This window comes from Musca autumnalis, unplaced genomic scaffold, assembly GCF_047663935.1.
Source record: "Musca autumnalis isolate F117 unplaced genomic scaffold, ASM4766393v1 scaffold_1, whole genome shotgun sequence".
NCBI classification, from domain to species: domain Eukaryota; kingdom Metazoa; phylum Arthropoda; class Insecta; order Diptera; family Muscidae; genus Musca; species Musca autumnalis.
Genome location: NW_027411644.1, coordinates 31,435,415 through 31,579,593, shown reverse-complemented (window position 1 = coordinate 31,579,593; position 144,179 = coordinate 31,435,415). Strand labels below are relative to the sequence as shown.

At 37.1% G+C, this 144,179-nt stretch overlaps 6 protein-coding genes and 2 long non-coding RNA genes across 11 annotated transcripts; 5 read left to right on the top strand and 3 right to left on the bottom strand.

Moving 5' to 3' along the window:
• Window positions 1–19,648: 19,648 nt before the first annotated feature.
• LOC141394227 (uncharacterized) lies at window positions 19,649–21,079 on the bottom strand. The gene is given in 3 exon segments (XM_073968641.1): window positions 19,649–19,759; window positions 19,761–19,796; window positions 19,871–21,079. Coding segments are annotated over 3 exon segments (1,356 nt in total).
• A 12,258-nt stretch (window positions 21,080–33,337) lies between these two features.
• Window positions 33,338–34,704, bottom strand: ATPsynO (ATP synthase subunit O, mitochondrial). The gene is made up of 3 exons (XM_073970962.1): window positions 34,556–34,704; window positions 33,836–34,273; window positions 33,338–33,766 (listed from the first exon to the last, which is right to left on the bottom strand). Exons 1-3 carry the CDS (start codon window positions 34,583–34,585, stop codon window positions 33,611–33,613), a joined length of 624 nt encoding a protein of 207 aa, XP_073827063.1. The 5' UTR covers window positions 34,586–34,704; the 3' UTR covers window positions 33,338–33,610.
• An 11,109-nt stretch (window positions 34,705–45,813) lies between these two features.
• On the top strand, window positions 45,814–46,675 carry LOC141390412 (uncharacterized). Its single transcript, XR_012409339.1, has 3 exons — window positions 45,814–45,928; window positions 45,989–46,061; window positions 46,125–46,675. It is a non-coding gene; the product is annotated as an uncharacterized lncRNA (long non-coding RNA).
• Window positions 46,676–49,450: 2,775 nt separating this feature from the next.
• On the top strand, window positions 49,451–54,802 carry LOC141395298 (uncharacterized). Its single transcript, XR_012410593.1, has 4 exons — window positions 49,451–49,604; window positions 53,069–53,514; window positions 53,575–54,148; window positions 54,214–54,802. It is a non-coding gene; the product is annotated as an uncharacterized lncRNA (long non-coding RNA).
• A 5,704-nt stretch (window positions 54,803–60,506) lies between these two features.
• Set (NAP domain-containing protein SET) lies at window positions 60,507–63,597 on the bottom strand. Its single transcript, XM_073971097.1, has 4 exons — window positions 62,910–63,597; window positions 61,186–61,375; window positions 60,785–61,123; window positions 60,507–60,719 (listed from the first exon to the last, which is right to left on the bottom strand). The coding sequence occupies exons 1-4, from the start codon at window positions 63,144–63,146 to the stop codon at window positions 60,709–60,711; spliced, it is 777 nt and encodes a 258-aa protein (XP_073827198.1). The 5' UTR covers window positions 63,147–63,597; the 3' UTR covers window positions 60,507–60,708.
• Window positions 63,598–66,223: 2,626 nt separating this feature from the next.
• On the top strand, window positions 66,224–72,867 carry Rrp5 (Ribosomal RNA Processing 5). Its single transcript, XM_073971083.1, has 6 exons — window positions 66,224–66,434; window positions 66,514–67,882; window positions 67,945–68,893; window positions 70,725–72,298; window positions 72,372–72,537; window positions 72,608–72,867. Exons 1-6 carry the CDS (start codon window positions 66,351–66,353, stop codon window positions 72,768–72,770), a joined length of 4,305 nt encoding a protein of 1,434 aa, XP_073827184.1. The 5' UTR covers window positions 66,224–66,350; the 3' UTR covers window positions 72,771–72,867.
• Window positions 72,868–73,805: 938 nt separating this feature from the next.
• Window positions 73,806–79,922, top strand: LOC141390411 (uncharacterized). 3 transcript variants are annotated; one of them, XM_073963321.1, is made up of 6 exons: window positions 73,827–73,882; window positions 74,971–75,120; window positions 75,435–75,501; window positions 75,568–75,777; window positions 79,537–79,664; window positions 79,763–79,922. In XM_073963321.1, exons 3-6 carry the CDS (start codon window positions 75,476–75,478, stop codon window positions 79,903–79,905), a joined length of 507 nt encoding a protein of 168 aa, XP_073819422.1. In that variant the 5' UTR covers window positions 73,827–73,882; window positions 74,971–75,120; window positions 75,435–75,475; the 3' UTR covers window positions 79,906–79,922. The 3 variants fall into 3 exon arrangements, with proteins under 3 accessions (XP_073819420.1, XP_073819422.1, XP_073819423.1); XM_073963319.1 differs by lacking the exon at window positions 74,971–75,120 and having other exon boundaries at window positions 73,806–73,882; XM_073963322.1 differs by lacking the exons at window positions 74,971–75,120; window positions 75,435–75,501; window positions 75,568–75,777 and having other exon boundaries at window positions 73,833–73,882.
• A 3,292-nt stretch (window positions 79,923–83,214) lies between these two features.
• LOC141395366 (protein fem-1 homolog CG6966) lies at window positions 83,215–143,956 on the top strand. Of its 2 annotated transcripts, XM_073971070.1 has the most exons (5): window positions 83,259–84,272; window positions 136,674–137,635; window positions 137,697–137,950; window positions 138,017–138,540; window positions 142,372–143,956. In XM_073971070.1, the coding sequence occupies exons 1-5, from the start codon at window positions 84,213–84,215 to the stop codon at window positions 142,558–142,560; spliced, it is 1,989 nt and encodes a 662-aa protein (XP_073827171.1). In that variant the 5' UTR covers window positions 83,259–84,212; the 3' UTR covers window positions 142,561–143,956. The 2 variants fall into 2 exon arrangements, with proteins under 2 accessions (XP_073827164.1, XP_073827171.1); XM_073971063.1 differs by having other exon boundaries at window positions 83,215–84,272; window positions 137,697–138,540.
• Window positions 143,957–144,179: the final 223 nt, after the last annotated feature.

Below are 144,179 nucleotides of genomic sequence, written 5' to 3'. Positions count from 1 at the left end.
AAGGAAAGGGTGCATCTATATACCCTTTCTTAAGGAAAGGGTGCATCTATAGACCCTTTCTTAAGGAAAGGGTGCATCTATAGACCCTTTCTTAAGGAAAGGGTGCATCTATAGACCCTTTCTTAAGGAAAGGGTGCTTCTAAAGACCCTTTCTCAATGAAAGGGTGCTTCTATAGACCCTTTCTCAATGAAAGGGTGCTTCTGTAGACCCTATCTCTATGAAAGGGTGCTTCTAAAGACCCTTTCTCAATGAAAGGGTGCTTCTAAAGACCCTATCTCAATGAAAGGGTGCTTCTGTAGACAATATCTCAATGAAAGGGTGCTTCTAAAGACCCTATCTCAATGAAGGGGTGCTTCTGTAGACCCTATCTCAATGAAAGGGTGCTTCTAAAGACCCTTTCTCAATGAAAGGGTGCTTCTAAAGACCCTATCTCAATGAAATGGTGCTTCTAAAGACCCTATCTCAATGAAAGGGTGCTTCTAAAGACCCTATCTCAATGAAAGGGTGCTTCTAAAGACCCTTTCTGGAAGGAAGGTTCCTTAAATAGACCCTTTCTTAAAGAAAGGCTGCTTCTATTGATCCTTTCTAAAATAAAAGGTTCTTCTTAGAACACCTATAGAAGACCCTCTATTCATAGAATGCCTTTAGAAAGCCTTCAGTCAATAGAAGACCTTTGGAAGGTCTTCTGTCAATAAAAGACTTTTAGAAGGGTCCTCTGTCTGCAGAAGAAGACGTTTAGATGGTATTATGTCTATGGAGGAGCTTAGGCCATGGAAGACTTTTAGAGGACCTTCTGTCCATTGAAGTCCTTAAGAGGGTCTACTGACCATAGAAGACCTTTAGAGGGTCTTCTATCCATAGTCGGCCTTCTCCATAGAAGGACTTTAGAAGATCTTCTGTCCATAGAAGACATTTAGAGGGTACTTTGTCCATAGAAGGCCTTTAGAGGGTCTTCTGTTCGTAGAAGACTTTATTTAAAGGGTCTTCTGTCCATAAAAGACCATTAGAGGGTCTTCTGTCCATAGAAAGACTTTAGAAGGTCTTCTCTCCATAGAAGGTATTATGTTCTTTTAGAGGGTCTTCTGTCTATAGAAGACCTTTAGATGGTATTCTATAGAAGGACCTTAGAATGTCTTCAGTCTATGGAAGACCTTAGAAGGTCTTCGATCCATAGAAGACCTTTATAAGGTCTTCTGTCCATAGAAGACCTTTACAAGGTCTTCTGTCCGTGGAAGACCTTTAGAAAGTATTTTGTCCATGAAGACTTTTAGCAGTTTTATTGGCAAGGAAGGCTTTTAAAAGGTCTTTTTCCATAGAAGACCTTTAGATGGTCTTCTGTCCCCGGAACACCTTCGGATGATCTTTTGTCTTTAAATAACCTTAAGAAGGTCTTCGTCTTTAGAACCCTTTAGGAAGACTTCTGCTCATAGAAGACCTCTAGAAGGTAGTCTTTCCATAGAAGACCTTTAGAATGTCTTTTGATCTTCTCTTCAGATCACACGATTAGTAACGGATTTTGTACCACAAGATACCATAAAAAAGCTATTTAAATTAAATTCAATTTTGTTTCAATTGAGCTGTTAACTATTTGACATCCATTGAAAATCGTGTAACATTGACGAATCTCTTCTACTCACCTCCCAATTCGTTACAAATATCCAAATAAATAAAACCGATCTTTACAAACTTCAATCAAAGCCATAACAAAATCAATTATCCAAATGTCAATTAATTAATAACTCCCCTACCGCAACTGACCATAACCTTGATCACCAAACAAATTCCATTATTGGAGGTTTAACGGTAAGCAAGCCGGCATGGGTTTGAATGCTTCAGTGAATGTGTGCATGTGAATGAATATGTCAAGCAATTGTTCTTTTTAAATTTACACAAACACGCACATAAAGCTCAGGTAAGGTAGTGCAGATCATAACTTAGCTATATTGGAGCTCCATCATTCAATTACACACTGCCGAAATTTAACTGCTCTCCGAGAATTCTCAGTTTCTGTTGTTACCAAAAAATAGTTGATGCCTCTCTCTTAACTTCTGCCCTATATAAATTAGAGTAGAACAAAGGAATGGTAGTTAGTTCAAATAAGAATTTCGACAGAAGCAAAAGGAACTTCGCACAACATGAGCCGTATTGTAAGTTGGTGGATTTTTGGGAGTTGAAAATTGTAGACGAAATTAATGAATTAATTTTTTTTTTGTTACTCCAGATTAAACCCATTTTATTATTATGTTTGGTAGTATGCTGTTCACTGGCAGCACCTGCTCCAGAACCCGCCCCAATTAAGGCGGAAGGCCGCACCTTAGGATTTTTGGGTGGCGGCCTTGGTATTGGTTTCTCAGCCGGTGTTGGCATTAATAAAGGCATCTTTGGAGGTTATGGTGGAGGTTATAGACCCGGAGGATATGGTGGTGGTTATGGCTATCCCGGCTATGGTCATGGTGGTTATGGCGGTGGTTATGGAGGCTATGGTCATGGTGGTTATGGAGGATATGGTCATGGTGGTCATGGTGGATATGCTGGCGGTTATGGCCATGGTGGTTTTCCTGGAGGTTATGGTCATGGCGGTGCTTATCCTGTTGGAGGTTATGGTGGTAGCAATTACTATGGCGGTTACAATAAATACCATGAATCCGGTTATTATGGTGGTAGCAGTGGTGGTGGTTTCTTTGGCTAAAAAGAAACCTGCAGCAGAAAAATGAAGTCTGTGATGTTATTTTAGTTTCCTCATCTCCTTTCTCCCTTCCTTAAAGTCATTTTAAACGAGTCATATGTTAAGTATTTTTTTTGTACAAAATTGTAAGTAACCTACAAAGTTATTAAAACGAATAAACAATGTTTCCTCTCATAAACTGTGATGTTCTTATTTCGCTGAAGCGATCTCAAGGATTTCTTCGTTCCATGCCCTGTTTAAGCATCATGAAGTTTATAACAATATCCGGTTTGGTAGTTGTGCGGAAAGTCCTTGATAAAGACATGAAATGTAATACAATTGCCGGGTCTTATTATTTATGTAGTTAACACACACACGACGTAATCCATCAATCCGACACACACATCCAAAATATTTATATACAGAGTACAGTGGAACAGGGATACAAAGCAAACGGGTTTTGTTTTGAACTTTAAATTGCAGTGCCTTCGGACCATTGAAATTTAATAAAAAAAAGTCAATATGTTTTTTGGTTCCCAATGTGTTCTTTATAACCACATTTAACTGTGAGCGCGGTCTTGTAGTCTGATCTTGCTGCAATGATTCAGCCAGCCATCGGTGATTTATTTCTTGTTAAACAAACCGAACACATTTTGCATATTAAATCTACAAAAAAAATTCTTAACAACTTAAATGACAATGTGTGAAATTGCTACTGGAGATGGCTATCAATTTACGACACACATGTTGGCCGAATTCTCTGATGTAATAAATTTCTATAAATGTCATAGCGACATCTTATACGAAGAGCTACAGATTTGATTAAAAGAAGCCTCACGTGCAACCCTCCCATAGAAGACCTTTAGTAGGAGCATAGCTTAGGGACTTCTGCCTGCAAATTTTTGACTTTTCTGAGTAAAATATAGAAAAAATTTTGTAACAAGTAACAATTCAGAGTGGGCAAGGCTGCCTCCTGGCTACATTATGGTGTCCATAGAAGACCTTTAGAAGCGTTTCGCCCATAAAATCTATACTTATAAAAGAGTTGAATAATGATGACTCACTGACTGACTGACTGATTCATAATCAACGCCCAGGCTAAACGGCTGGAGCTAGAATCTTGAAATTTTGAGGGAGTGTCACTCTTAGTCCCAAGGTGTCAGATAAGGCTGGATTTTTGGAAATTCGAACTAGAACGGTACGAAAAGTACTAAAAGGTACTAAATATGGTACCCTTAGTATTAGGCAAACGCGAAGAGCTAGAATTCTGAAATTTGGAATGAGGTTCACTGATGGAGAGTTAGAAAGGTGTACCAAAGGGTTTTTGGAAATTCGAACTATAAGTGTACGAAAAGTACTAAAAGTTACTAAATTTAGTACCATTTGGTATTACGTGAACGGATAGAGCTAAAATCTTAAAATTCGGAATGAAAATCAAGGTTTAGAAGATGAATTGATATAAGGAGGTGGTTTTGAAAATGTGTACTCATGTGTACGAATAGTACTAAATGGTACTAAATTTGGTACAATTTGAATTTGGGCGAAACGATTCTGAAATTTGGAATTACTATTACTGTTGGAGTGTAGGTTTGAGATATGGAGGTAGTTTTCGAAATTCGTGCATATGGGTACGAAAGGTACTAAATAGTACCAAATAAGGTACAATTTGGATTTGGGGGAACGGATGGAGCTGAAATCCTGAAATTTAGAATTAGAATAACTGTCTGAGTGTAGGATAGAGGTATTTTGGAAATTCGTACTTTTGGGTACGAAAAGTACTAAATGGTACCAAATTTGGTACAATATGAATTTAAGTGATCGGATAGAGCTGGAATAGTGAAATTTGGAATTAAGATTACTATTGGAGCGTGGGATTGGGATACTTTTGAAAATTCGTACTTATGGCAGCGAAAAGTACTAAATTCGTACTTGTGGGTACAAAAAGTACTGAGTGGTACTAAATTTTGTATAATTTGGATTTGGGTGAACGGATAAAGCAGGAATTCTGAAATTTGGAATTAAGATTACTGTTGGAGTGTAGGATAGAGGTAGTTTTGGAAATTTTTGGTTATGGGTACGAAAAGTACTAAATGGTACCAAATCTTGTACAATTTGGATTTGAGTGATCGGATAGAGCAGCAATATTGAAATTTGAAATTATGATTACTATTGGAGTGTGGGATTGGGATACTTTTGAAAATTCGTACTTATGGCTACGAAAAGTACTAAATGGTACCAAATTTGGTACAATCTGTATTTGGGTGATCGGAGACATTTGGAATCCTGAAATTCGAAATTAAGATTACTGTTGGAGTGTTGGATAGAGGTAGGTTTGGAAATTCGGACCTATGGGAACAAAAAGTACTAAATGGTACTAAATTTGGTACAATTTGGATTACGGTGATCTGATGCAGCTGTAATTCTGAAATTTGGAATTAAGATAACTGTTGGCGTGTAGGATTGAGGTAGTTGTTGATATTCGTATTCTTGGGTACGAATAGTACTAAATAGTACCAATTTTGGTACAATTTGGATTTGGGTGAACGGATATAGCAGGAATTCTGAAATTTGGAATTAAGATTACTGTTGGAGTGTTTGATATAGGTAGGTTTGGAAATTGGGACCTGTGGGAACAAAAAGTACTAAATGGTACTAAATTTGGTACAATGTGGATTACCGTGGTAGGATGCCGCTGTAATCCTGAAATTTGGAATTAAGATTACTGTTGGCGTGTAGGGTTGAGGTAGTTGTGGAAATTCGTACTCATGGGTACGAATAGTACTAAATAGTACAAAATTTGGTACAATTTGGATTTGGGTGAACGGATATAGCAGGAATTCTGAAATTTGGAATTAAGATTACTGTTGGAGTGTTTGATATAGGTAGATTTGGAAATTGGGACCTGTGGGAACAAAAAGTACTAAATGGTACTAAATTTGGTACAATGTGGATTACCGTGGTAGGATGCCGCTGTAATCCTGAAATTTGGAATTAAGATTACTGTTGGCGTGTAGGGTTGAGGTAGTTGTGGAAATTCGTACTCATGGGTACGAATAGTACTAAATAGTACAAAATTTGGTACAATTTGGATTTGGGTGAACGGATATAGCAGGAATTCTGAAATTTGGAATTAAGATTACTGTTGGAGTGTTTGATATAGGTAGATTTGGAAATTGGGACCTGTGGGAACAAAAAGTACTAAATGGTACTAAATTTGGTACAATGTGGATTACCGTGGTAGGATGCCGCTGTAATCCTGAAATTTGGAATTAAGATTACTGTTGGCGTGTAGGGTTGAGGTAGTTGTGGAAATTCGTACTCATGGGTACGAATAGTACTAAATAGTACAAAATTTGGTACAATTTGGATTTGGGTGAACGGATATAGCAGGAATTCTGAAATTTGGAATTAAGATTACTGTTGGAGTGTTTGATATAGGTAGATTTGGAAATTGGGACCTGTGGGAACAAAAAGTACTAAATGGTACTAAATTTGGTACAATGTGGATTACCGTGGTAGGATGCCGCTGTAATCCTGAAATTTGGAATTAAGATTACTGTTGGCGTGTAGGGTTGAGGTAGTTGTGGAAATTCGTACTCATGGGTACGAATAGTACTAAATAGTACAAAATTTGGTACAATTTGGATTTGGGTGAACGGATGGAGCTGAAATCCTGAAATTTAGAATTAGAATAACTGTCGGAGTGTAGGATAGAGGTATTTTGGTAATTCGTACTTTTGGGTACGAAAAGTATTAAATGGTACCAAATTTGGTACAATATGAATTTAAGTGATCAGATAGAGCTTTAATAATGAAATTTGGAATTAAGATTACTATTGGAGTGTGGGATTGGGATACTTTTAGAAATTCGTACTTATGGCAACGAAAGGTACTAAATGGTACCAAATTTGGTACAATTTGGATTTGGGTGATCAGATACATTTGAAATCCTGAATTTCGAAATTAAGATTACTTTTGGAGTGTTGGATAGAGGTAGGTTTGGAAATTCGGACCTATGGGAGCAAAAGTACTAAATGGTACTAAATTTGGATTACGGTGGTAGGATGCCGCTGTAATCCTGAAATTTGGAATTAAGATTACTGTTGGCGTGTAGGGTTGAAGTAGTTGTGGAAATTCGTACTCATGGGTACGAATAGTACTAAATAGTACCAAATTTGGTACAATTTGGATTTGGGTGAACGGATATAGCTGGAATCCCGAAATTTGGAATACTGTTGAAGTGTAGGATTGATAAAGTTTTGGAAATTTTTAGTTATGGGTAGGAAAAGTACTAAATGGTACAAAATTTGGTACAATTTGGATTTCAGTGATAAGATACATTTGGAATCGTGAAATTCGGTATTAAGCTTATTGTTTGAACTTAGCACTGAGGTAGTTTTGAAAATTTGTAATTATGGGTACGAAAAGTACTAAATTTGGTACAATTTGGATTTCGGTGATCTGATGCAGCTGCAATCCTCAAATTTGGAATTAAAATACCTGTGGAAGTGTAGGATTGAGGTAATTTTGGAAATTTTGGTTATGGGTGCGAAAAGTACTAAATGGTACCAAATTTGGTACAATTTGGATTAGAGCGAACGGCTAGAGCTGTAATCTTGAAATTTGGAATTGAGATTACTGTTGGAGTTTGTTTTGGAAATTCGTACTTATGTTTACAAAGAGTACTAAATTTGGTAAAATTAGGATTTGGTAATCTTAGGGATGCGAAGATGGTTCAATGCATGGTACAATTTTGTATTGGACTAACGAATAGAGCTGGATTCGTGAGATTTTGAATTAAGATTACTGTTGTTATTTGGTAATAACGTCAGATTTAGGAAATATGTACCATAAATGTACGAATTGTACTATATGGTACAGGATTTGGTACAATTTGTTATTGTGTAAAGAGAATTTTGAAATATTAGGAGGAGGTTCGTATTTATATGTAAAGTACCAAATAGTACTATAAATGGTTTTGGGGGAACAGATAGAGCTGGAAATGAGGATCGCGGTTGGTGGGTTAAGCCGTCTTGGCGCTGAGCACCCCAATTAAAATATCTCAACAATTATGGCTGGATCTTGATGTGTAGGCGTGAGGAAAATATCACTTACGTACTTACATGAAAATAAATATCAATTAAAATAGGTATTAGTAAAAAAAATGTTCTATGTTCACCGTACTATATTAATTTTTTTTATTTGTTTTGTATATCCTTTCCGCATACGAAGTAGCGGGTACTTTGCTAGTTCCTTATAAAAGTCTTCAGAACTTTAGAAAGTCTTCTGTCCATAGAATTGCATTAGAAGATCTTCAATCTATGGAAGACCTTTAGAAGGTCTTCAGTCCACAGAAGGCATTTAGAAGGTCTTCAGTATATAGAACACCTTTATAAGGTATTCTATCCATAGAAAATCTTTAGGGGGTCTTCCGCGCATAGAAGACATTTAGAGGGTCTTCCGTCCATAGAACTCATTTAGAAGATCTTCCGTCCTACGAAGACCTTTGAAAGTTACTCTGTCTATAAAGTACATTTAGTAGGTCTTCTGTTATTAGAAAAGCTTTACAAGCTTTTTAGTCCGTAGTAGACATTTGGAAGGTCTTCTGTCAATATAAGACCTTCAGAACGTCTTCCGACTAAAGAAGATTACACTGTGCAGCAAAATTCATTTGTTTCAATCCTTTCGGAATGGGTCTATAGAAGCACCTTTTCTTTCGGAAAGGGTATATAGAAGCACCTTTTCTTTCGGAAAGGGTATATAGAATCACCTTTTCTTTCGGAAAGGGTATATAGAAGCACCTTTTCTTTCGGAAAGGGTATATAGAAGCACCTTTTCTTTCGGAAAGGGTCTACAGAAGCGCATTTTGTATTGGAAAGGGTATATAGAAGCACCCTTTCTTTCAGAAAGGGTTTATAGAAGCACCCTTTCTTTCAGAAAGGGTTTATAGAAGCACCCTTTCTTTCAGAAAGGGTTTATAGAAGCACCCTTTCTTTCAGAAAGGGTTTATAGAAGCACCCTTTCTTTCACAAAGGGTCTATAGAAGCACCCTTTCGGAAAGGGTCTATAGAAGCACCCTTTCGGAAAGGGTCTATAGAAGCACCCTTTCTTTCGGAAAGGGTCTATAGAAGCACCCTTTCTTTCACAAAGGGTCTATAGAAGCACCCTTTCTTTCACAAAGGGTCTATAGAAGCACCCTTTCTTTCACAAAGGGTCTATAGAAGCACCCTTTCTTTCACAAAGCGTCTATAGAAGCACCCTTTCTTTCACAAAGGGTCTATAGAATCACCCTTTCTTTCACAAAGGGTCTATAGAAGCACGCATTCTTTCAGAAAGGTCTATAGAAGCACCTTTTTCTTTCGGAATGGGTCTATAGAAGCACCTTTTTCTTTCGGAATGGGTCTATAGAAGCACCCTTTCTTTCACAAAGGGTCTATAGAAGCACCCTTTCTTTCACAAAGGGTCTATAGTAGCACCCTTTCTTTCACAAAGGGTCTATAGAAGCACCCTTTCTTTCACAAAGGGTCTATAGAAGCACCCTTTCTTTCACAAAGGGTCTACAGAAGCACCCTTTCTTTCACAAAGGGTCTATAGAAGCACCCTTTCTTTCACAAAGGGTCTACAGAAGCACCCTTTCTTTCACAAAGGGTCTATAGAAGCACCCTTTCTTTCACAAAGGGTCTATAGAAGCACCCTTTCTTTCACAAAGGGTCTATAGAAGCACCCTTTCTTTCACAAAGGGTCTATAGAAGCACCCTTTCTTTCACAAAGGGTCTATAGAAGCACCCTTTCTTTCACAAAGGGTCTATAGAAGCACCCTTTCTTTCAGAAAGGGTCTGTAGAAGCACCTTTTTCTTTCGGAATGGGTCTATCTTCTTCTTTATTTGCCTATTCGATTTTCGAATGTTGGCGACCAAAATGCAAATATAAGTATAATATTACAATAGTTTGAATTATTAAATATTGTTTATAATATCGGCAAAAGTCTCTCTGTTTCTAGCTTCGCTTAGCAGGTTTATGACGTCACGTATGCCGGTCCATTCTTGGATGTTGTTGATCCACAGAAGTTGTTTCCTCCCTCTTGTCGGCCTTCCTTCAAAGTTTACACGGATAATACTTTGCAGCAGTTTGTATTTTTGATTTCTCATAACGTGTCCCAAGTATGATGTTTTTCGTCTCTTTATGTTATTCAACAGCTCTTTTTCTCTGTGTAATCTTCTGAGAACTTCATTATTTGATATGAAGTGTGTCCACGATATTTTTAGGATGCGTCGATATGTCCACATCTCAAAGGCTTCGAGTTTTTTCATATCAACGGATTTTAAGGTCCATGTTTCCACGCCATATAATAGGATAGACCATACATATGTTTTAATATATCTTATTTTAGTTTTTAAGTTTACATTATGGCTTGTAAAGACTTTTTTATATTTAAAGAATGTGTCTCTAGCCATTTCAATCCTGCAGTCCCATTCGTTGTTGATTATAACTCCCAGATATTTAAAGCTTTGGACTCTTTCCACATTTATTTCATTTATTTTTAATGGGGCCGCATTAGTATATGTATGGCGTTTACTGATAACCATGTATTTCGTTTTGTTGATATTAATTTTTAGACCGTATTTTTCGCTGCAAGTGGTCAGCCTGTTGACGAGTTCTTGAAGTCCTGACATATTATCAGCTATAAGAGTGGTGTCATCGGCATACCTTATGTTGTTAATGAACGTTCCATTTACATATATTCCTTTCCGGATATCATTTATTGATTCTTTGAATATTCGTTCAGCGTATATATTGAAAAGTAGAGGGGACAGGACACAACCTTGTCTAACACCTCTAGAAATATTAATATTTTCAGTCAGTTCGCCATTGACGTTGACTTGCGCTGTTTGGTGCCAGTACAAACTTTTTATGCATTCAAGCTCCTTGCCTTCTACTCCAATGGACAATAAAATCTCTATCATTTTGTCATGTTGGACCGTGTCAAATGCTTTTTCATAATCAATAAAGCATATGAACACGTCCTTCTGCGAATTTCGGCATTTTTGAACTAACGCTTGTAAGGCGAATAAAGCTTCGCGGGTTCCCATCCCATCTTTAAAACCAAACTGGGTGGTCCCCATTGCATTTTCACATTTCCGGTAAATTCTGGAGTGAATAATCTTTAGAAATATTTTGAGTGCGTGGCTCATTAGACTAATTAATCGATAGTCATTACAAAATTTTGGACGAGTTTTCTTAGGAATGGTTATAAAAATGGATGTGAGCCAATCTTTGGGATATTTACTAGTTTCGTAAACATAATTAAAAAGTTTCGTCAGAAGGTTAATGTTTTCACCATCAATTAACTTCAACAATTCGGAAGGAATCTCGTCTGGTCCACATGCTTTTTTATCTTTTAGCGCCTTTACTGCTGTTTCAACCTCCGATCTTGTGATAGATGTCCCAGATAATTGTTGATCTACCGGCCTTTCGTAGATGGACCGATTTTCGTCAGTAAAAAGGATTTTTATATACTTGCTCCATATGTTTTTCTTGTCTATAGTATCCAAAACAGGTTCATTATGTTCATTGTATAGTACTTTAGGTATTCCTCTGTTGTATATTCCAGCAGCTTCCTTAATTTTTTTATGAAGATTGAAGTCGTCATGTAATTGTTGCAATCTCTCTATTTCTCTGCATTGATCATTAAGATATTCATTTTTGGCATGGCGTATATTAATCTGTATTTCTCTATTTATTTCGTAGTACAGTTCGTAATTCGTATTCTTATATTTTCGCCGTTCTTCCATTAAGTCCAGTATTTGTTTTGTCATCCAATCTTTTCTTTGTGGCTTTTCTGTATAGGACAGATTATTGTCAGCAATAGTTTTAATGGCGCATTTTATGGATTCCCAAATATTTTCTACATTTTCATTGTTGACTGAGGTTAGTTCGTGGCTTAAAAGTTGTTTCACATTGGCTCGAACTGTTTGATCCTGTAGTTTCTGTATATCAATCTTTTTGTTTTGTTTGGTCCGCTTAGCATATGCAGAAATTTTAATTCGTAATTTAGACATTAATAGGTTATGATCCGATGGCACGTCCGCCCCCGGGTATGTCGACGTCTTTTTTATGCTTGAGCTAAAGCGCTTGTTTATAAGAATATAATCGATCTGATTTCTAATAACATTGTCATTTCTGTCAAGTGGCGATTTCCATGTATAAAGACGTCTTGCAGGCAAGCTAAACAAGGTGTTAGTTATTATCATTTTGTATTCTTGACAGAATTGTACAAGTCTGTCACCTCTTTCGTTTCTTGATCCTAAACCGTATTGACCCGTAATTCCAGGAACCATGTGTTTTCCCACTTTCGCATTAAAATCACCTTGGATAATGGTAATTTCGTGAGATTTTGTTAATCTTAGTAAGTCGTTGATTTCTTCATAAAAGTTTTCTATTTCATCTTTGCTTTTGTCAGCAGTGGGAGCATATACACTAGCGGTCATCTGAATAGGTTTGAATTTTTTTCTTTTTATATGTTAAGGTATCTTCTGATGTGTTCGTATTGCAGACAGCGTTGCCGATAGTTTTTGGTCGGAAATCGTCAAAAAAATCGTCAAATCGTCAACGAAATTTGGAAAATCGTCAAAAAATCGTCATCATGATCCAAAACTAGGTTTGATTACCGTTTAATGCGATTTTTTAGCCGATAGGTTTTTCAATGAGACTGACAACATAAAATGTACAACCCACAGCAATAAATATAACCCAATCTCACATAAAGGGTTGTCCCTAGTTGGGCAGACCAAAAAAACTCATTTTCTTGAATTGTTTTTAAAGAAATTACCAATTTTTTATGTTCTTTCATCAAGAAAAAAAAGCATATCTTATACTACTTTTGGTATTTTTGTTGTTGAAAAATATTGCAAAGTCTTGTGGTAAATGGCTATCTGCGATGCCAACGATGACTCGAAAACGGATGGGTCGATTATTGTACATGTTGAAAGCATTTTAAGGACCTATTAATCTTGTCTTAAGGCGAAACAGAATTTTAAACAAACTTTTTTATAAAAAAAATTAACTGCCAAAGTCAAAATTTCGATTTTAACGAAAAAAATTGACTGTTTTTTTTGTCAGGCAAATTTTTTTTTAAAAAACTGTCTCGCTTAAATACAAGCCTTTTATTTATTAAATAAGCTCACCATGTGAAGATCGGTCAATTCGGTTTCGAGCTATCGTTGGCACCGACTTCAAAAATGCCATTTCGAGAAAAACGCATTTAAAGTATCTATGCTACATACAAATCTCAAGAAATTTTTCCCATCTTGAATTTTTTGCGGCATACCTGTACTTCAAAATAAGCCAATATATATTTTTTTTTTTTGAAAGTGACAAGTAGAGGTAGTCCCTTAGGTACCGTTATAAAACAGCATTCAGAAGATGATAGTTGTGGTTTTCTAGTTTGCATTAATGCAGCAAGGTAAAGCTGGGTACACATTGCCAGTTTTGAATGACAGATTAGCTCAAACATCGCTTGCTTGACCGTGTGACCGCCCATGTTTGTCGGTACACGTACATTTGGTTGATGGGCAGTCGAAAATCGACAAAAAGGACATGGGTCGGAAGTATTATATCTCAAAAAATTTTCACGGAAGATTTTCATTCATTAACAATCCTACATGAAAATTTTCAGCTGATGTAAATCCAAGATGAAAATACCTCTATTCCAGATATGTGCCTAAATAAAGCCAATCCGTCTCGAAATTGTTTAAAAACATTAAAAAAGCTCATTGGAATATTGTTTTCCTTAAAGACTTTCGTGAAATTCTGGTCAAAACATAGTTATCGTGTTTTATTTCATGCAATTCGGGATTACGTGAAAAATCGTCATTTTGGACCATAAAATCGTCAAATCGTCATTTTTCAATTTTAGGCCAAAAAATCGTCAAAATGACGATAAATCGTCAAATTCGGCAACACTGATTGCAGACCCATACTATTTACTTTTTGAGAGTCCTATACTATGCCAACATTCCCAAGAAAAAACTTGACGGTGTTGCCATATTTTCGGAAAATATCCCAATTATGATAAAAAATGTACAAAAAAGTGTCCAATTTTTGCGACCATCAGAATAGGTTTGAATCAAATAAAATTGAAACATTGTACTACCTATGCAAATATTGCGCAGTTTTTTGATATAGTTTAGTAAAATGGAACATTCTGATAAATCTTACAACAAAGTTGACCCGCTTTATTAGGAACGTGGGTTCAATTCTCAACCTGGAAAAGTTACCAAGAACTATCAGATAAAATCAAGAAATATTCCAACAAAAACGTTTTATAAACCTGCTTTAAATGACTTTTTAATTTCATTAGATCTCTTCTGAGCTCCGAAAATTGTCTGAAAGCAAATACGAAGTGTAGCCATATTATTATGATCGATATATTAGAAAGGTCATTGAAAATAGTTGGTATTTTAGTTCAAGTTTCATTTTTTAACTATCCTTGCAGTACAAATTTAAGTATTATCATGCTCACAAATCCACCATAGTTGACCACATGTATCATAAATGTTCGAAAATTGGTCTGGAAGAATGTTTCTTCGGCGACAATAAAGTAGAAAATTGTAATTCAAATTTAAATCAAAGGGCATGATATCGCCGATTTTTATAGTGTTGTAATACCTATATAGTCAGGTCAAAAAGCTTTTTTCTGTTAACAAGTCATAAAACAAACACCAATAAGTACAAAAGAATGGACTACTGAGGTTATACAACACTATAAAAATCGGCGATATCATGCCCTTTGATTTAAATTTGAATTACAATTTTCTACTTTATTGTCGCCGAAGAAACATTCTTCCAGACCAATTTTCGAACATTTATGATACATGTGGTCAACTATGGTGGATTTGTGAGCATGATAATACTTAAATTTGTACTGCAAGGATAGTTAAAAAATGAAACTTGAACTAAAATACCAACTATTTTCAATGACCTTTCTAATATATCGATCATAATAATATGGCTACACTTCGTATTTGCTTTCAGACAATTTTCGGAGCTCAGAAGAGATCTAATGAAATTAAAAAGTCATTTAAAGCAGGGTTATAAAACGTTTTTGTTGGAATATTTCTTGATTTTATCTGATAGTTCTTGGTAACTTTTCCAGGTTGAGAATTGAACCCACGTTCCTACTAAAGCGGGTCAACTTTGTTGTAAGATTTATCAGAATGTTCCATTTTACTAAACTATATCAAAAAACTGCGAAATATTTGCATGGGTAGTATAATTTTTCAATTTTATTTGATTCAAACCTATTCTGATGATCGCAAAAATTGGACACTTTTTTGTACATTTTTTATTATAATTGGGATATTTTCCGAAAATATGGCAACACCGTCAAGTTTTTTCTTGGGAATGTTGGCATAATATAGGACTCTCAAAAAGTAAATAGTATGGATCTGCAATACAAACACATCAGAAGATACCTTAAAATATAAAAAGAAAAAAATTCAAACCTATTCAGATGACCGCTAGTGTACTTGAATTATATTTATTTTTACTGGTTTTGTGTCAAGTTGTATAAACATAGTTCGGTCCGATTTCGGTATGTAATCTGTTACGAATCTTGCTATACTTTCCTTCATGATTATTCCTACTCCATTCCTATGGTTTCTATCCAGATTTCCAGAATAAAAGATTTTCATGTTTTGCGAAGTGAAATCTCCACTATCAGGCCACCAAGTTTCGCACACTCCTAGTATATCTATATTCAGTTTTTTCATTTCAGATATTGTGTTTGCTAATTTGCCAGATTCATATAGACTTCGTATATTCCATGTTCCGATATTTAAAGTATTTATTGTTTTACCTCCGGGGATTCTTAGCACCCTCTCGTTTCCGGAGAATGAGGGCCGTATATTGTTGTTCATATTCATAGATGCATGGTTTACAAGGGATCTTACTTCAGTGGTTTCCCGTTGCCTTCTGAAGGGTTTAAAGTTTTCCGTCTACAAATTCAGCCGCTCCAATGGAGTACAGACGCTGTTTGCTGCCGCCAATTTTTGGTCAGACGCTGCCATTTTCCCTTTGTTTTTTGGTTCGCCCCGGAATGGGTCTATAGAAGCACCTTTTTCTTTCGGAATGGGTCTATAGAAACACCCTTTCTTTCAGTAAGGTTTTATAGAAGCACCCTTTCTTTCAGAAAGGGTCTATAGAAGCACCCTTTCTTTCAGAAAGGGTCTATAGAAGCACCCTTTCTTTCAGAAAGGGTCTGTAGAAGCACCTTTTTCTTTCGGAATGGGTCTATAGAAGCACCTTTTTCTTTCGGAATGGGTCTATAGAAGCACCCTTTCTTTCACAAAGGGTCTATAGAAGCACCCTTTCTTTCACAAAGGGTCTATAGAAGCACCCTTTCTTTTACAAAGGGTCTATAGAAGCACCCTTTCTTTCACAAAGGGTCTATAGAAGCACCCTTTCTTTTACAAAGGGTCTATAGAAGCACCCTTTCTTCCACAAAGGGTCTATAGAAGCACCCTTTCTTCCACAAAGGGTCTATAGAAGCACCCTTTCTTTCACAAAGGGTCTATAGAAGCACCCTTTCTTTCACAAAGGGTCTATAGAAGCACCCTTTCTTTCACAAAGGGTCTATAGAAGCACCCTTTCTTTCACAAAGGGTCTATAGAAGCACCCTTTCTTTCACAACGGGTCTATAGAAGCACCCTTTCTTTCACAAAGGGTCTATAGAAGCACCCTTTCTTTCACAAAGGGTCTATAGAAGCACCCTTTCTTTCACAAAGGGTCTATAGAAGCACCCTTTCTTTCACAAAGGGTCTATAGAAGCACCCTTTCTTTCACAAAGGGTCTATAGAAGCACCCTTTCTTTCACAAAGGGTCTATAGAAGCACCCTTTCTTTCACAAAGGGTCTATAGAAGCACCCTTTCTTTCACAAAGGGTCTATAGAAGCACCCTTTCTTTCACAAAGGGTCTATAGAAGCACCCTTTCTTTCACAAAGGGTCTATAGAAGCACCCTTTCTTTCACAAAGGGTCTATAGAAGCACCCTTTCTTTCACAAAGGGTCTATAGAATCACCCTTTCTTTCACAAAGGGTCTATAGAAGCACCCTTTCTTTCACAAAGGGTCTATAGAAGCACCCTTTCTTTCACAAAGGGTCTATAGAAGCACCCTTTCTTTCACAAAGGGTCTATAGAAGCACCCTTTCTTTCACAAAGGGTCTATAGAAGCACCCTTTCTTTCACAAAGGGTCTATAGAAGCACCCTTTCTTTCACAAAGGGTCTATAGAAGCACCCTTTCTTTCACAAAGGGTCTATAGAAGCACCCTTTCTTTCACAAAGGGTCTATAGAAGCACCCTTTCTTTCACAAAGGGTCTATAGAAGCACCCTTTCTTTCACAAAGGGTCTATAGAAGCACCCTTTCTTTCACAAAGGGTCTATAGAAGCACCCTTTCTTTCACAAAGGGTCTATAGAAGCACCCTTTCTTTCACAAAGGGTCTATAGAAGCACCCTTTCTTTCACAAAGGGTCTATAGAAGCACCCTTTCTTTCACAAAGGGTCTATAGAAGCACCCTTTCTTTCACGAAGGGTCTATAGAAGCACCCTTTCTTTCACAAAGGGTCTATAGAAGCACCCTTTCTTTCACAAAGGGTCTATAGAAGCACCCTTTCTTTCACAAAGGGTCTATAGAAGCACCCTTTCTTTCACAAAGGGTCTATAGAAGCACCCTTTCTTTCACAAAGGGTCTATAGAAGCACCCTTTCTTTCACAAAGGGTCTATAGAAGCACCCTTTCTTTCACAAAGGGTCTATAGAAGCACCCTTTCTTTCAGAAAGGGTCTCTAGAAGCACCCAATATTTCAGAAAGGGTCTATAGAAGCACGCATTCTTTCAGAAAGGGTCTATAGAAGCAACCTTTCTCCCTGAAAGGGTCCACAGAAGCACCTTTTTTCCGAAAGGGTTCACAGAAGCACCTTTTTTCCGAAAGGGTCTAAAGAAGCACCACTTTCTTTCAGAAAGGGTCTATAGAAGCACCTTTTCTTTCGGAAAGGGTCTATAGAAGCACGCGTTCTTTCAGAAAGGGTCTATAGAAGCACGCATTCTTTCAGAAAGGGTCTATAGAAGCACCCTTTCTTTCAGAAAGGGTCTATAGAAGCACCTTTTCTTTCGGAAAGGGTCTATAGAATCACCCTTTCTTTCAGAGAGAGTCTATAGAAGCACCTTTTCTTTTGGAAAGGGTCTGTGGAAGCACCTTTTTCTTTCGGAATGGGTCTATAGAAGCACCTTTTCTTTCACAAAGGGTCTATAGGAGCACCCTTTCATTCAGAAAGGGTCTATAGAAGCACCTCTTCTTTCGGAAGGGGTCTATAGAAGCACCTTTTCTTTCAGAAAGAGTATTTAGAAGCACCTTTTCGTTCCGAAAGGGTCTATAGAAGCACCTTTTTCTTTCGGAATGGGTCTATAGAAGCACCTTTTCTTTCGGCAAGGGTCTATAGAAGTACCTTTTTTATTGGAAAGGGTCTATAGAAGTACCTTTTTATTGGAAAGGGTCTATAGAAGTACCTTTTTATTGGAAAGGGTCTATAGAAGGACACTTTCTTCCAGAAAGTGTTTATAGAAGCACCCTTTCTTTCAGAAATGGTCTATTGAAGCACCCAATCTTTCAGGAAGGATCTATAGAAGCACCCATTCTTTCAGAAAGGGTCCATAGGAGCACCCTTTTTTTAGAAAGGGTCTATAGAAGCACCCTTTCTTTCAGAAAGGGCCTATAGAAGCAACCTTTCTTTCAGAAAGGGTCTGTAGAAGCACAATTACTTTCAGAAAGGGTCTATGGAAGCTTTCTTTCTTTCAGAAAGAGGACCTTTCGAAGGTATTCAGTCCATAAAAGACCGTTACAAGGACTTAGGTCCATAGGAAGAGCTTAAGAAGGCCTTCTGTCCATAAAACCCCTTTTAAAGATTTATGTCCAAAGAAGACCTTCAGTATGTCTTGTGTGGATAGAAGATCTTCTGTGGATATAAGACCTTCAGGAGGTCTTCTGTGGATAGAAGACCTTTAGAGGGTCTTCTGTGGATAGAAAACCTTTAGAGGGTCTTCTGTCATTAAAAAAACGTTTAAAACACATTCTGTCCATAGAAGACTTTAGAGGGTCTTCTGTTCTTCGGTCTTTCCAAAGAAGACATTCAAATCATCTTCAGTCTATGGAAAAACCTTCTGAGAGTCTTCTATCACTAGAATATCCTCATAAGATTTTCGATCTATATCAGACCTTCAGATGGTAATATGTCCATAGAAAACCTTTAAATTGTCTTCTGTCGATAGAAGACCTTCTGAGGGTTTTTAGTCCGTAGATAACCTTTAGAAGACGTTGTGTCCGTCCATAGAAGTCCTTCCGTCCAACGAAGACCTTCCGAAGGTATTTTGTCCATAGAAGACGTTTAGAAGGTCTTCAGTCCAAAGAAGACCTTTAGAAGGTCGTCTATGCGAAGAAGAACTTTAGAAGGCTTCTGTACAAGGAAGACCTTTAGATTACCCACAAATGACCTTTAGAAGGTCTTCTGTTTATAGAATATTGTCTGTACCTAGAAGAAAATGTTCTATCCACAAAATACCTTTGAAAGGTCTTCTGTCGTTTAGTAGATCTCCTGTCCATAGAAGACCTTTAAAAGGGTTTCTATCCATAGAAGGCCTTTAGAAGGTCTTCCGGTTTATTGAAAATGTTGAGAAGGCCATCAGTTCCAAGATGACTTTTAAAAGTCTTCTGTCTACGGATATGTCCTTAGAAGATCATCTGTCGATGGTCTTCTGTCCACAGAAGATTTCAAATAATATAATTTTTAACATAATTTCTTATAATATTTATTTACACCAAATTAAAATCGATATTCGAATAAATTTACAACAATAAAAATACACTTATTAATTAAAAAAAATCATTAAAAAAATCGTTCGAAAAAAAACATCTTAAAATTAATTTATTCCTAACCATATCTATTTGATCTATTAGCAGTGTTCGATCGTGAATAGGCTGATTGATACACCGGTTGGACATTTCCCGTTAGCTGTTGTATAATACCATTTACTGTAGTGGCTTACACCACCAACCAGTTGGGCCGGTGTCAGAGGAGTCTGTAAAAGAAGGCAATCAAAATATAATTAATTTAAAGAACTGCAAATATAGAAAAAAAGAGAAGGTAACTTACCGCTCCTGCTGAATCATAATATATGCGATTGGGTCTTGGTCTACGTATTGGTACGGGCGCAGGACGTTGATAATCTGGATCTACATCTGGATCACTTTGTAAATCTTGATCCTGTGCTGAATTTGTTGGTGGCGGCAAGGGATCAGCCAAGGGGCGAGCAGTAACAGCCAAGGCATTATTTAGTATGCCAGGAGCCCAGGCACCTAAAAATTGATTTAAAGGTGGTGTATAAACAGGATCTAATAGCGGATCAGCTAAAGCCCCAGCACCACCACCAAGACCAAGACCATCACCATAACCCAAATCATCTCCAAATAAACCACCACCAAAGCCGCCACCAAAACCACCACCATAACCTCCTCCAAAACCACCACCACAACCTAATGTAGCTGCCACTGGACCCTGGGGATATACTTTATACACATTGACATCAAATAGAAAACGTCCCTGCTCTCTAGGTGGAGGTGTTATGTTCTTTCCTGCTCCGGCATTACGACCAAAAGCCAAACAACGACTGCGGCCAGCCGCAGCTGCAGCTGCAGCTAAACGTTGCCTTAGTAATTTTTTGCGCCTAATGTGCAATGCTGTCCTTGGTGACGACTCATCATCTTGCTCCTGATTACTTGCTCCTGCAAATTTGGCATTTTCCTCATCGGCTGTGCTTGGTTGTTTTGTTGGAGTTCTGCGTGTATCCTGAGACAAGGAGGATTTATAATTATCATTGTAGGAGTTGGTTAAGTAATCCTTGGTATTTTGTGAAGACTGTGTATTGTCCGTGGGACTTTGGGATGCAGTTATCGGTGTTGAAGATGTAATGTAATTATCCCTCTTATAATCCTCTGAGGAAGCATACCATTTTTGGGGAGTGCTGGAGGCTGAACTTGCTTGTGATGCTCTTTGATAGTTGTTGTTGGGATAACGGCTGTTCTTAGCTGTTGAACTGTAACCTTTTACTGCGTTGTTAGAACTTTGCCTACTAGGATAACGATAGGAGGGCGAACTTGAAGATTGATAATATGGTTTGGAATTCGAGGAATATGCATTACGATTGTTAGAAACCGATACCGCACCACGATTATATGATGTTGGTGTATAACTATAACCAGCTCTTCTTTGGGCAGGATAACGATATCCTTGGCTATATGTTTGTGTATTACAACACGTTACAATGCACGTTATGAAGAGGAAATTTATTTTTATAAAATTCATTTCGTTTTACACATTGGTTTGCTTCACTTGGATTTTTAAGGACACTTGTTTTTTCTAAAAGGACTTTTTACTTTGCTTTTCGTCTAATCAATGCCGCTCCACGATGTTATTGCTTTAATTCGAAATTCTCTACTAAACCTTGTAATGCCGTAGCATCTAAACTTATCATTTCAAAATTTTGAATATTTGCCATAAGCAAATATGGGTTAGTAGTTTTTTGCGCAGATGTCTGTCTTTTGATATGGAAAATAAACTATTTTTTTTGCAAACTTCTGTTGATGTTGTTGTTGCTTTTAACTACCACTTGTAGTTTTTCCAAAAAAGGCCGAATCTAACATAAATTTGAATATTGCGATTGCACAATATGTTGGTCTTTGATAGCAGCACACCACCAGCACATCATCAAAAACATCATCATCATCGTCGCCCTTTTACATTGGGCGTGAAATGATAAAAAATATACACTCTTCGTAATTAAAATAAGTACACTAATCAGAATGAAATAATTGAGTTTGTATACCCTCCAAACTCATGCAGTTTATTAACCTCGAATATTCGTTGGATACACCATAAAGATGTTATTGAATCACATAAGTTATTGTAATAGCAAACCAGAATATTGAATGCCAGAAGGTTCCCACATAACAGAAGGTCTTCTCCATTATTCTCACAGAAGACCAAAAATCTTTTCATACTTCTATTAGGTATTTTCATACAAGTCTATAAGGTCTTCCGGTGGAAAACAGCCGACAGAAGGTTCCAAAGCCTAAACAGAGAGGCCAATAAGCAAGCTAGTGTCAACTCATAAGAGAGATATTTTGCGAAAAAACTTGATGAATTAGATCACGGGTCCCAAAAGTTGTGAAATACAATCAAAAAATTCTCGAACCTAAGGTGTACTGACAACATAACCATATTATTTGCAGGCCGAAGAACCAAAACTGTATCCCGTACAGGAACAACATTATGCAGACTATTTGTAGAGCATACCGAAATATCAGATCGCGAGCAAGTACGGTTCTTGCACATGAATCTCACTAAGGTCAATCAGGAACCCACAAAACTCACAACGAAAAATGTGCTCCGCAACAATTGGCCCCAGTGGTTTGGCAAAAGAAATAGTGCTGAAGCACATTGGAGCTGGTTTTTCAGTTTTTTTATACCCTCCACCATAGTATGGTATATTAAGTTTGTTTTTCCGTTTGTAACGCATTGAAATACTCACTTGCGACCCTATAAAGTATATATATTCTTGATCAGGGTAAAATTCTAAGTCGATCTGAGCACGTCCGTCCGTCTGTGGTAATCACTCTAGCATCCACAAAAATGGAGATAGGACGCTGAAATTTTGGGAAAATGCGTCTTTTGTTTGCAGGCAGGTCAAGTTCGATGATGGGCTATATCGGTCCACGTTTTGGTATAGCCCCCATATAACGGTACCCCCGATTTACGGTATTTTGACGTTTTTAGCTACATTTTCAGACCGATTTGGCTATAATTTGACATTTAGGGTTCTTAAGTGTCAACAAACATATATAACAAAACTTGTGGACATAGGTCCACGTTTTGGTATAGCCCCCATATAACGGTACCCCCCGATTTGCGGTATTTTGACGTTTTAGCTACATTTTTAGACCGATTTAGCTATAATTTGACATTTAGGGTTCTTAAGTATCAATAAACTTATATAACAAAAGTTGTGGACATAGGTCCACGGTTTGGTATAGCCCCCATATAACTGTACCCCCCGATATACGGTATTTTGACGTTTTTAGCTACATTATCAGACCGATGAAGCTATAATTTGACATTTGAAGTTCTTAAATGTCAATAAACTTATGTGACAAAACTTGTGGACATAGGTCCACGTTTTGGTATAGCCCCCATATAACGGTACCCCCCGATTTACGGTATTTTGACGTTTTTAGCTACATTTTCAGACCGATATAGCTATAATTTGACATTTAGGGTTCTTAAGTGTAACTAAACTTATATAACAAAAGTTGTGGACCTAGGTCCACGTTTTGGTATAGCCCCCATATAACGGTACCCCCAATTTACGGCATTTGACGTTTTTATCTACATGTTCAGACCGATTTAGCTATCAATTGACATTTAGGGTTCTTAAATGTCAATAAACTTATATAACTAGTGGACATAGGTCCATGTTTTGGAATAGCCCCCATATAACGTTACCGCCCGATTTCAGGTATTTTGAGAATTTTACCAACAAGTTTTAACCGAATTATCTGTAATTTGAACATTTGACATTTGAAATTCTTATTGGTCACCACACCTCTCCACCAAAAATTGTCAAGAAAGCCCCCATATAACGGTACCTCCCGATTTTCAGTAATTTGATGATTTTAGCTACAATATTAAACCGAACTAGCAGTAATTTGACATTTGAAGTTCTTAGTGGTCACAACACCTCTCCATCAAAAATTGTCAACATAGGTCCATGTTTTTGTATAGCCCCAAAACAAACCTCCCGATTTTCCGTACCTTAGCTTTATTTTTTTGACGAACTTTCTGTAATTTGAAATTTAAAAGTCAACAAAAATTCTGCAACAAAAATTGCATATTTTCGTATAGCCCAGATACCTCCGAACTATGTAGCTGTTAATGACATTTGAAGTTCCCACGTTATGTACCGATTTTCGATATTTTGAGGGATTCTAGCTAAATTTTTTAACCGAATTAGGAGTTATTTGACATTAAAGGCTCCCATCAAAAACTGTCAACATAGGCCCATGTTTTATTATAACCCCTATATAACAGTACCTCCCAATTTCTAGCCCACCAAAAATTGTCAACAGTTAGATATAGGCACCATAAAAAAGGCCTCCCGAATGAAGCATTTTATGTACATTATCTGACATTTTAACGTACTCACTTAAAGTTGGGGACAGGAATGAATATTTTATGGTGGAGGGTATGAAAAGTTCGGCCCGGCCGAACTTAACGCTTTTTTACTTGTTTTTTTTTTTTTTTTTTTGAAATCCCAGGCATTTGGAAGATCGGGAAGATAGTCCCTCCCCCTTGGGAAGTCGGCACACTTGGAAAGTTATTAAGGACCTATAACACTTTTATCACTAGTTTTCAGATACTACCCAGCAAACCAAATGTCGGATGTCCGACACGTCTGAACAATTTCGGAAGCAACGTCGTTCAGATTTAGTTCCGATTTCTAAACGATTTTTCGGAGCAGAAATAGTTCAGATTTTGTACCGATTTCGTTCGAACGAATGTCGGAAAGAAATTTCCTTTCCGAATTTCCAAAGGATTTTCTTCAGATTTCGTTACGAAATCGGATCAAAATCGATACGATGTCGCTCCGACATTTCGTTCCGAAATTATCTCAACCACTTCATACAACTTTCGTTAAAATATCGTTACGATTTCGGATCAGACATCGGACGTATCGTCCGAATTTTGTTCCGATTTCGTTAAGATGTCGGTACGATTGGTTTGCTGGGTAGAGACGATATTACAGAGACTCACACAATCCTACGTCAGCGGATACTTTGTACCTGATTGACCCGAAACCAAAAGCGTTTCGGCCAGCGGGTGCCAAACCATAATCAAACCTATGCTGCTACAGCGGTTCACATAACACTTTGAACTTTCTCACCGCCAAAATAACTTTCGCGCTGAAAGGAGTTCAGGTCACAGTACACAATATGGTAACCTCTAGAAATACCACACACCAACGAACAGTTTTCGGGGTATTGGACTTGTCGAAAGAGTTCGATACAGTTAGTCACACCATTCTTCTAAAGAATGTTATGGAGACAACACCTTAAAAGATAGTCAACCATCAACATATGTATATGGATGATGTCCTTTACTCTTTTCCCCCTCCCCACATACAAAAATGCAACTCGCAACCTACTCCTGACTGACTGGTACAGAGGTTAAAGATCTTGAAAATAACCTCAACCAATAACTTTTTCACAAAAAACCTTCATCCTCAACAGCTACCTCGCAGAGCTCAAGGACTTTTTCACAAAAAGATGGAAGATACCAAGGAACGGTCTTGACCGGCTTTATCTTGGTCCCTCTTTCATCTCAAGTGGACACTGACCTCCCCGTGGTGTCACCTGGGGAACTGCCTTTAACACCCGTTAAAGGTAGTGAGCTAACATGTGCCGCGCGTTCACCCATAAGAACGATAAAAACTTGGGTTTGGGCGTCGGGTTAGTAACCCTCCCCTAGAAAAAACAGCCTACTATGAAAAAACGAAAGAATAGAAAAACAAATCCCTCAAATGTTGACGACCCCCGCAAACGTTTTAAGGACCATGATCTGCGAATCTGCACCTGGAATGTTCGCACTTTTTATAGAGAAGATGCAGTTTACGCATTGGCAGATGTACTTGAAAAGTACAAGGCCGACATTACTGCCATACAGGAAATACGATGGATTGGGAAAGGCGTCACAACAACACCCCACTGTATTATAGCTGCCATGACACAAAGCATGAGTTTGGTTGCGGATTGGTAGTTGGTCGGAGGTTAAAACATCTGGTCTCCAGCTTCACCCCAGTGAATGAAAGCCTCGCCACAATTCGATTAAAAGCAAAATTCTTCAACATCAGCTTTATTTGCCCTCATGCTCCCACTGAAGACAAGGACGAACAGACCAAAGATATTGTTACGAATGTAACTGATAGGTTTAAGTTAATTTAGTTTAATTTCCGTTAATTTAAAAATTTGAATTGTAACGTAACGTTTTATTACGCAGTTATTTTATTTAGGCAACAACAACTACCATGTAGAACTCTCTTCATCATTCTAGTCGTTACATTACCTTTTGTTAATGTTCTTTTGTTTGTTTTGTCATAATCATGTAATTATCGTTTAGTTTGTTACTTCTTTTCTTGCATTTATTTGTTGTTGTAATTACGTCATTGATCATTCCCCATGTATGTGAGTCTGGTTGTTCGCTTAGTGCGAATGTGCGTCTGTGTGTTCGTTGTACATATTCGAGGAGTTGCCAGACATTTTCTAGAGGACTCTCGAACAGGGAGACTTTGGGATATAAATACAGGGGAACTGGCAATGACGAGTTGAGTTGTGTTTTGAGCGTTGAACTGAACAGATCGGTGAAAGAATAGCTGCGTGCTAACTAGGTAATTAAAGTCGGTTACGAATAAGTGTAATAAAGTAAATAAAGCATTGTAGAAACGTAATCTAAAACGAACCCTGTTTTATTTGGTACAAATCGTACTGGGAAATAAAACAACGTCTACACGGAGATTAGTTAAATCTAATTCCGTAACAATATATTTTACGAGCGCTTAGAAGAAACTTACCATCGTTGCCCTGCCCACAATATTAAAATTATTCTAGGCGATATTAATGCCAAAATTGGAAAGGAGAATATCTTTGGCCCAACAGTCGGAAAATTCAGTCTCCACAGAGAAACATCTGACAATGGTATGAGGCTGATAGACTTTGCAGCTCCAAGAAACATGGTAGTTAGCAGTACCAGATTTTAGCATCTCGAAATTCATACGGGCATCTGGCTGCTGCCAGATCAAAGAACAAGAAATCAAATTGATCACGTTGTGATAGATGAAAGACATGCATCAAGCATGTTGGATGTACGATCGTTCCGAGGTGCAAACATAGATTCGGACCTTTACCTCGTTGCAGCAAAGTTACGTACCTGATTAAACGTAGCAAACAAAGTGCGAACAGACACAACACGGAAGTTGGACATCGGTAAGCTGCAATCACAACAGATAGCCACAGCATATTCCACTCAACTGGCCCAACTGCTTAATCAAAGCACTCCTCGTCCCGATAACATATCAGGACAATGGCAAACCATTGCCCACTCCATGGAAACAGCCGCATAATCCATACATGGATACGAGAGACCTCCACCAAGGAATCCATGGTATGACCAGGAGTGTCGTGCTGCTACCGAAGAGAAAAATGCGGTATATAGGGCTACTTTACAATCAGTAGCAGCGCGTAGCGCACGAGAGATGTATCGGGAGAAAAGGAGAGAGGAGAAACGTCTTTTCCGCAGGAAAAAGAGAGAGATGGAAAAGCGGGAGTGTGAACAAATCGAAATGTACAAGAGACAGAATGAAGTGCGAAAATTCTACCAAAGAGTGAAACATCAAACTGATGGCTTTGGAACTGGCACATTCTCCTGTAGAGACCAGCAAGGTAATCTGGTAACTGATACAGATAGTGTGCTAAAGATATGGAAAGATCATTTTTCCAAACTGTTGGTATTCTATAGTAGCGAATTCGACGAAGATACCACAGATCCAATCCCAGAAGATGGTATTGAATGTATACCACCCGGCCAAGATGAGGGAAAGACAGCAATAAACCGCCTGAAGAATAATAAGGCAGCTGGAGCTGATGGCCTACCAGCCGAGCTGTTTAAAACCGGAGGCGACACGCTGATAAGGTGTATGCATCAGCTAGTTAGCTCTATCTGGCAGGAAGAACGCGTACCCGACGATTGGAACCTGAGTATCCTGTGCCCCGTCCACAAGAAGGGAGATAAGACTATATGCACTAACTATAGGGGCATAAGTCTACTCCCTATTGCCTACAAGATCGTGTCAGGGATATTGTGCGAACGACTAAAGCCCATGGTCAACGAAATAATTGGAACATACCAATGTGGCTTTAGACCTGGCAAGTCCACCATTGACCAGATATTTACCCTGCGGCAAATCCTGGAGAAGACCCAAGAGATGCAGATCAACACCTACCACCTTTTTGTCGATTATAAAGCAGCCTTCGACAGCCCGCTACGTTCAAAGGTATTCCAAGCAATGTCTGAATTTGGTATCCCCGCAAAGCTCATTCGGCTTTGCAAAATGACTCTAACTGACACAAGATCTTCAGTTAAAATACGAAAGAACCTTTCCGAAGAGTTTTGTACCAAAAGAGGTTTCAGGCAAGGAGACAGCCAATGGTGTGATGTTTTTAACATCCTGCTAGAAAAGGTTATACGAGAGGCAAACGTCAAAAGAACTGGCACAATCTACACCAATAGCCACATGTTACTTGCTTATGCTGATGATATAGATATCATGGGACGATCAGTAAAAGAAGTAACCGATACCTTTATGAAGGTCGAAAGAGAATCTGCTAAAGTGGGTCTGGTGGTAAACGGCGAGAAGACCAAGTTGATGGTGTGGATGCGTCCATTGAGATCGGACCAACTGTTGAAGTTGGTTCCTATAATTTTGAGGTAGTAAAAGACTTCGTATACCTCGGCACCGCCGTAAACACAACAAACGACATCAGTTGTGAAATAAAAAGAAGAATTGTATTGGCCAACAGATGCTACTTTGGCTTAAGTAGGCACTTTAAAAACAAAGCCACAACTCGTCAAACAAAACTAACGCTTTACAAAACACTGATACTACCCGTGCTGATGTATGGTTCCGAAGACCGGGTACTTGCGCAAGCAGATAAGGCAGTGCTTGACATGTTTGAGAGTAAAATTCTTCAAAAGATCTACGGACCGATCTGCGTTGATGGTGAATATCGACATCGTATGAACCACGAGCTGTATCTGCAATACAACGACATCAATATAGTTAAACGTATCGAGATGCAGCGATTGCGTTGGCTAGGCCATATAATAAGAATGAGCGATGATGAACCAGCTAAAAAGGCGTATAAATTCGAGCCACATGGCGGTGCACGCAGAATTGGCAGGCCAAAGAATAGATGGCGCAAACAAGTGGATGAAGCGATGACAAGGCGTGGTATTCCAAAAAGCGAAGCAAGAAACAGAGAGAATTGGAGATATTTTCTTAGTTCGGTCTATGGAACAAATGTTCTGTAATGGGCCAGCAAAGTAAGTAATAACTTTTTCACAAAAAAAAACCTTCATCATCAACAGCTACCTCGCAGAGCTCAAGGACTTTTTCACAAAAAGAAACCTTCAACTATATTTTACAGATTCCACAGCTACCATACTCACATCGTGCATTATTTGCTGGTAGCACCCGAGAAAAAGACATGGAGACTATTCTCACAACAATTTGGACCCCCGGCTAACTAACTAATTGCACTTAAGCGAAAATTTTGAACTTTAGTGAGGGAGGCATCGAAAATAGTTATCCGATAAAGTCCATCTTCGAACTTAATTTGAGTTTGAGAAAAATGTTTCGATGCGGAAAGAAGAGTCACTCCTTTCGATGGTTGTAATGCCCACCACACATTTTAGTTTGTCTCATTACAATTTTTAAAGCTTTTATTTTATTATTATGGACATTTCATCACGTCGAGGCATTGAAGGATAAAATGGATAAAAAATAAAATTTATAGATTTTAATCGGGGACCTACCGCAATTCTAATCCCAGTATAGGTTTTGGCAAGAAATTCATCAATGAACTATTGACAATTTTTGGCGAGAGTGGAGAATTCGAAAGTAAAATGCTGCTCCCAAAACCATCCGATTTATCTTTAATATCTGGAAAACCAAATTCAAATTCAGAGGGGAATGGGAAAGGACTTTAGAGTCGTTAAACTTGTCTTTAAGATACACTCGATTGGTAATTGTGATATTCATTTCCGTGGCAGCATTCTTGATTTCGGTGCAGTCCCGTAGGATGTCATCAACTGTAGTTCGCGTTGAGGTAACTGTGAAACGTATGACATATTTCCCTTTTAGCGACGACGACGGTATGCAATGAATATTGTCCCGGAAGTGATACACAACGGAAGAACCTCAATTGAGATTAGACCCTGAGTACCACTTAAAAGCACCACAAGGACACCCCGGAAAGAAGGATGATAGGACCTCGGTCACGTTTGGCGACGTTACGTTGAGATTAGCCCCTGAGTACCACTTAAAAGCACCACAAGAACACCCCGGAAAGAAGGATGATAGGACCTCGGTCACGTTTGGCGACGTTACGTTGACTGACCCGAAGAGGTGCGCATGTTATTTAAATCAACAGTTTTTCGAGCACCCCGGGAGTAACAGGGCGAAGAGAAGAGTACTACGTCGTATCAGATCCGTTCCTGCCGAGGATGAACCACCACAGTTTTCAATGGGTGATGCTGCGAATGCTATCAGGAACGCTATAGCATCCAAAGCGTTGGGCCTTGATAGAATATCCTTGGTAATGCTGAAACTGCTGGATGAGCCGGGAGTGGAGTATCTCACTAAAGTTCTCAACCAGGAAAATGAGAAGGGTGGTCCCGCTACTGAAGCCAGACAAGGATACCAGCAAAAGTAAATCGTACAGACCGATTTCGCTTTTGTCGCCCGTGGCAAAGACCCTTGCGGCCTTAGTCCTCCCCAGCGACAGAAATAGCTATCCAGTTGATCATCAGCATGGATTTCGTAAGCACATATTTGTCGAGGACTCAACCAGGATAAGCCGTGTGATAGAACAGTGATGTTGACGTTTGACTTATCAAAAGCCTGTGATACTGTCAGGCACTCCACGTTGTTTGAGGACATTGAGCAGACAACCCTCAAGTCTGAAACGTTAAATAATCAATCATATGTGTGGACGTCAGTCGTACCAAGTATCCGATGACATTTGTGAAAGACATAATAATAATAATAATAATAATAATAATAATAATAATAATAATAATAATAATAATAATAATAATAATAATAATAATAATAATAATAATAATAATAATAATAATAATAATAATAATAATAATAATAATAATAATAATAATAATAATAATAATAATAATAATAATAATAATAATAATAATAATAATAATAATAATAATAATAATAATAATAATAATAATAATAATAATAATAATAATAATAATAATAATAATAATAATAATAATAATAATAATAATAATAATAATAATAATAATAATAATAATAATAATAATAATAATAATAATAATAATAATAATAATAATAATAATAATAATAATAATAATAATAATAATAATAATAATAATAATAATAATAATAATAATAATAATAATAATAATAATAATAATAATAATAATAATAATAATAATAATAATAATAATAATAATAATAATAATAATAATAATAATAATAATAATAATAATAATAATAATAATAATAATAATAATAATAATAATAATAATAATAATAATAATAATAATAATAATGTTTTTGTTTTAATAATATTAATAATTGTTCCATAAACATCCCATGCGGGACAAGGGAAACTTCTCTCATATCAGTGCACCCCGATTCATATTAGCTCAATGATATGGGACCTACTGTTTATTGCCGAGTCCGAACGGAGTGTCCTAAGACACCAGTTGTAGAGAAGTTTTACATGGCTGAAGTACTCAGAAAATGTCGCTAACATCACTGAGAGGTATTTTGCCACCGTTGAAAATTTGATGTTTCCTGGCCTGGGAATCGAACTGACGACCTTTAGCGTGCAAGGCGGGTGTGCATACCATTGCACCACGGTGGCACCCTGAAAGACACCTCCTATTTAGTCGATCTTAAGACATTTTTCCACGCTAGGACGGCGCAGGTGGGAAGGGAGTTGAATGTCGTCGTCGATGATAGCAGAATATCGACTGCCCAAAAATTCAGCTATCTGCGACAAACTGAAAAGTAGGAACAAGGTCCTCAAGTTCCTAGCAGGCATCACTTGGGATGCAGATAAAAAAACCTTGTTGACCACATATAACGCGATAGGTCGGTCTGTGGTGAGCTATGAGGCTCCCGTTTGGTCCCCGAGATTATGTGATTCGAATTGGAAAAAGATTCAAGCCTGTTAGAATGCCGGCTTGAAAACAGCAACAGGTTGCCTCCTCATGTCTTGAGAGGACCACCTATATGAGGGGCAAAGAATCTTCCAGTACAGCAACACAATGAGATGCTTTCGTTGCAGTACTTGATTGGGTGTTGCCGTTAGAGCCATCCCAATCTGAGAAGCGTCAGCTGCCACGACAAGCCAGAGTAGTTTTGTCTCAACTACGCTCGGGATATTGAGTCACCTAAATTCTTATAGGGCAAAGATCGATCACATCGTGCAAAACATTTGCCCAGCCTGCGACATGGGTACAACACACTGCACCTTTTCAACTGTCCTGCCAAACCTACTTATCTAACTCCAGTGGATCTGTGGTTACATCCCATCAAAGCAGCCACATTCCTCTGAAAGAATAATATCCCTTTATTCTTGTAGTTATTCGGGTATGTTCTGAGACACACTTCACCTCTCACTCCACGCCTCGAGACTCAAGTCCTTTCATAAAATACTCGAAAAATAAGCGTAAATGGGGTGAACAAAATGCATGAGGCGTGAAGTGAGAGGTGAAGTGTGTCTCAGAACATACACGATTCATTTCAGATGCATTCTTACATGTCCTTGTGGAGTATAAAGATTATAACTTCAGAAGAAGACCCTTTTTGCTAAGGTTATGATTATGGGTTTTACATTTTGACGTCCCTAAACGGGACTGAAGACATGTCATTGTTTTTCCCATGGTTTTTCCAGTACAGATGTAACACTTCAAATGATCTACCCTTGAAAAATTCATACTATTGGTTGACGAAAATATTGGGAGCCATATTTCATGCAGTATAGAACTAGAACTACAGAAGATTTAAATTACAAAACTATTATAGACTAAACTACTAGAACATCATATGATATAAATTTTTAAAATGTTTCGAGAACAATGCTTAAACTTCACAGAATTTTCTTCAAATATTAGAAAATGTATCTAAAATTCTATATAAAAAATATTATTTAAAGTACCTCGATAATGCATCCATATATCTCCAAAAATCGAATTGAACTCTGTATATATAGGGTTTTCACATGAAATCCTCCGTTTCCTGTTTCGAATTTCATGGATATATCCAAAACACATTCCAACATAATTCTTTTCAATTCTTTTCTTTCATATTGATTTCTCGTTTACAAACTATTCCTATTCAATTTAGCCACACTGTACACTATTATTTAACACCCACACGCCTGCGTGGTGCGGGATATTTATGAGTGTCAAAAATAAAATTCTGTTTTAATTCGTTTAGTTTCTTGACTAACACAATACATGCATTGACCTGTAACTAATGTTTCGTTGTTATTCATGTTATTTTTTATAATTTAATAAAAAATATACCTTAAACATAATTTGTATTTTGGTTGATGATGCGTTCCAGACCCAAGCATTTAACGGTCGGTTGTGCACAACAAAACAACAACACGTTGTTCATTAAACTAGGTCACAAGAATGGGAAAAACATTTGAATACAAAAACAGGTTCACAACAAAGTTTTTTTGGTTTTTTTTTAACATCCATCATTTTATTGTTTTGTTTTTTTCTGTTTTGCTGATGTTTTTAGCAAATTTGTTTCATCCAAGAGTAATTTTTTGCAACACTTCATTCATAGCGGGGAGCAGAAAATTTAGTTTAGAACGCATTACTATATTGATTCGGAAAGTTGATTATTTAAATTACTAGCATTTTTTGTTTAAACAAAATAAAGAAACTTAAAAGCCTTAAGGAAATCAAAGATTTTGAATCCACGATTTCGTTTTTTACAATTTAAGCGGCAGAGGAGATGACATCGGTGTACATCTTGACTTTGCTGGCAATGCTCATGTCAACATATTTATCACCAATGGAGACAATGAGACCACCAATGATGCTGGGGTCGACACGGGAGGTAATCTTCAAGCTTTGGTTGCTCTTCAAGAAGGACTGTAAAAAAACAACAAAACCCATTATTGTTATTATAACAAATTTAAATTTATTTTCCAATACTCTTACCTTCAAAGCACCTTCCAATTGTTTGCTTTGTGAAGCATCCAAGGGTTTGGCAGAAACAACTTCACACACAACTTCACCACGATGGGCAGCCATAATAATGCTAAAGGCATTGATAACACCATCCAATTGGCTCAAGCGGCCATTGTCAGCCAAGAGGGCCAACAAATTACCAGTAGCAGCAGACCAGCGCAATTTTTCGGCACTTTCTTTCAAGGCAACACCCATGATTCTCCTGTTGACAATGGGACTGACAACAGATTCACGCAATTTCTTATCTTGCTTAAGGGTAGCTTGGAAGGCAAGCAAGTCCTTTTCAACTTGATCCAATTGCTTCATTTTGGTGGCAGCGGAGTACAAAGCGGTGGCATAACGACCATCCAAACCGAATACTTGTACTGGTGGTTTGACCATTTGAGCGCTAGTGCTCATTGCACGGCTCTGTAAGAAACAAATTAACAATTACCATTAAGCTAACCACTCATTCATTGTGTTCCATTTAGTAATATAAACAAAATCACATTTATTTTCCAAAAAATATTTCGTCTTTCATGGTTGGTTTTGTTACATTACATAACCAACAAAAAATCTGTTGGGTAATTTTTTTCTCCAGATAGGCAGATATTGTCAAGCTTTATTTACCAGGACATTGTTCAATTATTGTATTTAGATGTTTGCAAAAACTTTTAGTAACACTTTTTTTCTTTTTTTATTATTTCTTACCAACATGGATAACTTATTGACGGCTGCCATCGTATTTTTTGCCTTGGAGAATATTGCAGAAAAATTCACGAATACTAGCTTGCAAGTGCGCTGAGACGGCTGTCAAAAAATTATGTCAGAATAATTTGACAGCTACACAGCGTTGCCAGTATTGGGGATTTTTTCCCAAATTGGGAGTTTCTATTTGAAATGGGGAGAAAATTTAGACTTGGGGAATTGGAAAATTTTGAGGAATATTTGGGGAATTTCTTTTTTGCCTAATTACTTCAGGTTATCTGGTCTTTTTTAATTTCAGTACATGAATAGTAGCAGCGCACGCGTGACGCACAAACAACTTGCATCACTAACTGGTCGCAGTTGTAATAATTTATGACAGATTTGGGCCCATTATTACATCCTTTCTGTAGCTAAATTTTGGCCGATATCGGACAGATAACCCGTTTTTTGTTCTTACATGTTTCCTTTAATAATAAGTGTCAGATAAATTGAAAGGAACTTTGTGTTTCTTTTCAAATTTAAACTGCGCCCGAGAGTATGCTGCATAAAAAGCAAGACAAAATTGTCAGCAAATTCCAATCAACCAATCCCAACAAAAAAAGTTTGGAAGTAGTGCAATGCAGAGTTATGATTTCACAACATCTTTCAATGCGGTCCACACGGAGTTATGAAAAATGCACTCCGTTCGATACATTTTAGATGCACTCGCTCCCTACATGCACAAGCCAATTTGTTGATCCCTAGAAAAAGAGTGTCTAAAATTCTAAGAATTTGTTTTAAAAATTAAGAAATACAAACTAAAATTGCGACCATTTCGGTAATTCACGAGACGGAAATTAGTTTTGGAGTGGACTTGGAGTTTATTTCGAAATCTTAGCTGGAGTGGGAAGACAATATGTATAAAAACACTTTAGATGATGAAGCAAAATCAATTGCGGTGGCATAAAATGCAGAGCAGAGGAAGTAAACCCAGTCACGATTAAATTTAATGGAGAGTTTTTATAGTTTGTGTTAATGCAATAAAGTTCTCAATATTCTTGTTTTACACAAATAATAAATGCATTTTATTTATTTTAGGATACTTTGCAATGACTTGCATTTTTATGGCATCTTTAGACTGCATTTAAATTCAGTCCAAAACAATGCATCAAATGCAGTAATTTGGATTGAAAATAGACTGCATCCCAGCTATGTGCTGTGGAAGCAAAATTGAGTGAATCCTAGCTGCGCGCCACAAAGCATTCGAATTTAAATCAGCTGATCAAACCTGCAAATTCTTACAAGAAAAATTTTCCTTGCAAAAACTTGTAAACAAAACTCTCCAAAATTGTTGTTGTTGTTGCTTGCTATTGTGGCTGTACAAATTATTTGTACATCATTTAGTAAGGGTTGCGCTGTTGGGGAACTTCGTGGAATATTGTAAAATATTTTGATCAACCAGTTTTCCAGCAGCAACATTTTCATTTAATATGTTAGATAGGTTCACTAGATCTCTTAATATGCTAATTACATCTTTAAGTGTTTTAGGCTATAAATATTAATGTAGCCCAACCAGAAATATGAATGTACTTAGCGCTATAGTGATAACACTTTATGCAGCTGAGTGTGCATTGATAATAAAGTCATCGCCCAAGTGATAATGCACTCAGCAAGGGAGCAGGTTCTTATAGTGATAAGTGCATAGAATAAGAGAAGATAGGCTAAGAATTACTTTGTAACTTATGTTTGGTTTACATTCGGCGTCTTTTCGTGATTTCGAAGGCGTTTCGTGATTTCGCGCGGAATCAAGCTAAATTTATCATGATTTCGCATACAAAAATGAAATCATCTCATTTCGTGATTTCAGCGAAATCAACATCGAAATCACAGTACACATGATATACAACCCTGTTTGTGACTGAAAACTTCTTCAACACTTCTCACGTATCACAATAAACAAGGTAGATGGTCAATTGCTGCAACAAAAAATTTTAGAATCAAAATTTTTAAACAATGTGAAAAAAAATATTAGATTACTTTGTTACAATGCTATTTTTCATTGCGTTCTCGAACTTTTTTAATGGTAATGTTAGAAAAAAGAGCGAAATGTCTAAAATTGCTTCCCCATACAAATTCCTTAAAAAATACGGGAACGAAAAAATGACGGAAATTGCAAAAACTGCAGCAAATCAACGTATCAGCTATCGTATTTAGATGATAATGAACATGTTGCTAGTTTCTACTATGCCAAAATTGTATGGCAGAAAACAGGAGAATAGTGTGTTATTCGGCGCTATTTTTGTTTAAAGAGAAGTGTAAGTCTTGCTAGACTTCGGAGTACGGGAACGGGTTCTATACACAATTAATAGTGCGGTTACACTACAGTTTTTTGCCGGGTTAACCCACAACAAAAAAATGGACTTTAGCTGAAATAAATACACAACAAGTATTATTTTGCAGTCCAACAATACAAAGCCAACAACAATAACAGGCAATCAGCACGGCCTTACTTGTTGACTACGCATAAAGCAAAAACAACATTTTGTTGTGATCTCTGCTTACTGCAAACAACACTACTTATGCTTGTCTTCTTTGCGATGCAAAGACAGCATTAAAAAACAGTAGTGGGTATATGATTTTGATTATTCTGACTCAATTGAGCGGTCAACAGATTTAGGAGGATACAGAAAATTTCTCGTTCTGTTTAATTTTCTGGTCACTCTTATTGACCTGTTTATCGATACAGAGTCAGCGGTTAAGAGAACTGATGAGGAAGTTTGGCTGCTTCCGAAACTATAGTATTCTCTGCCTCCGCTCGTAGTAATCAATTTCATTACCCACTGTAAAACATTTTGTTTCTTCAAATTTTGAAGGAAAAAAATGGACTTTAGCTGAAATAAATACACAACAAGTTATTTGAAAATCATAAAATTATTTATTTTTTTACATTAGACACTTTTTTAACAAAAAGTACGCTTGAGACCATGATACAAAAATGTATCCCTGTGTGAAAAATATACCAATATGAGCAAAGAGGGGACCATATCTCATACGAGAAATTGTAAAAGTGTAAAACACGACTTTATTAGTTATTTTGTATGTATACGTAAACAAACATCAGCTGACAGTTTATATCCTCGAAAAGCTAAGTGTAACCAGCAAAGATTAACCCACTGGATCTATTAGACCCAGTGGGTTAACCTTCAATAGTGTAACCGGGGTATAATACGATATATAGATAGTTTTACGATAATTTTAAAGTTGTAAAGTTCTATATTGTCGTATATTTTTGATGACTAATTCAATTTGTTTTGAAAATTCATGTTGATCAGCTGCGCGTATGCATCTACCTTGATCTTTGTGATATGTATGAAATCAACAAAAAAAATAAGTGTAAACACCGGGATGTATTTCAGGATTTCGTGAAATCCAGTGGATTTTAGAGCGCAAGTGTAAACTTGGCATTAGTTCTTAAGATTCATTTTAACATTAATAAAATTAGAATAGAATTTTCAACCCAACGAGACGGTTGTAGTTTTATTACTCAACAGTGGCCGTTCATTTTTGTCATTCATCATGCAACCACAAAATATTTTGTGGTTGCTGGACGGTTGGACAGTTATCGATAACTGCAAAAAATCGTCATTCAAAACTGACAATGTGTACTGTACTTAACTCCAATTGCACAACTACCATGGTACAAATACACAGGTAGCCGCATCGGCAATTGTTGGCAACATAAGATGTCAAAATTTGACATCAATTCAATGCAGTTGACACATTATATTACCATCAGCTGGCATGATAATGCCACCTGTATTATTGTACCATGACAACTACCAATTTTTTTTGCTGGGTGGGTACAGACTTTTTTGCTTGATATTGCCATATTTTTACAAAATTTAACATATATATTAAATGGAAGATGTAATAACAAATCCCTAGTAATGCGAACTTTATTCTTTAATTTTCTTAAAGTAATGTATAACTAAAATGGACTTTAAAGCAGCGACGACCACAGAAATACAACCAAAGCGAAGACATCTATGAACGTATGAGTGAAAAAAGCAACAACCACATTATGTTTTTGTTTGTTTTCATTCATTTACACTGTACGTGAAAGAGAGAAGCAAATGCAAAAACAACTCAGTGGGCGCCCTCACTATACGATCTAAGCAAAGAAGCTCGTCCCTGCTTTAAAGAAAAGATGTAAGAACGGGCCTAAGACTGATGATTCTGAATCGCTTGAAAGTGAAGTTTTTAATATCGTTAATTTAATTCATATATAAGTGTATATATAGAATACTTTACAAGTTTAATGATATGAATTTCAATAGTAAAATAAAACCGTAGACAGGCGGCAGCGTTAATTTGCATTAACTGCCTTAATTCAAATTAATTCGAGCATTATCCACATTCTTAATGCACAAAATCAAAGGAAATTTAAACTGAATATAACAATTTCAATATGGCAATGCTGTTGAAAATCAATTGTCTTTTGTCAAATTTCCATGTTTAAGAAAATAAAAATGGAAAGCAAATCAGCAATTTTCGCGTTTCTTCAAAATAAGTAGTGGTCTTTCGCGAGTAGAATAGCAGCTAATCGTTTTTCACGCCTTCTAACAAATCTCTTTTTCAAATTTTTATTTTCACAAAAAATGTCATTACCCACCATACCAATTCTATCGAAAATTATATCTTCCTCAAATGTTTTTTAAAGTTTTGCAATATTTTTATAATATTAAAAAGACTCAAAAATATCGCGAATAAATTAAATTTATTTCTGCTTCATCGTGGTGAAAAGATCAAAGGTAGAAAGTGTATTTGTTTCGCATATTTTGGCGAACTTTTGTAAAGCTTTATGAAATGGTGTGCTGGGTACAAACAAACAACACAAACAGCTGTTTGTCTAGGGTATAAAGCTATCTTTGATTTTTTTGTAATTATTTTTTAAAAAATGTTTGGGGATTTTTTGAGGAATTTCAATAAAATCTGGAGAATTTAGGGGAACAAATTTGGACAAGTTGGGGAAAAGAGGCTAAAAATACTGGCAACGCTGCAGCTACATTTTACAGTGCCAACTTGGCGTAAATAAAAAAAACGCCAATTTAGATCAATAGATTTTTAGGCGCTTTTCAACCGAAAAGCGATTGAGTTAACTAGTTGTTTACACAAGACAGAACAGTTTAGTTCATGTATTGATTGTCGAAACCCCAAAACTTTTGCCTGTGTGACGTAGGTATCCCGACGAATGTAAAAACAGTTGTAAAATTATAAATGAAAATCATCAAATTCTTTTCGTTTTCCCTTCACATATTTTGCTATTGCTCATGTTCTTTGTTTTCAACAGATATCAATTATTATCGCACTTATTTTTACAAAAATGTCAAAAATTTGTTAACCCGACTGTCTGTGAAAAAATGATGGACAGCTGGGAGACAGCCGAAAAATGTATGTAATGGGCTAATAACGGTCCGTTGTGTGTGAAAACAACAACCACATTAAAAATGTGTAAGTAATGCCAAGTTTGTTCTTGAAGTTTTCATTTGGTTGTTGCAACGCGAAACTCAACGGACCGTATGTGCCGAGGCATTTAAGCGGCCCATACACTATCAAATTGGCTTGTCCAGCCGATGAACCCCTTACGTACGTGTGTGCTTGATAAATGTGTAGCAAAGCATTCAAGAACGGATGACGTAGGGGATGGAAGATACCAAGGAACGGTCCTGACCGGTTTTAACATGGCAAAGCCCAGGATTTATCTTGGTCCCTCTTTCATCTCAAGTGGACACTGACCTCCCCGTGGTGTCACCTGCGGAACTGCCTTTAACACCCGTTAAAGAAAAACAAACCCCTCTAAAGTTGACGAACCCCGCAAACGTTTTAAGGACCATGATCTGCGAATCTGCACCTGGAATGTTCGCACTCTTTATAGAGAAGGTGCAGTCTTCGCATTGGCAGACGTACTTGGAAAGTACAAAGCCGATATTACTGCCATACAGGAAATACGATGGACTGGGAAAGATGTCAAAACAACACCTAAAGGTGACGCATGTATTATAGCTGCCATGACACAAAGCATGAGTTTGGTTGCGGTTTTGTAGTTGGTCGGAGGTTACAACATCTGGTTTCCAGCTTCGCCCCAGTGAATGAAAGACTTGCTACAATTCGATTTAAAGCAAAATTCTTCAACATCAGCTTTATCTGCGCTCATGCCCCAACCGAAGACAAGGACGAACAGACCAAAGATATATTCTACGAGAGCTTAGAAGAAACATATGACCGTTGTCCTGCCCATGACATTAAAATTGTTCTAGGCGATTTTAATGCCAAAATTGGAAAGGAGAATATCTTTGGACAAACAGTTGGGAAATTCAGTCTACATAGTGAAACATCAGACAATGGAATGAGGCTGATAGACTTCGCAGCGGCAAAAAACATGGTAGTTAGCAGTACCAGATTTAAGCATCTCGATATTCATAAGGGCACTTGGCTGTCTCCAGACCAAAGAACAATAAATCAAATTGATCACGTTGTGATAGATGGAAGACATTCATCGAGCGATGTACGATCGTTCCGAGGAGCAAACATAGATTCGGACCATTACCTCGTTGCAGCAAAGAAGGTACGTACCCGTCTAAACGTTGCAAATAAAGCACGGACAGACACAACTCGAAAGTTGGACATCGCCAAGCTGCAAACACAACAGATAGCCACAGCATATTCCACTCAACTGACCCAATTGCTTAATGATAGCGCTTCTCGTCCCGATAACATATCAGCACAATGGCAAAATATTGCCCACTCCATGCAAACAGCCGCAAAATCAGTACTTGGATACCAGAGACCTCCACCAAAGAATCCGTGGTATGACCAGGAGTGCCGTGCTGCTACCGAAGAAAAAAATGCGGCATATAGGGCTACTTTACAATCAGTAGCAACGCGTAGCGCACGAGAGAGGTATCGGGAGAAAAGGAGAGAGGAGAAACGTCTTTTCCACAGGAAAAAGAGAGAAATGGAAAAGAGGGAGTGTGAACAAATGGAGATGTACAGGAGACAGAACGAAGTCCGAAAATTCTACCAAAGAGTGAAGCATCAAACTGATGGCTTTGGTACAGGAATATACTCCTGTAGAGATCAACAAGGTAATTTGGTAACTGATACAGATAGTGTGCTCAGGATATGGAAAGAACATTTTTCCAAACTGTTGGTATCCGATAGCAGTGAAGACGGCGAAGATACCACAGATCCAATCCCAGATGATGGTATTGAATGTATACCGCCCAGCCAAGATGAGGTAAGGACAGCAATAAACCGGCTGAAGAATAATAAGGCAGCAGGAGCAGATGGCCTACCAGCCGAGCTGTTCAAAACCGGAGGAGACATGCTGATAAGGTGTATGCATCAGCTAGTTAGCACCATCTGGCAGGAAGAACGCGTACCCGACGATTGGAACGTGAGCATCCTATGTCCAGTCCACAAGAAGGGTGATAAGACTGTGTGCTCCAATTATAGGGACATAAGTCTGCTCCCTATTGCATATAAGATAGTATCTGGCATATTGTGTGAGAGACTAAAGCCTATGGTCAATGAAATTATTGGACCCTATCAGTGCGGCTTTAGACCTGGCAAATCCACCATTGACCAGATATTTACCTTGAGACAAATCCTGGAAAAGACCCAAGAAATGCAGATCGACACCTTCCATCTTTTCGTCGATTATAAAGCAGCATTCGACAGCCCTATACGTTCAAAGGTGTTCCAAGCCATGTCTGATTTTGGTATTCCTGCAAAGCTCATTCGACTTTGTAGAATGACATTAACTGAGATCCTCAGTTAAAATTGGAAAGAAACTCTCCGAAGAGTTTACTACCAAAAGAGGTTTCGTGTGATCTATTTAACATCCTACTGGAAAAGGTCATACGAGACGCGAAGGTCAAAAGAAATGGAACGATATACACGAACAGCCACATGTTACTGGCTTATGCCGACGACATTGACATCATGGGTCGATCGGTAAAGGAAGTATCTGACACCTTTGCAAAAGTCGAAAGAGAATCTGCTAAAGTTGGTCTGGCAGTAAACGGCGTAAAAACCAAGTTGATGGTATCGACGCGTAATATGTCCATAAACACCGCACCATCTGTGAATGTTGGTACCTATAATTTTGAGGTAGTAAATGACTTCGTCTACCTCGGCACCGCCATAAACACAACAAATAACATCAGTTGTGAAATACGAAGAAGAATAGTGTTGGCTAACAGATGCTACTTTGGGCTGAGTAAGCAGTTTAGGAATAAAGCCACCTCTCGTCAAACAAAAATAACACTGTACAAAACACTGATACTACCCGTGCTAATGTATGGTTCCGAAGCATGGGTACTTGCTCAAGCAGATAAGGCAGTGCTTTGTGTGTTTGAGAGAAAAATTCTTCGAAAGATCTACGGGCCAATCTGTGTTGACGGCGAATATCGGCGTCGTATGAACATCGAGCTGTATCAACTATACAATGACATCAATATAGTTGAACGAATCGAGATACAACGATTGCCATGGCTAGGCCATGTTATAAGAATGAGTGATGATGAACCCGCTAAAAAGGCGTATAAATACGGGCCGCATGGAGGTTCTCGCAGATCTGGAAGGCCAAAGCTTCGTTGGAGCGAACAAGTGAAACGAGATATCACAAAGCTACATATCCCAGATTGGGAAAATACAGCAGCAAACAGAGAGGATTGGAGATTTTTTCTTAGTTCGGCTTATGGCCAGCTAAGTAAGTAAGTAAGTAAGTAAAGCATTCAATCAGCTTTCAATCTGCAATCGAATCTTCAAATTTTCCTCTAAAAATTAATGAACTTAAATTTTTTTTATTTCTTCACAAACACAATGTTCTTTTTTCCAGAATTGCTTTTTGACAATTTGAAAATAAACCATATTCATCGGATTGACTGGGCTTCATTTTGAAAATCAAAACTATTTTGATTTTCCTCAATCTATAAAATGCACACACACATTCTAATATTTTGAAAAATTCACATATGTATAGTCCATATTTACATTAGGCAATTTTCCTTGCGGCAATTGTCAGTTTGAAGGAGAGAAAGGTGAGGCATATGGTAACCCTTTGCCTCTCTACACCAACAAACTGACAATTACCGCAAGGAAAATTGCCAAATGTAGATATGGACATACTACTGCAAATGTTGACATCAAAATTTGATAGTGTATGGGGCGCTTTAGGTTCGTGACAGTCCTTCCACTCTGATACACAACACAAGTGTTTTGAGTGAATACACAGATATTTTAAGGGAGTATAAACCCAATAGAAAGTGTCTTCGAGACAACATTGATGAATCGTGCACGACATACCCAATTCGTTCACGACTCTTTGCAGACAGCCCATTGGGATTGTTGAGGACATTTTCACACAAGTGTCCGCCTATTCTTGCACGACAACTTGGGCGACAGGGTAAGCGAAGTTGTCGTCGGTGACAATGTACATGACACTGTCTTGCAGATAGTCGTTGATGACAACTTTACAGACACTGTCGTGCAATAAGTCGTTGACGACAGTTTTAAAGACACTGTCATGCAATGAGTCGTTGACGACATAATGCCTTACAATGCCATCTATTTTCTCTTCAGTGATAAATAACCGCAGTTCCTCCAATAACCCCATTTAAAAAGAAAAGAAACAATTTTTTTGAATATATAATAATGCATATATAATTAGAGTAAATAAAGTAAATTCAAACATTGTATTTTTCAAAGAGTATATAATTAATAATAATTAAAATGATAACATAGTTATAATAAAAATTAAAACAAATAGTAATAATTATAAAATTGGAAATATTTTAAAATTTTTGTTTTCTGTTTATCGTAATTTAAAAGTTGGATGGAAGTGCTGGGAACATTTAAGTTGTGCTTCAAAAAAATATCCCTCAATTTATCACGCAGTGTTGGCTGAAATTGGGAACTTTCGTCACAAACAGGCAAATCTTCGAGGAATGGTTCAAACTGGTAATTTTCGTTGTAAACTGGCAAAACTTCAACATTATTATTGTCCTCTGCCTGATAGAAGTCTTTTTGATTATATTGTTTTCCTCGAAGTCTTTTCAAATAATCCAGACTTTTTCGAGAAATTTCTCGCCGCAAAGATCTTTTAGATGACATAATGAAATGTTGTAAATATTATTTACTTTTACTTACGTTCTTTTATAATCTGTATATTTATTCACTTTTATTTATATAAACACACGTTTAATATGTATATTCAATAGCTTATTTGAAGGCAAGAACCGAATTGAAAATAACAAAAAAAAATAGTTTTAATCATGGTTTAATAAGAAAGGTTAGCTAAAGCTTCCTGTCAATTTAATTTTTTTCTTTCGACTGTTCCTAAAAAGTCAAAACAATATACACAATCTTTGTATGTGTGTGTGCTGTTTGAATAATATGCCAACAATTTTAAAAGCAATCGAATTCAATGATTTTCAAATTTGTTTTTAGAACATTTGTATGAAAGAAATTCGTCAGCTTATCATTGAAACAAACATTTTATCATATCCACAACTGGATTATGTGGAGAAACCTTGGCCCTTCATTCATTTTTCGCGTTTTTATAAAATGTTCAAAATTGGTATTGTAAACAAACCCACTTGTTGCTTTTTTGTTTACTAATTTTGATGTTTTATGAATTCAGGAAAAGCAAGGGTTCTATAAATTGTTTTCATTTAAATCTACCTCTTTACTTATACCATGGTTTTAATTTTCTATTAATATTGCATAGCATGCTGCTTTCATACAGTTTTAAATTGGTATCGTTTTTTTGTTTTGCACGACACATTGCAAGACAATGTCTTGCAAATTGTCACCTATTCGTCATAAAAGTGGTAACAAATTTAAAAGTTCGCTTTTTTGAAAAATTTCTTGGGTTCTTTGCCAAGACACACTGCAAGACATTGTCATTCAACTTGTCGTTCATGACAATTTCGGAAATTTCGTTAACGAATCGTGCACGAATATGTCTTCGAAGACTCGATTTTCTAAGGGGAAATATCAAATTTGAAATACATGTATTTGTGTTTGTTTTGAAGAACGCACACGAACTACCCAATAGAAAATCGAGTCTTCGATGACATTTTTGTCGACGATTCGTTAACGAATATTCAGAAATTGTCATGTACGACAACTTGAATGACCATGTCTTGCATTGTGTCTTGGCAACAAACCGAAAAATTCTCAAAAGTGTGCTTTGAAACAATTGTACACATATTTATCCAAATATAAAATTTTTGATTTGTAATAAATGAAAAATTATAATGTCATAAAATTCGGAAACCGCGCTACTGATTGAACAATTTTATTTATACAAACTGCATTATGTAAAAAACGGTAAGCTAGAATAAATAGATTAAAATGTTTTAAAATTAATTGTAGCTATTCTTTGAATAGGTGCATGTATGTTGAAGTCACGGAGAACATTGAAAATTCCAGCAACTGTAAAATACAACGTCTGTGGTATAAGGTAAGATTATAGAAAATTTAGTGGATATTCACAACATTCATTTAAAATCGTTTCTTTTTGCAGAATCCAAAAATAAAGAGAGGTCAGGCGGGGTGAGACGTGTATGGCGTGGTAAAGCTGGAAGAAAATATTGGATTGCGGAACATACGGGAGCTAAGTATTATTAATTAATAAACTAATTTATTTTGTAAAAATAATATATTTTATAATTAAATAAAAATTTGACACACGACAACATAAACTAAAATTTCTTTAGTTGGGTCATCGATGACTAGTAGCAAGACAGGGTCGGTGAAGCAGTCGTCGACGAAATACGGGGATTTTAGTCATCTAGATCGTCGTCGACGACAACTTCGCTTACCCTGTCACCCAAGTTGTCGTGCATGAATACTGGGACACTTGTGTGAAAATGTCGTCAACGATCCCAAAGGGCTGTCTGCAAAGAGTCCTCAACGAATTGAAAGTGTCGTGCACGAGTCATCAGTGTTGTCTTGAAGACACTTTCTACTGGGTAATTTAGGTTTTGCGCTTCAATCAAATATCAATATTGTTCGATCCAAATGTTCTATGGATGGCAACTCAACTGCAGTTGCGTTACCAAAAGAGAAAATCATACAAGCTGTTAGGACCCCATACGGGTGCTAATTTGGATCTTCCGGTAGCTCCTCGGTAACCTCTCAGGGCGATTCTTAACCCATCCAACTAAAACCCAGGGCCTAACATCATATTTTGATACATTACCACAAGAACAATCACATGACAATACACTAAACACTTACGGAGAACACTCTTGGAGAATAGGATCGATCGGTGGCCCCGATCCACACTCGACCCACCCATCCGTGGTCCATATAGATTCCGACCTCATTTTGTTATGGACCCCATTAGCTCCCTCTACCCATACACCTCCCTCATGCAGCCCCTTCCCTCCCTAAAATAACAACACTATTCCATATTCATTTTCTTATCAATACTCAAAAATCAAACATTTTTATTATATAAAACATAAGTCTATAATTAATAGATTATTCTTAATCCTAACAGTCAATAAAACATGATAACGACTTGTCGTGAAACAAAAAAAATTAATATCAAAAATCTTTACTTTCTTTACTCGAAATTTGGAACCTACAATCGTACGGAATTGGGGTGGTTTCGGGAAATTTCCCTAATATTTCTTGTAATCTTACTGTCCCTACCTAATCGAGCTCAATTAAGTGGTGATCGTAATATCTGAGACATTCAAAGTCTCTAAACAATTATAGAAAAACCCCTATCTATTACGCTTGTAACGTCCCTCACAATATTTTCAAGAACCAAAAAAGAAATAGATATAACAAAATTAAATACTAATAAAAAAAAATTAAATTAAATAATTGGTCAAAATTTAAGAGAAACAAATAAACATAAAAATAAACTACATATACTAATAATAATACATATACTTAACTAAAAGATATGAATTTAAAGTTTTCTGGGCGAATTCCGCAAATTTGAGCCTAAAAGTCTGCTTCACATGCAGCGCTCGCACTGATTATATCAGTTTTATTTCTCGTATTCCACTTTGAGTGGCCAACTGACATACGACTATATGATGTGCAGACTATTATTGCAATTACTGCAGTTTTATTCAAACAGCTGATAGCTGGTCAAAACTGGGTTCGGGACACTGCTACAATACTTAAGCAGCTGTCTTTTAGCACTCAGCACGCAGAGATGTATGCAACAGGGTGTTACGTAATTTGTATCGCCACAGACTGCCAGCGTATGGAGTTGCGGAGCGTAAATTGTCGCATGAAATTTAAATTCTTTGATTTTGCAACTTTTGTTGATAATTTCAGGGGAAACAATACGTTTTCCTACCTTGATGTTAGTAGTATTATAAACGGCAATGCTTGATAAATCACTTGAGATCTGATTATGCGTATGACACAGGCACACACTGTGATTCATGGACTACCTATGAACAAAATAAAATTTCCTTAAGCTTTTTGCTCTTTAATTTGTCTTCTTTTTTAAAAAAACATGACACTCACTTTCTTGATTGTAGTCTACGGCATGAATTTTGGTTGTCACAAGTGTTAAACCTTCAAAGTCTTTTTATTATTCACTCAAGTTTTTATTTTCTACCGTTTTATAGCCAACAATAGCACAACATTTACGTCCGCACTCAGAAAATTCCACTTTAAATATGGATGATTACTCTTCATTTTTACCTTTTATAGGTGCATTTTCCCAAACAGACATTCTTCCAATAAATTATCAGTTTCAACCGTTTTTCTCTTTCTTTCAAACGTATGAATTCAAAATCCCCCATTTTCTAAACATACGCCAAACGCCATGACACCAACCGTTTGCATTCAGCGCTGGCAGTTATAATTATTTGGGCTACCCTGTACTGTTTAGTACGGTTGAATTTGACAGCTGGTCTGCAAACTCAAGTTGACAGCTGACATCAAAACATTTGTGCAGCCAACCACCACATACATTTATTGAACTTTCGTCTCCCTACATAACAAAACAAATTTTGATCAACAATCGGAAAGAAACTCAACTAAAAATTGCCCACATCCTCATCAAACCAAGAACTGGAGGTTTTCATGGGGTATTAGGCAAACCTGGCTTTCGTCACAATTCCATCTCTACGTTGTTCAACATTTTTTTTTTTTTATCGGTTGGAATATGTGCGTGTGTGTAGGTGGCCTCCATATTGCCGGCCGCAAAAATAAACAAACTACAAGAAAATTTTATTTATTTTTTTCCCGTACAAACATAAGCTGGAAAAGATGCATTTTTTTTATAATTATGCCCATCCCGACATGAGCTGATTGCTGCTAGGCCATCCATCCTTAAGGTTTGTCCCCATTGGTTTTAACCAAGCATTTGTATGTGTGTTTGCATACAACCAGCTTGATCATTCACAATAGTGCTGTTTTTGTGAAGAAAACCAAAACAAACATATTCTGACCAGAATTAATTTAGTTCATCTGTGTTTTTTGGTGGATTTTAGATGCATTGGTCTGTGTTTGTCTTCTGTGCCGCCTTCCTGGACTGATGCAGCGAAGGGTCGCTCCTGAAACACGCTTCCGCCTCAATGCCAAGAAAGCTAATCCATTTCCCACACAGTGTAACCACTTTAGGGTGATGGATTTTTTTTAATAATTGAATTGTCTCGGTCTAATACCCGTCCCGCAACAAAACTCCGGCTATTACGAGCCTGCGCAGGAAGAACCGGTGTGCGGAGGGTTTGTTCGTCTCTGATAGGGATTGGTAATCGCCTCAAAAAGGCAGAACTATGAACAAATCGTGATTCTAATTATGCATGCGTCCCAACGTGGGGAACTCCCACACCCTGAGGTCTCATTGGCCGGGCATAAAAACATATTTTAGGGAAGTATAGTGTAATTTTGACAAATTATGTGATCATTTACTTTGGGTATATGTTATTTTCCAGACCCCCTAGTGGATTCAACCTTGTGATTTGACGGCCCGAGTTTTATTGCTTCGACTGCTTTGGGTTCGTATTGTTCCCAGGATCTGCTGGTAAGTTCCTTTGCTTATTTTCTTAGAACTATGACATATAGGACATGCACCAAAAATAATTACTTGTATAATTAAATCAAATAATTACCTATCCTATATTGCACATAGTTACTAATACTAATATCACAGTCGTTTTCGTTTGCCATAAAACAGCCTATCACAGTTGGTTATCACCTCTTGAGGTCCTTGGCATGAGCTATACCTAACGGCCGACCTTGAAGGTCCTCAAGCTCATACATGTTATTGCCAATCGTTTTCGATATTCTACATTTCGTGAATTTTCGCGCAAATTTCGCGTTAATGTTCTTTTGGAAGTCGCTTAATACATAGTTTCGGCGAAAAACTTCCTGCCCAGGCATGAACCTTGTTACCTTGACCCTCTGGTTATACCTTTTCGCACTTGCTTCATAGCCATTATGCATATTTTGCCTAATCTTTTCACGAATTAACTGCAAACGATCGTTTTTATCTAAATTAAGGATCTCGTGGTCAGTTAAAGATTTTAATTTCTTGGCCAAATTATAGTCAGTTCCTTTCAGGAACATGTGATACCCGAATAAGGCAAAAAAAGGTGTTACCCCGGTTGCCGAATGTACGGCCGTTCGCAGCGCACATTCGATCTCCGTTAAGTAGAGATCCCAATCCCTATGATCTTTCTCCATGTATGCTCGAATCGCCGCCAGAACGGATTGATTAACCCGTTCTGAGGCGTTCGATTGGGGTGAGTATGGGGCCGTTTGTAGATGTTTTATTTGGTATGCCGTTATCAGATCTTTAAATTGTTTGGAGATAAATTGTGCCCCATTATCACTATGGATAGTTTCTGGCACACCGAACTTTCTAAATACCTCTTCCACCAAAAACTTGACCACGTTACTGGCAGTCGCTTCTTTCATGGATTTCAGGAATACGAACTTCGAAAAGTGGTCTACTACTATGAAAATATAAGCGTTGCCACTTTTCGAACGTGGGTATTTCCCCAAAAAATCAATATAAAGCTTTTGGAAAGGTCGTTCGGTTTTAACTTCGTTTCCGATGGTGGTTTGAGTATTATAGTTCGCGTTTTTGGTCTCTTTACAAGTCGTACATTTTCCCACATATTGACGAACCTGTGACGTCATATGGGGCCAATAAAATTTTTCTCTTAGGCGACCAAGTGTCTTTGCGATACCACAGTGGGCAGAAATGGGAGGGTCGTGTGCCTTTTCTATAAGTCCATGGGTTAAGGCTTCCGGAATCCACAATCTCCATTCATATTCTCCCAGTTCCTGGTCAGTATTCGGTAACATCCTTTTATATACCAATCCTTCTTCCACCTTAAGGTCTGGCAACCTATCTCTATTATCTAGTATTGTCTTTTTTAATTCTTCATAACCATCTTTTTGGAACTCGCTCATATCAAAGTCGAGGACTTGGTCCATCTCAAGCTCCTCAATCATTGGGAGCCTCGACAATGTATCTGCCACTACATTGTCTTTTCCCTTCCTGTGCTCTATCTCGAAGCGGTAATGCTGTAACTGAAGTGACCAACGGGCGAGACGACCGCTCAAGTCTTTCAAGTTCATTAACCATTGGAGGCTAGCATGGTCTGTTATGACAGTAAAGTCCATTAATTCGACATAAGGTCGGAACTTCTTCACTGCCATAACAGCCGCTAGACACTCCTTTTCGGTTACACTGTAATTTTTTTGACTTGAGTTTAACTTCTGGGAGTAAAAAGCGATCGGGTGCTCGTCTCCGTGGTCACTCAGCTGGAACAGTACGGCCCCGATACCGTATTCCGAGGCATCACACTGAATGTAGAACCTCTTCTTAAAATCTGCATGTCTAAGCACAGGGGCACTTATTAGTGCTCTTTTCAAATTGCCAAAGGCTGTAATGGCTTCTTTGCTCATAGTGAACTTTTTGTTCTTTTTCAACATGTCCGTCAGTGGGGCAGAGATGGTCGCAAAATCTCGGATGAACCGACGGTACCATCCCGCCGTTCCCAAGAAACTGCGAACTTCTCTAGGGTTTCTGGGTACCGCTATCTGCTTTATGGCTTGCACCTTTTCGGGGTCTGTCTTCAACATTCCTCCCCCAATAATAAACCCTAGGTACTTAAGCTCTTGGAAGCAGAATTGTGACTTTTTAAGTCCAATGGTTAAATTGGCACTTTTGAGGCACTGTGCAACTTCCTTTAACAGTTCCAAATGCTGTTCAAAGTCGCTTGAAATGACCAAAAGGTCATCGAGATAGACGAAGACGTTTTCCTTCAATCTGCTGGGGACGACCTTGTCCATTAGCCGGCACAATCTTTGCGCAGCATTGCATAAGCCAAAGGGCATTACGCGAAACTGGTACAAAGGTCGTCCCGGTACAGTAAAGGCCGTGTACTTCTTGCTGTCTTCGTCTAACTCGATTTGCCAGAAGGCAAATTTCAAGTCGACACTACTGATAAAAACCGTTTCATCAATCCTACTGAGTATTCCGTCGATGTTCTGGAGAGGATAAGCATCCTTCTCCGTTAATCGATTCAACTTCCTAGCATCGAGGCAGAAACGATTCTTCCCGGGCTTCCTCACCACGGTGGTTCGGTTGCTCCAGGGACTCTCGCTTTCCTCTATAACCTTAAGTTGGAGCATCTTATCAACCTCTTCGTAAGTAATTGCTTGGACAGCAGGCGACATAGGATAATGTCTATCCTTCACCGGCTCTGCCCCCTCTATCAACTTAATGGTATGTTTTTCGAGCTTGGTTCTTCCTAAACCTTTCTCTTCAAACGTATCAAATTCCTTTATGACGTCATTAAGTTTTGCTTTTTGGTCTTCTGTGAGGTTATGTGGTTTAAGCCGATGTTCAGTGCTAGAAGTTGTGAATTCTTCAGTCACTTTTTCTATATCCAATTCGCTAATTTTCAATACCTCTGGGACTAGGTCAAACTCTTGCCAAAAATCTATTCCTAGATACAACATTTGCTCCAGATCTGGACATAAATAGATGGTCATATATCGTCGTTTTTGATTGAAATCTACCTCACATTCTATCTTTCCCAGAACTCTAAAACTACGACCACTTGCTGTCGTGACGTTATGGAAAACAGGTTTAATATCCATACCCAAATCTTCAACCAATTCTCGACAATCTTTTCCCAATAAGCTGACCGAAGCCCCACTGTCCAGTAACCCTTTTAAAATTCTTCCTTTTATTCCGATTTCCACATACATTCTGGGATCATTTTTATTTGACTCAGCTCGAGTAATTGATTCTGCCATTAATCGTTTCATCTTTCGTTTTTCAGTGGTCTTGTGTCGAATTTTTAATATTCGCTTCGGGACATGGGGTTCAGTTGAAGATTCCCCAAAAATTCTGGCCCTTGTTTCTTCGTAGTTCTTTTTTCGATCTTCTAGTGATAAATAATGTCTCTGACCTGGATATACTACTTTGTCCTTATTTCCTATATCTTTTTCTTTTATTTCTTCCAGGATTTGTCGTGGCTTTATTTTTATTGGGCTGTATTCTCGGGGTCCTCTCTCGGACGTGTCTCCCCCGTCGTCTCCACGCCCCTCTTGGAGTTTCCCGACTGACAATTTGGGCAATGAGGAGTTGTGGTCCTCGGCCTACCACACCTATAACAAAAGAGTTTCCGTTCTGTGGATGGGCATTCTACAAACATATGTCCTGTCATTCGGCAATTCCAACACACAATTACTCGATTCTGCTGCTGGTTTAGACGCACTGCTGAAACTTTTTCCACAACTGTCTCTGGGGAATTTGGCTCTTCATAGTCGTATTCGTCGAAAACTACCTCGTTTACTTGCCTTCCCATACGTTGCTGAGGCTGAATCGGCCTGGAATCGCGTTTTGGGAAGTTCTTTTCGGCTCCTTTACATTCCTCCCTCAACCTCTCAACAGTGGCTATTTGCATGGGGTAAACAATCATCTTAATATTTTCTTTGACATTAACTTTTATCATATTTACCATATCTAGGTCTGTTATAGGATGAACTAAACGCGATCTTAACTGACCCATGACATGAAAATATGCATCGATGGTTTCGTTTGGCAGCTGTTTGCGCTCTACCAAATCACGCATAGCTTCGAATGACGATTTGGTATTTCGATATTGGACCAATAATGCGTCTTTTAATTGTATCCACGAAGTGAATGTGCGCATCTTTTGCGTCTGCCAGAACCACTCTAGCACGGGCCCCGATATTAAAATCCGGAAATCCCTCAGAATTTCGTCCCAGGGGATCCCATACTGAGCTTGCAGACTTTCCAACCTAAATATGAATTCTTCAACAGTGAGCTTCTGCGAATTCCCGTCAAAGTTAATGCCAAATTTGTCCACCCTAATCCTGATCATGTCGTTATGGAACAATGGTGGATAGCAATTTCCATTGGAAGAAGATGTTCCCGATGGTGGAACACTAGAATGAGAGGCCCCATTCGACACCTCTGGCAACTGCGGTGGAGGGATGTTTTCATTAGCCCGTGAAGTACTGGGCATGGAAGCTGTTTCCTTACTATTCATACTCATACTTTGAACGGTTTTAACTAAGGTATCTAATGTCCTTTTCATGTCGCTTATCTCATTGCTAATGATCTTTTTCATCTTTGTTTCTAGGTATTTGTCAGTTGGTTGTCGTGATTGGTCTGGAGTTGAGAACCTCTCAGCCCCATTATCCGCTCCCACATGCGCCTGTGGTGGAGGTTGCGTGTTCACATTATCCTGTCCTGACCGCTGAATTATCGTAGCAGATAAGTCCCTGATTGTCCCATCTAAGTTTACAGTATTAATTTGGTTTTCTGCCATTTTTTTCTTTTTAGGTGCAAGGTTATGATGTTCGTTATTTGTACCGAAAGTTGGTGGCCAATTTCTTTTGCTGGCCGATCGCGTTAGCATGCCCCTTAAAACCGTCCCTAGTTATACTTTCCTAGCAGTTAATAACTAAGATTGGAAGAATGTTCTGTCTGCGAGAATCTATTTTCACCTATAGTCAACTTAACAAGTGCTTACTGTACTGGTTGTGCTAAATCGCTATATTAGAAAACTAATTAAATCTTTTAAAACTACTATATTCTGTCAATCTTGTGATATAGACTATTTCTGTAAATGTCATGTATATAGAAACACTTAAGGTTCTTTTTATATCTGCATTCACTTTTTTCTATCCCTTAGCTATCTAAATATATTATTTTCAAATTTAATGTAATTAATTTTTTTCATTTAATAAGGGAGTATAGGCTGTTTTTTTCAGAGGGGGTTGTATGTTAGGAGTTATTGATCATGTTGCAATACCAACAATCATTATTCACTTTAACAAAAATCATCATTAGCTTGTTGTATTAAAACTCACTAGCATTTGGCTCTGTGATGAATTTTTGAATTGGTATTTGCAACACCGATTTTTATTGTACATACTTTTTTTCAATGAGTGTAACTTATTCTCCAAAAATGCCCTAGTCAACATATACATATACTAAACGAAATACCCCTTTTTGGATAGTAATCCCATGGCAATATTTTCCTATACTTTAAAAAAAAACAAGCTTTCATGAGTTTCTGGTAAATGACACTCTGTCTTACGGTCATAGTGGTTCCCGCAACGGCTATCACTTTTTCCATACAACTATCCTATATCAGGGTACCCTACAAGACAAAACAAAATCTACTCTTAACAAAGCACAGGTCGATACAAACATTCATAGTTACAAAAAAGACAACTAGAGATTGCACATGACCCTTAAAGGAAGTCTATCCTAAAACTAATATACCTATATCTAATATTGCACATTTATACAGAGCCTATATCGATAGACCTGGCTGCAATATAGACTAGACAAGATTAGCTTTGGACTAGATCTTTTGGTCTATTTATTCTATTTTGGGCTATTTCTAAGTGCCTCGCTTTTCTGCACTTACGCTTTCTCTTACTCCTATTACAATCTACTTAGACCTAGGAGGTACGTTTGATTTGGGCGCCTTTTCTGTTAGGACCCCATACGGGTGCTAATTTGGATCTTCCGGTAGCTCCTCGGTAACCTCTCAGGGCGATTCTTAACCCATCCAACTAAAACCCAGGGCCTAACATCATATTTTGATACATTACCACAAGAACAATCACATGACAATACACTAAACACTTACGGAGAACACTCTTGGAGAATAGGATCGATCGGTGGCCCCGATCCACACTCGACCCACCCATCCGTGGTCCATATAGATTCCGACCTCATTTTGTTATGGACCCCATTAGCTCCCTCTACCCATACACCTCCCTCATGCAGCCCCTTCCCTCCCTAAAATAACAACACTATTCCATATTCATTTTCTTATCAATACTCAAAAATCAAACATTTTTATTATATAAAACATAAGTCTATAATTAATAGATTATTCTTAATCCTAACAGTCAATAAAACATGATAACGACTTGTCGTGAAACAAAAAAAATTAATATCAAAAATCTTTACTTTCTTTACTCGAAATTTGGAACCTACAATCGTACGGAATTGGGGTGGTTTCGGGAAATTTCCCTAATATTTCTTGTAATCTTACTGTCCCTACCTAATCGAGCTCAATTAAGTGGTGATCGTAATATCTGAGACATTCAAAGTCTCTAAACAATTATAGAAAAACCCCTATCTATTACGCTTGTAACGTCCCTCACAATATTTTCAAGAACCAAAAAAGAAATAGATATAACAAAATTAAATACTAATAAAAAAAAATTAAATTAAATAATTGGTCAAAATTTAAGAGAAACAAATAAACATAAAAATAAACTACATATACTAATAATAATACATATACTTAACTAAAAGATATGAATTTAAAGTTTTCTGGGCGAATTCCGCAAATTTGAGCCTAAAAGTCTGCTTCACATGCAGCGCTCGCACTGATTATATCAGTTTTATTTCTCGTATTCCACTTTGAGTGGCCAACTGACATACGACTATATGATGTGCAGACTATTATTGCAATTACTGCAGTTTTATTCAAACAGCTGATAGCTGGTCAAAACTGGGTTCGGGACACTGCTACAATACTTAAGCAGCTGTCTTTTAGCACTCAGCACGCAGAGATGTATGCAACAGGGTGTTACGTAATTTGTATCGCCACAGACTGCCAGCGTATGGAGTTGCGGAGCGTAAATTGTCGCATGAAATTTAAATTCTTTGATTTTGCAACTTTTGTTGATAATTTCAGGGGAAACAATACGTTTTCCTACCTTGATGTTAGTAGTATTATAAACGGCAATGCTTGATAAATCACTTGAGATCTGATTATGCGTATGACACAGGCACACACTGTGATTCATGGACTACCTATGAACAAAATAAAATTTCCTTAAGCTTTTTGCTCTTTAATTTGTCTTCTTTTTTAAAAAAACATGACACTCACTTTCTTGATTGTAGTCTACGGCATGAATTTTGGTTGTCACAAGTGTTAAACCTTCAAAGTCTTTTTATTATTCACTCAAGTTTTTATTTTCTACCGTTTTATAGCCAACAATAGCACAACATTTACGTCCGCACTCAGAAAATTCCACTTTAAATATGGATGATTACTCTTCATTTTTACCTTTTATAGGTGCATTTTCCCAAACAGACATTCTTCCAATAAATTATCAGTTTCAACCGTTTTTCTCTTTCTTTCAAACGTATGAATTCAAAATCCCCCCATTTTCTAAACATACGCCAAACGCCATGACACCAACCGTTTGCATTCAGCGCTGGCAGTTATAATTATTTGGGCTACCCTGTACTGTTTAGTACGGTTGAATTTGACAGCTGGTCTGCAAACTCAAGTTGACAGCTGACATCAAAACATTTGTGCAGCCAACCACCACATACATTTATTGAACTTTCGTCTCCCTACATAACAAAACAAATTTTGATCAACAATCGGAAAGAAACTCAACTAAAAATTGCCCACATCCTCATCAAACCAAGAACTGGAGGTTTTCATGGGGTATTAGGCAAACCTGGCTTTCGTCACAATTCCATCTCTACGTTGTTCAACATTTTTTTTTTTTTATCGGTTGGAATATGTGCGTGTGTGTAGGTGGCCTCCATATTGCCGGCCGCAAAAATAAACAAACTACAAGAAAATTTTATTTATTTTTTTCCCGTACAAACATAAGCTGGAAAAGATGCATTTTTTTTATAATTATGCCCATCCCGACATGAGCTGATTGCTGCTAGGCCATCCATCCTTAAGGTTTGTCCCCATTGGTTTTAACCAAGCATTTGTATGTGTGTTTGCATACAACCAGCTTGATCATTCACAATAGTGCTGTTTTTGTGAAGAAAACCAAAACAAACATATTCTGACCAGAATTAATTTAGTTCATCTGTGTTTTTTGGTGGATTTTAGATGCATTGGTCTGTGTTTGTCTTCTGTGCCGCCTTCCTGGACTGATGCAGCGAAGGGTCGCTCCTGAAACACGCTTCCGCCTCAATGCCAAGAAAGCTAATCCATTTCCCACACAGTGTAACCACTTTAGGGTGATGGATTTTTTTTAATAATTGAATTGTCTCGGTCTAATACCCGTCCCGCAACAAAGCCCAGCAAAATTTTAATGAAGGGGTTTAATGGGATGACGTGATTTCATGGCATCTTTTGCATTGGTTCAAACGAAGTCGTGAAAGATCGGATCTTTTCATTAGCATTTGAACCAATGCAAAGGAAGTCGTGAACGATCGGATCTTTTGATCAGCATTTGAACCCATACAAAGGAAGTCGTAAAAGATCGGATGTTTTCATCAGCATTTGAACCCATTCCATCGATGCAATAGAGATGAATTTCGTGTTTTTATTTATACACTTTTTTCTAAATATATAAGATTAAGGGGTCGATCGTCGATAACAATTATCGTTGAGTGGCGTTGCCAGTTGTCAAAATTGATCCACGTATGGCAACTCTCAACTGAAGTTGCGAATCTCAGTTGACGAAGCGGCTGTTTTTCAGCAACCACCAATTTTCAGTTGCAGTGAACATTTTCGAAGAAACAAGAAGTAAAATAGAAGGAAAAATAAACATTTTGTTAACAATTATTGATTCTTTGCATCATTAATTAATTTTGTGTATCAATATGGTGAAAATAACGACAAAGCAGCAGTTCGAAATATTAATTGATAAACTGAGTGAAAATCCAAACTTAGCCCGAGGAGTTCGGGAGTTTTGGTGAAACCATAGCCACAGCGGATGAAGCGTGGAGGTCCATTTCGGACAGTTTAAACAGCCATGAACCTCTAACACGAACACCTGAAGAGTGGCAGAGTCTGGATTCACTTTAAAGCAAAGTTGAAAAAGAAAATGCCTCAAAATAAAATAAACTTCAACGACACTGGTGGTGGTCAATCAAAATAAGTGAATTTATCGCCTTTGGAGCGGACAGCAGCAAATATTTTGCAAATTAATTTGATGACAAATACAGTAGGTTCAGTTTAAGTACAAATGACGAACATCCTCCATCTATATAGCCAACTACACCAGAGAATTTCGTTTTTGAATAAAAATGGTTTTTATTTTGCCTTTTTTCCTCCTCTGTCAACTTCGAAACGATCCAATTTTGGCACAATTTGTTCTCTATCAAGTGGACAACTTCCTTCAATACTCTCGACAATGTAGATTGAGCCACGCAATTGTTGAAATCATTGCCATGGGACTTTTGGAAACTTCCGTCCTCCAAGAATCGCAACGCTGCGCACACTTTTAAAAGTGGGGGTATTCCTGTTGATCTGTAACTTTCTTTGAAGTCATCCTTTAACGTTTCCACAACGTAAACTACGGCATCCTTTGGCAATCCAATACGCCTTAAACCTGAGATAATTTACTGATTATACAGATCTTTCCACATGATCATCAGCTTACAGTGCAGATGGCAATTCCAATGGATTCGACTTGTCCCTCAAATTTCTTCTAATAGATGCAATGTCCTGTATATTTTCTTCATCATCAAAAAATAATTCCACCAAACTTATCATTTTTTGGGACAGCAAATAAAACTTGACGATCCGAAGATTCAATGGGCAGGTTATATTCCAATCTTGGGTTGTTTTCCAAATTTGCTCGAAAACTCAGCCAAAATATTAAAATGTTGTCCAGAATACACAAAAGAGTTATCCAAAGCGCAATTATTTTTATAATGTTTTTTTTTTTTTTTTTTTTTTTGGCGAATAGAGGTCACAAGTTTGAAAAAACACTGATCGATAACATGTTTATCGACCACCCAGTTGAGTTGACATTAATGGTACAACATTTCGTCTCAGTCGCGCAGACAACTGACAACGCAACTCAAGTTTAGTGGCAATACAAGATAGACCCATAATTATTTACAATGGGCTTGATGTTGTTGGAGACTCGAAATCACAACAAACGTTGTTAAAACTTTCGTCGTCATTGCAAAGGGTTGGTGAAAATGACATGTCAAAGCATTGGTGGAAATGGCATGCTTTGGATCCAAAAATGAATATCATATTTTGAGGTCCACGCTGATATAAAATTCATCGATGAAGATGCAAAAAAATGAATGGTATCTTTGGCATCGAGCATTTTGCTGGGATTAAAATACGTGAAACGCCCTTTCAATTGAATATCCGTGTTTAACCTTTAGCTATTAATTTAATCGTAAAAAAAGTATGAATTTCAATGCGGAAATTTCTATTCCTATATTTGTTGTTGGCAACACAACTGGGGTTGGTTTGATATCCATAATCGACCTCTTGGTCTATTCTTGCAGGTTCTGGTACAAGTTCGAAGTTGTTTTTGTAAGCATTATTCCAATTCAGAGTTTTTTAGTGTTTTAGAGATTTTGTTCGTTATTCTGATTTAGATGGATCTTCTAATAAAACTTTGCAATAAACATAAATATATATCAAATTGTTTTTTTTTTTTTTTCTTTTTTGGCCTTTTTCAAGAGTTTTTATTTTTGAAAATGAAACTTTCGTTCTTTTGTTTGTTTGTTGTTAAATTCTAAAATACGAAATTTTGTTATTCCTTTTTTGTTTTACTTATATTCCTCCGTATTATATATCGCATAGTAATGGAATCATATTGTTACGGATATTATATATCAATATGTGTTTTTTTATCCTTAATACAGCAAAAATCTACTTGTCATCTGAAAACAGAAAAATAAAACAGAGGTTAGTGTTTTTATTTTTTGCAACAAACCAAAGAACTTACCTTCATCATCATCCTCTTCACCCTCACCATCTTCATCATCGAATACTTCTTCTTCATTGTCTTCATTATCTTCGTCATCATCTTCTGGTTCAACCTCTACATCAGGTACCAGATAATACTGCAGAGGATTCAGCCATAAATCGTCTTTAATTAATTCAGCAATTTCATCATTGACCGGATCACTGTTGTCAGTGAACCAATCAAAGAATGTTTTATATTCGGAATTTCGTTTCTTTTTATTGGTGAAGGGTTTTGAGAGCAGTTGTTTTAACAGATTTTTGCCTTCTTTCCATTGTATAGCCGTACTGGTCGACGAGGGACAATCACTATTTTCATCAGCTGTAAAATGGAAAATTGATTTAGGTTTCTGTTTCCATAAAATTTGTAGATTGTTCACTTACATCCTGTACCCAAGTGGAATTCTTTTGTCAGCACTTTATTTTCGAAATAGGGATTCTCGTCAAAATGAAAATGAATACGATATCCAGATTTGATATCTTCAAATTCTTCTACTTCCAATTTATTTAAGGCATGCAAACATTCCTCTTCTTCTTCATCCAATATGGCTGACACTTGTGGATGATTTATAAACTGAAAAGAGAGAAGGTAAATAATTTTAAATTTGAAGGAGGAGAATTACTACAACACAAATCTATAGAAATGGACATACAATAGTTTATATATCCATAACAGACCTTTTAAATGTTTCGTTATGAATCTCCTAGATATGATATAGAAGATATTCTATAAATATAAGTCCTTCTGAAGGTTTCTTCTGGATAGAACCCTTTTGAAAGTCTCTTCTTCTTAAGATAGAGTACCTACAGACAAAAGATCCTATAGATAAAAGGCATTCTGAAGGTCTCCTAATGATAAAATACCTTCTGAAACAATCCTATAGATAAAAGGCCTTCTGAAGGCCGCCTTTACATGAAAACCTTCAAAAGGCCTCCTGCAGATAGCAGACCTTCTGAAGGATTTCTACAGATAAAATACATTTTTAAAGTCTCCAATAGATTAAAATACTTTCTTAAGATCTCCTATATATAGAAACCAACAGATAGCAGTCATTCTGAAGGTCTCCTACAGATTACAAATCTCCTTCTGAGGGTCTCCTATGAATAAAAGATTATCTGAAGAAGCAGACGCTATGTATTGAATACCTTCTGACGGTCTGCTATGGACAGAAGACATTCTGAAGGTCTCATACGGATAGAAACCATTTTGATGGTTTCTATAGATTGAATATCCTCTCAAGGTCTCCTATATAGGCTGACTAAGACAATAACCATTAAGAAGCACCTGAGAACCACACCACAATCATATTTTCATCATGTAGTCGGTGATGGTCTCTCTGTTCATTGGTGGTAGGTGCTCAGTCAAAACTATTCCTTTAATCCTTAGACCAACTAGGAGGTATTCGCACCTGATTGAAGAGTTAATGCATGGGAAATGAAGGCCAAGCCAAGCTTACACGCACCCAAGCCTCAGCAAGGTACAGTCAAACCTGCCGGAAATTACAAAAATCTATATACTATTGTTGAAACTGTACTTAACGGAGCGGAATTTACCTAACTAACCTTAAATTCTACCTGTGGTTCTACAAAAAATCACATTGTTTCAGGTTAAATTTACAATTTTGCCAACTACGGCAACCCTATAAAGCTGTGTACACAACAAAATTAACCCGCCAGCGACAAAAATATGATGACTGAACACACAACAGCCAATAACCGCACACATACACACTCACACATATGCGTCGACAGAATTCGTCGTTTTCGTATTAACAAAAAACCAAAGCATCAACAACAAGAAAATAAATAGACTGATGTAAAAACCTTCGCCCCTTTGTTTTTTTAAAGCATTTATACCTTAATGAGTGTGAATAGCACCACAACAGACTTCCCGGGAATTTTTCTCTTCTTTTGCGGCCGAATAAAAACGGACCACACTGTATCTACACATTAAATGGTTACATACACAACACACAGAACTCATATTACATACACCTACTATTCGTTTCAGTTTTTTCTCTTCTATCCTTCATCTAATGCCTGATCCTGATCATCCTTGCCTCGTCTTCGTCTACTTCAAAAAAATAATTACACTACTACGAACTTACCGCTGTCACCCAAAAGTTTGGAATACGTTTGACCAATTCACTACGCTTCTCATAGCAGGGCTTCCTGAGTTTATTGTATTTCTGCTCAACTTTGAGTATTTCCTCGCTGGCTTTTTCGTTGAGGGCATCTATGTCGTTTTGACACGCATCGATTAATTCCAACGCCTCAGAAACAGCTTCATTGGGCGCGGAGTTGCCCTCATCCAATTTTGCGCGCTTCGGTGGTAAACTGGACATGATGGTGTGATGAAACAATTGAATTTATCTGGATATTTCTTCGATTTGCACAGCAGATGACAAAAAACAAAGGCTCGTCCCCAGCTATAATGTGATTTGCGGCGTCGATTCGATTCTATTCGTATTTTTCCCTCTGACTTGACTTTTTGCGAGTAGTTGTAGTAATAATGATGACGGGATATGTTTGTGTGTTTGCTTTATGTGTGTATTATAAAGAATTATAAAGAATGGCGAAAAATGCCGGTTTACAGTGCTGCCAACAATTGACGGCGGCAAAAATCGCAAGAAATGAAATGACAATGTCCGTCCAGGGTTGTATTTTGTGTCAAATTGTTAGATCGTTTTTTAGGAAAAAGCAGGGCTCTATAGATTGTTTTCATTTACTAGGCGTTTACACCAGACAGTTTGTCTTCAAATGCAACTCTGATTTACTAACACATATGGCCTGTTCCCGTACTTTATAAAGTGGTAAAAGTTGTAAAAGTCGTAAACGATTTTCATATAAATTTTGTGTACGGGAACGCAAAATGTGTAAAAGTGGTAAAAATTGTAAAAACTTTTTAGTTCTGGAACAGAGCTATACATTTGTCTCCCAGCTGTCCATCATTTTTTCACAGACAGCAAGGAAGACAAATTTATGGAATTTTTGTAAAAATAAGTGAGATAATAATTGAAATGTGTTGAAAACAAAATAACATCAACAAAAAGAAAATATGTGAACGGAAAACAAAAAGATGTCGATGATTTTCATTCAAAATTTTACAACTGTTTTTGCAGTTGTCGGGACGCCTACGTCACACAGGCAAGTTGTGGGATTTTGACAATCAATACATGAACTCAACTGTCCTGTCATGTGTAAACGCAGGGTTAAACCTACCTCTTTACTTATACCATGTTCATCACTACATACTCTTATGTTACACGCTAAAACTTTCATACGAAACTTTCCCATTGTTTTGGCGTTCTTAGGTCGAGTTCCCCATTACGGTAATTTCATAAAATTGCTTTTGTATGGAACTCGATCTATGAACGCCAAAATAATGGGAAAGTTTCTTATGAAAGTTTTAGCGTGTAACATAAGAGTATGTAGTGATGAACATGGTATAAGTAAAGAGGTAGGTTTAACCCTGCGTTTACACATGACAGGACAGTTGAGTTCATGTATTGATTGTCAAAATCCCACAACTTGCCTGTGTGACGTAGGCGTCCCGACAACTGCAAAAACAGTTGTAAAATTTTGAATGAAAATCATCGACATCTTTTTGTTTTCCGTTCACATATTTTCTTTTTGTTGATGTTATTTTATTTTCAACACATTTCAATTATTATCTCACTTATTTTTACAAAAATTCCATAAATTTGTCTTCCTTGCTGTCTGTGAAAAAATGATGGACAGCTGGAAGAGTTACATCCAAGTTACAATCCTATCCTTTCAATACTCTTATGCTACACGCTGAAACTTTCATAGGAAACTTTCCCATTATTTTGGCGTTCTTAGGTCGAGTTCCCCATTACAGTAATTTCATAAAATTACTTTTGTATGGAACTCGATCTATGAACGCCAAAATAATGGGAAAGTTTCGTATGAAAGTTTTAGCGTGTAACATAAGAGATACTTTACTAGGCGTCATGGTACAAATACACAGGTAGCCGCATCGGCAATTGTTGGCAACATAAGATGTCAAAATTTGACATCAATTCAATGTAATTGACACATTATGCAAAGACATAAAGTAATAAAGACCTGACAAAATGCATGCAACAAAAAAATGTTTACGAAACTTTGTGTAGAAACATTACCCTTAACAGATTGCAGTTAATTCAAAATCGCAACCAAGGAGGAACATTTCATGTAATAGTATCAGAAACGAAATTTATGAATTCAAGGATCTATTCAAGAATAATTCTATGTCAATTGGATCGGTAAATTCGGTTAAATACGTAAAAATGTATAAAAGAAAAAAATGTTATATCACCATATCGTGATATAACATTATGTTAAATTCAAAAGCCATTCACTGAAGAATGATAGCAAAAAAATGTCTTATCTTGTTGTATTTATGGCTTTGCATTATGTTACCATCAGCTGGCATGATAATGCTACCTGTATTATTGTACCATGCTAGGCGTTTACACCAGACAGTTTGTCTTCAAATACAACTCTGATTTACCAACACATACATACATTTGTCAGCTGTCTCCCAGCTGTCCATCAGTTTTTCACAGACCGTAGGGTTAACAAATTATTGACATTTTTATAAAAAAGTGTGAGATCATAATTGAAATGTATTGAAAACAAAAGAACATTAACAAAAACAAAATATGTGAATGGAAAACAAAATGAAATCGATGATTTCACTCATAATTTTACTACTGTTTTTGCAGTTGTCGTTTTTGTGTAAACCATCACCTTACTAATTTCATACATGATGTAATTAGTAAGGTGAAAAAGAACCTACAACATGACTATTTTGATTCAAAGTTCTTTAAGTTGTTAACATTTTAAGGCTAAATTACACTAGCATCAAACTTGTATGTTATGACACTTCTTTTTATCCATATCGTATTCTTAATGTTTCGCATTTTCCATACTACTTTTAGTTTTTTTTTCGATCACACCGTATGTACATTTTCGTCTGACATAACCTATACATGTAAACAACACAATGTAAAAAAACCTAACAAACACTATTTATTTTGCTAAAATGTCTCACTTTTGCATTTTCTGTACTCATTTTCTTAATTTTTTGGTTAAATTGTCTTCTTCCATCAATTTATTTACCAACTGCACCCATAAATACATAACCGAAGAACAAACTTTGCATCACTCACACATTTTTCACACAACAACGGACCGTATGTATTTGGCCCATTATTCAACAAATGCCCTGTTCCAGAACCTGCAAAAAGCTAACACTTTTTACTACGATAACATTTTACCCTTCATGTTATCGGAAAAAATAGGAAAAATTAGTAGATTTTTGCAGTTCTGGAACAGACCAAAAGGTTGATGAGAAACTCGCCTCTAGATTCTCTAAAAATACATTTTACATACGTTACGTCTTCAATAATCAAATGTACAGCTGTTATTGCAAACATCAACGATGTGGCAACACTTATTAAAAACAACGTGCTACGATATTTAGTTTGATTTTATATTTTTATTCGATTTCATTTCAAAATTAAAGTTATTTTCTGTTAAAAATGGTAATAATTGAGAAATCATTTCCTCGTGGAGGAATACCAGCCTCAAAGGAAAAAGCAGCCACAACCAAAACAGAAGGACAGGTGGGTGTAATGGTTTTAATTTTAGAGAAAAAAAGTATTGATTCTCGAACTCCTCTCCTCATTGTTCCGTCCGTCCCAGATCTTTGGCGCTGTCCAGAAGAAAATTAAAAAAACCAAAACAAAATCAACGAAGAAGCTACTTGGCGACGACGATCAACAAAATGATACCTTGGAATCATTCTCAGCGGAGTTGCTTAACTATGAAACAATACAAGATGGCATGATAATAATGGGTATCGTAAAGAAAGTGGATCAGTTGTATGTCAATATATCATTGCCTGGAAGGATTTCGGCTAGAGTCTCCGCATTGGAAATTTCTGATTCTTATACCAAGATCACAAAGGAGTTTTTACAAAACTCTGCCCAAGCTGAGGGTTATAAACCTTTGAAGGATTTGTATCATGTGGGTCAAATTGTTTATGGCCGTGTATTGGAAATTAAGGCAAATGAAAAGGGTCATGTTTTGATTGATATGACCTTTAAGCCCAGCGAAGTCCATGCCGATCTCAATCATTCAAATATACGCAAAGGATTTGTATTCAATGGTGCCGTGGAGGAGGTCCAAGAACATGGTTATATTATTGAATCGGGCATCAAGGGTTTGCGCTGCTTTGTTCCCTTGGAGAAATCTAAAGATGGACATGGTGTTGGTGAGATGATGTATTTGAAAGTGGAAAAAATCACCTTAGATAAATCGGCAAGTACTTGTATTTGTCGTGAAGTATCGGAAGACAAATTAAAGGTGAAAGATCAAGCCGATCCCAGTTTGGATTATTTGCTACCAACAACTATTGTGAATTTCCAAGTTAGCAAACATTTAAAAGATGGTCTAAAGGGAAGTGTTATGAATGAACTGTTTACAGCCTATGTCAATGAACATCATTTGGGCAATGCCCTGCTGGTGCCTGATGATTATGAAGTTAATGAAAAATATGAGGCAAGAATCTTGTATGTTATGCCTTTGACCAAGTTGGTGTATTTGACATTAAATGTCCATCGAGGAAGTGAAATAAAAAAGGAAACTAAAAGAGAGGAGGAAGATGGCGAAGAAGCTGCTGATAGCAGTAAAGAAAATTTGCAGCCACTGAAAAGAGGTGATATTATTGAGGAAGCAAAGGTCCACCATTTAGGAACTGGTGGTGTGGTTTTGCTGTTGAATGATAGCTTTAAGGGAATTCTATCCTATAAGACCATTAAAACAAACTACAAGGGGAATTATGATCAAGATGAATTACTGGCCAAATATGCCAAGGATACCACACATAAAGTACGTATACTTGATTATGACATTATGGATTGTATGTATGTGTGTACCGATGATACGGCCACAGTGCAAGAGAAATTTTTCGCCCTTGAAGATTTCAAGCTAGGAGATTTGGTAACAGCAAAGGTGAAGGAATACAATGAGAAAGTTGGTGGCTACTCGGTACAGGTTGGAATGGCCTCAGGTAAGAGTGTAATGGAGTTGGTAGTGATTCTTAAGTTTTAATATTTTGTTTTTGTTTTTCAGCCATAATTGAAAAACTGTTTTTGGCTCCATCCTCCAAGATTTTGGAACCGAATACCAAATTGAAGTGCCGAATTGTTGCCGTTAGCCAAGAAAGAAAAATGGTTTATCTCACCAATCGCCAGGAGTATTTATCAAAAACTTGCAATTTCCTTAGCAGTTTCAACGAGGCCCGTATCAATGGCAATTATACAGGTACCATTGTCAAATGTGAACACAGTTTTGCTTTGGTCAAATTCTTTGGTGATGTCAAGGGTGTATTCTATCGTCAAAATGCTCCTGCTGGCCATTTGGATACGTTGGAGGAAGGACAAACTATGCAATTCCGTGTGATTGATAAAAAAGATGGCCAATTAATATTGGGTGTGGTGGAGAATGCCTTTAAACTGGGAGAAATTTGCCCAGCCACTGTTGTACATAAATTGGATTCTGCTTTGGAAATTAAAGTGGCTTATGCCACAGATGCTGGTGAGGAGGAGGAAGGACATGAAGTCGAGTTTAAAGGTCTCATACCCTTAAGATTTCTATCCAACTACCATGACCTACTGCTGGCCAAGTTGCACATGTATCAAGTTGGAGAACAGACAATGGCTGCATGCATCAACAACAACATCTTCAGTGTACGAGATGTCCAATACTTTACCGAGAATTTAACACCAACTTGGAAATCTATAAATGTGGGTGACATTCTAAAGGCCCATGTCAAAGATGTCAATGAAGATGTGGTCGAGGTAAATGTTCCCATCAATAACTATACGAAATCGGTGAAATTACATTTAAACATGATGCTAATGGATATCAACAATGCCTCGAAAGTTTCCATTGCCCCAGACCAAGTTATTTATGTTAAAGTTTTGGGCAAAGAAGATCTAACCAAAACAATATCAGTTTCGGCGAAATTAATAGATGTGTGGGATGGTCAATTGAACAGTTCGGCGAAGGCTTTGAAAGAGTAAGTTTTTGATTTTCTTTTGTGTTGAGGGTTAGTAGGAATAATTTATGTGAGGATCATTCTGAAATTTTTACATACCCAAGATCATCAGGGTCGTGTTAAAAAAGGCACAGATGATCTGGCGGGTGGCAACTATGATACGGCAGTCTGTTGACAGTGTATAAGCCGGAAACGACTCAAGGGCCCATTCTGTACCAAAATTATGACTGTTAAAACAACAACTGCAACAAAAGGTTGAATTTTAAAGGTTTTTTTAACAAGTGACCAAAAATGTGAATTTTTTTAAAGATTTTTTTCCCCTAAAGTCTGGATTTTTTTAAAGAATATTTTACCCCAAATGTGGATTTTTAAGGAATATTTTTTCTCAAAATTTGAGTTTTTAAAAAATATATTTTCCCACAATGTGGATTTTTTACAGAATATTTTTTTGCAAAACGTGAATTTTTTAAAGAATATTTTTTTCCAAAACGTGAATTTTTAAAGAATATATTTTCCCAAAATATGGATTTTTTTAAAGAATAATTTTTTCCAAAACTTGAATTTTTAAAGAATAATTTTTCCAAAACTTGAATTTTTAAAGATATATTTTCCCAAAATGTGGATTTTTTACAAAATATTTTTTCCTACAACGGTGATTAGGAGGATTGGCGTAATTTATGTGGGATGACGACTTCTATTTTAGGTAATGCCAAAGAAATTCTCGATCAGAGTGTTTCTTTGGACACGTATCTATTTGAGCGAGCAATTGACACTTGGGTATAAAAAGTTTCTTGTTGAAATACAAGAAAGAAGTGAACTGATGAGGATCTGTGGTCCGAAACTATAGTCTTCCCTGCCTTACCCCTTGGTAAACATTCCCAATTTTTCCCACTAATAAATAAAAGTTGTTTTAATAAAATATTAAAACAACGACTATGGGATTAAGCCTGACTATTTTGAAAAGCAAAATAAAACGTGGAAAGAATGTTTTTTTCCCAAAACGTGTATTTTTTAAAGAAAATGAGTTTTTAAAAAATATTTTTTTTTTCAAAAAAAAACTTTTTAAAGAAAAATTTTTTTCAAAAACTAAACTTTTTAAAGTATATTTTTTCGCAAAAAAAAAGGAATTTTTAAAAAATATTTTTTCCAAAAAAAAAAAAATTATACTTAAAAAATATTTTTCTTAAGAAAATGAATTATTAAAGAATAAATAAAGAATTAAATTTTTAAACAATATTTTTTCCCAAAAAAATAATTTTTAAAGGATATATTTTTTCAAAACTTTGATTTTTTTAAAGAATATTGTTTTCCAAAACTTTAATTTTTTAAAGAATATTTTCCCAAAACTTGTATTTTTTTAAAGAAGGGCACTTTTGTCCTTGATGCCCTGATATAACGATATATTGTTTTTTTTTTTTTTTTTTTTTTTTTTTTTTTTTTTTTTGTGGAAGAAGGTCTTTCTTGCCTAGATATGGGTATAGCCTTTTCGTAAGATATGTTGCTTAGGAACACTCCTAGGATCGGTGTGAAATGTATAAATCGGCCGAAATATATATACCGTCGTGATCAGTATAATACCCCCGATCCGAGCAACACAATTACGTTTAAGACCCATATCTCGGGAAGTATGGACTTGCCTACGGAAAACTTTGCATAGTTGTGATCAGAAAAACAAGAACTATCTGCGGCTAAAATTTCAATTCGATCCGAGAGGTGCCCTTAAACGAAACTTTATGCAAAATTTTCCCAACTAACCTTCAAACATGGAATATTTCAGAATGATTTCAGACACAAATTCCTAACTTTGTATGGTATTCAACTTTCATTTTAATCATTCCCTTGCTATTTCCAGATACTTTGAAGAGATTAACGACATTAAGAAGCAATTGAAGAAGCAAGGCAATGCCATTTCCCGCTATTCGGTGGGTGATAAAGTTAAGGCCCAATTCCAGGGTGTCAATGAGGCCACCAATGATTGGGAATATACGACGGAGAAAACCCAAATAAAGGGCATTGTCAAATCCAGCCTTGTAGGAAAGTCGAAAACTCCAGCAGTTGGCACAAGCCAGGAATGTATGGTCCTATGGGTGGACTATAGTAACAATCTACTGTTCCTTAGCAACAAACCTGGCGATACCGATCACATATTACCCGGCAAAGAAATACCCCAAAACTTGGTTGGCAAGGGAGGTATAAATGCAAAGGTTCTGTTCAAGAACGAAAGTGTGTTTGCGTGCTCCCTGAAGAAGGGTAAACATCCATTGGTCTACTGTCCGGCCCAGTTACATTTCAATGATTTCGAAAAGAGTTGCAGTAACACTGTAAGCGAAGGAGATTTTTGTAAATTAACATTCATCGATGATAAACTGCCTTTGGCTGTTTTGGATGATATCCACAAGATTTGGACAGAAATTAGCCGCAAACGGAAACTTGCGGATGAAAAACAACAACAAAAGCAAATAGCTGCAAAGAAAGCCAAAGTGGAAGAAAATATCACAGCTACAAAAGTAAAAACCGAGGAACGCAAACGCAAAACCTCAGAAACCAATGAGGAGGCAAAGAAACCCAAAAAAGAAAAGGCAAAGGAAACAGCAAAACAAGAACATCCTAATGTTCTTTTCTATGAAGACAAAAGTGCAGACAAAAAGGCAGCCGCCAAGGTTGTCGATATTGTGGTAACACCAAAACTTGAAGACGCTTACAAAACCACAACTCCCGTTAAAGTTACACCCAAATCTTTGGCTGGTGTAAGTAATTTCTGGACCACAGACTTAAAGGACATTAGCAAAACCGAAGATTCCTCAGATGAAGAAGATGATGAGGAGACCCAAAATGTTAATGATGCAAAGAGTAAAAAGAAGTTAACAGCAGCCGAAAAATTCAGACAACAACGTGAAGAGGAAGCCCGTCTGCGAGCCATAGAAGAAAAATATGCCGATCCTACACAATTACCAGATTCCGTAGATCAATTTGATCGGTTGGTGTTATCAGATCCAAATAACAGCAAACATTGGATAAACTATATGGTATTCCATTTACAATCCGCCGAAATTGATAAGGCACGGGCTGTGGCAAGAAGAGCCTTGAAAACCATTACCTTTAGAAATTCCGAAGAACAAATTAACATTTGGGTGGCAATGTTAAATTTGGAGTTACGTTATGGTAGCAAAGAAACCTTTAATGATACCCTTAAAGAGGCCTTGATATATAATGAACCGCTAAAGATTTATTTGCGTGCGGTGGAAATTATTACGGACTCCAAAAAGACCCAGGAACTGATAGAAATGATTGGCATTATAACAAAGAAATTCAAGGCGGAACAGGAAATGTGGAAGGTGGCAGCAAATGCTTACTTTAGTGTGGGCATGACAGAACGGGCTCAACAACTGCTGCATAAAGCCTTGGCTTGTCTACCCGAAAGAGATCGTAAGTATTATAAAAGAAATTTGATTTGGGAATCTATTAAATATTCACATTTATCTACTCTCTCTCTCCTCAGATGTCAACACAATTGTCATGTTTGCTAATTTGAATCACAAACATGGCGAAAATGAAATGGCCCAAACCTTGTTGGATCAAGTTGTTACTTCATATCCCAAACGTGTTGATGTCTGGTCTCAATATGTTGATATGTTGGTTAAGGCTGAGCTAATTGATTCGGCGAGGTAAGAAGTCCTACAAAATGCATACAATTTTGTTTTAATCGTTATTTTTTATTTTTTTTTTTGCTTTCAGAAATATTTTGGAACGCGCCATTGTCCAAAAGATACCCCTACGCAAAATGCGTACAATCTTTAAGAAATATTTAGAATTTGAAGAACGTTTTGGCAATGATGCCAATGTCCAACGTGTCAAACAATTAGCCATGGAATATGTTAAGAAAAATGAAAATCTTTAATAAGACCATACTTTTTTATATAGCAAATAATTTTAGTTTTACATTAATTTTTAGTGTAAATGGTTAAAAATATATACATACTTGTGTTTTAGACCTATTTATTTCGTTTTAGAATATCCCCAATTTTGAGGTTATGGGCAGAAGATTTCCAAACTAGAAAAGACCCGCGGGAAATGTCGCTTAGCAAAAAGAGTAAATATACATTTCTATGACACATTTTTGTGTCTTAATTAAGGGTCTAATTAGGTATTCGCTATCTAATGCCTTGTTCACACTGACGGTAATTCGCTCTCTATTCGTAGTTGAGCCCAAATTATGTATTAATTACTCCATTTTCCATACAAAATTCTGAGAGCGAAGAACGATTTTTGTACATTGTTCAATTGAAATTACTCTCCGAACGACGATAAAATATGTCCCATGATACAATAAGAAGGTAGCATTATCAGCCCAGCTGATGGTAACATAATGTGTCAATTGCATTGAATTTATGTCAAATTTTGACATCTTATGTTACCAAAAACGGCAGTTGCTGCTACCTTCTTATTGTATCATGATATGTCCCATCTCTAACAAATGAGAGTATTTATCGAAATAAATTAATTTTGACAGACAAAATTTAAAAATTTATGAAAAACACCAACATTTTTAGAAAATCTACAAAACATGAATGAAAAGTAAACGGTGGAACGATTAGTATATATCATGGCACAATTACCCAGGTAGTGGCATCGTAAAATTTTGAATATGTTATGTCAAAACTTTCTTTATGTTGTTGGGGAAACTACAACAAAAATAGTTTTTTATAAAGGGATTTGACCATGGCAGAACTACCAGGTAGTGGTATCACACCAGCTGATCGAATATGAAAAGTCAAATCCCTTTATAAAAAAAAAATATTTTTGTTGTAATTTCCCCAACAACATAAAGAAAGTTTTGACATAACATATTCAAAATTTTACGATGCCACTACCTGGTTAATTGTGCCATGGATTTGACTTTTCATATTCGATCAGCTGGTGTGATACCACTACCTGGCAGTTCTGCCATGGTAGTGGTTGCCAAAGGATGCCGTAGTTTACGTTGTGGAAACGTTAAAGGATGACTTCAAAGTAAGTTACAGATCAACAGCAATACCCCCACTTTTAAAAGTGTGCGCAGCGTTGCGATTCTTGGAGGACGGAAGTTTCCAAAAGTCCCATGGCAATGATTTCAACAATTGCATGGCTCAATCTACATTGTCGAGAGTATTGAAGGAAGTTGTCCACTTGATAGAGGACAAATTGTGCCAAAATTGGATTGTTTCGATGTTGACAGAGGAGGAAAAAAGGCAAAATAAAAACCATTTTTATTCAAAAACGAAATTCCCTGGTGTAGTTGGCTATATAGATGGAGGAAGTTCGTCATTTGTACTTAAACTGAACCTACTGTATTTGTCACCAAATTCATTTGCAAAAGATTTGCTGCTGTCCGCTCCAAAGGCGATAAATTCACTTATTGTGATGGACCACCACCAGTGTCGTTGACGTTTATTTTATTTTGAGGCATTTTCTTTTTCAACTTTGCTTTAAAGTGAATCCAGACTCTGCCACTCTTCAGGTGTTCGTGTTGGAGGTTCATGGCTGTTTAAACTGTCCGAAATGGACCTCCACGCTTCATCCGCTGTGGCTTTGGTTTCACCAAAACTCCCGAACTCCTCGGGCTAACACGGCGTTTATATTATAGCCTTTTGCAGGGTTAACCTTCTTTATGAGCATTTATTTGAAATATAAGCAATGGAATTGACATTAGAAACCCAGTCGGTTTGTTAAATCCTGTTATATATAAACGGGGTATAAGTTTGGATTTTCACTCAGTTTATCAATTAATATTTCGAACTGCTGCTTTGTCGTTATTTTCACCATATTGATACACAAAATTAATTAATGATGCAAAGAATCAATTGGTCTGTTCCTTTACTTTTGAAAATGGTAAAACCGGCAATAGCAGTAAAAGTTGCAAACTGCTCACATATGAATTGTATGGTGTCAGAAGTAAAGGAACGCTTTTCGAGTACAAAGTGGCAAAACTTGAAGATTCTTGCACGTAAAGGAACAGAGCTAATAATTGTTAACAAAATGTTTATTTTTCCTTCTATTTTACTTCTTGTTTCTTCGAAAATGTTCACTGCAACTGAAAATTGGTGGTTGCTGAAAAACAGCCGCTTCGTCAACTGAGATTCGCAACTTCAGTTGAGAGTTGCCATACGTGGATCAATTTTGACAACTGGCAACGCCACCCAACGATAATTGTTCTCATATCGTTGTTCGATGATCGACCCCTTAAATTACTGTTATGAACATGGCATAAGGTACCACACTATTTTATAAAAGTCCCAACTTACATTATAGCCCGTTTAGACTATACCCTTATACGTTGATTAAGGCCATTATCTTGATTTAAGTGCTTAATCCACCCAAATCCACCCTGATTTACCATACAAAATTAAATCAACTCAAAACTTGGATTTGTTTTAAATCAAACTTTAAATCGAAATATTTTCATATACAACACTGTTTTTTGCTCCTAAAAATACAACTATTGTTGTCTGTACCAAAATTGGCAACTGAGTTCATGTGTCGTTTATTTACATTTTTCAAATAACTGTAAACACGAAAAAAATAGAAGCGGTTGCAAAAATAGAAAAATTATTGAATAAAAATAAAATGGATGCAGAAAAGAAAGAAAAAAGGTATGCCTTTAATTTAAAATAAATTGCAACAATATATTTAAGAATTTACATGTTTATTTTTAACAGGAATCGAAACAAACAGAGTCGTAAGCGCTGGTCACCAGCTGGAGAGGAGTTCCTACTAGATCTTTGGGAAAAGAATATGGATAAGCTTAGAGGAGCTAGGAAAAATTCGCATGTATATGCTAATATTGTTGCAGAAATGGCATCACAGGGATATATATACACTCCCGATGAGATAAAAAATAAGCTGCACAATATTACAAGCAGATTCAGGTAAAAAATATGTGATACTTTTTATGCATAATATACATATGTACAAAACTGGTAGCATTCGTGGCTCATAAGATTCTTCGAAGATTTTTTCTCCCAAACACATCCACATCAAAAACTTCCACAATTGTTTCGAGTACACTGGAAGTCTTATGCGTTGATATCATCAATGTCGTTGCCTTCATATAATTACAGAATGATAATTTTGTTCGAACACAAGTCCAAGAGATAACAGTCCGAAAGCAGTAAAAATAATGGGGGGTGACTCCCAAAATTAATTCAATTGTAAGATGAACTAGGTCATACTTTCTACCAACAGAACGGCAACATTTTGCACATAAAACCAGTTTAGAACTTTTTACAACAGATAATCCTTGAGGTTCTGGTTTAATTAGAATTTTTTTTAATGGGGAAACCGATACGTCTCGATTTTTTCCAAGAACCTTACCATGTAGCAGTCAGCACCATCAAATATACTGGGTTCTGAAACACCATACGCATTAAAAAAAACTATAAGCAGAAGTACAAAATAGTTACAACAGTTTCTCTGTTCCATAACCTGCAAGAATCTACAAATTCTTTCTACGATTATTTCCGGCCCACACTAATGCTCTGTTCCAGAACCTGCAAAAAGCTACTACTTTTTACTATGATAACAATTTTTCATTTAGTAGGTTCTTGTAGTACTGGAGTAATTTCACTGAAATATTTATATAAATATTTCCGGCAACTCTTGCTTCAAAAAAATTAAAATGATAGTTCTGTTCGATAACAAACTTGTTCAATAAAAAAGAGCTGGGAAGTAGTTGCAAGAATTTGCAAATATTTTTTACTTGCAAAGTTATCGAACAGGCCCAATGTGAAATATGAAAAATTTTAAAGGAATTGACTGAAAATTGCCAACACAAACAATTTCTTCCAATTCAATTCCCCGTACGGGTCACTCTTATCAGACTTGCCGCATGTAAACTTGCCCAATGTAAATTGGGACAATCGGTCTAATTGCACTCAGCAAGAATGACAGCTGTTATCGAGATTCAGTTGTGTCAGTGTGAAAACATTTCGTATTAATTAACATTTGTGCTTAGTAACTTAGTAAGGAGCTTGGTAAGGAGGCATCGATGAGTGCAGATGGAAGATATTTTTCGGAAGCCCTTATCTCTGGAACTGTGGACTTCCTCCATAAATGTTATATGACGAGATCTACCTCTGAAAAGAATTTCACGTCTGGTCAACCAAAGTCATTGGTGCTTAGTTTGGCAGGGTAAGTTTTTTATAATATATGAACATATACATAACTAATTTTTAAATCCATCCTATTTTGCAGTTAGTGACGAATGTGAATCAAGTCAAACATAGCCAAACAAATACAAATATTCATAAATCATGCTACTCGGAAGAACAAATTATTGTGTCTGTCCGTACGAACCTTTGATTCAACAGAGTTGTTGTCTGAGTCTACGTCGGAACGATCATATATCCAACACACTCCATGAATGTCTTGTATCTATCACAATTTGATGAATTTGAGTTCGTATTCTTTTTTTGGTCTGGAGACAGCAAGGTGCCCTTATGAAAGTCAAGATGATTGAATCTGGTGCTGCTAACTGCCATGTAGTTGTGATGGAAGTCATCAAATTTTGATGGGTTTGTTTTTTATTTTTTTCCTAGTAAGATGGAGTTGCTATCCCGTCACCCAACCCAAGTTTTTACCATTCCTTGCAAGACAAATCACATCAAATTAATAATGTGATGAATGCAAGATAGTGTGTTGAATCAAAGGTTCGTACGGACAGACACAATAATTTGTTCTTCCGAGTAGCATGATTTATGAATATTTGTATTTGTTTGGCTATGTTTGACTTGATTCACATTCGTCACTAACTGCAAAATAGGATGGATTTAAAAATTAGTTATGTATATGTTCATATATTATAAAAAACTTACCCTGCCAAACTAAGCACCAATGACTTTGGTTGACCAGACGTGAAATTCTTTTCAGAGGTAGATCTCGTCATATAACATTTATGGAGGAAGTCCACAGTTCCAGAGATAAGGGCTTCCGAAAAATATCTTCCATCTGCACTCATCGATGTCTCCTTACCAAGCTCCTTACTAAGTTACTAAGCACAAATGTTAATTAATACGAAATGTTTTCACACTGACACAACTGAATCTCGATAACAGCTGTCATTCTTGCTGAGTGCAATTAGACCGATTGTCCCAATTTACATTGGGCAAGTTTACATGCGGAAAGTCTGATAAGAGTGACACGTACGGGGAATGGAATTGGAAGAAATTGCTTGTATTGGAAATTTTCAGCCAATTCCTTTAAAATTTTTCATAATTGGCATTATGCCTGTTCCAGAATCTGCAACAAGCTACTATTTTTTACTACGATAACAATTTTTTCTTTGTGATATTGAAAAAATAGTAAAAATTATTAGATACTTGCAGTACAGGAACAGACTAATAATTGGTCTGTTCCTTTACTTTTAAAAATGGTAACAGTGGCAAGAAATGGTAAAAGTGGTGAACTGCTATCATACATGGTACAATAATACAGGTAGCATTATCAAGCCAGCTGATGGTAACATAATGTGTCAATTGCATTGAATTGATGTCAAATTTTGACATCTTATGTTACCAACAATTGCCGATGCGGCTACCTGTGTATTTGTACCATGTATCATATAAATAGTATGCTTTTGAAAGTAAGGGAACACTTTGCGGGTAAAAAGTGGTAACCTCAGGCACGTAAAGGAACACTACTAATGAAATTGCTATAGTGGGGAACTCGATTGATTTCATTTTCAATGAAAACACGCTAGTGTGGGCCGGGACTAACTTCATTTTTGAAGGGCGTTGTATATATTGAGTTATTTGGTCTGTTCCAGAACTGCAGGAATCTACTAATTTCGTATTGTTTTTCCATAACATAAAGGAAAAATTGTTATCGTAGTAAAAACTAGTAGCTTCTGGTAGGTTCTGGAACAGGCATATTGTGATGATGGTCACAGGAAGTAGAAGCCACTAATTGAACCGGACTAAATAGAAAATGATAGCATTTTTATACCCTCCACCATAGGATGGGGGTATATTAAGTTTGTCACTACGTTTGTAACTACTCGAAATAATCATTGTAGACCCCACAAAGTATATATATTCTTGATCAGCGTGCAATTCTACATCGATATAGCCATGTCCGTCCGTCTGTGGAAATCACTCTAGCGTCCGAACGGATTGACGTAGGTTGATGAAATTTTGGGAAAATATGTTATTTTTACGTAGGACTTTTGGTATTGAAAGCGGGCTATGTAGGTCCACGCTTTCGTATAGCCCCCATACAAAATGACGCGTGACGCGTCGTCGTTTTAAGGAATTTTTAAGGTATTTGGCCCATTTTACCACCGAATTGGTTGTAATTTGGTACTTTGTGTCTCCAGAGGCCAAAAAATATTCCTACCAAAGTTGGGTTATATAGGTCCACGTTTTGGTATAGCCCCCATATAAGGCCCCGTATAAAGTACGCGTCATTTTAATATATTTTGAATGTATTAGACCCATTTGACCACAGAATTGGTTGTAATCACATGTTGCTGATACACTTGTTGAAGGAGTTATTATATTCCTTGTAGCCTTTGACATTAGTAGCTCTAGAAGATGATATTAGTTCATGTCCTGCTACAAAAATCATAATAAAAATCTATATTTGTACTCAATCAATCACAAAAAGTTTCGTTAACAACATTTTCTTTACAGGGAAGAGAAACAAAAGGTTGGTCCTTCAGGTGGATCACCCTCTAGTTGGGTGCTGTATGAAAGGGTCAACTCCATTTTGGGAGGATACAAGTTCTGCAACTTAGAAGAGACAGTTGAAGAAAGTATCGGTGGGTACATAAAAAATATTACATATTTTTATTGGTTTATTTCATTTTTCACTACAATGGATTTTTAATGTTATGTATTTAAACATTTATTTTTACAGATTTATCTTACTGTGACGTGGAATTTATTGACGAAGATACCAATGCTCTATCCGAGCAATATCTAAGCGAAAATATATTTGATGACACTATAGATTCGGGTCTTAGTTGCACGGCGGAGCCTGTGTCTAAAACTAAGAAATGAACCAAAGCAAAAGATTCTAAAAAGCAAGCTTTACAGGCAATGGAGGCCATTAATAAAGAGTTGATTGAGGGTATTAAAAAAATGAACGAATTGAGTGAGCGAGGTTTGGAAATTCAGAATACTGTTGCACAAACTGAAAAAGAGAGGAACGATATCCTAAGAGAGTTCTTAAATGCCTTTAAAAACAATCAAAATAATTAGTTTTTTTTAATTAATTTTATTTTAATATTTAAATATATATTGAATTTCTTTTTATATAGTTATCCTGTATCCTTTTATATGTATGTATATTGCATGAAAGAATATATTTAATTTTTAGTTTTTATTGATTTCAAACATTTCATGACTCCAAAATGAAATAAATAATGGTGTTGAATTATCATAGTTTATGTGTTTTTGTGTGACGATGTCGTGAAAAGCTTATGCAGAGGTGGAGGACTGCATGTCTTCTTCAAGATCTGTAAAAACAATGATTTAAAATTTTATATTTATTTCAAGCATATCTTACTAACCTGTTTCCCATAAAAAGTTAGTAATGGCGTTCCTCATTTCTTCCCCTCTGCCGTGTACGCGGCTGAGAGGCATTTGTGGAATCTCATCCCTATTGTTGGCATCATTCTCGAGCCAATTGTTGTATATTTGATCATTATGATCATTTAAAAAGTTGTGCAAAACACAACTACATTTTATAATATTTTTGGAATTTTTGATATCATTTTCGATACCTCTGCCTACCCTGCGAAATCTAGCCTTCAAATGACCGAAGGCATTCTCCACAACTCTTCTTGCTTTCGACAAATGATAATTATATTTCTTCTCCTTGTCTGAAGCACCTACAGCAAATGGGTATGGCTTCATAATTGTTTCCGATAATTGGAATGCCGAATCCCCAATTATAAACACTGGTACATCATACCCACACATATTCTTCCTTTTATCATTTAAAATTGGGCTTTGAAGCAATTTTTTCAGTTTGCTGCTCTCGTAGATATACGAGTCGTTGCACCGACCGGGAGCACCGACGTTAATATATGTAAAACGGTATCTGAAACGAACATATTGTAAGAACCAAAGGTTGGTATAATAATATTTATTACCTATAATCAACTAAAGCCAGAAGCACCATAGAGTACCAGCCCTTATAGTTGTAGTAATCATATGCCTCCTCCCTTGGAGGCTTAATCTCGATATGGCAACCATCTGTTAAATTCGAATAATAACAATTAATGGAAGGATTATAATCCATAAAATGCTGAACATACATATATTGTTGGTGCTGATTGGCAACAATATTTGTTCAACTACTTACCAAGGGCCCCGAAACACTGAGGAAACCCAAGACTCTCAAAACCTTTGACACACTCGTCCACTTTTTGTTCGGTCAAAATATTGCTGGGTAGATGTTGGGGAGCAAGTATTTCCCATACCTTGCTACAAAATTCATTAAATAAAATGCAAACAGTCGCTTTGGACACTCCAAATAAACGTCCAATGGTGGCGTATTCCGCAGACGACCGTAGTGTATATAACGATATGGCAATTCTTTTGTCCAGTGGAATACATTTCCTCAAGTGTGTGTCGATTTTTTCCATGGATTTAAGTTGATCACACAGTATATTAAAACGTTCACGGTCCATCCGGAAACTTTCTTTAAAAAAAGAAGGTGTACATCTAGGAATGTCCATCTCCCAGAACTTTCCATGTCTCTCCTAAAATACATAAACACATATGAACATGCGTATATAATTTTCTGACAAAGAGGACCTTACAAATTTCCAAATTCTGCCAGACATTCGCAGAGTCCGGATGATCATATTTTGTTTTTTAATTAAAATTGACATTTTCATTAATATATTCCTTTTATCTTTATGTATATTGTGCAGCATCATTTGTTGACTTTCCTGCCGATCGCAGCACTGGAGAAAAACCTGAGTTAACACATCAATTTTTTCCATTTTTAATGTTCAAACAAATTTTTTTGCAAATGTTTAGTAAATAAAAAAGCGCGAATGTATACGTAAACAAAGATCAGCTGATTGACATTTTACATCATTTTAAACTAGTCTAAACAAGTAGGATTTGAAAGTTGGATTTAGAAATCGAGTCGATTTAAAATGACTAGTCTAAACGGGCTATTAAGGCGAGTTTACTTGTGGCAAGTCTCATTTTGTAGGAGATACACGTGTATGGAAGTGGAAAAAAATTGCTCGTACCGGCAATTTTCAGGCAATTCCTTTATTATTTTTCGTTTTTGACATTATTTCCAATGTTTTGAAAACAAAACTTGCCGAAACAGAATTGTTTGTATAAACGTAAGAGGCAAGTTTAAAAGAGAACGTGAAAACTTGCCGCAAGTAAACTCGCCTTATGTCAATCGGGACAAAGCAAGCGCTATAAAAGCAAGAAATTCTTTAAACCACATTTACATCAAACAAGTTTTAAATAAAAGCGTAATAGTACGTTTATATATAACCGGATTTAACAAACCCAGTGGGTTTCAAATGTTAATTCCTTTGCGTATACGTCACATAAATCCTCATTAAGAAGGTTAACCCTGCATAAGATTTCAATTCCAGTGAACATTTGACAAATAAATTAAGTACGTATTTGTCAAAAACACTTGTTTAATGTCAAATAACTCGGGAACAAATTGAATACTCTACCAGCCGACGGAAAAAATCTGAAAATTTTTTTTAAATTGTAAGTTTTTTTTAAGTAGCCGGCATTCGGCCGAGGATTTAAGACTTTATCCTATGGACAGGAGCCAATTTAGGACACGAAAACAACATTTTTTCAATTTAAATTTTTTTTCTTAAGGTCTGCGTACATAAGCTGCCTCGCCTGGTTGCCTTGCTTGCTTCTGATAAAAGAATAAAAAAGAAAAGGGCAACCCAGTTCGAAATTTGCTCGGCCTCCTTTATTCTTTTATTTTTATTATGTCAAAAATGAAGCAGGAAAGCAAGGCAACCCGGCAAAGCAGCTTATGTACCCAGGCCTTTACTTTAACAAGGGAATTTTCGGAACTTCAGGGGCCCATATCTCGGGAAGTATGGACTTCCCCCCAACAAACTTTACATTTTTGTAATCAGGACGTAAAGATCTACCTGTGGTAAACATTTCAGATTTTTCCGCCAGCTGGTAGAGTATTTTATTTATGCCATAACTCGAGACAAAGAATTTTATTATGAAAGCCATAACGGTCAAGCTACTGCAGAATTACGTTCATCTAATGAACGAAAAAATGATATCCGGTATGCTGATATTCACGAAGAAGTGATAACCCCACAAATAGTATAATTTAACGGCGTCATAAACAAAAAACGAACTGGCTACGTGAAAAAGGAAAAAGACACAAAGAGGAAATAAGATAAATAAGATTGCGTTGTTAAATAAATAATAAAAATAATTTAGTTTGTATTTGATGGGCGAATGAGAACAACGTTGAAGAAGAAAAAGTTCGTGATTCTGTGATTCACCACTTTGCCTCTTTGCATGCTCATTTGAAAAATAATAATACAATAAAAGAGGAATAAAAAATAAACGGTAAAGATTTGAAACGTCTCGTCGTTAAAAGAAAAACAAGATTTTTACAAGTGCTCTGTGATTCCTCCCACTCCTTTCGAGTTAACAGAATACACAAAATCAAACATCAAGCAAAATAAAAACAGCAACAACAGTTAAAAAAGACAACAACGTCTTCCTGCTTCTTACTATAATAAGAAAAAATCAAAAATCTGCTCATCAGTTTTAAAGGGAATAAGAGCAAAACGAAGAATAAAAATATATAAGAGTAATAATAATAACAAGAAGAAGAAGCGGAGCAAAAATTTCGGGAAAAATTGTGCAATTGTTTGTGCTGTGTTGCGCTGCTGATAGATAGGCTAAAGAAGCCAGAAAGATTCTTGTAAATAACGCGAAACGGTGGGTTGGTTGGGTTTTACATTGCAAAACGTACAACAACAAATCAATAATATAAACATTTCAATTTGTACTTCAACGAAATTGTTTTAAACAAAAATTTGCAGCAAAAGAACAAAGGAAATTTATAAACACACAGAACGAATAAACCAATACAATTACAATATTGGCACACGTACAAGACACACACACGTATTCTTAACCAAAATACAGTGACAGACACGCGCGAGACCAACAAAATATTCTCTCCAAAAAATAACTTAAAAAATACAAAGTGTTGAAGAAAAAGAAGAACGAAAACAACATAAATAACTTAACCAAAAACCAACTAGGTTTTATTTCTCAAGTGCACAGAAACCAAAAACAGATATTCCAGAACAACTTCTGTCATGGATCTTGCATGTATTGTGTGTAATGCAGCTAGGGACAATAACTTAAATCTGCTGAAGGTGAGTTCAACCAGAAAAACAAAGCTATTTACAATAAGACTTTTTCTTTTTTCGTTTTTTTTTGCTATTATGAGAAGAACAGAACAGAGAAAACAAGCGAGGTAGCAAACAAAGAATGTCCATGTCGTCCAACCAACAAAAAGTTCTCCATCAAATCGACGACAACATTTCAACATGTTATTTTGACGAGTAGAATTGTGAATTGTTCATGTTAAATGTATGAGTATCGGTCGTCGACAAAGAATTTTATGATAAATATTCAGGAAATGCGTTCTATTTTTGAAATGTATGTATTTCAAGAAGTGAACATTGTTCCAAACCAAGTTTCTATATGTCCCAATAATTTGATGGTTCGTTTTGTTAAACTTTGAAATGGATAGCAAGCTCCGTACCTCTTCTTCCCCGCAACCAATAACGTTCTCATTTTTATGTTTGTTCGTCTTAAGAATAACAAAATGTGTCAAAGTGTTTTTGTTGTTATTATTAATCGATACTACCCATTCCATTGCTCTGCTTGCTGTCTGTTCTATCTATCTCTTCTTCTTTGGTTAAGTTTTATATTTTGTTACAGTTGTTTTTGACGTCAATGTAGTGATTGATTGATCAAGGGAGTCGGCGGGGGGCAGTAAAGTAAAGTGAGATAAATTTCTGTTAGACAAGTGGAAACAATTGCCAGCCATTGCTTATTATTGCTTGCTTGTTATCAATTTGTTTTTCGGTGCATCAAATATTTATTTATAAAAAAAATACCTATTAAACAATATTTTGTCGAAGACAATTATTTCATTTTGAAATTCTATTTGATGATAACAACGAATTGTGAGATAATGTTTTGATTTGTTGTTATATTTTCTCTAGAACAATTACATTTATACGTTAACAAATGAATTGGTTTGGTTATTCCATGTGTTTTTTTAGCTGACACATCAATGTTTATTTTATATTTTTTTAAGTGAGAAATAGGAAGAGACTTTGTTACATGAGCCATTGAGAATTTATGACAGTGGATTTTATGAAAAAGTTGTCGGAAATGTTAAAATCATGTAGAAAAAAAAATGTATGGAAGCAGTACCAATCTACTTTAATTTTACGGCGTAAAATGACTTTCAAAAAAGAACAATGGGGGAGAAATTAGTGTAAAAGAGAATTCTTTGTAATCAGCTGTTTCTAATCAGAAAATTTTTGCTAATTACTTTTTTTTTAAAAGATTGGAGTTTGTTAGTTTTGTATGAGCAAATTGGATAAATTGGTTAAAGTTTTAGACTTAATCGCCATCATTTGTAATGTTTTTTAAAAATTTTCAAGAATAATCTTCATTTCCAATGTAAATAATGTAAACAATCGACGAGAGATGTTATAAGGTGGAGAGTGTGAGAGGTGCATGCTGTCATTTGATATCAGCTGTTTATAAATAATCCGTAGCTTGTGGAAAGTATTTCTGCGTAAATAAAATCACACATTTGGAAAACGTGAAACAAATTAACGCCAAACTTTGGCTTTATTTAAATTGGATTAACTCTGAAATTATGAAGATGTGATAATAAACAATACCCACGAGAAACTAGAACTTTTGAAACGACTCGATGTATAGAAATTTTAAATAAATTAGCTCAATTTTTACAGTGTTTTATTCAACCTGCTTTGGTGTCGTTTAATTCGAATTTAGTAACTCATTTTCCACACAGTTGTAGTTAACCAATCGAACTAAAACTTTGCACATTTTTCAGATTTGGATGACAACAAACCAAAACCACAGGAAGCATAAGTTTAGAATTTCTTGAGCGAAAAATACTCACTAAACAAATCTATAAGAAGACAAAAGTGATATAACCTCGATAGTACGATTTTTGGTTGAAATGAGAATGTAAACTAGTGGATATTAGGTATTATTAGATAATATGTACCTATGTATATGCGTATAAATCTTGGTACATCTGGATCTGCAGTTAAATATGTAGGTATGTTTGTGATGAAAAACAAAATTAACAAATTCTCTAAATACTTGCATATTTCAGTGCGCAAGTTAGCTTAATCAGATAAAGGGGTGTTTACACTAGCCATCAATGTCATATGACACGAAATAAAAACATTCCATATCTGCCCACACAGACAATGTGGAGACGTAATTTCACTACATTTTTGCTGGTGTATACCCAAAAAGTAAATGGCGTGAGGAAAATCCCCAATATTAGGTCTGTTCGTTTACTCAATAATTTGTACAAGTCCAGTAACTTCTTGTAATCAACTAAGGTCTTTTGCACTGTACTGTAGAGTAAACGAACAACATCCAGTAACAATTTGTACAAATTGTAAGTAAACGAACACACATATTGCACACATTAGCGACTGTATAACGATGGAATATTTCAATTCATATGACATTAATGGCTAGTGTAAACACCCCTTTAGATTGGAAGAGAGACCGTTAATACCACAATAATTTCAATTCGTAATCGCTATGAAGGCTGTAAAACATCTGTCCGAAATTTTCCGCAGGTTCCCACAATGGGAAATGCCTGGTTCAGCTTTAGAATGATTGCGGTTGAACTCTGTAAAAGTATCAAAATTTCTTAAAGCGGGATATGAAACAATTGTTGTTGTTGTAGTGACGCAAAAATTTGCAACCTGAAATGGCTGCGTTCCTAAAGAATTAGGAGACAGGTGAGCGGTGTTATCGTGGCATAAACTCGGTACCATTATGAATTGAGTTGCATCGTCAGGATTTTAACTGGGCTTCTGCTCAAATGGTCTCCCTAGGGAGATGGAGAGGCGATGGTCTTCGAGTACGGCATTCACACTGTACCTTAATAAGTTCTGCCCAACGGCTTCAGTATGAATGCTATTCAAGCCTGCCTGATAGTCTAGTTGATCTGGAGGTACTCGTTTATACCTTTCCACATCTGTCCCTAGATTATGAAGAATCTTTCCCTAGATTATGAAGATCTCTCCTGACGTGCATCGGTGGGGGAAATTTGGCCACTAGATTGTGGCAGGGATGCGGTAACACCCAAGCAGGTACCGCACCGACAACATATAGTTGTGCTGATGTACCTGTAAAATCTTCGTCTCATGAAGGCGGTTCATGAGGAGGCACACCGTTTACATAACACACTGGCGTCACATCGCTTACCACAAACCGGCCTATTTCTTTGTGTAAGAGGCCAAATAGAATTCTTTGTTGCACCCTAAATGCTGCCGGCCAGAGACTTGTAAACATTGTTTTTATACCCTCAGCATTTATGCTAACGAGGGCATATACACTTTCATTCGGGCAAAATGTGCCTCATCGAAATAATGGCTTTAGACCCCAAGTATGTTTGGACAAAATGTGTTTCAGACAATTTGGAGTTGATTTAGCCATGACCGTCCGTCTGTCTGTCTGGCTGGCCTGTGCGCACGATAACTCTTGAACGGATTAACCGATTCGGTCCAAAATTTGGCTTTCGTAATATTTTGTCCAAACTTAGTTTAAGTTCGAAGATGGGTTATATCGGTCCACTCCTTCCGTACCTCCCCCACAAAAGTTCGGAAATGTTCGGAAAATTTGTGCGCACGATCGCTCTTGAAGGGAGTAACCGATTTGGTCCATACTTTGCACATCGTTAAATTTCTACCAAACTTAGATGAGGTTCCAATATGGACTCAATCGGTCCACGCCTTCGGGTATCTCCCACACAAAATTTCGGAAAAGTTCAGTTTAGGACCTGCTCTCGAATCGTTTTGATTTTTGTTGTAACAACTTGTATTCACGGTCCCCCATACGGCGGAACAAGTTTCATCAGGGGCAAAACCATACTTCCTGAGAAAATAGTCTGAAAGGTTCAAAAACCCCTATGACACCGTGTGTAGTGGTTGGAGCGCAAGGTAAATCTCGAACGGATCTGCCGATTCGGTCCAAAATTTGGCCTTCGTAAAATTTTATCAAAACATAGTTTAAATTCGAAGATGGGCTATATAGGTCCACTCCTTCAGGTACCTCCCCCACAAAACTTCAAAAATGTTCGGAAACATTTTGCGCACGATAATTCTTGAAGGGAGTGACCGATGTAATCTATACTTTGCACATCCTAATACATCAACCAGATATAGGTCAGGTTCGAATTTGGACTATATTTGTCTACTCCTTCTGGTACCTCTCACACAAAATTTCGGATAAGTTCTCTTTAAGACCTGCTCTCGAATCACTTTGATTTTTGTTGAAGCGCTTTGCATTCGCTACCTCCATTACGACGGTAAAAGTTTTTTCAGGGGCAAGTCCATATTTCTTGGGAGAACAGCCCGAAAGGTGTAAAAAACCCCTATGTCACCATATGTGGCGGTCGAACTGTTCAACCGATTTGGTCGTCGCCATATTATATCCAAACTTAGTCTCATGGGCAATACCGGTCCACAACTTTCGGTACTTCCCCCAATATTTAAAAAATGTCACTAAAATGCTAGGATGAAATCACTTGAATGGGGCAACCAATTTGGTCCAAACTTTGGATCTCCTAATATTTTATAAAAATTTAGTTTAACTTCTAAAATCGGTCCTCCCTAAGGATACCCTACAAAAGTTCAACATGGGTGTCTTAGTGCAGTTGATTCCTAATCCACATTTTTGTCGGCAAGTTTAAATGTCCAAAAAGGGCCACAAAATTCTGAAGAGGCCTTAAATACATTCGATCTGTCCGGAGATGAAAGTTTCGCTTCACATTGGCTGAGGGTATATATCTGTCGGCAAAGCCGACTGACACTTTTTTACTTGTTCCGCTTATGTTCGCTATAAGACTGTTGATTTCAATAGTAAGTTTCTCTAAATACTCATAACACTCATTTGCTAGATGATGTCCCGGAAAGTTCTCGCAGCTATCCGACGGTCAGAGGTTATGAAACCGTGTGGTCTGTTAATGGAGACGATGGCAGTAAGGTGGCTTTAGCCAAGCGAATTGACGTGTTGTCAGGACTCGTCATTTATCAGACTGGGTGTCGAAATGGTGATGTCTGGCGATCTGTTGCATTCTCCTCTTATCCTCGTTGGAGCGTCTTTTTTCAACATGAAAATGTGGAGCTATCACTTTGCTATTCTAGTCGTTGCCTAGGACGGAATGTCAACGCTAATGATAAATATTGAATTCCCTATCTCCCAACGGTTATTGCCCTTCCAAAGGAAACTAATGTCAGGCATTCCCACACTTTACTGCTACCTAAATACATTTAGTGTATGAGTCACTAGAGTCAAGCTCAAGCGAGATAGGTCTGTATTGAACAGACTGGTGTATAAGGAATGCAAGTCCTCCTTCGCTTCTTGTACGATTTTTTTTTTGAAAAATATTGTAACCATTGCAACGCTGGGTATGATTACTATGTTTCCTGAATAGCGGTTACCATGATGTTTATCTGACCCATAAAGTCCACAATTTCGTTATGTATTGCGATGCGTTTTATATTTTGTTACCACGAGTTACTTGCGCTTAATGCACGATTTTTGTATTACAGAGTGCGGCGATGCCAGATTTGGGAAAGAAGATACGAAAACGCATAGGGAGTACCAATTGTTTTATTATACCCTACACCACCCTGTGGTATGGGTATTATGTGTTATTGCATTTTTATGTAACATGCCTACGGAAAAGAGATAGACCCATAGTTCCTTCTAGGGATATCCATAGAATCACTTTCTGAGTCGATTTATGCATGTCCGCCCGTCCGTCCGTCCGTTTGCAACGTACAGGTCGCATTTATTGTTCGATTTGGCTGAAAATTGGGAAAGATCATTTTTTTAGCCTAATGAAGAACGCTATTGCTTTTGGTGAAAATCGGTTCAGATTTGGATATAGCTCCCATATATATGTTCGGCCGATTTGAGGTATTTGATGCACCAAACACGCTGTATCTGTACAATTTTGATGAAATTTGGAATGTGTGATGGAATTAGGTCTATAGATAAATGTGCCAAATTATATGAAAATCGGTTCAGATTTGGATATAGCTCCCATATAAATTTTCGGCCGATTTTTGGTATTTGATGCACGAAAGACGTTATATATGTCCGATCTCAATGAAATTTGGAATGTGTGACGGAATTTGGTCTAAAAATATGTGTGCCAAATTATATCAAAATCGGTTCAGATTTGGATATAGCTCCCATATATATTTTTGGCCGATTTAAGGTATTTGATGCCCCAAAGACGCTATGTATGTCTAATTTTTACTTTGATCCTTTCCTTACTGGTTTTTCTTATGCGTTGCAATAGAGATTTACCACTTTTTACCTTTACATTCCATGAGCATATTCACAGATCTCAGGTTCTTAGCCGACAACGTAAGGCCGGTAGCCGACAACGTAAGGCGAGATCATTTGATACAACATCCCACGTTTTTTCGAACTTTTTTGGGGGTCGTTATACAAGAAACCAGTCATCTTATTACCCTTTGCGGATCATAAACGTATTTTTTCACTTGATATTATCAAATTTTGCAGAATTCCGCTGCAAACGTTTGAAAAAAAAAACGCAATTTTATTCTTTGCACTCTTAAAGTTAATGGACCGAGATTTCCCTATATAAAATATCACGTTTAATGGTGCAATTTCATATAAATTAATAAACCATTTCCGAATAGGTCAATAACAGAACAATAATACCATAAAAATAATGTTGGTAAATTCTATAAAAAGATAAGGAAAAGATACAAAAGCGGCAATAAATACCTCCGGAGTATATTGACCTTCTTTCTCAAACCATCCATCCATCCATTTATCCATCAGCAATACAAAAACAAACAAAATATCTTTGTCCAATCTTAAGTGTAAAACATGAAGACGTGAGTTTTGGTATTGTCTGTCATCCAACTCACATACTCGTACAAATATACATACATACATCCGTACGTTTATGTATATGCATGTACAAATATATTCGAAGCTAACAAACCTAATTATTCGGTCAGGCTTTTAAACAAATAACGTTGAGAACAGCCACAGCACAACAAACATTTCGAAAGAACAACACAAGAGAATACAATTTACATAGCCTACATTAAACCAACTAATAATGCTCGTAGCACAAAAATGGTTAATCTTTTCGTTTCTGAAATTGAAATAAATGGCCATTAGAGTTTTCGGTCCGTGCGTACGTATATTTTTTTTCATTTGTCTTATCTAATTATTATTAAACATGTTTCAAAATTACTATTTCAAGGTGGAAATAAATTTTTTATTTGGTGGTAAAATATTCTATGTTGCAGACTAACTGACTGTGCCTGGACAGACAGACATCCATCTATCTAAACATTTTCTGACCGCCCCGGTGTAAACGAACAACACCAATTCGTCAACATAGAAAAAAAAGCATACACATCTAGCTGCTGTTGTTGGCTCTTATTGGGTTCAAAGCAAACCAGCTACAAGAAACTGACCTTAGAAATTCGGCAAACAGTAAGAAGCCAACAGTCTAAACCACAACTGACTTGAAAAAGAGCTAAAGAGGCACATTTGGATTAGTAACTGCCTTACTAGCACTCAAAGAATTTTTATTTTTTCTATCGCTGGTGATTCCGAATGAAGCGAAGAAAAGAAGTACGAAAAACAATACAACGCCAATAAAGTCTAAACTATGCGCAAAAAAAAAACAAAAAAAAAAAAAAAACAAATCAAAAACAAAAACAAATCTTCTTCTCACCCATTACAAAACAACAATATATCAACTAAATTTAAATTTTTATTTAACAGCCACATAATGACGCTTATAAAGCATTGTTTTTATGCTTCGTTATGACTTTGGCTGGTCAGTTACGAAGAACGGATTTCGGCCCGTAAAACTAAAATAATGAAGAAAACTTTGTGCCGGCATTAAATTTACAAATAATGCCAACTTTAATCATAAAAACAAAACGAATCAACCACACACAACCATCACGAATGTCACTGCTTATTTCCAATTTACCTCGAAATATGAGTATCTTTAGATTTTTATTAGCATAGCGAATCTTATGTCTAAATATGGTATTGAAAGTTAGCTAAATACGCATAAATTGCAAGCCAATTACATGTGATCGCTCGCGTATGGCGGAAATTGTCTTACCATTTTCAATCATTTATTTGAGAATAAATTTATGTAACAATTTTTTGTCCATTACATTAGTTTTGGATATATACCCAGCAAAATTAATTGGAACTAGTGCAATGTAGACTAATTCTCTCACGGCATGTTTTGATGCAGTTCAAACGGAGTCGTGAAAATGCACTCCTATTCCTTGGCATTTTAACAGCATCCGGGTGCAGTCCAAGTTAAGTCGTGAAAAAGGCTGAATAAGGTTTTCCATAGGAAAACTTCAATTCAGCCTGGCTGAATAAGGTTTTCCATAGGAAAACTTCTATTCAGCCTGGCTGAATAAGGTTTTCTTTAGGAAAACTTCAATTAGGCCCGGCTGAATAAGGTTTTCTTTAGGAAAACTTCAATTCAGCATGGCTGAATAAGGTTTTCTTTAGGAAAACTTCAATTCAGCCTGGCTGAATAAGGTTTTCCATAGGAAAACTTCAATTCAGCCTGGCTGAATAAGGTTTTCCATAGGAAAACTTCAATTCAGCCTGGCTGAATAAGGTTTTCCATAGGAAAACTTCAATTCAGCCTGGCTGAATAAGGTTTTCTATAGGAAAACTTCAATTCAGCCTGGCTGAATAAGGTTTTCTATAGGAAAACTTGGCTGAATAGAGTTTCCAATAGGAAAATCTCAACTCAGCCTGGCTGAATAAGGTTTTCTATAGGAAAACTTCAATTCAGCCTGGCTGAATAAGGTTTTCTATAGGAAAACTTCAATTCAGCCTGGCTGAATAAGGTTTTCTATAGGAAAACTTCAATTCAGCCTGGCTGAATAAGGTTTTCTATAGGAAAACTTCAATTCAGCCTGGCTGAATAAGGTTTTCTATAGGAAAACTTCAATTCAGCCTGGCTGAATAAGGTTTTCTATAGGAAAACTTCAATTCAGCCTGGCTGAATAAGGTTTTCTATAGGAAAACTTCAATTCAGCCTGGCTGAATAAGGTTTTCTATAGGAAAACTTCAATTCAGCCTGGCTGAATAAGGTTTTCTATAGGAAAACTTCAATTCAGCCTGGCTGAATAAGGTTTTCTATAGGAAAACTTCAATTCAGCCTGGCTGAATAAGGTTTTCTATAGGAAAACTTCAATTCAGCCTGGCTGAATAAGGTTTTCTATAGGAAAACTTCAATTCAGCCTGGCTGAATAAGGTTTTCTATAGGAAAACTTCAATTCAGCCTGGCTGAATAAGGTTTTCTATAGGAAAACTTCAATTCAGCCTGGCTGAATAAGGTTTTCTATAGGAAAACTTCAATTCAGCCTGGCTGAATAAGGTTTTCTATAGGAAAACTTCAATTCAGCCTGGCTGAATAAGGTTTTCTATAGGAAAACTTCAATTCAGCCTCGCTGAATAAGGTTTTCTATAGGAAAACTTCAATTCAGCCTGGCTGAATAGCGTTTTCTGTAAGAAAAACTCAATTCAGCCTGCCTGAATAGAGTTTTCTATACTTTTTTATTCTTAACCTTGACTTATTTAGCAACCCTCTAGTCATTAATTTACTATTTTTATCAAGAGTATTCCGTTACTTAAATAAAAATACGAGAATATCACGCCACGTTAATCTTCAATGTGTTCACATTGAATAAATTACCTATTATAAAAATAGAAAGAATATCGATTTATAGATTGATGCGACGCGTTTTGCAAAATCTCTATAAAAATGCAAATTTTATCTTAAGAATTGACTAACACTCATCAAGTCCCGTATAAACTGGGTTAGGTGGCTTTTGCGTTGGTCGTTACCTTGAGACAGTAGGCCTACAAGGTACAGAAAGATCATTTGAGAATAGAAAAGAATATAAAGAAGAACAAACCGTTGAGCAAAAGAAGATAATCGTTGGCCAAATGTTGGAATAATTAACATAAATTCCCAACAAATATAAATGCTAAAAAAATTGTTAATTATATTTAAATATTCTCAGAAAGGACGACCTTCTTCAAAGTCTATGTTCTAGCATAGGAAACAATAGCAACAACAACAACAAAAACCAATAACGCCAGAGTCTTTAAGTCTAATAGCCCATTATAATAACACAATAAATAAGGCTGAAATTAACAAATAAAACATGTTTTGTATTACCATGTAAACCGCCAAACACACGCACACACAATAACAAATTAAATAAAACACTGTAAAAACAAAATACACGGCTTTGCAAATCTAAAATTCAACAACAAAAAGTTTATGGCCCGCTCGCTCGTCTAACAACAGTATAACAATCACCTCTCAAATGTGGTGGTTAGTGTTAGTTGTAGTTATGACGTTGTCATAGCTGCCCTGTCTGTTATTATCGCAGTTATAGTTGTCATTGTTGTTGGTGTTGTTGTGAATTGTTAGTCAGATGTCCGGAAGTATTATAAATTCGTAAACCCATATTCCGGTTGAAATGAACCCAAAAAAGCTACAACAACAACACCACCTCTACTACTACTGAGTGTGTATTTAGTAGTTGTTCTCTGGGATGCCGTAGGTTGATTGATTGTTATGTTTGAGGTTGCTGTTGTTATTGCTGTTATTATTATTTTGTTAACTATTTAATTGAAGACTCTGCGAAAATACTTAAATATTTTTTGTGTGTTTTGTTTGTTTTAATGTCAACCAATTATTTCTATTTTAAATTCAATTTGAAGTGAATGTTTTTTTTTTGTTAGGGAAGAACCGGCTCTTGAGTGATGTTGTTCTGTTTTGTATGAGGGAAGCCCCATATGAACGATAAAAAAGCAACATGCGTTTTCTTCTCTCTTCACACTTCAACCCACCTTTGACAAATCCAATTTGTTTTTTTTTGTTATTGGTCAAACAAGTTGGGTATTTTTATTTGATAGAAGAACAATTGCTTTATATAAACGAAACAAAAATGAAATAATATCAAAAATTTGTTTTTGAAGAACTTGTTGAAATTCAATTAACAAAATGATATTGCATTTTAAATGCCACAAACTTGTATTTGTTCTAAATAAGCTAAGCATTTTGATTATTTTTCTTCCTAAAATTCCATTCGCCAGTGACATCAGTTTGACGTATAAACATAGAACTGCTGCTAACGTTAATAAATCTAAAGAAGGGGATAATTCAGCCGGGCTGTATAGTGTTTTTTTATGGGAAAACTTCAATTCAGCTTGGCTGAATAAGGTTTTCTATAGGAAAACTTCAATTCAGCTTGGCTGAATAAGGTTTTCTATAGGAAAACTTCAATTCAGCCTGGCTGAATAAGGTTTTCCATAGTAAAACTTCAATTCAGCCTGGCTGAATAAGGTTTTCCATAGGAAAACTTTAATTCAGCCTGGCTGAATAAGGTTTTCTATAGGAAAACTTCAATTCAGCCTGGCTGAATAAGGTTTTCCATAGTAAAACTTTAATTCGGGCTGGCTGAATAAGGTTTTCCATAGGAAAACTTTAATTCGGCCTGGCTGAATAAGGTTTTCCATAGGAAAACTTTAATTCAGCCTGGCTGAATAAGGTTTTCCATAGGAAAACTTTAATTCAGCCTGGCTGAATAAGGTTTTCCATAGGAAAACTTTAATTCAGCCTGGCTGAATAAGGTTTTCCATAGGAAAACTTTAATTCAGCCTGGCTGAATAAGGTTTTCCATAGGAAAACTTTAATTCAGCCTGGCTGAATAAGGTTTTCCATAGGAAAACTTTAATTCAGCCTGGCTGAATAAGGTTTTCCATAGGAAAACTTTAATTCAGCCTGGCTGAATAAGGTTTTCCATAGGAAAACTTTAATTCAGCCTGGCTGAATAAGGTTTTCCATAGGAAAACTTTAATTCAGCCTGGCTGAATAAGGTTTTCCATAGGAAAACTTTAATTCAGCCTGGCTGAATAAGGTTTTCCATAGGAAAACTTTAATTCAGCCTGGCTGAATAAGGTTTTCCATAGGAAAACTTTAATTCAGCCTGGCTGAATAAGGTTTTCCATAGGAAAACTTTAATTCAGCCTGGCTGAATAAGGTTTTCCATAGGAAAACTTTAATTCAGCCTGGCTGAATAAGGTTTTCCATAGGAAAACTTTAATTCAGCCTGGCTGAATAAGGTTTTCCATAGGAAAACTTTAATTCAGCCTGGCTGAATAAGGTTTTCCATAGGAAAACTTTAATTCAGCCTGGCTGAATAAGGTTTTCCATAGGAAAACTTTAATTCAGCCTGGCTGAATAAGGTTTTCCATAGGAAAACTTTAATTCAGCCTGGCTGAATAAGGTTTTCCATAGGAAAACTTTAATTCAGCCTGGCTGAATAAGGTTTTCCATAGGAATAAGGTTTTCCATAGGAAAACTTTAATTCAGCCTGGCTGAATAAGGTTTTCCATAGGAAAACTTTAATTCAGCCTGGCTGAATAAGGTTTTCCATGGGAAAACTTTAATTCAGCCTGGCTGAATAAGGTTTTCCATAGGAAAACTTTAATTCAGCCTGGCTGAATAAGGTTTTCCATAGGAAAACTTTAATTCAGCCTGGCTGAATAAGGTTTTCCATAGGAAAACTTTAATTCAGCCTGGCTGAATAAGGTTTTCCATAGGAAAACTTTAATTCAGCCTGGCTGAATAAGGTTTTCCATAGGAAAACTTTAATTCAGCCTGGCTGAATTCGGGTTTCTTCAGGAAAACTTCGATTCAGCCTGGATGAATTGGGTTTTCATTAGGAAAACTTCGATTCGGCCTGGCTGAATAAGGTTTTCTATGGGAGAACTTCAATTCAGCCTGGCTGAATAAGGTTTTCTATAGGAAAACTTCAATTCAGCCTGGCTGAATAAGGTTTTCTATAGGAAAACTTCAATTCAGCCTGGCTGAATAAGGTTTTCTATAGGAAAACTTCAATTCAGCCTGGCTGAATAAGGTTTTCTGTAGGAAAACTTCAATTCAGCCTGGCTGAATAAGGTTTTCTATAGGAAAACTTCAATTCAGCCTGGCTGAATAAGGTTTTCTATAGGAAAACTTCAATTCAGCCTGGCTGAATAAGGTTTTCTATAGGAAAACTACAATTCAGCCTGGCTGAATAAGGTTTTCTATAGGAAAACTTCAATTCAGCCTGGCTGAATAAGGTTTTCTATAGGAAAACTTCAATTCAGCCTGGCTGAATAAGGTTTTCTATAGGAAAACTTCAATTCAGCCTGGCTGAATAAGGTTTTCTATAGGAAAACTTCAATTCAGCCTGGCTGAATAAGGTTTTCTATAGGAAAACTTCAATTCAGCCTGGCTGAATAAGGTTTTCTATAGGAAAACTTCAATTCAGCCTGGCTGAATAAGGTTTTCTATAGGAAAACTTCAATTCAGCCTGGCTGAATAAGGTTTTCTATAGGAAAACTTCAATTCAGCCTGGCTGAATAAGGTTTTCTATAGGAAAACTTCAATTCAGCCTGGCTGAATAAGGTTTTCTATAGGAAAACTTCAATTCAGCCTGGCTGAATAAGGTTTTCTATAGGAAAACTTCAATTCAGCCTGGCTGAATAAGGTTTTCTATAGGAAAACTTCAATTCAGCCTGGCTGAATAAGGTTTTCTATAGGAAAACTTCTATTCAGCCTGGCTGAATAAGGTTTTCTATAGGAAAACTTCAATTCAGCCTGGCTGAATAAGGTTTTCTATAGGAAAACTTCAATTCAGCCTGGCTGAATAAGGTTTTCTATAGGAAAACTTCAATTCAGCCTGGCTGAATAAGGTTTTCTATAGGAAAACTTTAATTCAGCCTGGCTGAATAAGGTTTTCCATAGTAAAACTTTAATTCAGCCTGGCTGAATAAGGTTTTCCATAGTAAAACTTCAATTCAGCATGGCTGAATAAGGTTTTCCATAGGAAAACTTCAATTCAGCCTGGCTGAATAAGGTTTTCCATAGGAAAACTTCAATTCAGCCTGGCTGAATAAGGTTTTCCATAGGAAAACTTCAATTCTGCCTGGCTGAATAAGGTTTTCCATAGGAAAACTTCAATTCAGCCTGGCTGAATAAGGTTTTTTATAGGAAACTTCAATTCAGCCTGGCAGAATAAGGTTTTCTATAGGAAAAGTTCAATTCAGCCGGGCTGAATAAGGGTTTCTATAGGAAAACTTCAATTCAGCCGGGCTGAATAAGGTTTTCTATAGGAAAACTTCATTTCAGCCTGGCTGAATAAGGTTTCCTATAGGAAAACTTCAATTCAGCCTGGCTGAATAAGGTTTTCCATAGTAAAACTTTAATTCAGCCTGGCTGAATAAGGTTTTCCATAGTAAAACTTTAATTCAGCCTGGCTGAATAAGGTTTTCCATAGTAAAACTTTAATTCAGCCTGGCTGAATAAGGTTTTCCATAGTAAAACTTTAATTCAGCCTGGCTGAATAAGGTTTTCCATAGTAAAACTTCAATTCAGCATGGCTGAATAAGGTTTTCCATAGTAAAACTTCAATTCAGCATGGCTGAATAAGGTTTTCCATAGGAAAACTTTAATTCAGCCTGGCTGAATAAGGTTTTCCATAGGAAAACTTTAATTCAGCCTGGCTGAATAAGGTTTTCCATAGGAAAACTTCAATTCAGCCTGGCTGAATAAGGTTTTCTATAGGAAAACTTCAATTCAGCCTGGCTGAATAAGGTTTTCTATAGGAAAACTTCAATCCAGCCTGGCTGAATAAGGTTTTCTATAGGAAAACTTCAATCCAGCCTGGCTGAATAAGGTTTTCTATAGGAAAACTTCAATCCAGCCTGGCTGAATAAGGTTTTCCATAGGAAAACTTCAACTCAGCCTGGCTGAATAAGGTTTTACATAGGAAAACTTCAATTCAGCCTGGCTGAATAAGGTTTTACATAGGAAAACTTCAATTCAGCCTGACTGAATAAGGTTTTCTATAGGAAAACTTCAATTCAGCCTGACTTCGAGATATTTATAGCCGTTTATGTTTTATAATTATGTTTCTTTTGTTAAATTGTTTTACCTTGTGTCCGACAATTTGAATGTCAAATATGGTGCGTGAATAATTAATAAATTATGTCAACACCTGTGGAAAGTTCCTAGACACAAACCATATACCACCACCTCATGGTTATGACGTTAAGGCTATTGACCGATAGCCGGGTTGGTTTGGTAATTATATCATATGTAAATATGCGTGTTCTTCTGCTTGCTGCCGGAAAATATTAATTAGTAAATATTGTACATCACATGGAAAGGAAACGCATTTAAATATTAACTAGAATGACAAAGAAATACCTGCAGGCTCTACAAAATTATCGAATTGTTATTGAAGTTATGGTAATTTGGTTTGGAATAAATTGAATTGAAATCGTTGGGAAACAATAAGAATTATTGAGCTTCAAAACATTATTTTATAAATGTTTGAATCGTTTATTGTATAAACAAAAAAAACTATTATTGGTCCTTCAAGCCACATGAATGTTGGTCCTTCGAGGCCACACAAACACACTTGATTTCACATCAATTGCCTTTAAAAATATTCTCAGCTCATGACAAATCTTCAGAAAATATTAAAAAAAATCTTTATTCGCCTATTTAAATATTTTCCAAGAAATCATTCAATTGAAGCAAATCACAAGTATTTGTTGTTTATTTTTATCAAATGCTCAGCGAAAAGTGTATTCACAGTGCCAAAAAATATTTACCCAACAAAAATATAAAAACAACAACGCAATGACATTAATTTTCGCTTAATTGATACTTGAACATCCAATAGATGGGGCGAATACTTCCACCCTTACGTACGTAGCTGTGAGATATAAAATGCTGTCTTACCTTGTAAATGACATGACAATCTAATAGAACAGACAAAAGAAGACAAATTTGATTTTTGTTTTATCAGTTAGAAAAAAACACGCACTCACGACTATGTTCTGCGGCGAGGTTTACTAAAACAAAACCTGAATAACTTCTATAAGTAATTCCTCGATATGTAAATATGTTATTGGAGATTTATGCAATAAATCAGTCGGTTAGGTAATAATCAACAATGGTTAATTGGAAGTATGTATGTATCGGTGTGTAATTCATGAACATTTCTATAAGAACCCTACATTCAGCCTGGCTGAACAAAAATTTATATAGGAAAATCTCAATTCATGCGGGCTGAATAGAGTTTTCCATAGAAAACATACAGAAAACTCTATTCTATTCGAAGATATCCTATGCAAACCACAATTCAGCCAGGCTAAATCGAAGTTTTCCAATGGGAAACACTATTCAGCCAGGCTGAATTGAAGTTTTCCCATTGAAAATTCTACTCAGCCACGCTGAATCCGATTGAAAATTGTATCCAGCCTGGGGAATAGAGTTTTCTGTAAGAAAATCTAAATTCAGCCTGGCTGAATAGAGTTTTCTGTAAGAAAATCTAAATTCAGCCTGGCTGAATAGAGTTTTCTGTAAGGAAAACTTCAATTCAGCCTGGCTGAATAGTGGTTTCCATAGGAAAACTTCAATTCAGCCTGGCTGAATAGTGGTTTCCATAGGAAAACTTCGATTCAGCCTGGCTGAATAGTGGTTTCCGTAGGAAAACTTCGATTCAGCCTGGCTGAATAGTGGTTCCCATGGGAAAACTGCGATTCAGCCTGGCTGAATAGTGGTTTCCATAGGAAAACTTCGATTCAGCCTGGCTGAATAGTGGTTTCCATAGGAAAACTTCGATTCAGCCTGGCTGAATAGTGGTTTCCATAGGAAAACTTCGATTCAACCTGGCTGAATAGTGGTTTCCATAGGAAAACTTCGATTCAACCTGGCTGAATAGTGGTTTCCATAGGAAAACTTCGATTCAGCGTGGCTGAATAGTGGTTCCCATAGGAAAACTTCGATTCAGCCTGGCTGAATAGTGGTTTTCATAGGAAAACTTCAATTCAGCCTGGCTGAATAGTGGTTTTCATAGGAAAACTTCAATTCAGCCTGGCTGAATAGTGGTTTTCGTAGGAAAACTTCAATTCAGCCTGGCTGAATAGTGGTTTCCATGGGAAAACTTCGATTCAGCCTGGCTGAATAGTGGTTTCCATGGGAAAACTTCGATTCAGCCTGGCTGAATAGTGGTTTCCATGGGAAAACTTCGATTCAGCCTGGCTGAATAGTGGTTTCCATGGGAAAACTTCGATTCAGCCTGGCTGAATAGTGGTTTCCATGGGAAAACTTCGATTCAGCCTGGCTGAATAGTGGTTTCCATAGGAAAACTACGATTCAGCCTGGCTGAATAGTGGTTTCCATAGGAAAACTACGATTCAGCCTGGCTGAATAGTGGTTTCCATAGGAAAACTACGATTCAGCCTGGCTGAATAGTGGTTTCCATAGGAAATCTTCAATTCAGCCTGGCTGAATAGTGGTTTCCATAGGAAATCTTCAATTCAGCCTGGCTGAATAGTGGTTTCCATAGGAAATCTTCAATTCAGCCTGGCTGAATAGTGGTTTCCATAGGAAATCTTCAATTCAGCCTGGCTGAATAGTGGTTTCTATAAGAAATCTTCAATTCAGCCTGGCTGAATAGTGGTTTCTATAGGAAATCTTCAATTCAGCCTGGCTGAATAGTGGTTTCTATAGGAAATCTTCAATTCAGCCTGGCTGAATAGTGGTTTCTATAGGAAATCTTCAATTCAGCCTGGCTGAATAGTGGTTTCTATAGGAAATCTTCAATTCAGCCTGGCTGAATAGTGGTTTCTATAGGAAATCTTCAATTCAGCCTGGCTGAATAGTGGTTTCCATAGGAAATCTTCAATTCAGCCTGGCTGAATAGTGGTTTTCATAGGAAATCTTCAATTCAGCCTGGCTGAATAGTGGTTTTCATAGGAAATCTTCAATTCAGCCTGGCTGAATAGTGGTTTTCATAGGAAAACTTCAATTCAGCCTGGCTGAATAGTGGTTTCCATAGGAAAACTTCGATTCAGCCTGGCTGAATAGTGGTTTCCATAGGAAAACTTCGATTCAGCCTGGCTGAATAGAGTTTTCGTTGGGAAAACTTCTGTTTTGAAGAGTTTTCCATCGAAAAATCTCAATTCAGCATGTTCATTGTCTTAATGTGAGTGACACATCACGTGCATTATCTTGAACCAGCCTTCAACTGCAATATGCCAGAATATACAAAATTCCTCAACATTCAGATGCAAATTGACGAGTTCTAGGACAAGTCATTGTTCCTTCTTTGTGTGCTGCAACACAATACCATTAAATTCATCCGGGGGCTGGGTGGGATTTGTTTACTTGATTTTTTTACTTCGTCGTTCATTGCTAATCGGTTAGTGACTTATTTGGGAGTTCGTGACTACGATGCTGATGTTGGTGACTGGTTGACGTTCTATTGATCGAACAATGATAACGGTCGGTTGGCCGTACGGTCGGTGACAGCAACACTGCTGTGCTGTTCTGCCATGTTGCGCTTTTCGACGCCGCAGCAGTCATAATCGAAAAAGGAATTGAAAAGTTGCTGTCTGCTGTTTTGTCTTTTAAATATTTTAATTATTATTCCGGCTTTTGAACTGCTTGTTTTATTTGTTGGTGTTGTTGTTGTGTGTGTTTTTGTATTCGCCTGTGGGGGCTTAAATGTTTTTTTTTTCTTTCTTTTTTCGATTTGACAAACTTGATTAATGCGATCATCATTTTGAATGGAATTTGCATATGTACATATGTATGTATGTCTGTCTGCATTTACATATATACTAAATAAATGTATTTTGTTTACAAATTAGAATGCTAATGGTACAACAAAAGTAATGTTAAAGTGAACAGAATAACTGAGTCTTTGCTGGGTCATTGTAGTCAATTAATTAATTATTAATTAATTTAATATTTTGTAAAATAAATGTATATATTAATTTTACATTCGTTTTTCGCAATTTTATTCTTAATTGCACACAACAAATTTGTGTATTCATTAGTCAGAGGCACGCGGATTCCCACATTGCTTCGTTGCACCTGATCCATGTGCAATTATCATAAATTTTATATGGGGAGCACAACAACTAACCTGCGGGGGGTTGACAACCTAATGTTTTTATTCATTATCACTTTGTTCTTGTTGGACTCTTCGAACAGTCAGTCCATCGAGGGACTGATGTAAAAACTTTTTCCTTGTAACACATACTGCGTAGGGGGCACATTTACAGGTGCAGTCAGTCCCGCACTTATATTTGTAAATGATTTCCCTTGAAATAAAAATATCTTTTGTTCTTTCTTTGTTCAATGTTTTTCTTATCGCACTCATTCATCCTCAGCCCATACGGAAGAAATTACTTTTACATTTAATTTTATTTTTCACCTCTGACGATGCATATCACCCGTCGCCGCCGTTGAGAGTATTTTAAGTACACAAACAATTAAAATTAGGTTGTCAGTTGTAAAATAAGTAACACTGCGAAGGTTGGTTCATTATGATAAACCAACACAATAACATTTTTACACACTAACCCATATTTTTGTTTGTTTTGTTTTGCTTATTCATAAATATATCTGAATTTACAGCAGCACCATCAGAATCTTACTGACCTCCATAAGTTGTAAAATTTATTTTATTTTATTTAAATTCGTATGCAGACGAATGGAAGTGTGAATAATTAAGTTATTTTAAATGGTGTTTCTTTGATGAGCACCTGTAACAGTTTTTCGTTAGAATGACTCAGCCTTAACATGATGTTCTTAGTATGGACGAACACTAATAATGTACTTCTAACATCATTCAACCAGGCAGAATCGCATTTATCCTATTGAAAACGCTATTTAACCAGGCTGAATTGAAGTTTTCCCATAGAAAGCCTTATTCAGCCAGGCTGAATTAAAGTTTTCCTATAGAAAACCTTATTCAGCCAGGCTGAATTAAAGTGTTCCTATAGAAAACCTTATTCAGCCAGGCTGAATTAAAGTCCTCCTATAGAAAACCTTATTCAGCCAGGCTGAATTAAAGTCTTCCTATAGAAAACCTTATTCAGCCAGGCTGAATTAAAGTTTTCCCATAGTTTTCCTATAGAAAACCTTATTCAGCCAGGCTGAATTAAAGTTTTCCTATAGAAAACCTTATTCAGCCAGGCTGAATTAAAGTTTTCCTATAGAAAACCTTATTCAGCCAGGCTGAATTAAAGTTTTCCTATAGAAAACCTTATTCAGCCAGGCTGAATTGAAGTTTTCCTATAGAAAACCTTATTCAGCCAGGCTGAATTGAAGTTTTCCTATAGAAAACCTTATTCAGCCAGGCTGAATTGAAGTTTTCCTATAGAAAACCTTATTCAGCCAGGCTGAATTGAAGTTTTCCTATAGAAAACCTTATTCAGCCAGGCTGAATTGAAGTTTTCCTATAGAAAACCTTATTCAGCCAGGCTGAATTGAAGTTTTCCTATAGAAAACCTTATTCAGCCAGGCTGAATTGAAGTTTTCCTATAGAAAACCTTATTCAGCCAGGCTGAATTGAAGTTTTCCTATAGAAAACCTTATTCAGCCAGGCTGAATTGAAGTTTTCCTATAGAAAACCTTATTCAGCCAGGCTGAATTGAAGTTTTCCTATAGAAAACCTTATTCAGCCAGGCTGAATTGAAGTTTTCCTATAGAAAACCTTATTCAGCCAGGCTGAATTGAAGTTTTCCTATAGAAAACCTTATTCAGCCAGGCTGAATTGAAGTTTTCCTATAGAAAACCTTATTCAGCCAGGCTGAATTGAAGTTTTCCTATAGAAAACCTTATTCAGCCAGGCTGAATTGAAGTTTTCCTATAGAAAACCTTATTCAGCCAGGCTGAATTGAAGTTTTCCTATAGAAAACCTTATTCAGCCAGGCTGAATTGAAGTTTTCCTATAGAAAACCTTATTCAGCCAGGCTGAATTGAAGTTTTTCTATAGAAAACCTTATTCAGCCAGGCTGAATTGAAGTTTTCCTATAGAAAACCTTATTCAGCCAGGCTGAATTGAAGTTTTCCTATAGAAAGCCTTATTCAGCCAGGCTGAATTGAAGTTTTCCTATAGAAAACCTTATTCAGCCAGGCTGAATTGAAGTTTTCCTATAGAAAACCTTATTCAGCCAGGCTGAATTGAAGTTTTCCTATAGAAAACCTTATTCAGCCAGGCTGAATTGAAGTTTTCCTATAGAAAACCTTATTCATCCAGGCTGAATTGAAGTTTTCCTATAGAAAACCTTATTCAGCCAGGCTGAATTGAAGTTTTCCTATAGAAAACCTTATTCAGCCAGGCTGAATTGAAGTTTTCCTATAGAAAACCTTATTCAGCCAGGCTGAATTGAAGTTTTCCTATAGAAAACCTTATTCAGCCAGGCTGAATTGAAGTTTTCCTATAGAAAACCTTATTCAGCCAGGCTGAATTGAAGTTTTCCTATAGAAAACCTTATTCAGCCAGGCTGAATTGAAGTTTTCCTATAGAAAACCTTATTCAGCCAGGCTGAATTGAAGTTTTCCTGTAGTCCCCTAAACGAAAATAAAAACTAATGTCAAATTGTCACGAAATTTGATCATTCATCCTCCCTCAATTAAAAATGTTGACGTTCACAGTAGCAACAAACTTGTCACATCTAAAAAACGAAATCCGGTTTTTACCGTTTCTTTGTTGTGATGACAATAAAAGCTCACTCGCTAATCAGAGTCTTAATCATATTGACATTTTTTCGCAAATCTTCTGAGCCACTGTAGTTATTATTTTGTTTTCTTGTTTTGTTTTTTTCTGGTCTAAAAATAAAAACAGTTTGCAACTTGTGGTGCTTAAGAAGAGTGAGCGCGTCGCTTTTGTTTGGCTGAAAGCCCTCAAAAATACGACGATGAAATCCCCACAACATTACACCATCCATCCATGTATTGCCTGGCCGCGCTTGATTCATGCTATGGTTGTCATGCGCTTCCGCATATTGACAACGATGATGAAGCGACTAAAATTGGTAGCAGGTACAAGCAACGACAACAACAACACCAACAAAATGCCTCTGTCTTTACATTGTGCGGTTAGTTATATCCGCTGATGATGGCGCTGCTGTCACTTTTGTTATTGTTTGCCTCATGGGGGGTATAGACCGGTAGAATTAGGTGTAAGCAGCACCCGCCGCCGCCATCACCACCAGCTAAGCACATGTCGTCTTTATGCTACGCATTTTACATTGTTTTTTTTCGCTTTCATGCGATTTTTTGCTGTTGTTGCCGCTTTTAGATACGTTTCTTCTGTTTTTTGCGCGTTTTGTGTTTCATCGTATTCGCCGCTTGCTTTTGTTTTCTAGTTTCATTTTTTTTTCGTTTGTTTTTGTTTTAGTTTTAATTTTTATGCGATTTTGAATTGAATCTCTTGGCAATGAACTTGTCCAATGTCAATGTGAGGTGTTGTGCAGTGCAGTGAGTGCCGCCGTGCCGTGCCTGCCTAGTAAGAGTTGAATGAAATATTTGTGTGTGTGTGTTCAGTCACATCGAAAATATATATTTTGTATAAGAAAAAATATATCATCGACAGCAACAAAAATAGTTTCAGCGACATGTGAATGTGCAACGATAGGTGTTTTCGGGTTTTGTACATTAATCTGGGTCGTGGTTTAGCAGCTACGTGATCAACTCATGTTTATATTTCAATGGAAAGCTAATTAATCGGAGTATGTTTTGAGCTTGGAAACGATTGATTAAGCATGGAAGTGACTAATATTTGTATAAGAAGTCTGAAGCACTGGGCGTTTGTGGCTGTTCAGCTTGGTGATCTGAGTCTTGTAATAAACTGCATTGGGAGCCATTTTGTAACCTTCCACCTTGGCAGCCTTAGTGAACACTATTGACAAATTTCAAGATCCATGCATCGGCCACTTGGGCGTTGATGAGTGAGATGTACCTGCCAAAGTGACCCTCATGGAAAACAAAAAACAGGTGGAACTAACTGTCCTACATTTAAAATTATTTTTTTTTTTAATTTTCTTAACAAAAAGTTTCGGCGTTTTGGAAACTTTCGGGCCGTTATCGAGAGGAGGATTGAGAATAAAATTATAGTGAGAGGTGTGTGAAAGAGGCCTCTAAATATTGGGACATTTCGGGATCCATATCTCGATTAGTATTGGCTTCCCCTAGAATTATAAATTAAACTTGTAGTCGCGATCACAAGCGCTATTCGTTATTAAAATTCCGAAATGATTCGAGGACGAGGAAAATCTATAGACAGGAGTTGGCTACAGTACGCCAATTCTTAGCTATGTAACAGACAAATCGAGAGGTACCGTTCTATGGGGCTATAAGAAGTCATGGGCCTATACGAAAAAATTCCGGGGGAAAGTTTTGTACCCCAGCAAAGACTAAATACCAAACATGAGTCATTTCGGAGGAATATTGAGGCCATAATCTCCAAAATACCGATAATCGGGAGGTACCGTTCTATGGGGACTATATGAAGGCGTGGGCCTATACCTATAAAATTCTGGGGGAAAGTTTTATACCCCCAGCAAAGACTAAATACCAAACTTTAGCCATTTCGGAGGAATATTAAGACCACAACCTTCAAAATACCGAAAATCGGGAGGTACCGTTCTATGGGGGCTATATGAAGGCGTGGACCTATACCGAAAAAATTCCGAGGAAAAGTTGTATACCCCCAGCGAAGACTAAATACCAAACTTTAGCCATTTCGGAGGAATATTGAGGCCACAACCTTCAAAATACCGAAAATCGGGAGGTACCGTTCTATGGGGACTATATGAAGGCGTTGACCTATACCGACAAAACTGTGGGGGAAAGTTGTGTACCCCCAACGAAGACTAAGTACCAAATTTCAGTCATTTCGGTGTGATAATGAAGAAAAAACTTAAAAATACCGTTATATGGGGGCTATATCAAAACGGGGACCGATATAGCCCATTTGCAATACCAAACATCCTAGGAGTAATAAAAGCTTCTATACCAAATTACAAAGCTCTATGTTAAAAATTGCGAGCTGTATCTTGATTTCAACAGACGGACAGACGGACATGGTTATATCGACTTAGAATTTTACCCTGATCAATAATATATAATATATACTTTATAGGGTCTCCGATGAATATTTCGATGTGTTACAAACGGAATGACAAATTTAATAATATCCTCCATATTATGGTGGAGGGTATAATAAGAACGGAGAAATTTAGTGCACATCCCTAGGAGAGAGGCTTGGACCCACAACGATATTGAGATTTATACCGATGGCTCTAAGATGAAAAATGCATCAGATACAGGCGTTTTGACAGGAGTTTAGACGGCTGCACTTTCCCGAGCGTAGTTGAGGCAAAACTATTCTGGTTTGTTGTGCCATCTGACGCTCCTCACATGCGATACTGCTTCTGGCATCTGCAACGGCATCCGTATGAATGCTATTCAAATCCTCTTGACATGCTTATTGATCTAGGGCTTCTCTCTTGTAACGCTGGACCTCTTCTTCTATATCATGAAGATTCTCCCTGATCCCCCTTAAATGGACGGGACCTATTCACCATATGGCGATTGAGATGGCTCTCACTTTAAAACCCGAGCAGGTACTACAACGAAAGCATGTGATTGTGTCGCTGTACTGGAAGAATCTTTGCCTCCTCATGTCGATGGTCCATTGGAGTCAGAGGGTGACATTCTGACAAGTTTGAATCTTTCCCCAACGTGTATTATTTAGATTCGTGGACCAAAGTGGCGTGGCATAGCTTATCACAGAGCGACCTATCGCGCTATTGTGGAGTCAACAAGGTTTCTTTATCTGCACACCAAGTGCTGCCGGCTAGGGACTTGAGGGCCTTGTTCCTACATTTCAGTTTGTTGCAGAAAACACCGACATGCACGGACGACGAGAACATGCTGTCGACTGTTACCCCATAAAATCTTGGGGTAGTTAAATTAATCGGAATTCTGCTACCATCGACCATGACATTCAGTTCAGTGCATACATTCGCAGTCCATGTGGTGAACAGAGTGATCGTAGAGTTAATGGCGGATATTTGCATATTACCTGCTTGGAAAAAGGTGATAAGATCAGTCAAATAGGAGTTCAGCCTTTCACAAATGACATTTGGGAACGTACCTGACGCCATGATCGTAAAATCATCTGCATACGTTACGGTAGAGGTTAATCAGTTTCCCCTACCTTGGGAAACATGGAATTCAACGCACGACTGGCGTCCACAAAATATATAATTCAATGTTTCAACCTTGGGCGGAGTGTAGTCTGCTCAATGCCCTCAAAGAGCGTGGAGAGTGCTTGACAGTATCAACGGTTTTTGATATGTCGAGCGGCACCAACACTGTCCTATCGCACAGCTTGTTCTGTTGTCGACTCACATGTGTGGATATTGCATATAACGCCATTGTCGTGCTGTTCTGCTTACGAAACCCATGCTAATGAAGGGCAATTGGTTAGCTATTTCTGGCGCTGGGGAGGAGTAAAGCCTGAAGAGGCTTTGCTATAGGCCACAAAAGCGATATCGGTCTGTACGATTCACCTTTGTTGGCATCCTTGCCTGGCTTCAGTAGCGGGATCATCCTACTCGACTCCCGGCTCATCCAGCTATTTCAGCATTACCATGGAGATTCCATCTGGGCCCAAACGCTTTGGATGATTTAGCGTTCCTGATGAATTTCGCAACATCATCCATTGGAAATTGTGGCGGTTCATCCTCGGCAGAAAGAGATCTAATGAGATTTCTTCGCCCTGTCACTCCCGGGGTGCTCGACAAACTGTCAATTAAAATAACTCTTCGACAAACGTCGCCAAACGTGATCGAGGTGCTATCTTCCTTCTTTCCAGGGTTCGAGAGTGACTTCACGGTAGCCCTCAATTCCCTTATTCCGGCTCCAATGTTGCAACTCTTCAGATGATTTATACACTTGTTCCGCTTATGCTCTCACCGACCAACCTGTTTACTTCCAGTGCCAGCTTTCTGACTCTGGGGTCACTGGGATTGGCTCCAGTCACTCCTGGGGTGCTCGACAAACTTTCAATTAGAATAAATCTTCGACAAACGTCGCCAAACGTGACCGAGGTCCTATCTTCCTTCTTTCCAGGGTTCAAGAGTGACTTAACCGTTGTCCTCAATTCCCTTACTCCGGCTCCAATGTTGCAACTCTTCAGATGATTTTGACATTTGTTCCGCTTATGCTCTCACCGACCAACCTGTTTACTTCCAGTGTCAGCTTTCTGACCTTGAGGTCACTGGGATTGAAACGTCGAAGTCCATCACGCACATTTCCTAATTCCATCGCATCTGCTGGGAAGTTTGGTCTTACTTCGGGTATTCGACCATCAGGTATATAGCCAGCGGCTGCAGCAGTGATGATGTCTCGAAACGTACATCAGAAGGATTGGGCAGATCTGTAAAGCGGTGATTAGTGAACTTTCTGAAACTCGGCCAATTAACTTTCCCATGATTGGGAAAATGCGGCGTTTAGAGGTGATGAAATCGGGCTGTCTGCTTTTGGAGACAATTATGGAGAGATGGTCTGACCCAAGAGAAGCGACAGGTTGCCAGGTGACGTCATTTGTTAGACCAGGTGCCACGATGATTATATCTTGTGAACTGTGATACTCTCCGCTAAATCTGGTAGGGGTACCCTCATTGACCGTGCGAAACGTAGAGCTATCAATCTGCTCAGACAGCACTAATACCCCTCTGATCGTTTTTGAGGTCTGAATGCCACAACTCATAAGGAGAATTAAAGTCCCCTAAGATCAGACGGTTATGACTTTCCAAAAGGGGGCTAATGTTGGGACCACAACCTGAAGTACAGCTATTTATCGGCGAATGAATACGTTAAGCAATTTTACCTCGGCAGTCCCGCACCTGACTGCTGTCCCCATAATTCAATGTACGGGTCATTAGAACCAGGATCAAGCGATATAGAGCTATACTTCTGGTGCGATCCTTCTTCAATACGTTGCAACCATCACAGCGCTGTAAACTGCGGTTGTTGTAACTTCTACAGGCAGTAAAAGAGATAGAGAAAAGAAAGAGAAGAAAATTTGAAATTAAAGCATCCACATCCAGTCGTAGAAAGCGGGTCGCAATGACTGCATGTGTCCATAGTGATTCCGGTGTCTGGTCTGTTGGATTTGCAGGACATGCGAAGAGGTGTCATGTGATGTGTGGTGATTGGCCATATTTTTTGGGCCCGTGTCTGATATCCCAGGATTCATGAGGGAGAGGTACCTAGAGATTCAAGACCGAATTTGGGACAGTATCGACCTGGTTTCTCTAGGTAGGGCCCTCTCATCTCACGTATGATGAGATGTGGTCCTCTACCACTTTTGTATGTGCCTGCTTCAGGTCATTTTGAATGTCACGGGTTTTGGGGGTTGTTTAGAAGCTCCTTAGGAAAATCGTATCTGATTGGTACATTTCTTTTATCCGCTACGACTAGATGTGTCCATAGTGATTCCGGTGACAGGTCTGTTGGATTTGCAGGACATGCGAAGATGTGTTATGTGATGTGTGGTGATTGGCCATATTTGGGGTACGTGTCTGATATCTCAGGATTCAGGAGGGAGAGGTAACTATTACAAGGGCCATACCATCTTTTCTTATGGGTATGGGTCTCCCGCCGAGCACAACACTGCTTGCGTATAATGAGATGTGTTCCTCTACCACCTTTGTATGTGCCTGCCTCAGGTCATTTTGAATTTCATGGTTTTGGGGGATGTTTGCAAGCTCCTTACGAAAATCGTATCTGATTGGTACATTTCTTTCTGAGGGATGTCTGGTACAGCTTTCATTGTTTGGGTGGTCTGGTTTGTTGAATTTTATTACGTGTTGCCTCGTTAGTAACGCGCAGTGTGGTATCACTGGGAGAAACTTTGCTTGGTGGTGTAGATCGTTTTCAGCGCCCTAGGAGTGGCACCCGGTAGCGATGGTCTTGTTGTATTTCTTGTCTACCAGCAAGCGCTTTGGGTATTTATACCCTACACCACACTGTGGTAAGGGGTATTATGTCTTTGTGCATTTGTATGTAGCATACAAAAGGAAACGGGATAGACCCATAGTTCCTTCTGGGCATATACATAGAATCACTTTCTGAGTCGATTTATATGCATGTCCGTCCTTCCGTTCGCAACATACTGGTCGCATTTATTGTCCGATTCAGCTGAAAATTAGGGAATATAATTTTTTCAGCCATAGGAAAGACGCTATTGCTTTTGGTGAAAATCGGTTCAGATAGATAGCTCCCATATATATTTTCGGCCGATTTCACGTATTTGCTGCACCAAACAAGCTATATATGTCCGATTTTGATGAAATTTGGAATGTGTGACTGAATTTGGTCTGAAAATATATGTGCCAAATTATATCGAAATCGGTGCAGATTTGGATATAGCTCCCATATATATTTTCGGCCGATTTCACGTATTTGCTGTACCAAACACGCTATATATATCCGATTTTGATGAAATTTGGAATGTGAGACTGAGTTCGGTTAAGAAATGAATGTGCCAAATTATATCGACATAGGTTCAGATTAGGATATATCTATCACATATATTTTCGGCCGATTTCACGTATTTGCTGCACCAAACACGCTATATACGTCCGATTTCGATGAAATTTGGAATGTGTGATAAATGTGCCAAATTATATCGAAATCCGTTCCGATTTAGATATAGCTCTCATATGTATTTTCGGCCGATTTCAAGTATTTGATGCACCAAACACGCTATATACCTCCGTTTTTGATGAAATTTGGAGTGTGTTACTGAATTCGGTCTAGAAATAAATGTGCGAAATTTTATCGAAATCGGTTCAGATTTGGATATAGCTCGCATACATATTTTCGGCCGATTTCACGTATTTGCTGTACCAAACACGCTATATATATATCCGATTTTGATGAAATTTGGAATGTGGGCCTAAATTTGGTCTAGAAATAAATGTTTCAAATTATATCGAAATCGGTTCAGATTTGGATATAGCTCCCATATATATTTTCGGCCGATTTTACGTAATTGCTGCACCAAACACGCTATATACGTCCGATTTTAATGAAATTTGGAATGTGTGCCTGAATTTGTTCTAGAAATAAATGTTTCAAATTATATCGAAATCGGTTCAGATTTGGATATAGCTCCCATATATATATTCGGGCGATTTCACGTATTAATAAATCCCCGCCCTAAAGGGCCAAGTAAAAATATTCTTTAATAAATCCCCGCCCTAAAGGGCCAAGTAAAAATATTCTTTAATAAATTCCCGCCTTGAAGGGCCAAGTAAAAATATTCTTTAATAAATCCCCGCCTTGAAGGGCCAATTAAAAATATTCTTTAATAAATCCCTGCCTTGAAGGGCCAAGTAAAAATATTCTTTCATAAATCCCCGCCTTGAAGGGCCAAGTAAAAATAGTCTTTAATAATTCCACGCCTTGAAGGGGCAAGTAAAAATATTCTTTAATAATTCCACGCCTAGAAGGGCCAAGTAAAAATATTCTTTAATAATTCCACGCCTTGAAGGGGCAAGTAAAAATATTCTTTAATAATTCCACGCCTAGAAGGGCCAAGTAAAAATATTCTTTAATAATTCCACGCCTTGAAGGGCGAAGTAAAAATATTCTTTAATAATTCACGCCATGAAGGACCAAGTAAAAATATTCTTTAATAATTCCACGCCTAGTAGGGCCAAGTAAAAATATTCTTTAATAATTCACGCCTGGAAGGACCAAGTAAAAATATTCTTTAATAATTCCACGCCTAGAAGGGCCAAGTAAAAATATTCTTTAATAATTCCACGCCTTGAAGGGCGAAGTAAAAATATTCTTTAATAATTCACGCCATGAAGGACCAAGTAAAAATATTCTTTAATAATTCCACGCCTAGTAGGGCCAAGTAAAAATATTCTTTAATAATTCCACGCCTAGTAGGGCCAAGTAAAAATATTCTTTAATAATTCACGCCATGAAGGACAAAGTAAAAATATTCTTTAATAATTCCACGCCTAGTAGGGCCAAGTAAAAATATTCTTTAATAATTCACGCCTGGAAGGACCAAGTAAAAATATTCTTTAATAATTCCACGCCTAGAAGGGCCAAGTAAAAATATCCTTTAATAATTCCACGCCTTGATGGGCCAAGTAAAAATATTCTTTAATAAATGCCCGCCTTGAAGGGCAAGTAAAAATATTCTTTAATAAATGCCCGCCTTGAAGGGCCAAGTAAAAATATTCTTTATTAAATCCCCGCCTTGAAGGGCCAAGTAAAAATATTCTTTAATAAATCCACGCCTTGATGGGCCTAGTAAAAATAGTTTTTTTTTTTAATAAATCCCCGCCTTGAAGGGCCAAGTAAAAATATTCTTTAATAATTCCACGCCTTAAAGGGCCAAGTAAAAATTTTCTTTAATAATTCCACGGCTTGAAGAGCCAAGTAATAATATTCTTTAATAAATTCCCGCCTTGAAGGGCCAAGTAAAAATATTCTTTAATAAATCCCCGCCTTGAAGGGCCAAGTAAAAATATTCTGTAATAAATCCACGCCTTGAAGGGCCAAGTAAAAATATTCTGTAATAAATCCACGCCTTGAAGGGCCAAGTAAAAATATTCTGTAATAAATCCACGCCTTGAAGGGCCAAGTAAAAATATTCTTTAATAATTCCACGCCTAGAAGGGCCAAGTAAAAATATTCTTTAATAATTCACGCCTGGAAGGACCAAGTAAAAATATTCTTTAATAATTCCACGCCTAGAAGGGCAAAGTAAAAATATTCTTTAATAATTCTACGCCTTGATGGGCCAAGTAAAAATATTCTTTAATAATTCCACGCCTAGAAGGGCCAAGTAAAAATATTCTTTAATAATTCCACGCCTTAAAGGGCCAGGTAAAAATATTCTTTAATAAATCCACGCCTTGAAGGACCAAGTAAAAATATTCTTTAATAATTCCACGCCTAGTAGGGCCAAGTAAAAATATTCTTTAATAATTCCACGCCTAGAAGGGCCAAGTAAAAATATCCTTTAATAATTCCACGCCTTGATGGGCCAAGTAAAAATATTCTTTAATAAATGCCCGCCTTGAAGGGCAAGTAAAAATATTCTTTAATAAATGCCCGCCTTGAAGGGCCAAGTAAAAATATTCTTTATTAAATCCCCGCCTTGAAGGGCCAAGTAAAAATATTCTTTAATAAATCCACGCCTTGATGGGCCTAGTAAAAATAGTTTTTTTTTTAATAAATCCCCGCCTTGAATGGCCAAGTAAAAATATTCTTTAATAATTCCACGCCTTAAAGGGCCAAGTAAAAATTTTCTTTAATAATTCCACGGCTTGAAGAGCCAAGTAATAATATTCTTTAATAAATTCCCGCCTTGAAGGGCCAAGTAAAAATATTCTTTAATAAATCCCCGCCTTGAAGGGCCCATAAAAAAAAATCCTTAATAAATCCCCGCTTTGAAGGGCCAAGTAAAAATATTCTGTAATAAATCCACGCCTTGAAGGGCCAAGTAAAAATATTCTGTAATAAATCCACGCCTTGAAGGGCCAAGTAAAAATATTCTGTAATAAATCCACGCCTTGAAGGGCCAAGTAAAAATATTCTTTAATAATTCCACGCCTAGAAGGGCCAAGTAAAAATATTCTTTAATAATTCACGCCTGGAAGGACCAAGTAAAAATATTCTTTAATAATTCCACGCCTAGAAGGGCCAAGTAAAAATATTTTTTAATAATTCCACGCCTTGATGGGCCAAGTAAAAATATTCTTTAATAATTCCACGCCTAGAAGGGCCAAGTAAAAATATTCTTTAATAATTCCACGCCTTAAAGGGCCAGGTAAAAATATTCTTTAATAAATCCACGCCTTGAAGGACCAAGAAAAATATTCTTTAATAATTCCACGCCTAGTAGGGCCAAGTAAAAATATTCTTTAATAAATACACGCCTTTAAGGGCCAAGTAAAAATATTCTTTAATATGTATATCCACGCCTTTAAGGGCCAAGTAAAAATATTCTTTAATATATCCACGCCTTTAAGGGCCAAGTAAAAATATTCTTTAATATGTATATCCACGCCTTTAAGGGCCAAGTAAAAATATTCTTTAATATATCCACGCCTTTAAGGGCCAAGTAAAAATATTCTTTAATATATCCACGCCTTTAAGGGTCAAGTAAAAATATTCTTTAATAAATATACGCCTTTAAGGGCCAAGTAAAAATATTCTTTAATATATCCACGCCTTGAAAGGAATAGTAAAAATATTCTATATACGTCCGATTTCGATGAAATTTGGAATGTGTGACTGAATTCTGTCTAGAAATAAATGTGCCAAATTATGTCGAAATCCGTTCCGACTCAGATATAGCTCACATATATGTATGTTTTCGGCAAAGTTAATTATACCCTCCATCTTATGGGGTGAGGTTATAAAAATAGACTTTTCCCTCGGAATCCTATCCAAAATAAACACCTTTACCACACTTAAATGTGAATAATTTATATTTATAAGCTCTTTAATTTCATTGTGGTGTTTTAATTAGTATCTGTCAGACCTCTGATGTGTGTGAAGATAAATTGGATTTCAAATTGGAAAATTTAAATTTAGCAAAGACACGAACCAACAACAGCGTACTGTACAGATCACTTCTAGGACCAAATTTAAATTTGAATTTAATGAACAAAATTAAATTTAAGAATGAAAATTAAAATTTTTATAATATTTGAACAATATTTAACTGAATTAAAGGAAACTATAAATATTTAATTAGCATAAAATTTTATTATATTAATGAGGTTTGTTTAAACGTTTAAATAATTATAAACGTGTCAAAAAAATTGGAAAAAAATTATTTTATATACCCACTACGAAAGCTGGTAAAGGGTAATTACTTTGGGGCCCCCACTAAATAATGGGGAGGGGTTCGTCCACGGAATATTTTTTTCTGGATAGGGCATCGAACGTCCATCAAGCCCATGTCTTTCAATAGATTCTAAATATATTCCGATTTTGTAAAAAAATTATTTTATATATTCCCACTACGAAAACTGCTAAAGGGAAATTATTGTGGGGCCCCCCACTTAATAATGGGGAGGGGTTCGTCCACGGAATATTTTTTTCTGGATAGGGCATCGAACGTCCATCAAGCCCATGTCTTTCAATAGATTCTAAATATATTCAGATTTTTGGAAAAAAATTATTTTATATATTCCCACTACGAAAAGTGCTAAAAGGAAATTATTGTGGGGCCCCCACTTAATAATGGGGAGGGGTTCGTCCACGGAATATTTTTTTCTGGATAGGGCATCGAACGTCCATCAAGCCCATGTCTTTCAATAGATTCTAAATATATTCCGATTTTGGAAAAAAATTATTTTATATATTCCCACTACGAAAACTGCTAAAGGGAAATTATTGTGGGGCCCCCCACTTAATAATGGGGAGGGGTTCGTCCACGGAATATTTTTTTCTGGATAGGGCATCGAACGTCCATCAAGCCCATGTCTTTCAATAGATTCTAAATATATTCAGATTTTTGGAAAAAAATTATTTTATATATTCCCACTACGAAAAGTGCTAAAAGGAAATTATTGTGGGGCCCCCACTTAATAATGGGGAGGGGTTCGTCCACGGAATATTTTTTTCTGGATAGGGCATCGAACGTCCATCAAGCCCATGTCTTTCAATAGATTCTAAATATATTCAGATTTTGGGAAAAAATTATTTTTTATATTCCCACTACGAAAACTGCTAAAGGGAAATTATTGTGGGGCCCCCCACTTAATAATGGGGAGGGGTTCGTCCACGGAATATTTTTTTCTGGATAGGGCATCGAACGTCCATCAAGCCCATGTCTTTCAATAGATTCTAAATATATTCAGATTTTTGGAAAAAAATTATTTTATATATTCCCACTACGAAAAGTGCTAAAGGGAAATTATTGTGGGGCCCCCCACTTAATAATGGGGAGGGGTTCGTCCACGGAATATTTTTTTCTGGATAGGGCATCGAACGTCCATCAAGCCCATGTCTTTCAAGAGATTCTAAATATATTCAGATTTTGGGAAAAAATTATTTTTTATATTCCCACTACGAAAACTGCTAAAGGGAAATTATTGTGGGGCCCCCACTTAATAATGGGGAGGGGTTCGTCCACGGAATATTTTTTTCTGGATAGGGCATCAAACGTCCATCAAGCCCATGTCTTTCAATAGATTCTAAATATATTCAGATTTTTGGAAAAAAATTATTTTATATATTCCCAATACGAAAAGTGCTAAAGGGAAATTATTGTGGGGCCCCCCACTTAATAATGGGGAGGGGTTCGTCCACGGAATATTTTTTTCTGGATAGGGCATCGAACGTCCATCAAGCCCATGTCTTTCAATAGATTCTAAATATATTCAGATTTTGGGAAAAAATTATTTTTTATATTCCCACTACGAAAACTGCTAAAGGGAAATTATTGTGGGGCCCCCCACTTAATAATGGGGAGGGGTTCGTCCACGGAATATTTTTTTCTGGATAGGGCATCGAACGTCCATCAAGCCCATGTCTTTCAATAGATTCTAAATATATTCAGATTTTGGGAAAAAATTATTTTTTATATTCCCACTACGAAAACTGCTAAAGGGAAATTATTGTGGGGCCCCCCACTTAATAATGGGGAGGGGTTCGTCCACGGAATATTTTTTTCTGGATAGGGCATCGAACGTCCATCAAGCCCATGTCTTTCAATAGATTCTAAATATATTCAGATTTTGGGAAAAAATTATTTTTTATATTCCCACTACGAAAACTGCTAAAGGGAAATTATTGTGGGGCCCCCCACTTAATAATGGGGAGGGGTTCGTCCACGGAATATTTTTTTCTGGATAGGGCATCGAACGTCCATCAAGCCCATGTCTTTCAATATATTCTAAATATATTCAGATTTTTGGAAAAAAATTATTTTATAAAAATATTCCGTGGACGAACCCCTCCCCATAATTAAGTGGGGGGCCCCACAATAATTTCCCTTTAGCAGTTTTCGTAGTGGGAATATATAAAATAATTTTTTTACAAAATCGGAATATATTTAGAATCTATTGAAAGACATGGGCTTGATGGACGTTCGATGCCCTATCCAGAAAAAAATATTCCGTGGACGAACCCCTCCCCATTATTTAGTGGGGGCCCCAAAGTAATTACCCTTTACCAGCTTTCGTAGTGGGTATATAAAATAATTTTTTTCCAATTTTTTTGACACGTTTATAATTATTTAAACGTTTAAACAAACCTCATTAATATAATAAAATTTTATGCTAATTAAATATTTATAGTTTCCTTTAATTCAGTTAAATATTGTTCAAATATTATAAAAATTTTAATTTTCATTCTTAAATTTAATTTTGTTCATTAAATTCAAATTTAAATTTGGTCCTAGAAGTGATCTGTACAGTACGCTGTTGTTGGTTCGTGTCTTTGCTAAATTTAAATTTTCCAATTTGAAATCCAATTTATCTTCACACACATAGACCTCTGGGCAATAAATTGAGCGGGGAATTATTTATAAGTCGATGTCTTGCTTCACATTCAACAAAACAAAAAAATTAAAACAACATTCTGAGTCACGTTTCAGGTAAAATATATATTTCAGTTTTTGTTTGTTTCGTATTCAAGGGAAGTCTTGGATTATACGGATATGCGACGACGATAAAAAGTATCGTATGACGACAACACTTGACGTTTTATCAGTGGCGACAAAAGTTTTTTATTAGACGGATCTTAAGATAACACAAAAGTCTCATCATTTGATTTTAAATACATTTGAAATGTTTGGAATTGTACGAAATCACGGATGTGAAGTTTTTTTTCAGACATAAAGATGGGTCGTTATACGTCGGAAGGGTGACTGTTGTTGGGATTGCAACCGTTTTGATAATATTAGGTTTAGAAATCCAAAATTAACATTAAGTTGAACTTCTCAATATTAAAAGTTTCTGTAACGAATAATTTTCTGTAACAAAATCAATTTAAAAGAATATAAGTTTTCACAAAAACAATCACTTTATAACGAAATTTTTACTTTATTTGAAAATTCGTTTTAAAGAGACTTTGTCACCAGAAGACCCAAAGAAAGTTTCCAAATAAAGAAAAGTTTTGTCAAATATTTCCCAAGATTTCTGAAGACACATAACATGCCTCTGATATATAAAAAATTAAATAAAAAATAAAAAAAATCATAACATTATTCTCAACCAAAAACATAATTTCGTTCATAATCTTCGTATGCTAATCCCTCGTTTGGTTAACACCATATGTTAGTAGTAAGAATGGTAGGTAGTAAGGGGCCAGAAGGCTAGCAGGTCGTTAATGATAGGTAAATGAACTCTTCTAATTGAACTCTAAAATCGTGATAACACACAAATGATGTTTTGGTGAACCATAACAAACAAAGCAGCATCAAAAAGCGTGACCAACAAAAAATTAAAAAAATGAAAAAATTAACGGAATTTATGATTTATCATTTTATAGAAAGATACATAAATACCAAGAAAAAACGGGGAAACAACGCAATTAAGGAAAATTTTCTGAACCAGAAAAAAGCGAAACAGAAACAATTTGCAGGTGACAAAATGCCGCCAGAAGTAAACATTCAAGGTCATCGTTGTTGTTACTTTGAAAGTGTTTTTTTTGGTAATTATTTCTATTTGCTTTTGTGTGATGCTGCCAAATTGTTGTTGTCGGCATTTTTTCGTTGGCTGCCAAGAAAACGTTATGGGCCGGCCTCTGTGGTGGTTGAGAAGGAAGGAAGATGGGGAAAAGTATACAATGGCAATTTGTTGATTTTTATTAGAATGGGCTTTTTTGATTTATAAATAATTTGGCAAATTATAATTAATAAAAAAATTAATGTTTCATAATAGGACCAATCTTTATTGTCTAAAAAGTCTCGGATAAAAAGGCGTTTTCACACACTCCTCCACAAATTTTGGGTGGATAAGTTTGAACGCTGGAAATACCAACTGCCAAATGATAGCTCCACGCTTTGCACGGTGAATAAAGACGCTCCTAGTAGAAAAAGAGGAGATTTCCACAGCTCGCCAGATATCACCATTGTGGCAACCGTAGTGCTATTCTCTAACTCATTTTTTGAGTTACCGGCAAAAATCGGTAACATTAAAACCCAAAATTATGACTTAATAGTTTAAATAAAAGTTGACAACACTGTTGCTAACGGTAGAGCTTTACGCCTACTTTTTATTGGTCGCTAACTTATCGAATAATATCGTTAATTGCCGAATTTATAAGCATTTTTAGTTTACCGACATTTGTCGGTGACTCAAAAAATAAGTTATAGAATCACACTACTGGTCTGATAATTGACTCAGACCACCTTCCTATCATCGTCTTCGAAAAAAGACCATCCGACTTCATAACCTTTGCGTGGTAGGCAAAGGTTAGCAATACGCAGTGGAAGAAGATTCAAACCTGCCAGAATGCCGCCTTGAGGATTGCAACAGGGTGCCTCCTCATGACACCAGTGGACCATCTTTATGAGGAGACGAAGGTTTTACCGGTGCGTCAGCACCGCAAGATGTTGTCGATTCGATTTAATGACAGGCTTTCTTCACCCAGGCACGTCAGGAGAGATCTTCATGATCTAGAGAGAGAGCTCCAAAGTATAAAAGAAAACCTCTAGATCAACGAGCCTATCAGGCAGGCTTAGATAGCATTCACACTGACATGGTTGCGCAGGCAGTACGGAGATACAGTGTGAATGCCGTACTTGGGGACCACCCCCATCCATCGCAGCAGAAGAACGCCAAATGCCAAGGCAAACATCCGGACGATGCAGCCGCCCCAATTTGTATTGGGCCCGAATTGACGCCATGATACCCAACACATGCCCAGCATGTGGATTGGGACCACACGATACACTGCATTTGCTTAGCTGCCCACCTAACCTCACTCACCTGTCTCCCGATTCCTTATGGACACAGAGGATACAGAGGAACCAAGACCTGTTAACTGAAATAATACCCAAACGAAAATATATGCGTGGCTACAACAACAAAAATAACAATAACCTTTGAACGCCATACTTTTCTGGACCATGGGAAAGCTGATTGGCAAGGGTTTCGAAAATTTACCATTAACCCATTCCCTCAGATCCTTGGGTAGCTGAGAGAACTTTCCGCCACATCATCATTGCAGCTGCTGTTCGCTACATACATACGTGCTGATCGAATACCCGAACCTAGACAAATTTTTCCAGCAGAGGCGACGGGACTAGAAAATGATCGTGATGAGCTTCGTCGTACGAACGAGTTAGATAACTTACTCTTGTAGTCAACAAGCTAGTAGGCGAACATAAGCGAAAAATTGCCGAGACCACCTGAAGCAAGGCAACATTGGTACAGGATTAAGTCATTTGTGGGCAACGGTTAGATCACTCGCGAATCCGGGAAAGAAGGATGATAGAACGGCTGTTACTTTCAACGGCGTGACAGTAACTGACCCAAAGAGGTGTCCGTGTTATTTTAACCGGCAGTTAATAGAGTACCCCGAGTGTGATGAGGCGAAGAGAAGTATGCTACGCCGTATAAGAAGAGCCCTCCAAGCCGAGGAGGCACCACCACAATTTACGAAGGGCAACATCCGTCATCCGAAATGCAAAATCGTCCAAAGCGTTGGGCCCATACCAATGACATTGCTTAGCAACTGGACGAACCCGGAGTGGAGTATTTAACAGAGAACTGCGTAAGTAGCTGATTTTGACACTCATAAGCCACATGCAAAAAAAACAAGGGTATGTGCGGCTTGCTACTCTAAAAAATAAATGCAAGTGTTGCTTGCCATTCTCAAAATATGTACGAGTGTGGCTAGCCACTCAAAAAATATGTTATTTAAAAATGGATATTTTTTGACACTTGCGTATGCTTTGCCAAGTAGTTTTAAATACGCAATTACATTTTCTGTTTTACTTTCTTGCTCATCGCACATCGAGTGTTGTTTTCAACCCTTGTAATTCAACCGTTTGTCTTATGTTCTCCGAGAGAATGAGAGCAAAAATAATTTTCTAACACTGATTTTCAAAGGTTAGAAGAGCATTCAAAAGCACGCATAACATTCCAATCAAATAAAGAAAATCACACACAAACGAAACAACAAAAAATAAAACTAGAAATGTTTATTTTTTGTAATGTTGTGTGTGTGCTTCCACTTGATAAGTCACTTGGCAAACTATCTACGATTGCGAGTTTTGTAACAGTGCAAAATATGATGAATACTTGTTTTACTTATTACGCACAAGCAACGGTCTTGATGCGTCGCAAGTATTTTTGGTGGTGGTGGAAAAAATACAGAGTGCAAGAAAACACACGCATTAAAAAAGCAAAAGGCCCAAAAAACTTGTGCGTGCACAATTGGCTTACGGGGACAAGTAACTCATTGATGACCTCTGGTATTTAACAAGTGTCCTCAACCTATCAAATCTGGAAAGGTGGCAGGGTGGTTCCCCTACTGAAGTCTGGCAAGGATGCCAGTAGAGGTGAATCGTAAAGATCGTGTTCACTCCTGTCGCTAGTAGCAAAGATTGTAGAGGCATCACTCCTCCTCACTATGAGAAGCAGTTTTGCAGTTGCCCAACATCAATATGTATTCCGGAAAATTCATCTTACTACAACAGCATTACGCGCCATATCCACACATACATATCAGTAGAGAACTGAACCAGAACAGGCCGTGCAACCGAACAGTCATTGTGACCATGCCAAGCAGTTCGAGGATATAGTGAAGACTACCCCTCTACCGTATTTGAAACGTAGGATAATCAACTAGATGTGCGGATGCCAGACGTTTGTGGAATTCAGAAACAAGAAGTTCAAAACCTGTGTATTGAAACAGGGAGTTTCCCAAGGCAGGGTGATATCTCCGGAACTGTTTAACTTCTACCTTTCTGAAATTCCACATCTTCTAGACGGCAAAGAGATCGTAATGTATGCGGCGTCGATGACATATGCGATATGTTAAATGTCAACATAGCTGACCTAGTTCAGTTCTTCCACCTGAGGATTATGAAAATATCCGCCGCTATCGACATATTGGTCGATGGTGAACTAATTCCGACCACAAACTACCCCAACATTTTGGGTGTAAAGTTTGATAGCATGTCGTAATCCACAGCTATCAGAAGTAGGAACAAGGCCTTAAAGACGCTGGCCGGTAGCACTTGGGGTGCTGAACAAGAAACCTTTTTGACCTCTTGTAAAGCAAGCGACCGTAATCTATGTGACACCATAATGCCGCCCTGAGGACTGCAACAGGATGCCTCCTATGGACCACCTTTATGAGGAGATGAAGATTTTGCCGATAAATCAACACATCAAGATGTTGACGATGTAGTACCTGCTTGGGTGTTACCGCCGTGAGCATTCCTGCCACGATCTAGTGGACAGGCTTCCCCCATCCAGGCACGTCAATAGAGATATTTATGATCTGGAGAGAGAGAGAGGTCCAAAGGAATAATCAAGAACCTCTAGATCAACGAACCTATCAGGAAGATTTATATAACATTCACACTGATGTAGTTGCGGAGGCAGTACAAAGTTACAGTGCGAGACCACCCATATCCATCGCAGCAGAAGAACGCCAGCAGCCAAACCAAACATGAGTTGTTTTAGTCCATTTAAGATCCAGACGACGCAGCCGCCTCAAATCATAGTCGGACCGAATTGATGCCACGATACCCAACACATGTGGATTGGGACCGCACGACACGTTGCATTTGTCTCCGGATTCTTTATAAACGCAGCCAGTCCAGGTTGCAGAATTTTTCGAGTCTGGATACAGAGGAACTAGAACCTGATAGCTGAAATAATACACGATCGAACATATGTATTTGCGTTGCTGCAACAACAACACGACGGGCAGGCCAGTGTCCACTTGAGATGCCAGAGGAACCAAGATAAGTCCTGGGTTTTGCCATGCTTAAACTGCTTGAATTTTTTAGGGATATGTTTCCGAATGAGCGGAAATACACTCCACGTCAGTAGAATAGAACACCAAAATTTTTGTTAATGTTAGCTTATTTATCCCAAAACGAATGAATCTTTATTTTTAATTTTGTGGGGATTTAAAGTCTATGATGTTCCGTATCAAGCACAGAAAAAATTATGTTTCTAGCTTTTCGCGAAATGATTTTCTGATCAATTTTCAGATAGTACTATGAAAAATAGACATTTATTTTTGGTCATCAGGATAGAACAGTCACTTTATTTTCGCGAATTTTTGAGATATTAACGCCGAAATTTCTTTTAGTCGATAAAACAAAGCTTTCTAATAATTTTCCACCAAAGAATACCTAAAAATTATTCCGCGGACACCGAAATAACAGCGTTAAAGGGTTTAATTTGACAGATATTTGAAACATCTCGGAATATCAATAGGAGTCGCGCATTTATGTCATATTTCTTCACAATAAGATAGAATATAACACAGACAAGCTCGACGGATACAATCGAGTGCTTCGGATGCTGATAAGATGGAACATTTTCAAAATAATTATGAAAAGCTTCAAAATTTCTCATAAAAACCATGACGTTTTGTTCAATAAAACGGTTTTTCCGCGAACAAGTCTGCCGTTCAACGGTTTGGAAATATGCTCCAGCGTTGAAGGAAGATAATCTGATACGAAAACAACCGTTATTTTAATACATTGAGAGAAATTTTAGTACTTTTTAAAACAACATACGAAACCTAAAACCTCAATTTCCATGACTGTGTTTTTCCGCGAAAACGGGTCTTTTACATTTGCGAGTTCAGTTAAAAAAACTACTAATTCGTAAAATCCGGTATGGAGAGAATAATCTGGTCCATTAATATTGGAGCATAACACTGTTGAGAACAGTCGCGGACACCAAAATAAGAACACATGTAAAATTCAAAGTCCAAAGGGTGTGTTCAATTTGAAAATGAGCTAAAATTTCCCTCAGTGTATTAAAATAGCGGTTGTTTTCATATCAGATTATTTTTTTCTAAATGTGGAGCATATTTCCAAACCTTTAAACGGCAGACTTGTTCGCGGAAAACCCGTTTTATTGATCAAAACATCATGGTTTTTATGAGAAAATTTGACTTTTTTAATAATTATTTTGAAAATGTTCCATCTTATCAGCATCCGAAGCACTCGATTGTATCCGTCGAGCTTGTCTGTTTCATATTCTATCTTATTGTGAAGAAATATGACATAACTACGCGACTCCTATTGATATTCCGAGATGTTTCAAATATCTGTCAAATTAAACCCTTTAACGCTGTTATTTCGGTGTCCGCGGAATAATTTTTAGGTTTTCTTTGGTGGAAAATGATTAGAAAACCTTCTTTTATCGACTGAAAAAAATTTCGGCGTTAATATCTCAACAATTCGCGAAAATAAAGTGACTGTTCTATCCTGATGACCAAAAATAAATGTCTATTTTTCATAGTACTATCTGAAAATTGATCAGAAAATCATTTCGCGAAAAGCTAGAAACATAATTTTTTCTGTGTTTGATACGAAACATCATAGATTTTAAATCCCCACAAAATTAAAAACGAAGATTCATTCGTTTTGGGATAAATAAGCGAACATTAACAAAAAAGTAGGTGTTCTATTCTACTGACGAGGAGTGTATGAGCTGATCTAAGTTTGGATGTATAAAGTAGTATCAGTGTTTTGTAAAGCGTTATTTTTGTTTGACGAGTTGTGACTTTGTTTTTGAAGTGCTTACTTAAGCCAAAGTAGCATCTGTTGGCCAATACAATTGTTCTTTTTATTTCACAACAGATGTCGTTTGTTGTGTTTACGGCGGTGCCGAGGCATACGAAGTCTTTTACTACCTCAAAATTATAGGAACCAACTTCAACAGTTGGTCCGATATCAATGGACGCATTGCGCGTCGACACCATCAGCTTGGTCTTCTCGCCGTTTACCGCCAGACCCACTTTAGCAGATTCTCCTTCGACCTTCATAAAGGTATCGGTTACTTCGTTTACTGATCGTCCCATGATGTCTATGTCATCAGCATAATCAAGTAACATGTGGCTATTGGTGTAGATTGTGCCACTTCTTTTGACGTTTGCCTCTCGTATAACCTTTTCTGGCAGGATGTTGAAAAGATCTCACGAATGCTGTCTCCTTTCCTTAAACCTCTTTTGGTACAAAACTCTTCGGAGAGGTTCTTTCCTATTTTAACTGAAGATCTTGTGTCAGTTAGAGCCATTTTACAAAGCCGAATGAACTTTGCGGGGATACCAAATTCAGACATGGCTTGGAATACCTTTGAACGTAGCGGGCTGTCGAATGCTGCTTTATAATCGACAAAAAGGTGGTAGGTGTCGATCTGCATCTCTTGGGTCTTCTCCAGGATTTGCCGCTGGGTAAATATCTGGTCAATGGTGGACTTGCCAGGTCTAAAGCCGCATTGGTATGGTCCAATTATTTCGTTGACCATGGGATTTAGTCCTTCGCACAATATCCCTGACACTATCTTGTAGGCGATAGGGAAAAGACTTATTTTATCTAATTTTAGGATGCTCAGGTTCCAATCGTCGGGTACGCATTCTTCCTGCCAGATGGAGCTAACTAGCTGATGCATACACCTTATCAGCGTATCGCCTGTTTTAAACAGCTCGGCTGGTAGGCCATCAGCTCCTGTTGCCTTATTATTCTTCAGCCGGTTGATTGCTGTTTTTACCTCATCTTGGCCGGGTGGGATTGGATCTGTGGTATCTTCGTCGACTTCGCTACTATTGCATACCAACAGTTTGGAAAAATGCTCTTTCCATATCCTGAGCACACTATCTGTATCAGCTACCAAATTACCTTGCTGGTCTCTACAGGAGGAGGTGCCCGTACCAAAGCCATCAGTTTGATGCTTGACTCTTTGGTAGAATTTTCGGACTTCATTCTGGCTCCTGTACATCTCGATTTTTTCACACTCCCGCTTTTCCATCTCTCTCTTTTTCTTGCGAAAAAGACGTTTCTCTTCTCTCCTTTTCTCCCGATATCTCTCTCGTGCGCTACGCGTTGCTACTGATTGTAAAGTAGCTCAATAATTTTTCTCTTCGTTAGCAGCACGACACTCCTGGTCATACCATGAATTCCTTTGTGGAGGTCACTGGAATCCAAGTATAGATTTTGCGGCTGTTTGCATGGAGTGGGCAATATTTTGCCATTGTGCTGATATGTATGTTATCGGGACGAGAAGCGCTTTCATTAAGCAATTGGGCCAGTTGAGTGGAATATGCTGCGGCTATCTTTTGTGATTGCAGCTTACCGATGTCCAACTTCCGTGTTGTGTCTGTTCGCACTTTGTTTGCTACGTTTAACCGGGTGCGTACCTTTGCTGCAACTAGGTAGTGGTCCGAGTCTATGTTTGCTCCTCGGAACGATCGTACATCCAACACGCTTGATGCATGTCTTCCATCTATCATAACGTGATCAATTTGATTTATTGTTCTTTGGTCTGGAGACAGCCAAGTGCCCTTATGAATATCGAGATGCTTAAATCTGGTACTGCTAACTACCATATTTTTTGCCGCTGCAAAGTCTATCAGCCTCATACCATTGTCAGATGTTTCACTGTGGAGACTGAATTTCTCGACTGTCGGGCCAAAGATATTCTCCTTTCCAATTTTGGCATTAAAATCGCCTAGAATAATTTTAATGCCATGGGCAGGGCAACGGTCATAAGTTTCTTCTAAGCGCTCGTAAAATATATCTTTGGTCTGTTCGTCCTTGTGTTCAGTGGGAGCATGAGCGCAAATAAAGCTGATGTTGAAGAATTTTGCTTTTATTCGAATTGTAGCAAGTCTTTCATTCACGGGTGTGAAGCTGGAGACCAGTTGTTTTAACCTCCGACCAACTACAAATCCGCAACCAAACTCATGCTTTATGTCATGGCAGCTATAATACAGTGCATCACCTTTAGGTGTTGTTGTTCCATCGTATTTCCTGTATGGCAGTAATGTCGGCCTTGTACTTTTCAAGTACATCTGCCAATGCGTAAACTGCACCTTCCCTATAAAGAGTGCGAACATTCCAGGTGCAGATTCGCAGATCACGGTCCTTAAAACGTTTGCGGGGTTCGTCAACTTTAGAGGGGTTTTTTCTAGGGGAGGGTTACTAACCCGACGCCCAAACCCAAGTTTTTAAGGTTCTCATGGGTGAACGCTCGGCACATGTTAGCTCTATACCTTTAATGGGTGTTAAAGACAGTTCCCCAGGTGACACCACGGGGCGGTCAGTGTCCACTTGAGATGAAAGAGGGACCAAGATAAATCCTGGGCTTTGCAATGTTAAAGCCGGTCAGGACTGTTCCTTGGTATCTTCCATCCCCTACGTCACCCTTTCCTTTCAAAACATGGACCAATATTTACAATTTTCCGAATTGAGCGAAATACATAAAATTGGTCAATACCGGCTAGACCAAAACCTGGATTTTCTGGATTTGGAAAGTTAACGAACATTGGGAGCACCGTTCTATGAAGGCTGTATAAAAGTTGACCTGTACCAATACCAAATTTCAGTTATTCCGGTTGAATAATGTGGCTAAAATTTTCAAAATACGGAAAATTGGAATGTGTCGTTCTATAGGGGCTTTATAAAGACATGGGACAATACCACCAACGAAGATAACTTAATAAATTTCAGCCGTTTCGATGGCCGTTTCAAAAATACCGAAAATCGGGAATTACGCTTCTGTGGGGGCTATTTGAAGACATGGATTGTACTGATAATTCTCTTTTGCAATATTTTATACCCCCATGGAGGTCTAAATACCAAATGTTAGTCATATAGGTGGTATATTGAGGCCACAACTTTCAAAATACCGAAAATCGGGAGGTAGTGTTCTATGGGGGCTATCTGAGGAAGTCGACCCCCAGCTTTAATCTTCTATTAAATTTCACCCATTTTGGTAGGATATGGTATATTTATATATACCTTCAAAATACCAAACATCGGGAGGTATCGTTCATGGCTCCATATCTCAACCTTACACTCCAACAGTAATCTTAATTCCAAATTCCAGCTCTATTTGTTCACCCAACAAATAGTACTAGGTTAGGTTAGGTTTGGGGATGTGTAGTCAATATATATATATATATATATATATATATATATATATATACTACGCCACTCGGAGACCTTTCGGTCCATTGTGATCATCCATAAGGAAAAAAGAGAGTTCAGAATTACCTGAAAAGACAAGAGAGGAGAAAAGAGAGAAAAATAAAGAAAAAAGGGGTGTGGTTTGGAAAGTAGTAATAAATGAAATAATTATAAAAGAGAATGAAGATATAATAAATAAAGAGAGGGTGGTTTATTTAACGATGGTGGAAAAAACTTTTAGAGAAGTAGTTACGCTTATGGGTCGCGCCGTCCCAGCCAATTCAGATTTTTGATGATGTTGTTTATGATTGTTGGTTCCATGTTTGAGTAGAAGGTTAAGCTTGGAGGAAAGCGTATTCCTGTTAATCTATATCGCTTTCGAGTTAACATCGGGCAACGACATAAAATATGCTCGATCGTCTCCGTTTCCTCCTCATCTTCACAGAGCCTGCAATAGTCCACGCCATCATCTTCCCATTTGCCGATAAAAGCTCGGATGTTGCAATGGCCGGTAATGACTCCCGTCAATACCCTGATTTCTGATTTACTCAAACTTAAAAGTGAAGTTGTTCTCTTTGTTGAAAGATTCGGCCAAATGGCCCTTGACACGTTGCACCTTGGTTCATTATGCCATAGTTCCTTGGCTTGTTCTTCAAAGAACGTCTCCACCTTCCGAAAAACGTGACATATGGGTGGTTTGATAGAATCAGTGATAGCTTGACTTGTTGATTGAGATCCTTGTCTTGCCAGTTCATCTGCCTTCTCGTTTCCCACAATGTCACAGTGTCCCGGTACCCAGCAGAGTCGGACAGCGTTAGTGAGGTTCGCCAAAGCAGTTCTACACTCAAGAACGGCCTCAGACTTGATATTGGGGGATTTGATGGCTTTAAGAGCCGGCTGACTATCAACGAAGATAGTCACTGGTTCAAAGATTTCAGCATCCAGACTTTTTATCAACTCTGCGGCCATTTTGATCGCGAAGATTTCCGCTTAGAAAACACTACAGTCGCTGTTCAACCTATATGAGTATTCGAGGCAAAGCTTCTCGCAGTAGACGCCAGCTCCGGTACCTTCTTCCATCTTGGAACCGTCTGTATAGAAAGCCAGACCGTCCAGAGGAGGGTTACTACGGATCCAGTCATCTCTACTAGGGATAACGACCTCAAAATCATCAAATCTATGGATTGGTGATAAGTAGTCGCTGAATTTCCCCTGCTGATTCAAGCTTAGGTTTGGCCCTAGCTCCCGAAGAATGCATGCATGACCATAGGTGCTGTCACGCCAACGATTCAATTCATGTAGCCTTAGGGCACTACGTGCTGCCTGACCTTTGATGCTAAGTCTCGTGGGCAAGAGGTTTAGCATCGCATTCAGAGCTGCTTGTGGTGTACTTCTAAAAGCTCCAGTTATCAGGATCGAGGCTGCCCTTTGCACCTTGTCCATGTTGCCAGAGTTTGACTTATGTCGAAGCGCATGCCACCAGACAAGACATCCATAGGATAGGATGGGTCTCACAACAGTATTATACAACCAGTGTATAATAGCTGGATTTAACCCACAACTTTTCCCAATCGAATTCTTACATGAATAGAGTGCGATCATACCTCTCTTCGTCCGTTCCTCGACGTTCCTTTTCCATCTCAATTGAGAATCCAGGATTGTACCTAGGTATTTGGCCTCAGGAGATAGATGTAACTGCACTCCATCCAATGTTGGTGGTATGAAGTCGCCGAGCTTACGCTTTCTGGTGAACAATACCAGTTCTGTTTTCGTTGGATTTACACCAAGGCCATTTGTGGTGGCCCAACGGGACAGCTTTGATAAGGCTCTTTGCATAAGCTCCGAAATTGTGGACAAGAATTTGCCAGTTATTAGTATAACTACATCATCCGCGTATGCGACAACCTTAATGCCCTGATTGTCGAATTCCGCCAAAATATTGTTTATCACAAGTAGCCACAGCAGCGGTGAAAGTACACCTCCCTGGGGAGTACCTCTAGTTACTGTCTTCCTTGTTGTCAACTCCCCAATGCTGGAATTTATGATCCTGCTCTCCAGCATTCTCTTTATCCAGCAGATCAGGGTTTCCGGGGTGTTGACCGCTCTAAGCGAGAGATGAATGGATTCAAGTTTTACGTTGTTGAAGGCTCCTTCTATATCCAGGAAAGCCGCCAAGGTAAAGTTTGAATTCTCCATGTTTCTCTCAATGAAACCCACGACCTCATGAAGAGCAGTTTCGACAGATTTACCTTTCATGTAGGCATGCTGCGAGTTGCTCAGCGAGGCAGTGTCTACAAAGCTCCTAATCTCCAGATCGATCAGTCGTTCGAGTGTCTTGAGGAGAAAGGAGGATAGGCTGATAGGTCTGTAGTCTTTCGGTGCAGAGTGACTGGCTTTCCCCGCTTTGGGGATATAAGACACCTTTACCTCTTTCCACAGATCTGGTACACAGGAAAGAAACAAACAGACCCTATAGATCTCCTCCAGAATTTGGTATATCTGCGGTGCGGCAAAATGAAGCATCGCAGGAATTACTCCATCTGGACCAGGTGACTTATAGGGTTTGAATGTACTTACTGCCCACTTTATTTTGTTTCTGCTTACAACCTTATCAATGAGGCTCTCGTCCACTGACGCTTGGACTTGGAAGTTATCACATTCATAGTGAAGGTTACTGGCGTCCGTGCAGTCAGACCTGAGTCTGTCCACGTGCCGTCCGGTTTTTTGACACTACCAATGGATTTGGGGTCCTTCGAGAGTATCTTACGGAATCTGGCAGCGTCATTTACCCCTTCTACAGACTCTCAGAAACAAACCCATGACTTCTTTTTGGCGCGCTTGATTTCACTCTTGTATTTGGTGAAACTCGCTTTATACGATTCCCAGTCACTGTCAAGTTTCGTCGAGTGCTCCCTGTTGTACAGCTTTTTGGTGTTTTTCCGCAGTTCGCCAAGATCCTTGTTCCACCACACCGGTTGGGATTTCTTCCCGGGATAAGTTAATGGACAGGCATCCTTATGGCAGCGGAGAAGGACTTCTGTTAGGTTGGACACCTTATTGTTAAGCTCAGCAACTGTTTCTATCCATCCGGAGAGTGACAGTTGATGGTTCGTCAGATCAGTGAACCTGCCCCAGTCCGTCCTTCTCGGGTTCCTATAAGGATTTTGGCGGACTCCGTCGAAAGAGATTTCAAAGTATATCCTCATATGATCCGAAAAGGAACATTTGTTGGATACCCTCCAGTTCTTGACGACAGAATCATCTAAATTTGACAGGGTTAGATCAATGACCTCCTCCCTGTCTCTAATTTTTAAGGTAGGGTCGTTTCCTTTATTACATATTCTTAGATTGTAAGATAATATAAAGTTGAAAATCGACTCACCTCTAGTGTTTGTATCTTTGCTGCCCCAGTGAAAATGGTGGGCGTTGGCGTCACATCCAAGGATTACGTTACAAACGCTCAGGTTCTCCTTTAGCAGCCTGTGTACCCCCTGATTGGGTGGATCAGGGTCCTCATATGGCATGTAGATTGAGGACAGGAGAGTGGCCTTCTCTTTACCGTTCTCCAGTCGCACCGTGCACATGTCTTCATTACTATAATTAGATAGAAAGATTAGATTGAGGTTCTTCCTACCTACTACACAGGTCCTCACCTTGTCCCCTTCGGACGATGCGAAGACCTCGAAGTTGGCATTGTTCAGTCCAGAGACCTTATTTTTGTATATATAAGGTTCCTGGACTAGAACAATGTCCACCTCTTTACAATGATGCAGATTAATCTGCAAAATGCGTAGCACCTGCCGCCTACCTACTCCTACTGACTAATAGTACTGACAAATAGTACTAAGTTTAGTACCATTATTACTTTTCGTACACATAAGTACGAATTTCCAAAACTACCTCCATATCTCAATCCTACACTCCAATAGTAATCTTAAATTCAAATTTCACATTTCTAGCTCTATCCGTTCACCCAAATCAAAATTGTACCAAATTTAGTACCATTTAGTACTTTTCGTACACAAAAGTACGAATTTCCAAAACCATTTCCTCATATCAATACCACTTCCCAACATTGATTCCCATACCAAATATCAAGATTCTATCTATATCCGTTAAAAATACACAATTGATACAACATTTAGTAACGATTAGTACTTTTCGTACACTTGTAGTTCGAATTTCCAAAAAACCATTTGGTACATCTTTCTAAGTCTCCATTTCAAAATTTCAGAATTCAAGCTCTTCCCGTTTGCCTAATGCAAAGGGGGGTAGCATATTTAGTACCTTTTAGAACTTTTCGTACACTTCCAGTTCGAATTTCCAAAACCCCAACGTTATCTCACCCCTACACAGCAACTCACAGTCAAAATTTCAAGTTTCTAGCTTCCCGTTTTCGTCTGGGAGTTGATATGTCAGTCAGTCACTCACTCATCACTAAGCTCTTTTATATAATAAGAAGATATAAACAATCTTTTTCCTAATGTGTTTTTTTATATAACGAAAACCAGTAAATTAAAACTGTCGTCGTTATTTTCGAAGTGAATGCTTCCAGAACACAAACATATTGCGAAAACAAAAAATAAACAAGAATTAAATAATAATAAATAACAAAACATCAAAGTCATTGGAGAGTTTGAAACAAGAAACTGATAAATTGAAATCATGTATGCAAATTTAGAAGTCAATCTAATGAATGCCCGCCCGTTGCCTGGTCAGTGCAGCTACTTGTTGTGGCTGCTGCTGCGTTTGATTTACACGAATCTATCTAATGATGAAAAGAAAAACATTTCCTGATACACACAATATGTGGTGAGATAAACATAGTGTGATAGCCATGTCTAGAAAACCTGTCAAAATGCATTCTAAATGGAGTCTTATTCTTTGTTGCTACACTGGGGGGACGAGAATTGCCAGCTAAAAAGTCATTACCTGTTCCATAGATATAAATATTTCCTATACACATGTTTCTATGTTTCTTTGTTTTCATTTGGAGAGGTGAAAAATCTCATCAAATATTTTTTATGTGAGGAGGATTCGCTATTCATTTTTTATTGCTTTCGGGAATGTCTAAATGATTTGTCATTAGTTTTTTTTTAAAGATTTTTTAGTGCCACCATTGATTTGCAGTTCTGTTGTTATTAGGTGTGTACGATAACTTTCCCAGCAATAATTACTCAGTCAGTTCCAGCAACCTCTCTCAGTGAATTTTACTCTCTCAAGCAAGAAAAATTGCAGAAAGTTATCGAACAGCATTTTGCAAAAACTTGCAAGAAAATCAGCTGTTTCCGAAAATGTATGAAATTTGTTTTTGTTTCTTTTGATATTTTAAACCAAACGGAACAAAAACATAAATTTTAAAATTGCGGTTTACTTATTTAATGCTTTAATCCTATCCACAACACTTTAGAATCTAAAAAAATGTGCAATTGTGAAATTTTCTTGGTCAAAAATGTTAACATTTCGAATTGTTTACATTTAACAGGTGATTATAAGTCAGCTGATCAGACTTGCAATTTTTTGCGGGTCAAATTTTCCCAGCAAAAATTTGCAAGTTCTCAGTCACAAAACTCTCCAAAAATCTCTCCAAACTCGCTCTCTTTTGCTGGATAATTTCGTTATCGAACAGCATTCAGTAAAAAATTGTACGAATTTGTACAAGTTATTGGGTTATCGTACACACCTATTTTCGCAACCACTCACAATCACATGTTTTTGATGTTTTGTTGCTAAATCATATGGTGCTGTTGTTGTTGTTGCTTTTGTCATTCTTTTGTTTATGATGGGTATTTTTAGAAATGTATTTATACACAGTGGTGCTAGAGAGGGGAAATTGTAAATTCACTTGGTTTTCTTCTTTCCAAAAATAGACATGTAACTTCCCCAGAAAGCCTGAAGAGAAAGGGTCGCTTAAATTTCCTTTACCGACCCAACGCAGAAAACGATGAAAAAATTTCCACAGATAGTGCTTTTCATGTCGATTCCATGATGTATTTCTTTTGTTGTGGAAATGTACTTCCTGCCATAGGAGAAAGTCTTAAATCCCCGACCGAAGGCCGGCTACTTAAGAAAACTTGCGATTTACAGGAAATTTTAGTATTTTTTTCTGGGAAGGGTCGGTACAGGAAATTTGTTCCGAAAGGGTTAGGTTTCTTCCTATTTGTGGTTGCCGTTCTATTGATAAGAATCAGGACTATCCGGATGTCCGGAACAAAATATAGTGCCCTTTCAAACATTTCGGACAAGCCACAGATTAAATTTGATTCCACTTTGGGGACCATACGTATATTTTTTATTTGCTCCCTTTTTATACTTTATCTACCTTATTTCCCCCCTCACAAAAATTTACTAATCTCCTCTTGTCTTCTTCTTTCCTTCCAGAGTGTTCTCAATGGCAGATCAGCTTCAGAGATTGCAATGCTTATATCATCGAAAGTTAATGGAGCCACACCCTTGGTCATATCCTGCCGTAATGGACACAGTGAAATTGTAGAATATTTATTGACATGGTGTCAGGCTGATGTGGAACAAGTCGGTTCTGTTAGCTTTGATGGTGAGCCCATAGAAGACGCCCCACCACTATGGTGTGCCTCAGCTGCCGGTCACCTGGGCATAGTAAAACTCTTAGTCAGACATGGTGCCAATGTCAATAGTACGACGCGAACAAATTCCACACCGTTGCGGGCAGCCTGCTTCGATGGCCACTTTGAAATTGTCAAATATCTAATACAACATGGTGCCGATTTTGAGGTGGCAAATCGCCATGGTCACACATGTCTAATGATTGCCTGCTACAAGGGACACTTTAAGATTGCCCAGTATTTGTTGTCGCTCAATGCCAATGTGAATCGTTGCAGTGTCAAGGGCAATACGGCGTTACATGATTGCGCCGAATCGGGTTCACTGGAAATTCTACAATTGTTGTTGAAACATGGTGCCACAATGGAAGTGGATTATTATGGTATGACGCCGCTGCTGGCAGCCAGTGTAACAGGTCACGTGCCCATTGTAGAACATTTGATAACCTTGCCCTGTGTTACACGTGAAAGTCGTATCGATGCCTTGGAGCTGTTGGGGGCCACTTATGTAGATAAGAAACGTGATATGGTCAGTGCTCTGTCGTTGTGGCGACGAGCCATGGAGGAGCGCAATTTGGAACCAAAAATACCCAAAAAGATCCAGGAACCCATTGCGGCGTATGAATATGTATCGGAGGTAACCACCATAGAAGAGTTGGAAGAATTAGTCTTAGATCCGGACGAAATGCGTATGCAAGCATTAGTTATAAGGCAAAGGATATTGGGTCCTACACATCCCGATACTAGTTACTATATTAGATTTAGGTAAGCATCTTTATCGGTTCCATTAAGAATGAATAATTAATTTAATTTGTATCTCTTTCAGAGGTGCTCACTATGCCGACGCAGGTCGTTTCGATCGGTGCATTGACCTTTGGACATATGCTTTAACCATGCAACAAAAAATCCTACCACCTCTTAGCCCCATGACACAGTCTTCTCTGCTCTCGTTTGCCGAACTCTTCAGTTTTATGATGATGGAAGCGGGCCGTCTATTGCCACGTGGCCGTGTCGTGCCGTCCATTGAGGCCTGTGATATGTTAATGATCTTCTGCAAAGCTGTGGTTGAGGTTGAGCGAGGTTTGTCCCATTATCAAAAGCAAATGCTGCAATCCTCTGCTACCGTCTCCTCCTCCTCACTTGCAGGACAAAGTTGGGCAATGGAACAGCAACAGAAAATCGCCACAACCGCCACCAGCACCACCACCACATCCAGTGCGTCTGAACACCAACAGCAACAACAAACCGCCAATGCCGCCGCTGTTGCATCGCTGCACGATTGCAACAATGATCCGAATGCTTTAAGTCGAGCCTTGGTCAGTGCTTTACACATTGGTTGTCTGTTGGCATGGCTAATCGATGATGAATCGTGTTGTCCGAATATGCGTAGAGACATTTTGAAAGTCCTCTACAAATTGAATCGTCTCAATGTAGCAGTAAGGTCGGGTCGCACAGCTTTACATTATGCCTGCTATCGTGAAGGTACCTTGGTGGGTCGCTATCCAGCCTGTCAATTCCCCTCACCCTATTTGGCCAAAGCTTTATTGGAAGTTGGTGCTGATCCAAATGCAACAGATGATGCTGGAAATACTCCCCTACATTTGGCGGCAATGGTATATCCCAAGTGGCCGCATATAGCTAAGATCTTGTTGGATAATGGAGCGCATATAGTGAGTACTTTTAGGGAGGAGATAAACGAAATATAAGAGAGTGAGGGAGAGTGAGAGAGAGAAGAATCAATTCATAGAACAATGATTAACACGAAATTGTAGAAGTAGAAAAATTAACAATTGAAAAATGAGTATAATTGGTGATGTTTTGCTATAGAAAAAAAATTAAATTTGTTATATTTTTCTATAGAAAAAGTGTCATTGGTGATATTTTTCTATTGAAAAGTGTGCCATTGGTGAAATTTTTCTATGAAAAAAGTGTAATTGGTGATATTTTTCTATAGTAAAAATATAATTGTTGATATTTTTCTATAGAAAAATATTATTGATGATATTTCTCTATAGAAAACGCATCATTGGTGACATTCTTCTATAGAAAAATATTATTGATAATATTATTCTATAGAAAAACTATAATTTGTGATATATTTCTATAGAAAAAATATGATTGTTGATATATTTTCTATAGAAAAGTTATCACTGGTGATTTTTTCTATAAAAAAGTTTCATTGGTGATATTTCTTTACAAAAAAGTATCATTGGTGAACATTGGAACATAAGGAAAAAGTATCGCTGGTGATATTTTTTATAGAAAAAGTGTCATTAGTGATGTTTTTCTATAGGAACAGTCACCATGATATTTTTATACCCTCAGCCTTTAGGCTAAAGAGGGTATTTACACTTTGATACGACCAAAAATGTGCCTCATCGAAATAATGGTTTTAGACCCCAAGTATGTTTGTACGATATCCGTTTCAGACAATTTTGAGTAGATCTAGCAATGTCCGTCCGTCTGTCTGTCTGTCCGTCTGTCTGTCTGTCTGTCTGGCTGGCTGGTGCGCACGATAACTCTCGAACGGATCAATCGATTCGGTTCAACTTTTGGGTATCGAAATATTTTGTCCAGATTCGATTTAAGTTCGAAGATGGGCCATATATGTCCACTCCTTCAGGTACCTCCCCCACAAATGTTCAAAAATTGTCGCAAAACTTGTGCGCACGATAACTCTTGTAGGGAATAACCGATTTGGTCCATACTTTGCACATCGTGTAATTTCTAACAAACTTAGATGAGGTTCCAATATGGACCCAATCGGTCCACTACTTCGGGTACCTCCCACACAAAATTTCGGAAAAGTTCAGTTTAGGACCTGGTCTCGAATTGATTTGTTTTTTGTTTACGCAAGTTGTATTCGCTGTCCTCTATACGACGCTGTAAGTTTCATTAGGGGCAAGTCCATACTTCCTGAGAAAATAGCCTGAAAGTTACAAAAAACCCTATGACACCGTGTTAGTGGTTGGAGCTCAAGATAACTCTCGAACGGATCTGCCGATTCGGTCCAAAATTTGTCTTTCGTAATATTTTGCCCAAACTTAGTTCAAGTTCAAAGATGGATTATATCGGTCCACTCCTTCCGGTACCTCCCCCACAAAAGTTCGAAAATGTTCGGAAAATTTGTGAGTACGATAACTCTTGAAGGAAGTAACCGTTTTGTTCCATACTTTGCACATTATGAAATTTCTACCAGACTTAGATGAGGTTACAATATGGGGTCAATCGGTAAACTCCTTCGAGTACCTCCCACACAAAATTTCGGAAAAGTTCAGTTTAGGACCTGCTCTCGAATCGCCTTGGTTTTTGTTGTAACATCTTGTATTCACTGTCCCCTATACGAAGGTACAAGTTTCCTCAGGGGCAAGTCCATACTTCCTGAAAAAATAGCCCGAAGGGTGTAAAAACCCCCTATTGCATCCCCATTGTCTATGTCGGTCCATTCCTTTAAGTACCTTTTCCGCAAAATTTTTGAACTTTAATCCTATCAACATTTTTGTGGGTTCATACGACCAAAGTCTTTTGTGAAAAAAGTGTTTCAATTTGCACAGGCTGAGGGTATATCTCTGTCGGCAAAGCCGACTGATACTTTTTTACTTGTTCTATAGGAAATGTATCATTGCTGATATTATTCTATAGAAAAAGTATCATTGGTAATAGTTTTCTATAGAAAAATAAGCATTAGTGATATTTTTCTATAGAAAAATAAGCATTAGTGATATTTTTCTATAGAAAAATTATCATTGGTTGTATTTTTCTATAGAAAAATTATCATTGGTGTTATTTTTCTATAGAAAAATCATCATTGGTGATATTTTTCTATAGAAAAATTATCATTGTTGATATTTTTCTATAGAAAAAGTGTCATTGGTGACATTTTTCTATAGAAAAATTATCATTGGTGATATTTTTCTATAGAAAAAGTATCACTGGTGATATTTTCCTTTGGAAAAAGTATAACTGGTGATATTTTCCTTTAGACAAAGTGTCACTGGTGACATTTTTCTATAGAAAAAGTATCATTGGTGATATTTCTCTACAAAAAAGTATCATTGGTGACATTTTTCCAATGAAAGAGTATTATTGGTGACATTTTTCTATTGGAAAGGTATCATTGGTGAAATTTTTCTTTGCAAAAATTATCATTGGTGGTATTTTTCTATAGAAAAATTATCATTGGTGATATTTTTCTATAGAAAAAGTATCATTGGTGATATTTTTCTATAGAAAAAGTATCATTGGTGATATTTTTCTATAGAAAAAGTATCATTGGTGATATTTTTCTATAGTGAAATTATCATTGGAGATATTTTTCTATAGAAAAATTATCATTGGTGATAGTTTTTTATAGACAAATCATAATTGGTGATATTTTTCTGTAGAAAACGTATCATTGGTGATATTTTTCTATACAAAAAGTATCATTGGTGATATTTTACTATAGAAAAACTATCATCGATGATATTTTTATATAGAAAAGTATCATTGGTAATATTTTTCTATAGTAAAATTATCATTGGAGATATTTTTCTAAAGAAAAAGTATCGTGGTGATATTTTTCTATAGAAAAATTATCATTGGTGATATTTTTCTATAAAAAAATATCATTGGTGATATTTTTCTATAGACAAACCATAGTGATAGTTTTCTATAGAAAAGTATCATTGGTAATAGTTTTCTATAGTAAAATTATCATTTTTTTCTATAGAAAAATATCACCAATGATGATTTTTCTATAGAAAAATTATCATTGGTGTTAGTTTTTTATAGACAAATCATCATTGGTGACATTTTTTCATAGAAAAAGTATTATTTTTTTAGAAAAGTATTATTTTTCTATAGAAAAAGTATCGTTGGTGATATTTTTCTATAGAAAAACTATCATTGATGATATTTTTATATAGAAAAGTATCATTGGTAATAGTTTTCTATAGTAAAATTATCATTGGTGATATTTTCTATAGAAAGATTATCACTGGTGATAGTTTTTTTTATAGACAAATCATCATTGGTGATATTTTTCTATAGAAAAAGTATCATTGGTGATATTTTTCTATAGAAAAAGTATCATTGGTGATATTTTTTTAAAGAAAATGCATCATTTGTGACATTTTTTTAAAGTAAAAATATCATTGGTGATAATTTTCTATAGAAAAATTATTATTGGTGACATTTTTCTAAAGAAAGGTATCGTTGGTGACATTTTTCTTTGCAAAAATTATCATTGGTGTTTTTTTTTTTTATAGAAAAATTATCATTGGTGATATTTTCCTATAGAAAAATAATAATTGGTGATAATTTTCCTATAGAAAAATAAACATTGGTGATAATTTTCAACAGAAAAAGTGTTTTTTTCCATAGATAAATTTTCAATACAAAATTATCTCTTCTTTTATGGGGAATTGCTTTGATTGTCAATTACAAACTCCTCTCTGCCTCACTCTTCAGTATATTAAGCCTTTATTCTAATGTTTTTCTTTATTGCTTTCCAATTCCAGGACGCTCGAAATAAGGCTGGCGAAACTTTCGAGTCACTTATTAAGCCGAAGAAAATTCACGAAACCGTCAATACTCTCAAGTATACAACACTGGCTTGTTTGGCAGCGAAAACAATACGAAAACATAATATCAGCTATGAGTTGGGAATGGTGCCCGCAACTTTGCACAAGTTCATCGATATGCATTAGGTTATATATATTCTTAGATTGGAAATTAAGAACGAGGACTTAATTGTCTTTATTGTCTATCTAAAATACATAACTATGAATGTAGGATTACAAACTTTTAAGCAATCCCGCAAGTTGTCCTTCCTCTCGCCCCCTCCACACACACAGAAAACAAACTGAAACTGAATATTATGTAACGATCTTAAACAATATGTTTAACAATCATTAAATACTTATAGAATCACGAAGTTACAATCAACGAATAATCGTAAACAAAATAACAATGAATATAGGCAAAGCTCTCATTTTGGTATGTCTCTCTCTCTCGCTCGCTTTCGCAGTTTGAATTTGTTAAGAAAGTTTCTAAGGTTTTAATGGGTTTTTATTAAAGCTTTAAAGAAACAAGAGTAAAAAACACTTGGACACTCTATTAATGGAAGAGAAAGAGAGACATTGTCAGAAAATGTACATAAAACAATCAATTTTGCAGCAAATAATTCAACTCGAAATTGTCCTGTAACAACCGTTAACTTATACATATACACATATGAAAACAAGTATTTAACTGTAGATATATTTCTTCGAACTGTTTTATCATAGGCTTTATTTTAATTTCTCTATACATACTTATTTTCATATGCAACAACAACAACAAGAAAAAAGCAAGAAACATGTGAAACCCGTATTAAACATGCGAATTATATATTTAATTAATAGTTAATTTTTAGCAGCAAACGCTTTGTGTTTCAATAGTTTGTAAGTTAGTTAGTGTTTGTTCACACTCTCATTATCTCTCAGAGAAAAAAATACAACTCCCCATTATACTTTAATTTTGTTCATTTTTTTTTTATTTTAAACTTTAAAAACAACCACACTTTAATATGTTCCTTTGTTAGAAGATACTCTGTAGTGAAATCCAAACAATCGCAATGAGGACTTGTATTTCACTTGTCCCAAAATGTCCTTCATCCTAATTAAACCCCCCCAAAAAAAAAGAACAAACAGAACACCACAAACAGAATAGAAACAAAGTAAACAAAATAACTACAATAAATGTATTAATTTATATCGGATATGTAGTATTGTTTAAGTGTGTGCGTGTATCAGAAGTATTTGTCCAAAAAAGAAGAAGAACAAGAAGAAACACAAATTTATAGCAAGGTAAACAAAAAGTCGAATTTGGCTCCTTCAAAACTCTGAACCAATTGAAGGAGAGCAGGCTTTTTTATCTAAACAAAAATATATCTCTCTAATCTATAGCTATCTCTCACAATCTCCTTCGTTAAGATATCTAAAAGATAAGCAACATACAAAAAATAAAACGATATAGTTTTTCTAAGGCAATAAACTATAAATTAAGAAGTAATATTAAACAAAAATAAATATACGACATATTGAAAATAATACAAAATATAAATATTAATGTTTTATTTCAACAGAGGATTTAAGGGTTAAGAATAATCTGAAATACGAGAAGATATTTTTGTATTTGATAAGGAGATCTGTTGGCTTTCTATATGGTGTCTCTATGTTTTTTAGAAACATATTTTTGTATATAGACCTTTGGATTTTATCTGAGGAATATATTTTGTCTTGTCTGGTTTTTTATAGAAACATTTCTGATCTTATATAGAAAGATT

What these genes read in the sequence shown, in the direction of transcription:
- ATPsynO (XM_073970962.1), bottom strand. Translation starts at nt 34,585, where the DNA reads ATGGCAGCCGTCAATAAGTTATCCATGTTG. An exon ending in TCAATAAGTTATCCATGTTG is followed by an intron (nt 34,274 to 34,555) that starts GTAAGAAATAAT and finishes TGTTTCTTACAG; the next exon opens with AGCCGTGCAATGAGCACTAG. An exon ending in AATTGGAAGGTGCTTTGAAG is followed by an intron (nt 33,767 to 33,835) that starts GTAAGAGTATTG and finishes GTTTTTTTACAG; the next exon opens with TCCTTCTTGAAGAGCAACCA.
- Set (XM_073971097.1), bottom strand. Translation starts at nt 63,146, where the DNA reads ATGTCCAGTTTACCACCGAAGCGCGCAAAATTGGATGAGGGCAACTCC. An exon ending in CAAACTTTTGGGTGACAGCG is followed by an intron (nt 61,376 to 62,909) that starts GTAAGTTCGTAG and finishes CTCTCTTTTCAG; the next exon opens with TTTATAAATCATCCACAAGT. An exon ending in ATTCCACTTGGGTACAGGAT is followed by an intron (nt 61,124 to 61,185) that starts GTAAGTGAACAA and finishes TCCATTTTACAG; the next exon opens with CTGATGAAAATAGTGATTGT.
- Rrp5 (XM_073971083.1), top strand. Translation starts at nt 66,351, where the DNA reads ATGGTAATAATTGAGAAATCATTTCCTCGTGGAGGAATACCAGCCTCA. An exon ending in CAACCAAAACAGAAGGACAG is followed by an intron (nt 66,435 to 66,513) that starts GTGGGTGTAATG and finishes CGTCCGTCCCAG; the next exon opens with ATCTTTGGCGCTGTCCAGAA. An exon ending in GAGCTAATTGATTCGGCGAG is followed by an intron (nt 72,538 to 72,607) that starts GTAAGAAGTCCT and finishes TTTTGCTTTCAG; the next exon opens with AAATATTTTGGAACGCGCCA.
- LOC141390411 (XM_073963319.1), top strand. Translation starts at nt 75,476, where the DNA reads ATGGATGCAGAAAAGAAAGAAAAAAG. An exon ending in AATATTACAAGCAGATTCAG is followed by an intron (nt 75,778 to 79,536) that starts GTAAAAAATATG and finishes TTTTCTTTACAG; the next exon opens with GGAAGAGAAACAAAAGGTTG. An exon ending in GACAGTTGAAGAAAGTATCG is followed by an intron (nt 79,665 to 79,762) that starts GTGGGTACATAA and finishes TTATTTTTACAG; the next exon opens with ATTTATCTTACTGTGACGTG.
- LOC141395366 (XM_073971063.1), top strand. Translation starts at nt 84,213, where the DNA reads ATGGATCTTGCATGTATTGTGTGTAATGCAGCTAGGGACAATAACTTA. An exon ending in AGTTACTATATTAGATTTAG is followed by an intron (nt 137,636 to 137,696) that starts GTAAGCATCTTT and finishes TATCTCTTTCAG; the next exon opens with AGGTGCTCACTATGCCGACG. An exon ending in TGGATAATGGAGCGCATATA is followed by an intron (nt 138,541 to 142,371) that starts GTGAGTACTTTT and finishes TTCCAATTCCAG; the next exon opens with GACGCTCGAAATAAGGCTGG.